General features: G+C 47.9%; 6 protein-coding genes across 8 annotated transcripts in view; 2 read left to right on the top strand and 4 right to left on the bottom strand.

The window, feature by feature from the left end:
• The window catches only part of LOC121271102 (trypsin-like), an 8,968-nt gene extending 4,277 nt beyond the window's left edge, over window positions 1-4,691 (top strand). Inside the window, exons 3-5 of the mRNA XM_041176854.1 lie at window positions 364-614; window positions 3,278-3,414; window positions 4,542-4,691. Coding sequence (XP_041032788.1) covers window positions 364-614; window positions 3,278-3,414; window positions 4,542-4,691 — 538 coding nt within the window. The remainder of the gene's footprint in view (window positions 1-363; window positions 615-3,277; window positions 3,415-4,541) is intronic.
• Window positions 4,692-12,580: 7,889 nt separating this feature from the next.
• LOC121271100 (trypsin-3-like) lies at window positions 12,581-96,061 on the bottom strand. Of its 3 annotated transcripts, none has more exons than XM_041176852.1 (5): window positions 95,878-96,061; window positions 90,338-90,363; window positions 16,530-16,770; window positions 14,256-14,392; window positions 12,581-12,730 (listed from the first exon to the last, which is right to left on the bottom strand). In XM_041176852.1, the coding sequence occupies exons 1-5, from the start codon at window positions 96,059-96,061 to the stop codon at window positions 12,581-12,583; spliced, it is 738 nt and encodes a 245-aa protein (XP_041032786.1). The 3 variants fall into 3 exon arrangements, with proteins under 3 accessions (XP_041032786.1, XP_041032784.1, XP_041032785.1); XM_041176850.1 differs by lacking the exons at window positions 90,338-90,363; window positions 95,878-96,061 and adding exons at window positions 18,067-18,220; window positions 48,522-48,561 and having other exon boundaries at window positions 16,530-16,792; XM_041176851.1 differs by lacking the exon at window positions 90,338-90,363 and having other exon boundaries at window positions 16,530-16,792; window positions 95,868-96,061.
• LOC121271103 (anionic trypsin-2-like) lies at window positions 82,705-89,754 on the top strand. Its single transcript, XM_041176856.1, has 5 exons — window positions 82,705-82,744; window positions 84,924-85,080; window positions 86,678-86,937; window positions 88,704-88,840; window positions 89,605-89,754. The coding sequence occupies exons 1-5, from the start codon at window positions 82,705-82,707 to the stop codon at window positions 89,752-89,754; spliced, it is 744 nt and encodes a 247-aa protein (XP_041032790.1).
• A 6,928-nt stretch (window positions 96,062-102,989) lies between the features above and the next one.
• LOC121271044 (anionic trypsin-2-like) lies at window positions 102,990-109,838 on the bottom strand. The gene is made up of 5 exons (XM_041176742.1): window positions 109,799-109,838; window positions 107,718-107,874; window positions 105,973-106,250; window positions 104,099-104,220; window positions 102,990-103,139 (listed from the first exon to the last, which is right to left on the bottom strand). Exons 1-5 carry the CDS (start codon window positions 109,836-109,838, stop codon window positions 102,990-102,992), a joined length of 747 nt encoding a protein of 248 aa, XP_041032676.1.
• Window positions 109,839-122,837: 12,999 nt separating this feature from the next.
• On the bottom strand, window positions 122,838-128,278 carry LOC121271048 (trypsin-like). The gene is made up of 4 exons (XM_041176751.1): window positions 128,085-128,278; window positions 126,251-126,510; window positions 124,280-124,416; window positions 122,838-122,987 (listed from the first exon to the last, which is right to left on the bottom strand). Exons 1-4 carry the CDS (start codon window positions 128,276-128,278, stop codon window positions 122,838-122,840), a joined length of 741 nt encoding a protein of 246 aa, XP_041032685.1.
• Window positions 128,279-137,815: 9,537 nt separating this feature from the next.
• Window positions 137,816-142,130, bottom strand: LOC121271045 (trypsin-like). The gene is made up of 4 exons (XM_041176744.1): window positions 141,937-142,130; window positions 140,385-140,644; window positions 138,578-138,714; window positions 137,816-138,045 (listed from the first exon to the last, which is right to left on the bottom strand). The coding sequence occupies exons 1-4, from the start codon at window positions 142,128-142,130 to the stop codon at window positions 137,896-137,898; spliced, it is 741 nt and encodes a 246-aa protein (XP_041032678.1). The 3' UTR covers window positions 137,816-137,895.
• Window positions 142,131-142,707: the final 577 nt, after the last annotated feature.

Consider the following 142,707-nt stretch of genomic DNA (forward strand, 5'->3'; position numbering starts at 1 on the left):
ACACACATACCCCTCCACCCCGAAGACCTTCAGATGATAAACTGTTGGACGTATTGACACTTAATTGGGAGTTAAGGGACTGAGGGATATTCAGAAAGGGCTGTGAACTGGGACTTAACATTTGGCATTGACAACAGAAATGGAGGATGGGCCCAAGAGGCCTCTCTTCCTGTCTTCCCAAGTTGTCACGAGCCCTTCTCATTGCCCTGTGGAAAACAGACTAGCGTTCCCTTTACTGTCATTCCAAGCCCAGGAAGCTGATAGGGAACAGCCAAGTTAGCGCTGCCCGCCAATGGGCTGAAGCAAGTTGGCCACCGGTCAACCACAGTCACGTACTAAGCTGGTTCTCTATTTTATTCCTAGTCATATCCAGGTGCGTCTGGGGGAGCACGACATCATGGCTGATGAGGGCACCGAGCAATTCATTGAATCTGCCAGAGTCATCAGACACCCTGGGTATAGCTACTACACCCTGGACAACGACATCATGCTGATCAAACTGTCCAAACCTGCCGCACTCAACAGCAACGTGGGGACCATCGCCCTGCCGAGCAGCTGTGCCTTTACCGGGGAATATTGCCTGATATCCGGCTGGGGAAACACCATGTCCAACGGTAAGGGGCAGAGAGGGAGATGACTCGACCCGAGTCTCTGCGAGTGCTCGCTGGGGGTGTGTGGGAGGGAGGTCAGGGTTTAGCAATGGGCCGGAAGATGAAGCTCTTACACTGAGCTGTACCGATAGCAATAATCCCACAGGGTCTTCAGTAAACAGGCCGACATTTATCAGCAAAGTATGTTCCTCGCCTCGGCTATACAAGTATTTGGACAGCCAAGGGCTGATTAAGGATAGTCAGCATGGCTTTGTGCGTGGTAGGTCGTGTTTAACGAACGTTGTAAATTTTTTCGAGGAGGTTACCAAGAAAGTAAATGAAGGTAAGGCTGTGGATGTTGTCTACATAGACTTTAGTGAGGCCGTTGACAAGGTCCCACATTGGAGTTAGTTCAGAAGGTTCAGACACTTGGTATCCATGGAGAGGTTGTAAACTGCGTTCGAAATTGGCTGTGTAGGAGAAGACAGAGAATGGTAGTGGATGATTGCTTCTCAGACTGCAGGTCTGTGACTCTGGTGTGCCTCAGGATTCTGTGCTGGGACCATTGTTGTTTGTTGTCTATATCAATGGTTTGGATGATAATATGGTAAATTGGATCAGCAAGTTTGCTGATGACACTAAGATTGGAGGCGTTGTGGACAGCAAGGAAGTCTTTCAAAGCTTGCAGAGAGATCTGGACCCACTGGAAAAATGGGCCAGAAAATGGCAGATGGAATTTAATGCAGAAAAGTGTGAGGTGTTGCATTTTGGAAGGACAAACCCAGGTAGGACATACATAGTAAATGGTAGGGCACTGAGGAGTGTGGAGGAACAAAGGGATCTGGGAGTTCAGATACCTAATTCCCTGAAAGTAGTGTCACAGGTAGACAGGTTTGTAAGGAAAGCTTTTGGCATACTGGCCTTCATAAATCAAAGTATTGAGTATAGGAGTTGAGATGTTATGGTGAGGTTGGATAAGACATTGATGAGGCCAATTTTGGAGTATTGTGTGCAGTTCTGGTCGCCTAACTACAGGAAGGATATCAGTAAGATTGAGAGAGTGCAGAGAAGATTTAATAAGATGTTGCCGGGTCTTAAGGAGTTGAACTACAGGGAAAGATTAAACAGGTTAGGACTTCATTCCTTGGAGCGTAGAAGGATGAGGGGAGATTAGATAGAAGTTTACAAAATTATGAGGGATATAGACAAAGTAAATGCGGGTAGGCTCTTTCCACTTAGATTAGGAGAGATAAACACGAGAGGACGTGGCTTTAGGGTGAAAGGGGAAAGGTTTAGGGGGAACATTAGGGGGAACTTCTTCACTCAGAGAGTGGTGAGAGTGTGGAACAAGCTACCATCTGACGTGGTAAATGCGGGCTCACTCTTAAGTTTTAAGAATAAATTGAATAGATACATGGATGGGAGAGGTCTGGAGGGTTATGGACTCGGTGCAGGTCAATGGGATTAGCGGAATAATATTTCGGCACAGATGAAGAAGGGCCAAATGGGCTGTTTTCTGTGCTGTAGTGTTCTATGGAATGCGGCCGTCGTCTCTTCCTGTTGGTGTAGCACAAAATCCTGTCTCTCTTGAGCGCCTCGTCCCTTCACCCGACCCATTACCCTGATGCGCAGAATGTGTCGACCTCCAGCTAAATGCCGCAGCTGCTTGGCTGTGCACAGAAAGATCCCATAAATATCTCTGAGATTCACGGCTGGTCGACCTGCTCTCAGTCGGGTTGGGGTGGTGGGGTGGGGTGGGTGTGGAGTGAGCTGGGGTGGGGGTGGTGGGTGCTAATGATGGTCCAGCGAGGGCACCCTGCTCTCCCTCAACCATCCCACAGGTCCTTCCACATCCAGCCGAGCTCATGGCTGAAGGTCTCGGTTTAGAGCCTTGTGGAAGGTGCTGACCAGTCATTGTACGGTGCCCCTCCACCCCTGCCTCCTGAACCCTCCTCCCACCCAGCCCCCTGCCTCCTGCACGCTCACCCCCACCCACACCCAGCCCCCCCGCATCACCCTGAAATGTGAGCAGAGATTACGATGCATTGAGGGTTGGAAGCTGTGACGCTCTGACCCTGAGATAAGACTATGAAGCTTTCCCCTATGGATCTCAGGCAGCCGCTAAGTGTTGTGTCATCCAGTATGAAGGCCCCTCTGCTTGGAACCAGGGGAACTTGGGTTCGAACCTCACTCCAGAAACCTGAGCCCTCCTGGCGACCGCACTGAGGGAGTGCTGCACACCCAGTGGTGCCATCTTTTTCAGGTAAGACGCTTCCTCACCCAGTCCCTCGCCAGGCCGGTGTGAAAGATCTCCCAGCCCCTACGTTTTGGAGAGGGGAGAGGTTGGGAGATCTGCCCCGGTGACCTGGACCAATGGGCATCCCCCCCACCCCCACCCCCACCCTCACCCCCTACCACCACTAACACCGAAACAGATCTTCGAGTAATTATCTCTTTGCGGTTCGCGGGATCTTGCTGTGCACAAACCAGCTTCTCTGTCTCCTGCCGTCCAAGACTTTGAAAAGTGTGTCACTGGCTGTGAGGTGTTGTGAGATGGGCTGAGGTTGTTATGGAAATGCGCGATCGTATATTGGAAGTGAGAATGTGCAGCATCGAATATTTTGACCCCCACGTAGGTGTGGATAAGCTCGCGTGCCCTCTAATCTCTGACCTTTGTTTTGATTTAGCGGTCAGCGGGGAACAGCTGCAGTGCCTGTATGCCCCGGTTCTCAGCAATGCCGATTGTGAAGGTTCCTACCCGGGGATGATCACCAAAAGCATGATGTGCGTCGGTTATCTGGATGGCGGGAAGGATGCTTGCCAGGTATCGGCCCTTGGACAATACGGGACAGCCCAGAGGGACCCCCGCTCCCTATCACGGGGGGAGGGGAGGGGGGTTAAAGGCGGTAAGAGCGGGGCTCAACTGGATTACTCCCTGTGAGAGCCAGCATGCACAGGATGGACCGAATGGCCCTCCTTCCTGAACCGTATACTGTAACCTCCTCCAGAACCTACAACCCTCCCTATCTCTGTAACTTCCTCCAGTCCCTACAACCCACCCTATTTCTGTAACCTCCTCTGGTCCCTACAATCCTCCCTATCTCTGTAACCTCCTACAGCCCTCCCTATCTCTGTAACCTCCTCCAGCCACTACAACCCTCCCTATCTCTGTAACCTCCTCCAGCCCCTACAACCCTCCCTATCTCCGTAACTTCCTCCAGCCCCTACAAGCCTCCCAGTCTCTGTAACCTCCTCCAGCCCCTACAACCCTCCCTATCTCCGTAACTTCCTCCAGCCCCTACAAGCCTCCCTTTCTCTCTAACCTCCTCCAGTCGCTACAAGCCTCCCTATCTCTGTAACCTCCTCCAGCCCCTACAATCCTCCCTATCTCTGTAACCTTCCCAAGCCCCTACAGCCCTCCCTATCTCTGTAACCCTTTCCAGCCCCTACGACTCTCCCTATCTCTGTAACCCCCTCCAGTCCCTACACCATTCGAGATCTCAGCGCTCCTCCAATTCCAGCCTCTGGACCATCCCCCAATTCCCATTGCTCCACCATTGGTGGCCATGCCTTCAGCTGCCTGGGGCCCTAAGCTGTTGAATTCCCTCCCTAAACCTCTCCACCTCTCTCTGTCTCTCTCTTGTTCACGTGCTCTCTCTCTCTCTCTCCTCCTTTAAGATGCTTCAGCCTTTTTGACTGAGATTTCCTTTCGGGTCTCCATGTCAAATGCCGTCTGATTATCGTTGCTGTGAAGCTTCTTGGGGACGTTTTAATATGATACAGGTGCTATATAAATGCAAGATGAACCAGGGGGAAGCTGTGCCATGTGAGGTTGGCCAATATTCGGTGTGGTTGAATGTTTGCGGTGAGCACGCGGGATTCGAACACTCTTTAAGCGCTGACCTCACCGTGCGGAGCTGCTGATGGATTTGATGTGCTGTTCTTTCACAGGGAGACTCTGGTGGTCCCGTCGTGTGTAATGGAGTGCTCCAGGGCATCGTGTCCTGGGGGTACGGCTGTGCGGAGAGAGGCTACCCCGGAGTCTACACCAAGGTCTGCAATTACGTGTCCTGGATCCAGGACACCATCGCCGCAAACTGAGGTCATCACTTGGCGGGGGAGAGCCCTCTGATCTAATATGGTGCTGAATAATTCTCTGCTCTGCGTCCTAGGCCTGACCTTTCTGTACCAGCTCATGTAAAGAATCAATAAAAAACATTGCAAAAATACACCACACTTTGTCTTTTCCAGTCTGAGGAACTCCCACCCTCAATGTTCTCCCCTCCCCTTGATCGCATCAACTTGGCTCCTGTTTGCTTGAGTTTACTAACCGAGCGGTTGAAGATGATCAAAGGATTCGATAGGGTCGATAGGGAGAAACTATTTCCTCTGGTGGGGGGGAAATAGTCCAGAACAAGGAGGCAGAATGTTAGAATTCGAGCCAGATGGTTCAGGAGGTGATGTCACTTCTTTACACAAAAATCTGGAACTCTCTCTCCCCGACCCTGTCCCCCAAAATCCCATTCCTCCCACGCTGCTCAAAGGGCCTGTGGGTGCTGGGTGCCAGCAATGGTAAAGCCATTGAACGGCAAGGGGCGATAGTTGGATTCTGTCTATTGGAGATGGTCATGTCTGGAACTCGTGTGGTGTGAATGTTACTTGTCACTTGTCAGCCCAAGCCTGGATATTGTCCAGGTCTTGCTGCATTTCGACATGGACTGCTTCAGTATCTGAGGAGTCATGAATGATGCTGAACATTGTGCAACCATCAGCGAATATCCCCACTTCTGACCTGATGACGGAAGGAAGGTCATTGATGAAGCAGCTGAAGATGGTTGGGCCGAGGACACTACCCTGGGGAAATCCCGCAGTGATGTCCTGGAATTGAGATGACTGACCTCCAACAACCACAACCATCTTCCTTTGTGCTCGGTATGACTCCAACCAGTGGAGAGTTTTCCCCTTTATTCCCAACTGACTCCAGTTTTGCTAGGGCTCCTTGATGCCACACTCAGTCAAATGCTGCCTTGATGTTAAGGGCAGTCACTCTCGCCTCACCTCAGGAGTTCAGCTCTTTTGTCCGTGTTTGGACCAAGGCTATAATGAGGTCGGAGTTTGAGTAACCCTGGCGGAACCCAAGCTGAGCATCAGTGAGAAGGTAATAGCTGGTTGGGATTTGTCCTGCTTCTAGAGTATAGGACATACCAGGGCAATATTTCACGTAGCCAGGTAGATACCAGTGTTGTATGGGCCTATATTGCCTTGGGTTTAGCAGAATGAGATCTGACCTCATTGATACACACAAAATTTTCAGGGGGTCAGGCAGGGTCGATGCTGAGAGGCTGTTTCTCTCCGCACACACCCCCACCCCAGTTCCCTCAAACCACCCCACCGGCCGGAGAATCTCAAATTCGGGAGCGGGCACAGTCTCAGGATAAGTGGACTGAGATGAGGAGAAATTTCTTCAATTGGAGGGTTTGTGAATCTTTGGAATTCTCTCCTCCCCTGAGAGCTGTGGATGCTCAGTCGTTGAGTCTATTCAACACTTGAGGTCGAGAGATTTTTGGACACTACTGGAGAGGGTGGGAAAGAGGAACAGAGGGAGAAGATCAGCCCTGATCTGACTGAATGGGGATGCAGGCTTGAGGCACCTTGGGAGACGCTGAGTTCAAGAAAGGTGACATAAAAGTCCTTCCATCTTTCCTGCAGCCCCAATGCGTTTTGGTTAAAATGCTGGTTATAACTGTTTACATACAGTTTATATTCATAACCTATAGTCCACTGCTGTCCAGACCATTATCTTGGGCACTCACAATCGGCTGATCCCTTCCTACTGAGGCTAAACCTGATGTCCAGACAGAAGGTTGAGATGGACAATCCGACAAACACATCTCCTACAACCTCAAAACTCAAGTTGCAGATTTGACTAACAGACACCAAGTTACCCTATAATCCTCCATCTCTCTGTAACCTCCTCCAGCCCATATAACCTACCCTATCTCTGTAACCTCCTCCAGCCCCTATAACCCTCGCTCTCTCTGTAACCTCCTCCAGCCCTATAACCCTCCCTCTCTCTGTAACCTCCTCCAGCCCCTACAACATTCCCTATCTCTCTAACATCCTCCAGCCCCTACAATCCTCCCTTTCACTAACCTCTCCAGCCCCTAAAACCCTCCCTATCTATGTAAACTCCACCAGCCCCTTCAACCCTCCCTATCTCTGTAACCTCCTACAACCCTCCCCATCTCTGTAACCTCCTCCAGCCCCTACAACTCTCTTCATCTCTGTAACCTCTTCCAGTTCCTACAACCCTCCCTATCTCTGTAACCTCTTCCAGTTCCTACAACCCTCCCTATCTCTGTAACCTCCTCCAGCCCCTACAACCCTCGCTAAATTTGTAACCACTTCCAGCCCCTACAACCCTCCCTCTCTCTGTAACCCCCTCCAGCCCCTACAACCCTCCCTAAATCTGTAACCCCCTCCAGTCCCTACAACCCTCCAAGGTCTCTGCACTCCTCCAATTCCAGCCAATTGAACATTCCCCGATTCCCATCGCTCCACCATTGACAGCCGTGCCTTCATCTGCCTTGGACATAAACTCTGGAACTCCCTCCCTAAAACTCTCCTCCTCTCACTCTATCTTTCTCTCCCCTCCTTTAAGACCCTCCTTAAAAACCGAACTCTTTGACAAAGCTTTTGATCACCTGTCCCTAAAGTCTCTTTATGTGGCTCAAGGGGGAAAAGACAGACATATTGAGTTAGGATACAGATTGGACACGATCTCTTTGAATGGCGGAACCAGCTTGAGGGGCTGAATGGCCTCCTGCTGTTCCTGTATTCCTGATGTTTCATTATGCTGGTAATCTCAGTCCAAGGTTATAATATTCCGCCAATCTCTAACTGGATAGATTAAGGGATTTGGAAAACCAGTTAAGCATTTGGAATAGGGAGGAAGGTTAATAATCAAATTCTATTATCTGTGACCTTTTATAAGCTCTATCTCAGCTTCCAAAAGCAGAGCCATAAAACAACATTGGGAGAGAAAGGGATAAAGGGATTCAGTAGATGGGCCAATGTTGTATCATTTGGACGTGAGTGGGGAAGCTGAATATGAATCCAGGAAAAGTTATGTTGAGGAAAATGAAGTAGGGTAACTCTGTCCTGGATAATGGGACTCAAACTCCCTGAATATGCATCCTCGGGGTCACACTCCAGTAACTGTGGGTGCTGACCTGTGTGCTTTGCTTTTCTACCTCTTTGACAACTACTTTAAAACTATCTCCAGTCACTTGAAGAGGAAGAGGATTGTCAGACCTCTTGTTCCTGCCACGTGCATCCTCAGACCTTTAGGTGGCTGCATCCCTTTAAATTTCCTCTAAAGGTTTTAAAAAAAACAGCCTTGATGCATTGGTCCCACATTCCTTAATCACCCCCCAAACCCGCAACCTCTACCATCTAGAAGGACAAGGGCAGCAGATGCATGGGAACGCCACCACCTGCAAGTCCCTTTCCAACCCACTCACCATCCTGACTTGGAACTTTATCGGCTGCCCCTTCACTGTCACTGGATCAAAATCCTGGAACTCTCTCCGTAACAACACTGTGGGTGTACCTACACCACAAGGACCGCAGCGGGTCAAGAATGCGGCTCATCACCACCCTCTTATCACTGCTTTTTATGCATAACCTTGAAAGTTCCTCAAATACCTGTCAGACTCCCTCTTGAAATTATTTACGAGGGTATATCTTATGGAGAACATATTACTTGCCACTTCCCCAAAAGTCATTTGGCACCTTGGCATCTTTAAATCAAGCTACCCTGTGCAGCAAGATGGTATAATTAGTTCTCCCAGCTAGGGGGCGTTATATGACATGACTCCCACCTCTCCAATTTGGCTTCGACCAAGGATGTATATTTCTTTGTCAAAGTTCCAACCATTAAGAATTTGAAAAGAAGGTTGCAGGTTTCTTTGTCCTAGCAGACTCTGGTGGCCAGGTCTGTCTTATGAAATGTAGATGGCCTTTATATAATTCCCTTTTAATTTGGTCTCTGCAGCCCACAGGGGTCATTAGTGTCTCTTCAGAGATAACGAGATGCAAGGTGCTGCCAGACAGCTTCTATTGGTCAAGGGTCACAGCCAGACATAACTTCAGTCATTTGAAAAGGTCATTGTCCAGTTTTAAAATTTTAGGAAGTATATAGACGTAATATATATATGTTTTATAAAATTATAGTGTGCGGTCTTAGCCCTATTACAATTCCGAAACCAGTTACAGGAAGACTTTCCTGCTTTTATATTCCACCTGTCGAGCCAGGAATTCCTGGATGTTCGATAACCCAGGGTCCACCTTCGACCACACTAGTAGCCACCTGATCCTATAATAATGAAGTTATTGACTAATCAGAGTGATCAGTCTCTATTGATTGGACCACAGCAAATCCACACGTGAGGTGGGGGAGAAACTCCTCCAGTGATGAAGAGCTTTGTGAAACATTAGAGCTAAACTTCCCTGTTTCTCCCGCTTTATGGAATTCCTGGTTCAATATTCCTTCCCTCATCTCCTGGCGTCGGCGCTGATGATGGGAACCCGTTGTTGCGCTGGACAGCGTTTAAATTCTTCCTTAACCAGGGGTGTAGTGCTGCATGAGCGCACCTCCTATACCACCTCATGTCACAGTAGGAGCAAGTCTGACTTCAGACTCGCATTAAAGAGGTCGGCAACCAAGCGCGTTACGAGAGCGAGGCCTGAGGCTTGATTTGACAGGATTGTGAGTTGAGATTGGTTGATACGGATGGATATTACCTTAATTCGAGCCGCGTGTCTGAGTTGAAGTACAGCGGGGGTTGATTCTTTGGCAGTGGATTGTGTTTGTTGACCTAAGGCTTTACCGTATGTCAGCCACATAGCCAAAAGGCAGCATTTTTCCAATACACTGGAACACAATTACACAATAAGGATGAACAGGAGTAACACATGGGCCTTGAAGTGAGACAGAAGGCATATTTTTTATTGTGGGAACTTAGTGAGATTTTTAACCAGAATACGTTTCCGGGAGAAGGAAGGATTAATTACAATCGAGGCACTTTGTGTGCTGCGCAGAGACATCTCCGATTTCCACTTTCCCTCTTGTAATAATGATGTACAGATCCAATAGACAGTCGGTGTAAATCAGGAGTAAATCGTGGCTGGGATTGACAGCTCAATCCTACACAATCCAACGGTTACTCATCAGCACACGCTGTGTCCGGGTTTTGCCAATGGTCATTGCTGTCTGACCAACTATTTCTTAACAGAAGTAGCTCAACCCCTAAATTTCTAAGCTGCTCCTGGATTTCTGCACATTCGCAGACCAGCGTGCATGGGCAGATAGGCATTGGCGGCCATCTGGCGTGGTCCTGTTGCGTGGGCAGGAGGAGGCACAGTGAAACTTAAAAAAAGAGGAAAATAAACTCATCAGACAAGAAGGAGACAGAAGTGCTGGGTATTTCCGGCATTTTCTGTTTTTATTTCAGGTTTCCAGCAACTGCAAGTGTTTTGCTTTTGTGTTGAAATAAAAAAGACGATTGTTTGTTGGGAGGAATCTATGTCACTAAGTGGCTCACCCCCATAGCTACATGCAAGGGGAGGTGGCAGAAAGCGTCAATGTGAGTCTCAGCTTTGTATTTTGCAAGATTTTCAGCGTCAAACAAATTTCCTCTTCCGTGCAACACCTGCAGCATCACTGACTGAAAATTTGTGGATTTTAGTGGAGGCTCCACAAAAAAAGACACTTTAGAAAGAAGCAGGTGCTCCAGCAGTAAAAAGACATTCACTCAATGCCACTGGTTTTAAACATAGACACTGTACGTCATTATCTTATATGGATACTGGACACTTGCAGATGCTGGAAACCTGAAATAAAATCAGAAAATGCCGGAAATACCCAGCACTTCTGCCTCCTTCTTGCCTGATGAGTTTATTTTCCTCTTTTTTTTAAGTTTCACTGTGCCTCCTCCTGCCCACGCAACAGGACAACGCCAGATGGCCGCCAATGCCTATCTGCCCATGCACGCTGGTCCGCGAATGTGCAGAAATCCAGTTTGTGCTGGTTGACTAGAGACACCTGGAGGTGTTTGGTCCGGAGAGACTGGAGGTGTTTGTACTGGAGAGTCCTTTCACGGATGTTGTTATCGCTGGCTAGGCCAGCATTTGTTACCCATTCCTAACTGCCCTTGAGAAAATGATGGTGAGTTGCCATAGGAACAGGAGAGTAGAAGGAGGCCATTCAGCCCTTTGAGTCTGCTTCACTCTTCAATAGGATCATGGCTGATCAGCGTTTGGACTCTATGCTACTTTCCTGTCTACCCCCCCCCCCCCCCCCCCACCAAACACCCCCCTCCCCCTTTTGCCTGTACCATAACCGTTGACTCCCTTGTCTATGGAAAACCTATCTAACTCTGCCTGGATTATGAATCTTCTAAACCGCTGCAGGCCACATGTGGTGTAGGTACACCATAAGCCGACGCCAGGTGGTCCACCTTTTTGGTGTAGCAGTGTGCAGCTTTGATCAGCCACTTCAGGAGGTAGTTAAGAGTCAACCCCATTGATGTGGGCCTGGAGTCACGTTTGGCCAGACTGGGTAAGGAGGGTGGATTTCCCTCCATAAGGGGCATTCGGGAAGCTGTTGGACTTTGATGACTATTGATTATCGTTTCATGGTCCCCATTGCTAAGACTGGCTTTATAACTACTGGCTCATTAATAGGACTTAAATTCTACCAATTGATTTAGTGTCATTAGAACTTGCTTCCCCAGGGAACTAGCTTGGGCCTCTTATTGGTCTAGTAACCCTACCTCTAGGCCACCACCTCTCCAGAGGAGAAAGAAGGCTAACATGTGACCCTAACTGTGTTTTGCCGAGATGTTCAGAGGCATTGATAGAGTGTTGTTCGCCCTCTGGAGACTGGTTCAACAGGGAGAGTGGAGCTGAAACAGTGGTGCAAGCTGATTTGATAAATACTTTGGAAAGGGAGTTGGACAGACACTTGAGGATACGGAAGTTACAGGACTGCGGACAATAAGCAGAATTTAGGACTCAATGGAACAGGTCCTTCAAAGAGAGAATCATGCACGATGGACTGAATGGCCTCTTTCTGTGCTGTAACTTTGTTTGGTTATTTTTCATTCATTTACAGGATGTGGGTGTCACTGGTTAGTCCAGCATTTATTGCCCATCCCTAATTGCCCCTGGAGAAGGTGGTGGTGAGCTGCCTTCTTGAACCGCTGCAGTCCCTGTGATGTGGGTACACACACAGTGCTGTTAAGGAGGGAGTTCCAGGATTTTGACGCAGCGACAGTGATGGAATGGCTGATATATTTCCAAGTCGGGATGGTGAGTGGCTTGGAGGGGAACTTCCAGATGGTGATGTTCCCATCTGTCTGCTACCCTTGTCCTTCAAGATGGTGGTGGTTGTGGATTTGGAAGGTGTTGTTGAAGGAGACTTGGTGAATTCCTGCAGTGCATCTTGTAGATGGTACACACTGCGGCTACTGTGCGGTGGTGGTGGAGAGAATGAATGTTTCTGGATGTGGTTCCAATCAAGTGGGTTGCTTTCTCCTGGATGGTGTTGAGCTTCTTGAGTATTGTGGGAGCTGCACTCATCCAGGCAAGTGGGGAATATTCCATTACACTCCTGACTTGTTCTTTGTAGATGGTGGACAAGTTTTGGGGAGTCAGGAGGTGAGTTACTTACCGCAGGATTCTCAGCCTCTTACCTGCTCTTGTAGCCACAGTATTAGAGAGATTGGAAGGGTTGTAGTGATTGAATTGAAGAGGAGTTTGTCGTGCTTTCAGATGCACCTGGGAGACGTAGTATAATGAGATGAGTGCAGATTATCAAAATATTGTGAACAGGAAAATAGGAATTGCTTCATCGGTGTTTATTTAGTAATTTTATTTAATTGACCATTGGGTTCAGACAGTTAGGAACCAATGCGGTGTGCAGGTATCTAGTTGTTCTCCATTGTGTCCCTGATCCAGGAGGTATAGTTGCAGACTTTTGTGTAGACTCCAGGGTAATTTCTCTCTGCACAGCCTATTCCCCACGAGACAATTCCTTCCAACTTCTCATTGCAAACCAGGGGCCCCCCTGAATCCCCCTTTATGTGAGGAGAACAGCATCAGGTCAGAACACAATAATAGCAACTTGCATTTATATAGCGCCATTAACATCATAGAACAGCCCAAGCTACTGCACAGCAGCAGTTATCAAAGAATTTGTGACCCCGAGTCACATAAAGGAGATATTAGGGACTGGTGACCAAAAGCTTGGTTATAGAGGGAGGTTTTAAGGAGTGTCTAAAGCAGGAGAGAGACAGAGGGAGAGAGAGATGCAGAGAGGTTTAGGGAGGGAATTCCAGAGTTTATGGCCCCAGGCAGCTGAAGGCACGGCCGTCTATGGTGGAGCGATGGGAATCGGGATGGTCAAGAGGCAAGAATCGGTGGAGCGCAGAGATCTCGGAGGGTTTTACGGGCTGGAGGAGGATACAGAGATAGGGTGGGTTGTAGGGGCTAGAGGAGGTTACTGAGATAGGGTGGGTTGTAGGGTCTGGAGGAGGTTACAGAGATAGGGAGGGTTGTAGGGGCTGGAGGAGGTTACAGAGATAGGGAGGGTTGTAGGGACAGGAGAAGGTTACAGAAATGGGGAGGGTTGTAGGGGCTGGAGGAGGTTACAGAGATAGGGAGGAGGGTTGGGGCTGGAGGAGATTACAGAGATAGGGAGAATTGTAGGGGCTGGAGGAAGTTGGACCTATACCCATTGATGTTTAGAGGAATGAGTGGTGCCCTTATTGAAACATAAATGAGTCTGAAGGTTGTGGACAGGACGGACACTGAGACGATGTTTCCTCTTGGACAAATCTAAAGGTCACAGCCTCAATCGAATGGATCTTCTGCTTACGGAGCAGATCCAGTGTTTCTCTCTGAGGGTCATTATTGTTTGGAATTCTCTACCCCAGAGAGCAGAGGAAGCTGGGTCTTTGAATATTTTCAATACTGAGATCGATTCTGATTGATGAGAGGGATTCAAGGATTAAGGATAATTGGCAAGAACCTGGAATCAAGGCCACAGTCAGGTCATTCAACCTCACTGAATGGTTGAGCAGGTTTGAGGGACTGAATGGTCACCTCTTGCTCCTATTTCTTTAGTTCTCCTCTAGGAGAGGGGGTACGTCTCCCCAATATGACACCGTGGAGCTCGGAGGATAAGGCCCCATTTATTAATGCATTTTTTATTCATTCATGGGATGTGGGCATCTCTGGCTGGGCCAGCATTTATTGCCCATCTCTAATTGCCCCTCAGATAGTGGTGGTGATCTGCCTCCTTGAACCGATGCAGCCCATGACTTGTAGGTACACCCACAGTGCTGTTAAGGAGGGAGTTCCATTACCATGGTAACAGTGTTGGGGGAAATACATACACAGGGGTCTCACCCTTGGGGTGTTCAATTTGGACCTCGAGTCAGGGGGAATCCAGTTACTGCTCTGGAAGAATTAGGATTATGTCTCCATCTGAATCTTTCTCCATTCAGTGAAACTGGGGAGGTGACAGATTTGGGGAGAATGAACAGAATGGAGAGCAAAATCTCTCACTGTCCTGTGTTTACCAACACGTTGCATCCTTACCTGACAGCTATCCTTCCCACCCTCCATGAATCCAGCACAGAACATGCTACTCGTGATGCTACCAGGATAAGCCTTCTGGCAGGTGCTCGGAGACAGCACAGGGACATCGAGGCACTGGAGATCAGCAGGGTACAGAACTGGGAAAGGAACACATTTCACAAAGTTTATTCAATCTGGGATTGGCTACAAAGCCAGGGATTTGCAGTCACACATGTGGTCGCTGTAAAAGTCACAACTGACTGTGGGAAGTTACAGAATGGGGGATTAGGGAGAATGTCTCCCATTAATAAACTGTAGAAATACGGAATCTGGAACAGTTGCCGTTTGTATTCCTGAAAACTGCCAAGAGGTATGATGCCACAATGGGTCCAAATAGAGAAATCAGAACACTACAATCCAACAAATCACACACACACACAGTGCAATCCGTCAAGATCACACACACACTGCAATCTGTCAGATCACACACGCACATTGCAATCTGTCAGATCACACACGCACATTGCAATATGTCAAATCACACACACACACTGCAATCTGTCAAATCACACACACAATGCAATCTGTCAAATCACACACACTGCAATCTGTCGAATCGCGCACACACACTGCACTCTGTCAAATCATGCACACACACTGCACTCTGTCAAATCACACACACACAGTGCACTCTGTCAAATCACACACACACACTGTACTCTGTCAAATTACACACACACACTGCACTCTGTCAAGTCACACACACACACTGCAATCCGTCAAATCACACACACACTGCAATCCGTCAAATCACACACACATTGCAATCCGTCAAATCACACACACACACTGCACTCTGTCAAATCACACACACACACACTGCACTCTGTCAAATCACACACACACACACTGTACTCTGTCAAATCACACACACACACTGCACTCTGTCGAGTCACACACACATACACACTGCAATCCATCAAATGACACACACATTGCTATCTGTCAAATCACACACACACACTGCAATCTGTCAAATTACACACACATTGTAATCCGTCAAATCACACACATACACTGCACTCTGTCAAATTACACACACACACACTGCAATCTGTCAAATCACACACACACACCGCACTCTGTCACGTCACACACATTGCAATCCACCAAATCACACACACACACACTGCACTCTGTCAATTCACAGGCATGATGCAGAGCTGGGGTTTACTCCCGGTGTCCTAAGCTAACATTGCTCTTCCAACTTGCACCAGCTAAAGGCGACATAAAATCTTTACTGAGTCATTTACCTCACTGTTGACTGCGGTATCTTGCCCTGCATTGAATGGTTTACAATGTTTGCAGCAGATATGTGAAGCAAAAGTTTGCATTTGTATAGCAACATCCACATCCTTCGGGCAACCCAAATGTGCTTCACAGACAGTGAATCATATTTTGGTGTGTGGTCACTGTCGGGATGTGGACAATCAAAGTTGTTAGTTTGGCAGAGAGTACGATGCCTCAAACAGCCAGTGAGTTTATTGAGCAGACAAGCTGTCCTTTCTGTGAGTTTAGGTGATTACTGACCAGGAGTCCTGTCCTCTCTATGAGTTTAGGTGGGATAGTGACCAGGAGTCCTGTCCTCTCTGTGAGTTTAGGTGGATTACTGACCAGGAGTCCTGTCCTCTCTGTGAGTTTAGGTGGATTACTGACCAGGAGTCCTGTCCTCTCTGTGAGTTTAGGTGGGATACTGACCAGGAGTCCTGTCCTCTCTGTGAGTTTAGGTGGGACACTGACCAGGAGTCCTGTCCTCTCTGTGAGTTTAGGTGCCGGTGGGATACTGACCAGGAGTCCTGTCCTCTCTGTGAGTTTAGGTGGGACACTGACCAGGAGTCCTGTCCTCTCTGTGAGTTTAGGTGGGACACTGACCAGGAGTCCTGTCCTCTCTGTGAGTTTAGGTGGGATACAGACCAGGAGTCCTGTCCTCTCTGTGAGTTTAGGTGCCGGTGGGACACTGACCAGGAGTCCTGACCTCTCTGTGAGTTTAGGTGGGACACTGACCAGGAGTCCTGTCCTCTCTGTGAGTTTAGGTGGGACACTGACCAGGAGTCCTGTCCTCTCTGTGAGTTTAGGTGCCGGTGGGATACTGACCAGGAGTCCTTCTCTGCAAGTGACCTGCGACCCCCTTGGGTTGCTTGCGTTAATACCAGTATGACCCCTCCCCCCACCCCTACTCATTGCAGGAACGAGCAGACTGTTAGCATGCGTGGCTTGTAAGTAAATTCTACTCACCTTCTCCGTCGTTGAGGAGGTTTCCCCATCCTGAGACCAGGCACTGTAAGCCGGCAGTGGGACAGGAGCTGGAGAGCTCAATGGGCCTCACGTAGCTGTTGAATTGGACGGGTGAGGAGAGCTTCACCAGCATTACATCGTTGTCCAGGGTCTGGGGGTTGTAGTGGGGGTGAATGATGACTTTGGAGGCGCCGATATACTGTTCGGTCCCTTCGTGAACATTGGTGTCGTGATCGCCGATGTAGGCCACCAATGTGTGAGCTCTGCAAGAGAAGTGCGGAGAGACTTTCATCGATATAGCACCTCCGGCGGCCGCAAGTCCCCCTCGCGGCCAGCGCCTTACTGTGTAACATCCTTTGTAATGTAGGAAACTCAGCAACCCGTTTGAGCACAGGACGATCCCGCAAACAGCAGAGAGATGCCCAGGTAGCGACCAGCAGGCAAATAGCTGGGGAAATAGTCAGAGAAACTAAACATGGGTGGATAAATAAACCGATAAAACAGCCCAGCCAAACGCAACGACCCATTGATAAAACAGAGAATTCGCCATCGACGCCTACTCGGAGCCCTGCTCCGGGAGGGAACCGGTCCAGGAGTGAATAAAGACTCTTCTGAATGCCAATCGGAGATGAATGAAATAGGAGGAATGGATGACTGAACTTATGGCCGTGCGCAGGGAGCATTTAACTGATCAGAGTGAGTGGCTGGAATTGCGACTGCCCCTGTGAATGACTGAGCTTAGAGCAGATCAGAAAGGTCCGACAGATCGTACGCTGCTGCTAGATTTCTGGCAGATCAAAGGGAGAGAATGTATTTAGTAGCAATATCGTAGGACGCTCTATAAGTACGACAAAAGGGTAGGGAGGGTCGATACTTGCCACAATAGCATGGGGGATGTCTATACTGAGGACAGATCGTAGGGACGGTCTATACTTAACGGGTTCAATTTTCCTCAATCTCACAACCCCTTAAATCGGAGATGAGAGTGAGATGAGAGTGAGTACTAAGCCCCCTGAGCCACCGCTGACATTGTCCATGGTATTTAATACCATGCGAGGGCCTATACTTACGACAGGTTGTAGGGAGGGTCAATACTTACGACAGATTATAGGGAGGATCAATACCTATGACAGATTATAGGGAGGGTCAATACTTATGACAGATTGTAGGGAGGGTCAATACTTAATGACAGATTGTAGGGAGGATCAATACTTATGACAGATTATAGGGAGGGTCAATACTTATGACAGATTGTAGGGAGGGTCAATACTTATGACAGATTGTAGGGAGGGTCAATACTTATGACAGATTGTAGGGAGGGTCAATACTTAATGACAGATTGTAAGGAAGGTCAATACTTATGACAGATTGTAGGGAGGGTCAATACTTAAGAAAGAGTGTAGGGAGGGTCAATACTTAATGACAGATTGTAGGGAGGGTCAATACTTGAGAAAGAGTGTAGGGAGGGTCAATACTTAAGAAAGAGTATAGGGATGGCCGGGACATACGACAGATCAAGTGGATTGTAGTTACGTACGGTTGTTCGCAGTGAGCTGCAGAGAGGATCCACCATTCATTGATGACAGAGCCTCCACACCAGCGATAAGTGTCAGTGGTGAAGATGACTTGCCAAGGCTGGGAGTGAGGCGGGCAGCTATAGCCATTGATAATCTTATCATCATCGCCAGCCACTGGAGAATCAGAGACAGAGAGGGTTAGGGACACATTGATGCCTGTTCTCCAACCAATCAATAACATCCCACACAAGTTAAACATAGTACGTGTTCCTTGGAAGACCATAAATTTCACAAACTGCCACCACCCCTGAGTGCCGTAAAAGCTTCTTTGATTCATGCCCACTGTGACCATTGGCACTGTGACATGATAGACAATGAGTACCATGGAGAGTGTCAGCTGTGGCTTAGAGGGTGAGGCACGCAGTCTCATCTCTGACTCAGAAGGTGCAGAAGGTGGTAAGTTCAAGTTACAATCAGGGAAATTTAATGCATAATACAGAGCTGTCATTCCCAGTGTGAGTGCCGAGGGAGTGCTGCACTGTTGGGGGGCAGGACTGAGGGAGTGGTGCACCATCAGAGGATCAGGAATGAGGGAATGCTGCACTGTCGGAGGGTCAGTACTGAGGGAGTGCTGTACTGTCGGAGGGTCAGTACTGAGGGAGTGCTGCACTGTTGGAGGGTCAGTACTGAGGGAGTGCCGCACTGTCAGAGGGTCAGTACTGAGGGAATGCTGCACTGTCAGAGGGTCAGTACTGAGGTACTGCTGCACTGTTGGAGGGTCAGTACTGAAGGAGTGCTGCACTGTCGGAGGGTACGTACGGAGGGAGTGCTGCACTGTCGGAGGGTCAGTACTGAGGGAGTGCTGCACTGTCAGAGGGTCAGTACTAAGGGAGCGCTACACTGTTGGAGGGTCAGTACTGGGGGAGTGTGGCACTGTCAGAGTGTCAGTACTGAGTGAGTGCTGCACTGTCGGAGGGTCAGTACTGAGAGAGTGGTGCACTGTCAGAGGGTCAATAATGAGAGACAGCAGCACTGTCAGAGAGTCAGTACTGAGAAAGTGCTGCACTGTCGGAGGGTCAGTACTGAGGGAGTGCTGCACTGTCGGAGGGTCAGTACTGAGGGAGTGCTGCACTGTCGGAGGGTCAGTACTGAGGGAGTGCTACACTGTCAGAGGGTGAGTACGGAGGGAATGCTGCACTGTCAGAGTGTCAGTACTGAGGGAGTGCTGCACTGTCAGAGGGTCAGTACTGAGGGAGTGCTGCACTGTCAGAGGGTCAGTACTGAGGGAGTGCTGCACTGTCAGAGGGTCAGTACTGAGGGTGTGCTACACTGTCAGATGGTCAGTACTGAGGGAGCGCTACACTGTTGGAGGGTCAGTACTGGGGAGTGCGGCACTGTCAGAGTGTCAGTACTGAATGAGTGCTGCACTGTCGGAGTGTCAGTACTGAGAGAGTGGTGCACTGTCAGAGGGTCAGTACTGAGGGAGTGGTGCACTGTCAGAGAGTCAATAATAAGAGAGAGCTGCACTGTCAGAGGGTAAGTACTGAGGGAGTGCTGCACTGTCAAAGGGTCAGCACTGAGAAAGTGCTGCACTGTCAGAGGGTCAGTACTGAGGGAGTGCTGCACTGCCAGAGAGTCAATGCTGTAGGAGTGCTGCAGTGTCAGAGGGTCAGTACTGATGGAGTGCTGCACTGTCGGAGGGTCCGTACCGAGGGAGTGTTGCACTGTCGGAGGGTCAGTACTGAGGGAGTGCTGCATTGTCAGAGGGTCAATGCTGTAGGAGTGCTGCAGCGTCAGAGGGTCAGTACTGAGGGAGTGCTGCACAGTCGGAGAGTCAGTACTGAGGGAGTGCTGCACTGTCGGAGTGTCAGTACTGAGAGAGTGGTGCACTGTCAGAGAGTCAATAATAAGACAGAGCTGCACTGTCAGAGAATCAGTAATGAGGGAGCGCTGCACTGTCAGAGGGTCAGTACTGAGGGAGTGGTGCACTGTCAGAGAGTCAATAATAAGAGAGAGCTGCACTGTCAGAGAATCAGTAATGAGGGAGTGCTGCACTGTCAGAGGGTCAGTACTGAGGGAGTGCTGCACTGTCAGAGGGTCAGTACTGAGAAAGTGCTGCACTGTCAGAGGGTCAGTACTGAGGGAGTGCTGCACTGCCAGAGAGTCAATGCTGTAGGAGTGCTGCAGTGTCAGAGGGTCAGTACTGATGGAGTGCTGCACTGTCGGAGGGTCCGTACCGAGGGAGTGTTGCACTGTCGGAGGGTCAGTACTGAGGGAGTGCTGCACAGTCGGAGGGTCAGTACTGAGGGAGTGCTGCACTTTCAGAGGGTCAGTACTGAGGGAGTGCTGCACTGTCAGAGGGTCAGTACTGAGGGAGTGGTGCACCGTCAGAGAGTCAATAATAAGAGAGAGCTGCACTGTCAGAGAATCAGTAATGAGGGAGTGCTGCACTGTCAGAGGGTCAGTACTGAGGGAGTGCTGCACTGTCAGAGGGTCAGTACTGAGGGAGTGCTGCACTGACAGAGAGTCAGTACTGAGGGAGTGCTGTACTGTCAGAGGGTCAATACTGAGAAAGTGCTGCACTGTCAGAGGTTCAGTACTGAGGGAGTGCTGCACTGCCAGAGAGTCAATGCTGTAGGAGTGCTGCAGTGTCAGAGGGTCAGTACTGATGGAGTGCTGCACTGTCGGAGGGTCCGTACTGAGGGAGTGCTGCACTGTCGGAGGGTCAGTACTGAGTGAGTGCTGCACTGTCAGAGGGTCAATGCTGTAGGAGTGCTGCAGTGTCAGAGGGTCAGTACTGAGGGAGTGCTGCACAGTCGGAGGGTCAGTACTGAGGGAGTGCTGCACTTTCAGAGGGTCAGTACTGAGAGAGTGCTGCACTGTCAGAGGGTCAGTACTGAGGGAGTGCTACACTGTCAGAGGGTGAGTACGGAGGGAATGCTGCACTGTCAGAGTGTCAGTACTGAGGGAGTGCAGCACTGTCAGAGGGTCAGTACTGAGGGTGTGCTACACTGTCAGATGGTCAGTACTGAGGGAGCGCTACACTGTTGGAGGGTCAGTACTGGGGAGTGCGGCACTGTCAGAGTGTCAGTACTGAGTGAGTGCTGCACTGTCGGAGTGTCAGTACTGAGAGAGTGGTGCACTGTCAGAGGGTCAGTACTGAGGGAGTGGTGCACTGTCAGAGAGTCAATAATAAGAGAGAGCTGCACTGTCAGAGAATCAGTAATGAGGGAGCGCTGCACTGTCAGAGGGTCAGTACTGAGGGAGTGCTGCACTGTCAGAGGGTCAGTACTGAGAAAGTGCTGCACTGTCAGAGGGTCAGTACTGAGGGAGTGCTGCACTGCCAGAGAGTCAATGCTGTAGGAGTGCTACAGTGTCAGAGGGTCAGTTCTGATGGAGTGCTGCACTGTCGGAGGGTCCGTACCGAGGGAGTGTTGCACTGTCGGAGGGTCAGTACTGAGGGAGTGCTGCATTGTCAGAGGGTCAATGCTGTAGGAGTGCTGCAGCGTCAGAGGGTCAGTACTGAGGGAGTGTTGCACAGTCGGAGAGTCAGTACTGAGGGAGTGCTGCAGTGTCAGAGGGTCACTAATGAGGGAGCGCTGCACTTTCAGAGGGTCAGTACTGAGGGAGTGCTGCACTGTCGGAGTGTCAGTACTGAGAGAGTGGTGCACTGTCAGAGAGTCAATAATAAGACAGAGCTGCACTGTCAGAGAATCAGTAATGAGGGAACGCTGCACTGTCAGAGGGTCAGTACTGAGGGAGTGCTGCACTGTCGGAGGGTCCGTACTGAGGGAGTGCTGCACTGTCGGAGGGTCAGTACTGAGTGAGTGCTGCACTGTCAGAGGGTCAATGCTGTAGGAGTGCTGCAGTGTCAGAGGGTCAGTACTGAGGGAGTGCTGCACAGTCGGAGGGTCAGTATTGAGGGAGTGCTGCACTGTCAGAGGGTCAGTAATGAGGGAGCGCTGCACTTTCAGAGGGTCAGTACTGAGAGAGTGCTGCACTGTCAGAGGGTCAGTACTGAGTGAGTGCTGTACTGTCAGAAGGTCAGTACTGAGGGAGTGCTGCACTGTCGGAGGGTCCGTACTGAGGGAGTGCTGCACTGTCAGAGGGTCAGTACTGAGGAAGTGCTGCACTGTTGGAGGATCAGTACTGAGGGAGTGCTGCACTGGCAGAAGGTCAATGCTGTAGGAGTGCTGCCGTGTCTGATGGTCAGTACTTAGGGAGTGCTGCCCTGTTGGAGGGTCAGTACTGAGGGAGTGCTGCACTGTCGGAGGGTCAGTACTGAGGGAGTGCTGCACTGTCGGAGGGTCAGTACTGAGAGAACGCTGCAATGTCGGAGGGTCAGTACTGAGAGAACGCTGCAATGTCGGAGGGTCAGTACTGAGGGAGCGCTGCACTGTCAGAGGGTCAGTACTGAGGGAGTGCTGCACTGTCGGAGGGTCAGTACTGAGAGAACGCTGCAATGTCGGAGGGTCAGTACTGAGGGAGTGCTGCACTGTCGGAGGGTCAGTACTGAGAGAACGCTGCAATGTCGGAGGGTCAGTACTGAGGGAGCGCTGCACTGTTCGAGAGTCAGTACTGAGGGAGTGCTGCACTGATGGAGGGTCAGTACTGAGGGAGTGCTGCATTGTCAGAGGGTCACTGCTGTAGGAGTGCTGCAGTGTCAGAGGGTCAGTACTGAGGGAGTGCTGCACTGTCGGAGGGTCAGTACTGAGGAGGTGCTGCACTGTCTGAAGGTCAGCACTGAGGGAGTGCTGCACTGTCAGAGAGTCAGTATTGAGAGAACGCTGCAATGTCGGAGGGTTAGTACTGAGGGAGTGCTGCACTGTCAGAGGGTCAGTACTGAGGGAGTGCTGCACTGTCGGAGGGTCAGTACTGACGGAGTGCTGCACTGTCGGGGGGTCATTACTTGGAGAATGCTTCACCTTTGCAGAGTCAGTACTGAGGGAGGAAAGGCTCCATGTAGTTCAAAGAGGAGAGTGAGGGAGTGGAGGATTCCGTCTATTTGGATGGCAGATTGATGGAGGGGAGGAGTGAAGGAGTTTGAAGAGGAGAGTGAGGGCCGAGAAGAGTCCCCCAGCTTGAAGGGGAGGTTGAGGGAGGGGAGGAGTCCCTCAGTTTGAAGAGGAAAGTCAGGAAGGGGAGTGGTCCCTCAGCTGGAATGGGAGTTTGAGAGAGGGGAGGCATCTCAGTTTAATGTGGAGAGTGTGGGGGGGGGGAGGATCCCCTCAGATTGATGAGGAGAGTGAGGGAGGGGAGGAGTCTCTTGGTTTGAAGAGGAGAGTGAGGGAGGGGAGGAGTCTCTTGGTTTGATGAGGAGAGTGAGGGAGGGGAGGAGTCTCTTGGTTTGAAGAGGAGAGTGAGGGAGGGGAGGAGTCCCTCAGTTTGATGAGGAGAGTGAGGGAGGGGAGGAGTCTCTTGGTTTGAAGAAGAGAGTGAGGGAGGGGAGGAGTCTCTTGGTTTGAAGAGGAGAGTGAGGGAGGGGAGGAATCTCACAATTCGATGAGGAGACTGAGGGACGGGAGGAGTCCCTCAGTTTGATGCGGAGAGTGAGGGAGGGGAAGACTCTCTTGGTTTGAAGAGGAGAGTGAGGGAGGGGAGGAATCTCACAATTTGATGAGGAGAGTGAGGGAGGGGAGGAGTCCCTCAGTTTGAGGAGGAGAGTGAGGGAGGTGAGATGTCCCTCAGTTTGATGAGGAGAGTGAGGGAGGGGAGGAGACCCTCAGGTCGAAGAGGAGATTGAGGGAGGGGAGGCATCTCCCAGTTTGATGAGGAGAGTGAGGGAGCAGAGGAGTCCCTCATTTGATGAGGAAAGTGAGGGAGGGGAGGAGACCCTCAGTTTGAAGAGGAGATTGAGGGAGGGGTGGTGTCCCTCCATTTGATTAGGAGAGTGAGGGAGGGGAGGAGTCCCTCAGTTTCATGAGGAGAATGAAGGAGGGGAGGAGTCACTCAGTTTGATGAGGAGAGTGAGGGAGGGGAGGAGTCTTTTGGTTTGAAGAGGAGAGTGAGGGAGGGGAGGAGTCTCTTGGTTTGATGAGGTGAGTGAGGGAGGGGAGGCGTCTCCCATTTTGATGAGGAGAGTGAGGGAGGGGAGAAATCTCACAATTTGATGAGGAGAGTGAGGGAGGGGAGGAGTACCTCAGTTTGAAGAGGAGATTGAGGGAGCAGAGGAGTCCCTCAGTTTGAAGTGTAGATTGAGGGAGGGGAGGAATACGTCAGTGTGATGAGGAGAGTGGAGGAGGGGAGGAGTCTCTTGGTTTGATGAGGAGTGTGATGGAGGGGAGGTGTCCATCAGTTTGATGAGGAGAATGAGGGAGGGGAGCAGACCCTCAGTTTGATGAGGAGAGTGAGGGAGGCGAGGAGTCCCTCAGTTTGAAGAGGAGAGTGAGGGAGGGGAGCAGAGCCTCAGTTTGATGAGGAGAGTGAGGGAGGCGAGGAGTCCCTCAGTTTGAAGAGGAGAGTGAGGGAAGGGAGCAGAGCGTCAGTTTGATGAGGAGAGTGAGGGAGGCGAGGAGTCCCTCAGTTTGAAGAGGAGAGTGAGGGAGGGGAGCAGAGCCTCAGTTTGATGAGGAGATTGAGGGAGGGGAGGAGTCCCTCAGTTTGATCAGGAGAGCGAGGGAAAGGAGTAAACGCTCAGTTTGAAGAGGAGATTGAGGGAGGGGAGGAGTCCCACAGTTTGAAGAGGTGAGTGAGGGAGGGGAGGAGTCTCTCTGTTTGATGAGGGGAGTGAGGGAGGGGAAGAGTCTCTCAGTTTGATGAGGAGAGTGAGGGAGGGGAGGAGTCTCTCAGTTTGAAGAGGAGAGTGAGGGAGGGGAGGAGTCTCTCTGTTTGATGAGGAGTGTAAGGGAGGGGAGGAGTCTCTCTGTTTGATGAGGAGAGTGAGAGAGGGGAGGAGTCTCTCAGTTTGAAGAGGAGAGTGAGGGAGGGGAGGAGTCTCTCAGTTTGATGAGGAGAGTGAGGGAGGGGAAGAGTCTCTCTGTTTGATGAGGAGAGTGAGGGAGGGGAGGAGTCTCTCTGTTTGATGAGGAGAGTGAGGGAGGGGAGGAGTCCCTCAGTTTGAAGAGGAGAGTGAGGGAGGGGAGGAGTCTCTCTGTTTGATGAGGAGAATGAGGGAGGGGAGGAGTCTCTCTGTTTGATGAGGAGAGTGAGGGAGGGGAGGAGTCTTTCAGTTTGATGAGGAGAGTGAGGGAGTGGAGGAGTCTCTCTGTTTGATGAGGAGATTATGGGATGGTAGGAGTCCATGAGTTTGATGAGAGAGTGAGGGAGGGGAGGAGTCTCTCTGTTTGATGGGGAGAGTGAGGGAGGGGAGGAGTCCCGCAGTTTGAAGAGGAGAGTGAGGGAGGGGAGGAGTCTCTCAGTTTGATGAGGAGAGTGAGGGAGGGGAAGAGTCTCTCTGTTTGATGAGGAGAGTGAGGGAGGGGAGGAGTCTCTCAGTTTGATGAGGAGAGTGAGGGTGGGGAAGAGTCTCTCTGTTTGATGAGGAGAGTGAGGGACGGGAGGAGTCTCTCTGTTTGATGAGGAGAGTGAGGGAGGGGAGGAGTCCCTCAGTTTGAAGAGGAGAGTGAGGGAGGGGAGGAGTCTCTCAGTTTGATGAGGAGAGTGAGGGTGGGGAAGAGTCTCTCTGTTTGATGAGGAGAGTGAGGGAGGGGAGGAGTCTCTCTGTTTGATGAGGAGAGTGAGGGAGGGGAGGAGTCCCTCAGTTTGAAGAGGAGAGTGAGGGAGGGGAGGAGTCTCTCTGTTTGATGAGGAGAATGAGGGAGGGGAGGAGTCTCTCTGTTTGATGAGGAGAGTGAGGGAGGGGAGGAGTCTTTCAGTTTGATGAGGAGAGTGAGGGAGTGGAGGAGTCTCTCTGTTTGATGAGGAGATTATGGGATGGTAGGAGTCCATGAGTTTGATGAGAGAGTGAGGGAGGGGAGGAGTCTCTCTGTTTGATGGGGAGAGTGAGGGAGGGGAGGAGTCCCGCAGTTTGAAGAGGAGAGTGAGGGAGGGGAGGAGTCTCTCAGTTTGATGAGGAGAGTGAGGGAGGGGAAGAGTCTCTCTGTTTGATGAGGAGAGTGAGGGAGGGGAGGAGTCTCTCAGTTTGATGAGGAGAGTGAGGGTGGGGAAGAGTCTCTCTGTTTGATGAGGAGAGTGAGGGAGGGGAGGAGTCTCTCTGTTTGATGAGGAGAGTGAGGGAGGGGAGGAGTCCCTCAGTTTGATGAGGAGAGTGAGGGAGGGGAGGAGTCTCTCTGTTTGATGAGGAGAGTGAGGGAGGGGAAGAGTCTCTCTGTTTGATGAGGAGAGTGAGGGAGGGGAGGAGTCTCTCTGTTTGATGAGGAGAATGAGGGAGGGGAGGAGTCCCTCAGTTTGAAGAGGAGAGTGAGGGAGGGGAGGAGTCTCTCTGTTTGATGAGGAGAAGGAGGGAGGGGAGGAGTCTCTCTGTTTGATGAGGAGAGTGAGGGAGGGGAGGAGTCTTTCAGTTTGATGAGAGAGTGAGGGAGGGGAGGAGTCTCTCTGTTTGATGGGGAGAGTGAGGGAGGGGAGGAGTCCCTCAGTTTGAAGAGGAGAGTGAGGGAGGGGAGGAGTCTCTCAGTTTGATGAGGAGAGTGAGGGAGGGGAAGAGTCTCTCTGTTTGATGAGGAGAGTGAGGGAGGGGAGGAGTCTCTCAGTTTGATGAGGAGAGTGAGGGTGGGGAAGAGTCTCTCTGTTTGATGAGGAGAGTGAGGGAGGGGAGGAGTCTCTCTGTTTGATGACGAGAGTGAGGGAGGGGAGGAGTCCCTCAGTTTGAAGAGGAGAGTGAGGGAGGGGAGGAGTCTCTCTGTTTGATGAGGAGAGTGAGGGAGGCGAGGAGTCCCTCAGTTTGAAGAGGAGAGTGAGGGAAGGGAGCAGAGCCTCAGTTTGATGAGGAAATTGAGGGAGAGGAGGAGTCCCTCAGTTTGATCAGGAGAGCGAGGGAAGGGAGTAAACCCTCAGTTTGAAGAGGAGATTGAGGGAGGGGAGGAGTCCCACAGTTTGAAGAGGTGAGTGAGGGAGGGGAGGAGTCTCTCTGTTTGGTGACGAGAGTGAGGGAGGGGAAGAGTCTCTCAGTTTGAAGAGCAGAGTGAGGGAGGGGAGGAGTCTCTCTGTTTGATGAGGAGTGTGAGGGAGGGGAGGAGTCTCTCTGTTTGATGGGGAGAGTGAGGGAGGGGAGGAGTCCCGCAGTTTGATGAGGAGAGTGAGGGAGGGGAGGAGTCTCTTGGTTTGAAGAAGAGAGTGAGGGAGGGGAGGAGTCTCTTGGTTTGAAGAGGAGAGTGAGGGAGGGGAGGAATCTCACAATTCGATGAGGAGACTGAGGGACGGGAGGAGTCCCTCAGTTTGATGCGGAGAGTGAGGGAGGGGAAGACTCTCTTGGTTTGAAGAGGAGAGTGAGGGAGGGGAGGAATCTCACAATTTGATGAGGAGAGTGAGGGAGGGGAGGAGTCTTTTGGTTTGAAGAGGAGAGTGAGGGAGGGGAGGAGTCTCTTGGTTTGATGAGGTGAGTGAGGGAGGGGAGGCGTCTCCCATTTTGATGAGGAGAGTGAGGGAGGGGAGAAATCTCACAATTTGATGAGGAGAGTGAGGGAGGGGAGGAGTACCTCAGTTTGAAGAGGAGATTGAGGGAGCGGAGGAGTCCCTCAGTTTGAAGAGTAGATTGAGGGAGGGGAGGAATACGTCAGTGTGATGAGGAGAGTGGAGGAGGGGAGGAGTCTCTTGGTTTGATGAGGAGTGTGATGGAGGGGAGGTGTCCATCAGTTTGATGAGGAGAATGAGGGAGGGGAGCAGACCCTCAGTTTGATGAGGAGAGTGAGGGAGGCGAGGAGTCCCTCAGTTTGAAGAGGAGAGTGAGGGAGGGGAGCAGAGCCTCAGTTTGATGAGGAGAGTGAGGGAGGCGAGGAGTCCCTCAGTTTGAAGAGGAGAGTGAGGGAAGGGAGCAGAGCGTCAGTTTGATGAGGAGAGTGAGGGAGGCGAGGAGTCCCTCAGTTTGAAGAGGAGAGTGAGGGAGGGGAGCAGAGCCTCAGTTTGATGAGGAGATTGAGGGAGGGGAGGAGTCCCACAGTTTGAAGAGGTGAGTGAGGGAGGGGAGGAGTCTCTCTGTTTGATGAGGGGAGTGAGGGAGGGGAAGAGTCTCTCAGTTTGATGAGGAGAGTGAGGGAGGGGAGGAGTCTCTCAGTTTGAAGAGGAGAGTGAGGGAGGGGAGGAGTCTCTCTGTTTGATGAGGAGTGTAAGGGAGGGGAGGAGTCTCTCTGTTTGATGAGGAGAGTGAGAGAGGGGAGGAGTCTCTCAGTTTGATGGGGAGAGTGAGGGAGGGGAGGAGTCCCGCAGTTTGAAGAGGAGAGTGAGGGAGGGGAGGAGTCTCTCGGTTTGAGGAGGAGAGTGAGGGAGGGGAGGAGTCTCTCAGTTTGATGAGGAGAGTGAGGGTGGGGAAGAGTCTCTCTGTTTGATGAGGAGAGTGAGGGAGGGGAGGAGTCTCTCTGTTTGATGAGGAGAGTGAGGGAGGGGAGGAGTCCCTCAGTTTGAAGAGGAGAGTGAGGGAGGGGAGGAGTCTCTCTGTTTGATGAGGAGAGTGAGGGAGGGGAAGAGTCTCTCTGTTTGATGAGGAGAGTGAGGGAGGGGAGGAGTCTCTCTGTTTGATGAGGAGAATGAGGGAGGGGAGGAGTCCCTCAGTTTGAAGAGGAGAGTGAGGGAGGGGAGGAGTCTCTCTGTTTGATGAGGAGAAGGAGGGAGGGGAGGAGTCTCTCTGTTTGATGAGGAGAGTGAGGGAGGGGAGGAGTCTTTCAGTTTGATGAGAGAGTGAGGGAGGGGAGGAGTCTCTCTGTTTGATGGGGAGAGTGAGGGAGGGGAGGAGTCCCTCAGTTTGAAGAGGAGAGTGAGGGAGGGGAGGAGTCTCTCAGTTTGATGAGGAGAGTGAGGGAGGGGAAGAGTCTCTCTGTTTGATGAGGAGAGTGAGGGAGGGGAGGAGTCTCTCAGTTTGATGAGGAGAGTGAGGGTGGGGAAGAGTCTCTCTGTTTGATGAGGAGAGTGAGGGAGGGGAGGAGTCTCTCTGTTTGATGACGAGAGTGAGGGAGGGGAGGAGTCCCTCAGTTTGAAGAGGAGAGTGAGGGAGGGGAGGAGTCTCTCTGTTTGATGAGGAGAGTGAGGGAGGCGAGGAGTCCCTCAGTTTGAAGAGGAGAGTGAGGGAAGGGAGCAGAGCCTCAGTTTGATGAGGAAATTGAGGGAGAGGAGGAGTCCCTCAGTTTGATCAGGAGAGCGAGGGAAGGGAGTAAACCCTCAGTTTGAAGAGGAGATTGAGGGAGGGGAGGAGTCCCACAGTTTGAAGAGGTGAGTGAGGGAGGGGAGGAGTCTCTCTGTTTGGTGACGAGAGTGAGGGAGGGGAAGAGTCTCTCAGTTTGAAGAGCAGAGTGAGGGAGGGGAGGAGTCTCTCTGTTTGATGAGGAGTGTGAGGGAGGGGAGGAGTCTCTCTGTTTGATGGGGAGAGTGAGGGAGGGGAGGAGTCCCGCAGTTTGATGAGGAGAGTGAGGGAGGGGAGGAGTCTCTTGGTTTGAAGAAGAGAGTGAGGGAGGGGAGGAGTCTCTTGGTTTGAAGAGGAGAGTGAGGGAGGGGAGGAATCTCACAATTCGATGAGGAGACTGAGGGACGGGAGGAGTCCCTCAGTTTGATGCGGAGAGTGAGGGAGGGGAAGACTCTCTTGGTTTGAAGAGGAGAGTGAGGGAGGGGAGGAATCTCACAATTTGATGAGGAGAGTGAGGGAGGGGAGGAGTCTTTTGGTTTGAAGAGGAGAGTGAGGGAGGGGAGGAGTCTCTTGGTTTGATGAGGTGAGTGAGGGAGGGGAGGCGTCTCCCATTTTGATGAGGAGAGTGAGGGAGGGGAGAAATCTCACAATTTGATGAGGAGAGTGAGGGAGGGGAGGAGTACCTCAGTTTGAAGAGGAGATTGAGGGAGCGGAGGAGTCCCTCAGTTTGAAGAGTAGATTGAGGGAGGGGAGGAATACGTCAGTGTGATGAGGAGAGTGGAGGAGGGGAGGAGTCTCTTGGTTTGATGAGGAGTGTGATGGAGGGGAGGTGTCCATCAGTTTGATGAGGAGAATGAGGGAGGGGAGCAGACCCTCAGTTTGATGAGGAGAGTGAGGGAGGCGAGGAGTCCCTCAGTTTGAAGAGGAGAGTGAGGGAGGGGAGCAGAGCCTCAGTTTGATGAGGAGAGTGAGGGAGGCGAGGAGTCCCTCAGTTTGAAGAGGAGAGTGAGGGAAGGGAGCAGAGCGTCAGTTTGATGAGGAGAGTGAGGGAGGCGAGGAGTCCCTCAGTTTGAAGAGGAGAGTGAGGGAGGGGAGCAGAGCCTCAGTTTGATGAGGAGATTGAGGGAGGGGAGGAGTCCCTCAGTTTGAAGAGGAGAGTGAGGGAGGGGAGGAGTCTCTCTGTTTGATGAGGGGAGTGAGGGAGGGGAAGAGTCTCTCAGTTTGATGAGGAGAGTGAGGGAGGGGAGGAGTCTCTCAGTTTGAAGAGGAGAGTGAGGGAGGGGAGGAGTCTCTCTGTTTGATGAGGAGTGTAAGGGAGGGGAGGAGTCTCTCTGTTTGATGAGGAGAGTGAGAGAGGGGAGGAGTCTCTCAGTTTGATGGGGAGAGTGAGGGAGGGGAGGAGTCCCGCAGTTTGAAGAGGAGAGTGAGGGAGGGGAGGAGTCTCTCGGTTTGAGGAGGAGAGTGAGGGAGGGGTGGTGTACCTCCATTTGATGAGGAGAGTGAGGGAGGGGAGGAGTCCCTCAGTTTCATGAGGAGAATGAGGGAGGGGAGGAGTCCCTCAGTTTGAAGAGGAGATTGAGGGAGGGGTGGTGTCCCTCCGTTTGATGAGGAGATTGAGGGAGGGGAGGAGTCCCTCAGTTTCTTGAGGAGAATGAGGGAGGGGAGGAGTCCTTCAGTTTGAACAGGAGATTGAGGGAGGGGTGGTGTCCCTCCGTTTGATGAGGAGAGTGAGGGTGGGGAGGAGTCCCTCAGTTTCATGAGGAGAGTGAGGGAGGGGAGGAGTCCCTTAGTTTGAAGAGGTGATTGAAGGAGTGGAGGAGTCCCTCAGTTTCATGAGGAGCTTGAGGGAGGGGAGGAGTACCTCAGTTTGATGAGGAGAGTGGGGGAGGAGAGGAGTCCCTCAGTTTGATGAGGAGAGTGAGGGAGTGAATGAGTCTCTCAGTTTGATGAGGTGAGTGAGGGTGGTGGAGGAGACCCTCAGTTTGAAGAGGAGATTGATGGAGGGGAGGTATCCCTCAGTTTGATGATGAGATTGAGGGAGGGGAGGAGTCCCTCAGTTTCTTGAGGAGAATGAGGGAGGGGAGGAGTCCCTCAGTTTGAACAGGAGATTGAGGGAGGGGTGGTGTCCCTCCGTTTGATGAGGAGAGTGAGGGAGGGGAGGAGTCCCTCAGTTTCATGAGGAGAGTGATGGAGGGGAGGAGTACCTCAGTTTGATGAGGAGAGTGGGGGAGGAGAGGAGTCCCTCAGTTTGATGAGGAGAGTGAGGGAGTGAATGAGTCTCTCAGTTTGATGAGGTGAGTGAGGGTGGTGGAGGAGGCCCTCAGTTTGAAGAGGAGATTGAGGGAGGGGAGGAATCCCTCAGTTTGATGAGGAGAGTGAGGGAGGTGGAGGAGTCCCTCAGTTTGATGAGGAGAGTGAGGGAGGGGAGGAGTCTCTCAGTTTGATGAGGAGAGTGAGGGTGGTGAAGAGTCTCTCTGTTTGATGAGGAGAGTGAGGGAGGGGAGGAGTCTCTCTGTTTGATGAGGAGAGTGAGGGAGGGGAGGAGTCCCTCAGTTTGAAGAGGAGAGTGAGGGAGGGGAGGAGTCTCTCTGTTTGATGAGGAGAGTGAGGGAGGGGAAGAGTCTCTCTGTTTGATGAGGAGAGTGAGGGAGGGGAGGAGTCTCTCTGTTTGATGAGGAGAGTGAGGGAGGGGAGGAGTCCCTCAGTTTGAAGAGGAGAGTGAGGGAGGGGAGGAGTCTCTCTGTTTGATGAGGAGAATGAGGGAGGGGAGGAGTCTGTTTGATGAGGAGAGTGAGGGAGGGGAGGAGTCTTTCAGTTTGAAGAGGAGAGTGAGGGAGTGGAGGAGTCTCTCTGTTTGATGAGGAGATTATGGGATGGTAGGAGTCCATGAGTTTGATGAGAGAGTGAGGGAGGGGAGGAGTCTCTCTGTTTGATGGGGAGAGTGAGGGAGGGGAGGAGTCCCGCAGTTTGAAGAGGAGAGTGAGGGAGGGAAGGAGTCTCTCAGTTTGATGAGGAGAGTGAGGGAGGGGAAGAGTCTCTCTGTTTGATGAGGAGAGTGAGGGAGGGGAGGAGTCTCTCAGTTTGATGAGGAGAGTGAGGGTGGGGAAGAGTCTCCCTGTTTGATGAGGAGAGTGAGGGAGGGGAGGAGTCTCTCTGTTTGATGAGGAGAGTGAGGGAGGGGAGGAGTCCCTCAGTTTGAAGAGGAGAGTGAGGGAGGGGAGGAGTCTCTCTGTTTGATGAGGAGAGTGAGGGAGGCGAGGAGTCCCTCAGTTTGAAGAGGAGAGTGAGGGAGGGGAGCAGAGCCTCAGTTTGATGAGGAAATTGAGGGAGGGGAGGAGTCCCTCAGTTTGATCAGGAGAGCGAGGGAAGGGAGTAAACCCTCAGTTTGAAGAGGAGATTGAGGGAGGGGAGGAGTCCCACAGTTTGAAGAGGTGAGTGAGGGAGGGGAGGAGTCTCTCTCTGTTTGATGAGGGGAGTGAGGGAGGGGAAGAGTCTCTCAGTTTGATGAGGAGAGTGAGGGAGGGGAGGAGTCTCTCTGTTTGATGACGAGAATGAGGGAGGGGAGGAGTCTCTCAGTTTGAAGAGCAGAGTGAGGGAGGGGAGGAGTCTCTCTGTTTGATGAGGAGTGTGAGGGAGGGGAGGAGTCTCTCTGTTTGATGGGGAGAGTGAGGGAGGGGAGGAGTCCCACAGTTTGAAGAGGAGAGTGAGGGAGGGGAGGAGTCTCTCAGTTTGATGAGGAGATTGAGGGAGGGGAAGAGTCTCTCTGTTTGATGAGGAGAGTGAGGGAGGGGAGGAGTCCCTCAGTTTGAAGAGGAGAGTGAGGGACGGGAGGAGTCTCTCTGTTTGATGAGGAGAGTGAGGGAGGGGAGGAGTCTCTCTGTTTGATGAGGAGAGTGAGGGAGGGGAGGAGTCTCTCTGTTTGATGAGGAGAGTGAGGGAGGGGAGGAGTCTCTCAGTTTGATGAGGAGAGTGAGGGAGGGGAAGAGTCTCTCTGTTTGATGAGGAGAGTGAGGGAGGGGAGGAGTCTCTCAGTTTGATGAGGAAAGTGAGGGTGGGGAAGAGTCTCTTTGTTTGATGAGGAGAGTGAGGGAGGGGAGGAGTCTCTCTGTTTGATGAGGAGATTGAGGGAGGGGAGGAGTCCCTCAGTTTGAAGAGGAGAGTGAGGGAGGGGAGGAGTCTCTCTGTTTGATGAGGAGAATGAGGGAGGGGAGGAGTCTCTCTGTTTGATGAGGAGAGTGAGGGAGGGGAGGAGTCTTTCAGTTTGAAGAGGAGAGTGAGGGAGTGGAGGAGTCTCTCTGTTTGATGAGGAGATTATGGGATGGTAGGAGTCCATGAGTTTGATGAGAGAGTGAGGGAGGGGAGGAGTCTCTCTGTTTGATGGGGAGAGTGAGGGAGGGGAGGAGTCCCGCAGTTTGAAGAGGTGAGTGAGGGAGGGGAGGAGTCTCTCAGTTTGATGAGGAGAGTGAGGGAGGGGAAGAGTCTCTCTGTTTGATGAGGAGAGTGAGGGAGGGGAGGAGTCTCTCAGTTTGATGAGGAGAGTGAGGGTGGGGAAGAGTCTCTCTGTTTGATGAGGAGAGTGAGGGAGGGGAGGAGTCTCTCTGTTTGATGAGGAGAGTGAGGGAGGGGAGGAGTCCCTCAGTTTGAAGAGGAGAGTGAGGGAGGGGAGGAGTCTCTCTGTTTGATGAGGAGAGTGAGGGAGGCGAGGAGTCCCTCAGTTTGAAGAGGAGAGTGAGGGAGGGGAGCAGAGCCTCAGTTTGATGAGGAAATTGAGGGAGGGGAGGAGTCCCTCAGTTTGATCAGGAGAGCGAGGGAAGGGAGTAAACCCTCAGTTTGAAGAGGAGATTGAGGGAGGGGAGGAGTCCCACAGTTTGAAGAGGTGAGTGAGGGAGGGGAGGAGTCTCTCTGTTTGCTGAGGGGAGTGAGGGAGGGGAAGAGTCTCTCAGTTTGATGAGGAGAGTGAGGGAGGGGAGGAGTCTCTCTGTTTGATGACGAGAATGAGGGAGGGGAGGAGTCTCTCAGTTTGAAGAGCAGAGTGAGGGAGGGGAGGAGTCTCTCAGTTTGATGAGGAGATTGAGGGAGGGGAGGAGTCTCTCTGTTTGATGGGGAGAGTGAGGGAGGGGAGGAGTCCCGCAGTTTGAAGAGGAGAGTGAGGGAGCGGAGGAGTCTCTCAGTTTGATGAGGAGATTGAGGGAGGGGAAGAGTCTCTCTGTTTGATGAGGAGAGTGAGGGAGGGGAGGAGTCCCTCAGTTTGAAGAGGAGAGTGAGGGAGGGGAGGAGTCTCTCTGTTTGATGAGGAGGGTGAGGGAGGGGAGGAGTCTCTCTGTTTGATGAGGAGAGTGAGGGAGGGGAGGAGTCTCTCTGTTTGATGGGGAGAGTGAGGGAGGGGAGGAGTCTCTCAGTTTGATGAGGAGAGTGAGGGAGGGGAAGAGTCTCTCTGTTTGATGAGGAGAGTGAGGGAGGGGAGGAGTCTCTCAGTTTGATGAGGAGAGTGAGGGTGGGGAAGAGTCTCTCTGTTTGATGAGGAGAGTGAGGGAGGGGAGGAGTCTCTCTGTTTGATGAGGAGAGTGAGGGAGGGGAGGAGTCTCTCAGTTTGAAGAGGAGAGTGAGGGAGTGGAGGAGTCTCTCTGTTTGATGAGGAGATTATGGGATGCTAGGAGTCCATGAGTTTGATGAGAGAGTGAGGGAGTGGAGGAGTACGTCACTGTGATGAGGAGAGTGGCGGAGGGGAGGAGTCCCTCAGTTTCATGAGGAGAATGAGGGAGGGGAGGAGTCCCTCAGTTTGAAGAGGAGATTGAGGGAGGGGTGGTGTCCCTCCGTTTGATGAGGAGATTGAGGGAGGGGAGGAGTCCCTCAGTTTCTTGAGGATAATGAGGGAGGGGAGGAGTCCCTCAGTTTGAACAGGAGATTGAGGGAGGGGTGGTGTCCCTCCATTTGATGAGGAGAGTGAGGGTGGGGAGGAGTCCCTCAGTTTCATGAGGAGAGTGAGGGAGGGGAGGAGTCCCTTCGTTTGAAGAGGTGATTGAAGGAGTGGAGGAGTCCCTCAGTTTCATGAGGAGCTTGAGGGAGGGGAGGAGTACCTCAGTTTGATGAGGAGAGTGGGGGAGGAGAGGAGTCCCTCAGTTTGATGAGGAGAGTGAGGGAGTGAATGAGTCTCTCAGTTTGATGAGGTGAGTGAGGGTGGTGGAGGAGACCCTCAGTTTGAAGAGGAGATTGAGGGAGGGGAGGAATCCCTCAGTTTGATGATGAGATTGAGGGAGGGGAGGAGTCCCTCAGTTTCTTGAGGAGAATGAGGGAGGGGAGGTGTCCCTCAGTTTGAACAGGAGATTGAGGGAGGGGTGGTGTCCCTCCGTTTGATGAGGAGAGTGAGGGTGGGGAGGAGTCCCTCAGTTTCATGAGGAGAGTGAGGGAGGGGAGGAGTCCCTTAGTTTGAAGAGGTGATTGAAGGAGTGGAGGAGTCCCTCAGTTTGATGAGGAGATTGATGGAGGGGAGGAGTCCCTCAGTTTGAAGAGGAGAGTGAGGGAGGGGAGCAGAGCCTCAGTTTGATGAGGAAATTGAGGGAGGGGAGGAGTCCCTCAGTTTGATCAGGAGAGCGAGGGAAGGGAGTAAACCCTCAGTTTGAAGAGCAGATTGAGGGAGGGGAGGAGTCCCACAGTTTGAAGAGGTGAGTGAGGGAGGGGAGGAGTCTCTCTGTTTGCTGAGGGGAGTGAGGGAGGGGAAGAGTCTCTCAGTTTGATGAGGAGAGTGAGGGAGGGGAGGAGTCTCTCTGTTTGATGACGAGAATGAGGGAGGGGAGGAGTCTCTCAGTTTGAAGAGCAGAGTGAGGGAGGGGAGGAGTCTCTCAGTTTGATGAGGAGATTGAGGGAGGGGAGGAGTCTCTCTGTTTGATGGGGAGAGTGAGGGAGGGGAGGAGTCCCGCAGTTTGAAGAGGAGAGTGAGGGAGCGGAGGAGTCTCTCAGTTTGATGAGGAGATTGAGGGAGGGGAAGAGTCTCTCTGTTTGATGAGGAGAGTGAGGGAGGGGAGGAGTCCCTCAGTTTGAAGAGGAGAGTGAGGGAGGGGAGGAGTCTCTCTGTTTGATGAGGAGGGTGAGGGAGGGGAGGAGTCTCTCTGTTTGATGAGGAGAGTGAGGGAGGGGAGGAGTCTCTCTGTTTGATGGGGAGAGTGAGGGAGGGGAGGAGTCTCTCAGTTTGATGAGGAGAGTGAGGGAGGGGAAGAGTCTCTCTGTTTGATGAGGAGAGTGAGGGAGGGGAGGAGTCTCTCAGTTTGATGAGGAGAGTGAGGGAGGGGAAGAGTCTCTCTGTTTGATGAGGAGAGTGAGGGAGGGGAGGAGTCTCTCTGTTTGATGAGGAGAGTGAGGGAGGGGAGGAGTCTCTCAGTTTGAAGAGGAGAGTGAGGGAGTGGAGGAGTCTCTCTGTTTGATGAGGAGATTATGGGATGCTAGGAGTCCATGAGTTTGATGAGAGAGTGAGGGAGTGGAGGAGTACGTCACTGTGATGAGGAGAGTGGCGGAGGGGAGGAGTCCCTCAGTTTCATGAGGAGAATGAGGGAGGGGAGGAGTCCCTCAGTTTGAAGAGGAGATTGAGGGAGGGGTGGTGTCCCTCCGTTTGATGAGGAGATTGAGGGAGGGGAGGAGTCCCTCAGTTTCTTGAGGAGAATGAGGGAGGGGAGGAGTCCCTCAATTTGAACAGGAGATTGAGGGAGGGGTGGTGTCCCTCCATTTGATGAGGAGAGTGAGGGTGGGGAGGAGTCCCTCAGTTTCATGAGGAGAGTGAGGGAGGGGAGGAGTCCCTTCGTTTGAAGAGGTGATTGAAGGAGTGGAGGAGTCCCTCAGTTTCATGAGGAGCTTGAGGGAGGGGAGGAGTACCTCAGTTTGATGAGGAGAGTGGGGGAGGAGAGGAGTCCCTCAGTTTGATGAGGAGAGTGAGGGAGTGAATGAGTCTCTCAGTTTGATGAGGTGAGTGAGGGTGGTGGAGGAGACCCTCAGTTTGAAGAGGAGATTGAGGGAGGGGAGGAGTCTCTCTGTTTGATGAGGAGAATGAGGGAGGGGAGGAGTCTCTCTGTTTGATGAGGAGAGTGAGGGAGGGGAGGAGTCTTTCAGTTTGAAGAGGAGAGTGAGGGAGTGGAGGAGTCTCTCTGTTTGATGAGGAGATTATGGGATGGTAGGAGTCCATGAGTTTGATGAGAGAGTGAGGGAGGGGAGGAGTCTCTCTGTTTGATGGGGAGAGTGAGGGAGGGGAGGAGTCCCGCAGTTTGAAGAGGAGAGTGAGGGAGGGAAGGAGTCTCTCAGTTTGATGAGGAGAGTGAGGGAGGGGAAGAGTCTCTCTGTTTGATGAGGAGAGTGAAGGAGTGGAGGAGTCTCTCAGTTTGATGAGGAGAGTGAGGGTGGGGAAGAGTCTCTCTGTTTGATGAGGAGAGTGAGGGAGGGGAGGAGTCTCTCTGTTTGATGAGGAGAGTGAGGGAGGGGAGGAGTCCCTCAGTTTGAAGAGGAGAGTGAGGGAGGGGAGGAGTCTCTCTGTTTGATGAGGAGAGTGAGGGAGGCGAGGAGTCCCTCAGTTTGAAGAGGAGAGTGAGGGAGGGGAGCAGAGCCTCAGTTTGATGAGGAAATTGAGGGAGGGGAGGAGTCCCTCAGTTTGATCAGGAGAGCGAGGGAAGGGAGTAAACCCTCAGTTTGAAGAGGAGATTGAGGGAGGGGAGGAGTCCCACAGTTTGAAGAGGTGAGTGAGGGAGTGGAGGAGTCTCTCTCTGTTTGATGAGGGGAGTGAGGGAGGGGAAGAGTCTCTCAGTTTGATGAGGAGAATGAGGGAGGGGAGGAGTCTCTCAGTTTGAAGAGCAGAGTGAGGGAGGGGAGGAGTCTCTCTGTTTGTTGAGGAGTGTGAGGGAGGGGAGGAGTCTCTCTGTTTGATGGGGAGAGTGAGGGAGGGGAGGAGTCCCACAGTTTGAAGAGGAGAGTGAGGGAGGGGAGGAGTCTCTCAGTTTGATGAGGAGATTGAGGGAGGGGAAGAGTCTCTCTGTTTGATGAGGAGAGTGAGGGAGGGGAGGAGTCCCTCAGTTTGAAGAGGAGAGTGAGGGACGGGAGGAGTCTCTCTGTTTGATGAGGAGAGTGAGGGAGTGGAGGAGTCTCTCTGTTTGATGAGGAGAGTGAGGGAGGGGAGGAGTCTCTCTGTTTGATGGGGAGAGTGAGGGAGGGGAGGAGTCTCTCAGTTTGATGAGGAGAGTGAGGGAGGGGAAGAGTCTCTCTGTTTGATGAGGAGAGTGAGGGAGGGGAGGAGTCTCTCAGTTTGATGAGGAAAGTGAGGGTGGGGAAGAGTCTCTTTGTTTGATGAGGAGAGTGAGGGAGGGGAGGAGTCTCTCTGTTTGATGAGGAGATTGAGGGAGGGGAGGAGTCCCTCAGTTTGAAGAGGAGAGTGAGGGAGGGGAGGAGTCTCTCTGTTTGATGAGGAGAATGAGGGAGTGGAGGAGTCTCTCTGTTTGATGAGGAGAGTGAGGGAGGGGAGGAGTCTTTCAGTTTGAAGAGGAGAGTGAGGGAGTGGAGGAGTCTCTCTGTTTGATGAGGAGATTATGGGATGGTAGGAGTCCATGAGTTTGATGAGAGAGTGAGGGAGGGGAGGAGTCTCTCTGTTTGATGGGGAGAGTGAGGGAGGGGAGGAGTCCCGCAGTTTGAAGAGGAGAGTGAGGGAGGGGAGGAGTCTCTCAGTTTGATGAGGAGAGTGAGGGAGGGGAAGAGTCTCTCTGTTTGATGAGGAGAGTGAGGGAGGGGAGGAGTCTCTCAGTTTGATGAGGAGAGTGAGGGTGGGGAAGAGTCTCTCTGTTTGATGAGGAGAGTGAGGGAGGGGAGGAGTCTCTCTGTTTGATGAGGAGAGTGAGGGAGGGGAGGAGTCCCTCAGTTTGAAGAGGAGAGTGAGGGAGGGGAGGAGTCTCTCTGTTTGATGAGGAGAGTGAGGGAGGCGAGGAGTCCCTCAGTTTGAAGAGGAGAGTGAGGGAGGGGAGCAGAGCCTCAGTTTGATGAGGAAATTGAGGGAGGGGAGGAGTCCCTCAGTTTGATCAGGAGAGCGAGGGAAGGGAGTAAACCCTCAGTTTGAAGAGCAGATTGAGGGAGGGGAGGAGTCCCACAGTTTGAAGAGGTGAGTGAGGGAGGGGAGGAGTCTCTCTGTTTGCTGAGGGGAGTGAGGGAGGGGAAGAGTCTCTCAGTTTGATGAGGAGAGTGAGGGAGGGGAGGAGTCTCTCTGTTTGATGACGAGAATGAGGGAGGGGAGGAGTCTCTCAGTTTGAAGAGCAGAGTGAGGGAGGGGAGGAGTCTCTCAGTTTGATGAGGAGATTGAGGGAGGGGAGGAGTCTCTCTGTTTGATGGGGAGAGTGAGGGAGGGGAGGAGTCCCGCAGTTTGAAGAGGAGAGTGAGGGAGCGGAGGAGTCTCTCAGTTTGATGAGGAGATTGAGGGAGGGGAAGAGTCTCTCTGTTTGATGAGGAGAGTGAGGGAGGGGAGGAGTCCCTCAGTTTGAAGAGGAGAGTGAGGGAGGGGAGGAGTCTCTCTGTTTGATGAGGAGGGTGAGGGAGGGGAGGAGTCTCTCTGTTTGATGAGGAGAGTGAGGGAGGGGAGGAGTCTCTCTGTTTGATGGGGAGAGTGAGGGAGGGGAGGAGTCTCTCAGTTTGATGAGGAGAGTGAGGGAGGGGAAGAGTCTCTCTGTTTGATGAGGAGAGTGAGGGAGGGGAGGAGTCTCTCAGTTTGATGAGGAGAGTGAGGGTGGGGAAGAGTCTCTCTGTTTGATGAGGAGAGTGAGGGAGGGGAGGAGTCTCTCTGTTTGATGAGGAGAGTGAGGGAGGGGAGGAGTCTCTCAGTTTGAAGAGGAGAGTGAGGGAGTGGAGGAGTCTCTCTGTTTGATGAGGAGATTATGGGATGCTAGGAGTCCATGAGTTTGATGAGAGAGTGAGGGAGTGGAGGAGTACGTCACTGTGATGAGGAGAGTGGCGGAGGGGAGGAGTCCCTCAGTTTCATGAGGAGAATGAGGGAGGGGAGGAGTCCCTCAGTTTGAAGAGGAGATTGAGGGAGGGGTGGTGTCCCTCCGTTTGATGAGGAGATTGAGGGAGGGGAGGAGTCCCTCAGTTTCTTGAGGAGAATGAGGGAGGGGAGGAGTCCCTCAGTTTGAACAGGAGATTGAGGGAGGGGTGGTGTCCCTCCATTTGATGAGGAGAGTGAGGGTGGGGAGGAGTCCCTCAGTTTCATGAGGAGAGTGAGGGAGGGGAGGAGTCCCTTCGTTTGAAGAGGTGATTGAAGGAGTGGAGGAGTCCCTCAGTTTCATGAGGAGCTTGAGGGAGGGGAGGAGTACCTCAGTTTGATGAGGAGAGTGGGGGAGGAGAGGAGTCCCTCAGTTTGATGAGGAGAGTGAGGGAGTGAATGAGTCTCTCAGTTTGATGAGGTGAGTGAGGGTGGTGGAGGAGACCCTCAGTTTGAAGAGGAGATTGAGGGAGGGGAGGAATCCCTCAGTTTGATGATGAGATTGAGGGAGGGGAGGAGTCCCTCAGTTTCTTGAGGAGAATGAGGGAGGGGAGGTGTCCCTCAGTTTGAACAGGAGATTGAGGGAGGGGTGGTGTCCCTCCGTTTGATGAGGAGAGTGAGGGTGGGGAGGAGTCCCTCAGTTTCATGAGGAGAGTGAGGGAGGGGAGGAGTCCCTTAGTTTGAAGAGGTGATTGAAGGAGTGGAGGAGTCCCTCAGTTTGATGAGGAGATTGATGGAGGGGAGGAGTCCCTCAGTTTGAAGAGGAGAGTGAGGGAGGGGAGCAGAGCCTCAGTTTGATGAGGAAATTGAGGGAGGGGAGGAGTCCCTCAGTTTGATCAGGAGAGCGAGGGAAGGGAGTAAACCCTCAGTTTGAAGAGGAGATTGAGGGAGGGGAGGAGTCCCACAGTTTGAAGAGGTGAGTGAGGGAGGGGAGGAGTCTCTCTCTGTTTGATGAGGGGAGTGAGGGAGGGGAAGAGTCTCTCAGTTTGATGAGGAGAGTGAGGGAGGGGAGGAGTCTCTCTGTTTGATGACGAGAATGAGGGAGGGGAGGAGTCTCTCAGTTTGAAGAGCAGAGTGAGGGAGGGGAGGAGTCTCTCTGTTTGATGAGGAGTGTGAGGGAGGGGAGGAGTCTCTCTGTTTGATGGGGAGAGTGAGGGAGGGGAGGAGTCCCACAGTTTGAAGAGGAGAGTGAGGGAGGGGAGGAGTCTCTCAGTTTGATGAGGAGATTGAGGGAGGGGAAGAGTCTCTCTGTTTGATGAGGAGAGTGAGGGAGGGGAGGAGTCCCTCAGTTTGAAGAGGAGAGTGAGGGACGGGAGGAGTCTCTCTGTTTGATGAGGAGAGTGAGGGAGGGGAGGAGTCTCTCTGTTTGATGAGGAGAGTGAGGGAGGGGAGGAGTCTCTCTGTTTGATGGGGAGAGTGAGGGAGGGGAGGAGTCTCTCAGTTTGATGAGGAGAGTGAGGGAGGGGAAGAGTCTCTCTGTTTGATGAGGAGAGTGAGGGAGGGGAGGAGTCTCTCAGTTTGATGAGGAAAGTGAGGGTGGGGAAGAGTCTCTTTGTTTGATGAGGAGAGTGAGGGAGGGGAGGAGTCTCTCTGTTTGATGAGGAGATTGAGGGAGGGGAGGAGTCCCTCAGTTTGAAGAGGAGAGTGAGGGAGGGGAGGAGTCTCTCTGTTTGATGAGGAGAATGAGGGAGGGGAGGAGTCTCTCTGTTTGATGAGGAGAGTGAGGGAGGGGAGGAGTCTTTCAGTTTGAAGAGGAGAGTGAGGGAGTGGAGGAGTCTCTCTGTTTGATGAGGAGATTATGGGTTGGTAGGAGTCCATGAGTTTGATGAGAGAGTGAGGGAGGGGAGGAGTCTCTCTGTTTGATGGGGAGAGTGAGGGAGGGGAGGAGTCCCGCAGTTTGAAGAGGAGAGTGAGGGAGGGGAGGAGTCTCTCAGTTTGATGAGGAGAGTGAGGGAGGGGAAGAGTCTCTCTGTTTGATGAGGAGAGTGAGGGAGGGGAGGAGTCTCTCAGTTTGATGAGGAGAGTGAGGGTGGGGAAGAGTCTCTCTGTTTGATGAGGAGAGTGAGGGAGGGGAGGAGTCTCTCTGTTTGATGAGGAGAGTGAGGGAGGGGAGGAGTCCCTCAGTTTGAAGAGGAGAGTGAGGGAGGGGAGGAGTCTCTCTGTTTGATGAGGAGAGTGAGGGAGGCGAGGAGTCCCTCAGTTTGAAGAGGAGAGTGAGGGAGGGGAGCAGAGCCTCAGTTTGATGAGGAAATTGAGGGAGGGGAGGAGTCCCTCAGTTTGATCAGGAGAGCGAGGGAAGGGAGTAAACCCTCAGTTTGAAGAGCAGATTGAGGGAGGGGAGGAGTCCCACAGTTTGAAGAGGTGAGTGAGGGAGGGGAGGAGTCTCTCTGTTTGCTGAGGGGAGTGAGGGAGGGGAAGAGTCTCTCAGTTTGATGAGGAGAGTGAGGGAGGGGAGGAGTCTCTCTGTTTGATGACGAGAATGAGGGAGGGGAGGAGTCTCTCAGTTTGAAGAGCAGAGTGAGGGAGGGGAGGAGTCTCTCAGTTTGATGAGGAGATTGAGGGAGGGGAGGAGTCTCTCTGTTTGATGAGGAGAGTGAGGGAGGGGAGGAGTCCCGCAGTTTGAAGAGGAGAGTGAGGGAGCGGAGGAGTCTCTCAGTTTGATGAGGAGATTGAGGGAGGGGAAGAGTCTCTCTGTTTGATGAGGAGAGTGAGGGAGGGGAGGAGTCCCTCAGTTTGAAGAGGAGAGTGAGGGAGGGGAGGAGTCTCTCTGTTTGATGAGGAGGGTGAGGGAGGGGAGGAGTCTCTCTGTTTGATGAGGAGAGTGAGGGAGGGGAGGAGTCTCTCTGTTTGATGGGGAGAGTGAGGGAGGGGAGGAGTCTCTCAGTTTGATGAGGAGAGTGAGGGAGGGGAAGAGTCTCTCTGTTTGATGAGGAGTGAGGGAGGGGAGGAGTCTCTCAGTTTGATGAGGAGAGTGAGGGTGGGGAAGAGTCTCTCTGTTTGATGAGGAGAGTGAGGGAGGGGAGGAGTCTCTCTGTTTGATGAGGAGAGTGAGGGAGGGGAGGAGTCTCTCAGTTTGAAGAGGAGAGTGAGGGAGTGGAGGAGTCTCTCTGTTTGATGAGGAGATTATGGGATGCTAGGAGTCCATGAGTTTGATGAGAGAGTGAGGGAGTGGAGGAGTACGTCACTGTGATGAGGAGAGTGGCGGAGGGGAGGAGTCCCTCAGTTTCATGAGGAGAATGAGGGAGGGGAGGAGTCCCTCAGTTTGAAGAGGAGATTGAGGGAGGGGTGGTGTCCCTCCGTTTGATGAGGAGATTGAGGGAGGGGAGGAGTCCCTCAGTTTCTTGAGGAGAATGAGGGAGGGGAGGAGTCCCTCAGTTTGAACAGGAGATTGAGGGAGGGGTGGTGTCCCTCCATTTGATGAGGAGAGTGAGGGTGGGGAGGAGTCCCTCAGTTTCATGAGGAGAGTGAGGGAGGGGAGGAGTCCCTTCGTTTGAAGAGGTGATTGAAGGAGTGGAGGAGTCCCTCAGTTTCATGAGGAGCTTGAGGGAGGGGAGGAGTACCTCAGTTTGATGAGGAGAGTGGGGGAGGAGAGGAGTCCCCTCAGTTTGATGAGGAGAGTGAGGGAGTGAATGAGTCTCTCAGTTTGATGAGGTGAGTGAGGGTGGTGGAGGAGACCCTCAGTTTGAAGAGGAGATTGAGGGAGGGGAGGAATCCCTCAGTTTGATGATGAGATTGAGGGAGGGGAGGAGTCCCTCAGTTTCTTGAGGAGAATGAGGGAGGGGAGGTGTCCCTCAGTTTGAACAGGAGATTGAGGGAGGGGTGGTGTCCCTCCGTTTGATGAGGAGAGTGAGGGTGGGGAGGAGTCCCTCAGTTTCATGAGGAGAGTGAGGGAGGGGAGGAGTCCCTTAGTTTGAAGAGGTGATTGAAGGAGTGGAGGAGTCCCTCAGTTTGATGAGGAGATTGATGGAGGGGAGGAGTCCCTCAGTTTGATTAGGGGAGTGAGGGAGGGGAGGAGACGCTCAGTTTGAAGAGGAGATTGAGGGAGGGGAGGCGTCTCCCAGTATGATGAGGAGAGTGAGGGAGGGGAGGAGTCCCTCAGTTTGATGAGGAGATTGAGGGAGTGGAGGATAGCCACAGTTTGAAGAAGAGATTGAGAGGGGAGGAGTTCCACAGTTTGATGAGGATAGTGAAGGAGGCGAGGAGTCCCTCAATTTTATGAGGAGAGTGAGGGAGGGAAGGAGTCCCTCAGTTTGTTGAGGAGAGTGAGGGAGGAGAGGAGACCCTCAGTTTGAAGAGGAGAGTGAAGGAGGGGAGGATTACCTCAGTTTGATGTGAAGAGTGGGGGAGGGGAGGTGGGCCTCAAATTGAAGAGGAGATTGAGGGAGGGGAGGAGTCTCTCTGTTTGATGAGAGAGTGAGGGAGGGGAGGAGTCCCTCAGTCTGATGAGGAGAGCGAAGGACAGGTGTCCCTCAGTTTGATGAGGAGTTTGAGAGAGGGGAGGAGTTTCTCGATTTGATGAGGAATGTGAGGGAGAGGAGGAGTCCCTCAGTTTGTTGAGGAGAGTGAGGGTGGGGAGGAGTCCCTTAGTTTGATGAGGAGAGTGAGGGAGGGGAGGCATCTCCCAGTTTGATGAGGAGAGTGAGGGAGGGGCAGTGTCCCTCAGTTTGAAGAGGAGAATGAGGGAGTGGAGCAGTCCCTCTGTTTGACGAGGAGAGTGAGAGAGGGGAGGAGTCTCTGGGTTTGAAGAGGAGAGGGAGGGAGAGGCGGAGTCCCTCAGTTTGTTGAGGAGAGTGCCGGAGGGGAGGAGTCTCTCTGTTTGTTGAGGTGTGTGTGAGCGTAGGAGTCCCTCAGTTTGATGAGGAGAGTGAGGGAGGGGAGGAGTCCCTCGGTTTGAAGAGGAGAGTGAGGGTGAGGAGGAGTCCCTCAGTTTGAAGAGGAGATTGAGGGAGCGCAGGAGTCCCTTGGTTTGATGAGGTGAGTGAGGGAAGGGAGGTGTCCCTCAGTTTGATGAGGAGAGTGAGGGAGGGGCAGTGTCCCTCAGTTTGAAGAGGAGAATGAGGGAGTGGAGCAGTCCCTCTGTTTGACGAGGAGAGTGAGAGAGGGGAGGAGTCTCTGGGTTTGAAGAGGAGAGGGAGGGAGAGGCGGAGTCCCTCAGTTTGTTGAGGAGAGTGCCGGAGGGGAGGAGTCTCTCTGTTTGTTGAGGTGTGTGTGAGCGTAGGAGTCCCTCAGTTTGATGAGGAGAGTGGGGGAGGAGTCCCTCAGTTTGATGAGGAGAGTGAGGGAGGGGAGGTTTCCCTCGGTTTGAAGAGGAGTGTGAGGGAGTATTCCCTCGTTTTGATGAGGAGAGTGAGGGAGGAGTCTCTCAGTTTTATGAAGAGAGGGAGGGAGAGGAGGAGACCCTCAGTTTGTTGAGGAGAATGAGGTAGGGGAGGAGTCTCTCTGTTTGTTGAGGTGAGTGTGGGAGCGTAGGAGTCCCTCAGTTTGATGAGGAGAGTGAGGGAGGGGAGGATTCTCTCTATTTGATGAGGAGAGTGAACAACAGGTGTCCCTCAGTTTGATGAGGAGAATGAGAGAGGTGTGGAGTCTCTTGGTTTGATGAGGAGTGTGAGGGACAGGAGGAGACCCTCAGTTTGATGAGGAGAGTGAAGGACAGGTGTCCCTCAGTTTGATGAGGAGAGTGAGAGAGGGGAGGAGTCTCGGTTTAATGAGGAGAGTGAGGGACGGAGGACTCCCTCGGTTTGAAGAGGAGAGTAAGGGAGGATTTGGAGTCCCTCAGTTTGAAGAGGAGAGTGAGGGAATGAGGTGTCTCTCAGTTTGAAGAGGAGAGTGAGGGAGGGAGGTGTCCCTTGGTTTGATGAGGAGAGTGAGGGAGTGGAGGAGTCCCTCAGTTTGATGAGAATAAGGGAGTGGAGGAGTCTCTCGGTTTCAAGATGGGAGTGAGGGAGGGGAGGAGTCCCTCAGTTTGAAGAGGAGAGTGAGGGAGTGGAGGAGTCCCTCTGTTTGAAGAGGAGAGTAAGGGAGGGGAGGAGTCCCTCTGTTTGAAGAGGAGAGTGTGGGAACGCAGGAGTCCCTCGGTTTGATGAGGAGAGTGAGGGAAGGGAGGTATCCCTCAGTTTGATCAGGAGTTTGAGGGAGGGGTGGAATCTCTCGGTGTGAAGAGGAGAGTGAGGGAGGGAGGTGTCCCTGGGTTTGATGAGCAGAGTGAGGGAGTGGAGGAGTCCCTCAGTGTGATGAGGAGAATAAGGGAGTGGAGGAGTCCCTCAGTTTGAAGAGGAGAGTGAGGGAGGGGAGTAGTACCTCGGTTTGATGAGGTGAGTGAGGGAGGGGAGTAATCCCTCGGTTTGAAGAGGAGAGTGAGGGAGGCGAGAAGTCCCTTGGCTTGAAGAGGAGAGTGAGGGAGGGGAAGAGTCTCTCAGTTTGATGAGGAGAGTGAGGGAGGGGAGGAGTCTCTCTGTTTGATGTGGAGAGTGTGGGAGGGTATGAGTCCCTCAGTTTGATGAGGATATTGAGGGAGAGTCGCGGTCCCTCAGTTTGATGGGGAGAATGAGGGAGGGGATGAGTCCCTCAGTTTGATGAGGAGGGTGAAGGACAGGTGTCCCTCAGTTTCATGAGGAGAGTGAGAGAGGGGAGGTGTCTCTTGGTTTGATGAGGAGAGTGAGGGAAGGGAGGTATCCCTCAGTTTGATCAGGAGTTTGAGGGAGGGGTGGAGTCTCTCGGTGTGAAGAGGAGAGTGAGGGATGGAGTAGTCCCTCAGTTTGAAGAGGAGAGTGAGGGAGGGGATGAGTCCCTCAGTCTGATGAGGAGAGTGAAGGGCAGGTGTCCCTCAGTTTGATGAGGAGAGTGAGAGAGGGGAGGAGTCTCTCGTTTTCATGAGGAGAGTGAGGGTTTGGTGGAGTCCCTCAGTTTGAGGAGGAGAGTGAGGGTGGGAGGAGTCCCTCGGTTTGAAGAGGAGAGTAAGGGAGGGGAGGAGTCCCTCAGTTTGAAGAGGAGAGTGAGGGAGGGAGGTGTCCCTCGGTTTGATGAGGAGAGTGAGGAAGTGGAGGAGTCCCTCAGTTTGATGATGAGAGTGAGGGAGTGGAGGCATCTCCCAGTTTGATAAGGAGGGTGAGGGAGGGGAGGAGTCTTTCAGTTCGAAGAGGAGAGTGAGGGAGGGGAGGAGTTCCTCAGTTTGAAGAAGAGAGTGAGAGAGGGGAGGAGTCCCTCAGTTTGAAGAGGAGAGTGAGGGAGGGGAGGAGTCTCTCGGTTTAAAGAGGAGAATGAGGGAGTAGAGGAGTCCCTCGGTTTGAAGAGGAGAGTGAGGGAGAGGTGGAGTCCCTCAGTTTGAAGAGGAGATTGAGGGAGCGCAGGAGTCCCTTGGTTTGATGAGGAGAGTGAGGGAAGAGAGTTGTCCCTCAGTTTGATCAGGAGGGTGAGGGAGCAGGGGAGTCTCTTGGTTTGAACAGGAGAGTGAGGGAGGGGAGTAGTCCCTCCATTTGAAGAGGAGAGTGAGGGAGTGGAGGAGTCCCTTGGTTTGAAGAGGTGAGTGAGGAAGGGGAGGAGTCCCTCAGTTTAATGAGGAGAGTGTAGGAGTGGAGGAGAGCCTCAGTTTGAAGAGGCGTGTGAGGGAGGGGAGGAGTCCCTCGGTTTGATGAGGAGAGTGAGGGAGGGGAGGTTTCCCTCGGTTTGAAGAGGAGCGTGAGGGAGTATTCCCTCGTTTTGATGAGGAGAGTGAGGGAGGAGTCTCTCAGTTTGATGAGGAGAGTGAGGGAGGGGAGTAGTCCCTCAGTTTGATGAGGAGAGTGAGGGTGGGGAGGAGTCCCTCAGTTTGATGAGGAGAGTGAGGGAGGGGCGGAGTCCCTCATTTTGATGAGGATAGTGAGGGAGGGGAGGAGCCCCTCAGTTTGTATGTTCTGGGGACAGTGTAAATGGAAGCCATGAGATGAGGTGATGAGTCTTCACTTTAACACACGGGGTGTGGATGGACAAGGGATGGGGGGACAGAACGGGGAGAATCTACAGATCGGTGGCATGACATAACAATGTTTTAGGGGCAGCGATGCAATTATGATATAGAACAGAGAGGGAGAGACGGAAAGAGTGAGGGCGAGAGAGAGAGAGCAGTTTGCAGTCTGTGGATAGTTGAGGGATGAGCTTTACTGATCTCCCAGGCTGTGCAAGACGATTCAGACTGACTTCCTCAACATTACGGCAGAGTTAATAAGAGCATAAAGAGTTAAAATAAAATTTGGTCATAATAGAATAACAATGAAAAACTTTACCTGCCAGCCCCAAGAGTGAAACCAGTAGGAATAGCCTCATTTTCTTTCTCCCCCTTCCTTCGGTATAACTGTTCAAGTAATGTCTCTGTCGTGTTCAGTCCTTATGTATTATTGCATGATCAGATAACAGTGATTAATTAATCTAATTGCAGTAACAATCCCCAATTCAAACAAAGGAACTGAACCGTTCATGAGAACTGTGGGAATACCAACAAAGTTTGCTTGAGTTTGTGGGAATAGCTTGTACTTCAGCCACATCTCGGCAGAGACACAGATGGAATGGGGCTTATCCCTTAATTTTTCAGCCACTTCCATTGATTTATATGAGACGCTCACAGCCTGTAACTTGGAAGTGAAATTGCTGCCTGCTGGATCATTCCCTGATTCCCGGTCTCCTGATGTTTGTTACTAATTCGCCCCTTAACACAGGGTGGCACTCACAAACCTGGTACAATAAAACCATTAACCTCTTTGGGGTAACAAGAAAGAATGAAGGGAACTTGCATTTATGTAGCGCCTTTCATGACCTCAGAATTTCTCAAAGCATTTTGCAGTCACTCACTGGGTGTTAGCAACATTGTAAACACAACGGGAAGAATCCCCCCTATCACTGCATGTTAATAATATTGTAAGCACAATGGAAAAATATCCCCCCCTCTCTGCATGCTAACAACGTCGTAAACACAATGAAAATATATCAACCCTCCCTGCGTGTTAACAATATCATAAAGGCAAAGGAAATATATCCCCCCATCGCTGCGTGCTAACAACATCATAAACACAATGGAAATATATCCCCCCTCTCTGCACGTTAACAACATTGAAATCACAATGGAAATATATCCCCACTCGCTGTGTGTTAACAACATCGTAAAGCCAATGGAAACATATCCCCCCTCACTGATGTTAACATCATAAATGCAATGGAAATATATTCCCCTTCACTGCATGTTAACAACATCATAAACACAAAGAAAATATATCCCCCTTACTGCAAGTTAACAACATCGTAAACACAATGGGAATATATACCCCCACCCTGCGTCTTAACAACATTGTAAATGCAATAGAAATATATCACCCCATCGCTGCGTATTAACAGCATAAATGCAATGGGACTATATCCAAACCCACCCCCCCACCCCCATCTCTGCAGGTTAAAAACATCGTAAACACAATGGAAATATATCCCCCCATTGCTGTTTGTTAACAACATCATAAATGCAATGGAAATATATCACCCTCGCTGCATGTTAACAACATCGTAAAGCCAATGGAAATATATCCCCCCATCGCTGCATATTAACAACATCATAAAGGCAATGGAAATATAACCCCCTCGCTGCGTGTTAACAACATCGTAAACACAATGGAAACATATCCCCCTCGCTGCGTGTTAACAACATCGTAAACACAATGGAAATATATCCCCGATCGCTGCGTGTTAACAACATCGTAAATGCAATGGAAATATATCCGCCCCTTTTTTCCATGTTAACAACATTGTAAACAGAATGGAAATATATCCCCCCATCGCTGTTTGTTAACAACATCGTAAATGCAATGCAAATATATCCCCCTTGCTGCATGTTAACAACATCGTAAGGCCAATGGAAATATATGCCCCCACGCTGCATGTTAACAACATCGTAAACACAATGGAAATATATCTCCACTCGCTGCATGTTAACAACATCGTAAAGCCAATGGAAACATATCCCCCCTCACTGATGTTAACATCATAAACACAATGGAAATATATTCCCCTTCACTGCATGTTAACAACATCATAAACACAATGGAAAAATATCCCCCTTACTGCATGTTAACAACATCGTAAACACAATGGGAATATAAAGCCCCTCCCTGCGTCTTAACAACATTGTAAATGCAATAGAAATATATCCCCCCATCGCTGCGTATTAACAACATCATAAATGCAATGGGACTATATCCAACCCCCCGCCCCATCACTGCAGGTTAAAAATATCATAAACACATTGGAAATATATCCCCCCATTGCTGTTTGTTAACAACATCATAAATGCAATGGAAATATATCACCATCACTGCATGTTAACAACATCGTAAAGCCAATGGAAATATATACCCTCTCCCTGATTCTTAACAACATCGTAAATGCAATGGAAATATACCCCCCCATCGCTGCATATTAACAACATCGTAAAGGCAATGGAAATATATCCCCCCATCGCTGCATATTAACAACGTCATAAAGGCAATGGAAATATAACCCCCTGGCTGCGTGCTAACAACATCGTAAACACAATGAAAACATATCCCCCTCGCTGTGTATTAACAACATGGTAAATACAAAGGAAATATATCCCCGCTCGCTACATGTTAACAACATCATTAATGCAATGGAAATATATCCCCCCCCCCCCTCTCTGCATGTTAACAACATTGTAAACAGAATGGAAATATATCCCCCCATCGCTGTTTGTTAACAACATTGTAAATGCAATGGAAATATATCCCCCTCACTGCGTGTAAACAACATCGTAAACACAATGGAAATATATTCCCCCACTGCATGTTAACAACATCGTAAAGACAATGGGAATATATCCCCCCTCACTGCGTGTTAACATTATCGTAAATGTAATGGAAATATATTCCCCCCCCCCCCACTGCATGTTAACAACATCGTAAATGCAATGGAAATATATCCCCCCTCGCTGTGTGTTAACAACATCGTAAAGGGCCTGGAAATATAACCCCCCCTTGCTGAGTGTTAATAACATCGTAAAGGCAATGGCAATATATCCCCCCTCGATGCATGTTAAAAACATCGTGAATACAATGGAAATATATCTCACTCACTACGTGTTAACATCATCATAAACACAATGGAAATATATCCCCCTCGCTGCATGTTAACAACATCGTAAATGCAATGGAAATATATCGCCCCTCGCTGCGAGCTAACAACATCATGAAGACAATGGATATATAACATCCCTCACTGCGTGTTAACAACATTGTAAACACAAATGGAAATATATCCCTCCCTCACTGCATGTTAACAACAGCATAAACACAATGGAAATATATTCTCCCTCGCTGCATGTTAGCAACATCGTAAATGCAATGGAAATATATTGCCCCTCGCTGCATGTTAGCAACATAGTAAATGCAATGGAAATATATCCCCCGTTGCTGCATGATAACAACATCGTAAATACAATGGAAATATAACCCCCCTCGCTGCGTGTTAACAATATTGTAAACACAATGGGAACATATCCCCCTCGCTGCATGTTAACAACATCGTAAAGGCAATGGCAATATATCCCACCTCGCTGCATGTTAACAACATCATAAACGCAATGGAAATATATTCCCCCTCGCTGCGTGTTAACAACATTGTAAATACAATGGAAAAATATCCCCGCTCGCCGCAAGTTAACATTATCGTAAATGTAATGGAAATATAGTCCCCCTCACTGCATGTTAACAACATCGTAAACAGAATGGAAATATATACCCCCTCGAAGCATGTTAACAACATCATAAAGGCAATGGAAATATATCCCCCCTCGCTGCGTGTTAACATTATCGTAAACGCAATGGAAATATATACCCCATCGCTGTGTGTTAACAGCATTGTAAATGCAATGCAAATATATCCCCACTCGCTGTGTGGTAACAGTATCGTAAATGCAATGGAAATATATCCCCCCTCACTGCGTGTTAACATTATCGTAAATGGATTGGAAATATATCCCCCATCACTGTGTGTTAACAACATCGTAAATACAATGGAAATATATCCCACTCACTACGTGTTAATATCATCATAAGCACAATCGAAATATATCCCCCCTCACTGCATGTTAACAACATCGTAAAGGCAATGGAAATATATCCCCACTTACTGTGTGTTAACAACATTGTAAATGCAATGGAAATATATCCCCCCTTGCTGTGAGCTGACAGCATCATAAAGGCAATGGAAATATAACCCCCTCACTGCGTGTTAACAACATCATAAACACAATGGAAATATATCCCGCCCTCACCGCATGTTAACAACATCGTAAACACAATTGAAACATCTCCCCCTCGCTGCGTGTTAACAACATTGTAAAGGCAATGGCAATATATCCCCCCTCGCTGCATGTTAACAACATCATAAACACAATGGAAATATATCATCCTCACTGCATGTTAACAACATCGTAAAGCCAATGGAAATATATAGCCCCTCCCTGCTGCTTAACAACATCGTAAACGCAATGGAAATATATCCCCCCATCGCTGCATATTAACAACATCATAAAGGCAATGGAAATATATCCCCCCATCGCTGCATATTAACAACATCATAAAGGCAATGGAAATATATCCCCCCATCGCTGCCATATTAACAACATCATAAAGACAATGGAAATATAGCCCCCTCAATGCGCGTTAACAACATCGTAAACACAATGGAAATATATCCCACCCTCAATGCATGTTAACAACAGCATAAACACAATGGAAATATATTCTCCCTCGCTGCATGTAAACAACATCCGAAACACAATGGAAATATATTCCCCGTCACTGTGTGTTAACAACATCGTAAATGCAATGGAAATATAACCCCCCTCGCTGCGTGTTAACAACATCGTAAACACAATTGAAACATATCCCCCTCGCTGCGTGTTAACAACATTGTAAAGGCAATGGCAATATATCCCCCCTCGCTGCATGTTAACAACATCATAAATGCAATGGAAATATATCATCCTCACTGCATGTTAACAACATCGTAAAGCCAATGGAAATATATAGCCCCTCCCTGCTGCTTAACAACATCGTAAACACAATGGAAATATATCCCCCCATCGCTGCATATTAACAACATCATAAAGGCAATGGAAATATATCCCCCCATCGCTGCCATATTAACAACATCATAAAGGCAATGGAAATATAACCCCCTCGCTGCGTGTTAACAACATCGTAAACACAATGAAAACATATCCCCCTCGCTGCGTGTTAACAACATCGTAAATGCAATGGAAATATATCCCCGCTCGCTACATGTTAACAACATCATTTATGCAATGGAAATATATCTACCCCCCTCTCTGCATGTTAATAACATTGTAAACAGAATGGAAATATATCCCCCCATCGCTGTTTGTTAACAACATCGTAAATACAATGGAAATATATCCCCCTTGCTGCATGTTAACAACATCGTAAGGCCAATGGAAATATATGCCCCCACGCTGCATGTTAACAACATCGTAAACACAATGGAAATATATCTCCACTTGCTGCATGTTAACAACATCGTAAAGCCAATGGAAACATATCCCCCGTCACTGATGTTAACATCATAAACGCAATGGAAATATATTCCCCTTCACTGCATGTTAACAACATCGTAAACACAATGGGAATATATAGCCCCTCCCTGCGTCTTAACAACATTGTAAATGCAATAGAAATATATCCCCCCATTGCTGCATATTAACAACATCATAAATGCAATGGGACTATATCCAAATCCCCGCCCCATCTCTGCAGGTTAAAAATATCATAAACACATTGGAAATATATCCCCCCATTGCTGTTTGTTAACAACATCATAAATGCAATGGAAATATATCACCCGCACTGCATGTTAACAACTTTGTAAAGCCAATGGAAATATATACCCTCTCCCTGCTTCTTAACAACATCGTAAATGCAATGGAAATATATCCCCCATCGCTGCATATTAACAACATCGTAATTGCAATGGAAATATATCCCCGCTCGCTACATTTTAAAAACATCATTAATGCAATGGAAATATATCCCCCCCCCCCCTCTGCATGTTAACAACATTGTAAACAGAATGGAAATATATCCCCCCATCGCTGTTTGTTAATAACACCGTAAATGTAATGGAAATATATCCCCCTTGCTGCGTGTTAACAACATCGTAAGGTCAATGGAAATATATGCCCCCACGCTGCGTGTTAAAAACATCATAAACACAATGGAAATATATTCCCCCTCGCTGCGTGTAAACAACATCGTAAACACAATGGAAATATATTCCCCCTCACTGCATGTTAACAACATCGTAAAGGCACTGGGAATATATCCCCCCTCACTGCGTGTTAACATTATCGTAAATGTAATGGATATATATTCCCCCCCCCCACCCCACTGCATGTTGACAACATCGTAAATGCAATGGAAATATATCCCCCCTCGCTGTGTGTTAACAACATCGTAAAGGGCCTGGAAATATAATCCCCTTGCTGCGTGTTAATAACATCGTAAAGGCAATGGCAATATATCCCCCCTCGATGCATGTTAAAAACATCGTAAATACAATGGAAATATATCTCACTCACTACGTGTTAACATCATCATAAACACAATGGAAATATATCCCCCTCGCTGCATGTTAACAACATCGTAAATGCAATGGAAATATATCGCCTCTCGCTGCGAGCTAACAACATCATAAAGACAATGGATATATAACATCCCTCACTGCGTGTTAACAACATCGTAAACACAAATGGAAATATATCCCACCCTCACTGCATGTTAACAACAGCATAAACACAATGGAAATATATTCTCCCTCATTGCATGTTAGCAACATCGTAAATGCAATGGAAATATATTCCCCCTCGCTGCATATTAGCAACATAGTAAATGCAATGGAAATATATCCCCGGTCGCTGCATGATAACAACATCGTAAATACAATGGAAATATAACCCCCCTCGCTGCGTGTTAACAATATCGTAAACACAATGGAAACATATCCCCCTCGCTGCGTGTTAGCAACATCGTAAATGCAATGGAAATATATCCCCCCTCACTGCATGTTAACAACATCGTAAACACAATGGAAATATATCCCCCGATCGCTGTGTGTTAACAACATCGTAAATGCAATGGAAATATATCCCCCCTTGCTGCATGTTAACAACATCATAAAGGCAATGGGAATATACACCCCCGCACTGCTTGTTAACAACATTTTAAATGTAATGGAAATATATCCCCCCTCACTGCATGTTAAGAACATCGTAAACACAATGGAAATATATCCCCTCTCACTGCGTGTTAACAACATCGTAAATGGATTGGAAATATATCCCCCATCACTGTGTGTTAACAACATCGTAAATACAATGGAAATATATCCCCGCTCGCTACGTGTTAATATCATCATAAACACAATCGAAATATATCCCCCCTCACTGCATGTTAACAACATCATAAAGGCAATGGAAATATATCCCCACTTACTGTGTGTTAACAACATTGTAAATGCAATGGAAATATATCCCCCCTTGCTGTGAGCTGACAGCATCATAAAGACAATGGAAATATAACCCCCTCACTGCGCGTTAACAACATCGTAAACACAATGGAAATATATCCCGCCCTCACTGCATGTTAACAACATCGTAAATGCAATGGAAATATAACCCCCCTCGCTGCGTGTTAACAACATCGTAAACACAATTGAAACATATCCCCTCGCTGCGTGTTAACAACATTGTAAAGGCAATGGCAATATATCCCCTCTCGCTGCATGTTAACAACATCATAAACACAATGGAAATATATCCCCACTTACTGTGTGTTAACAACAATGTAAATGCAATGGAAATATATCCCCCCTTGCTGTGAGCTAACAACATCATAAAGACAATGGAAATATAAACCCCTCACTGCGTGTTAACAACATCATAAACACAATGGAAATATATCCCACCCTCACTGCATGTTAACAACATCGGAAACGCAATGGAAATATATCCCCCTCACTGCGTGTTAACAACATCATAAATACAATGGAAATATATCCCCCTCGCTGCGTGTTAACACCATTGTAAACACAACGGAAATATATCACCCCATTGCTGTGTGTTAACAACATCATGAATGCAATGGAAATATAACCCCACTTGCTGTGTGTTAACAACATCGTAAACGCAATGGAAATATATCCCCGCTCGCTGCATGTTAACAACATCGTAAATGCAATGGAAATATAAACCCCCTCGCTGTGTGTTAACAACATCGTAAACACAATGGAAACATATCCCCCTCGCTGCATGTTAACAACATCGTAAACGCAATGGAAATATATCCCCCTCGCTGAGTGTTAACTACATCGTAAACACAATGGAAATATATCCCCCACTCACTGCATGTTAACAACATTGTAAACACAATGGAAATATATCCCCCCATTGCTGTGTGTTAACAACATCATGAATGCAATGGAAATATATCCCCCCTCGCTGCATGTTAACAACATCGTAAACACAATGGAAATATATCCCCCAATCACTGCATGTTAACAACATTGTAAATGCAATGGAAATATATCCCCGCTCGCTGTGTGTTAACAACATCATAAATGCAATGGAAATATATCCCCCTTCGCTGCGTGTTAACAACATCGTAAACACAATGGAAATATATTCCCCCTTGCTGCGTGTTAACAGCATCGTAAATGCAATGCAAATATATCCCCACTCGCTGCATGTTAACATTATCATAAACGCAATGGAAATGTATCCCCGCTCGCTGTGTGTTAACAACATAATAAATGCAAGGGAAATATTTCCCCCCTCGCTGCATGTTAACAACATCGTAAACACAATGGAAATATATCCCCCATCGCTGTGTGTTAACAACATCATAAAAGCAATGGGAATATATCCCCCCCTCACTGGATGTTAACAACTTTGTAAACACAGTAGAAATATATTCCCCCTCGCTGCGTGTTAACAACCTCTTAAACAGAATGGAAATATATCCCCGCTTGCTGCATTTTAACAACTTCGTAAACACAATGGAAATATATTCCCCCCCACTGTGTGTTAACAACATCTTAAACACAATGGAAATATATCCCCCCTCACTGCGTGCTTAAAACATTGTAAACACAATGGAAATATATCACCACTCGCTGCATGTCAACAACATTGTAAACACAATGGAATTATATCCCCCCTCAATGCGTGATAACAACAGTGTAAAGGCAATGGAAATATATCCCCCTTCACTGCGAGCTAACAACCTCATAAAGACAATGGTAAATATAAAGCCCTCGCTGCGTGTTAACAACATCGTAAACGTAATGGGAATATATACCCCCTCGCTGAGTGTTAACATTATCGTAAATGTAATGGAAATATATTCCCCCCAACGGCATGTTAACAACATCATAAACGCAATGGAAATATATCCCCCTTCACTGCGAGCTAACAACATCATAAAGACAATGGTAAATATAAAGCCCTCGCTGCGTGTTAACAACATCGTAAACGTAATGGGAATATATACCCCCTCGCTGAGTGTTAACATTATTGTAAATGTAATGGAAATATATTCCCCCCCACGGCATGTTAACAACATCATAAACGCAATGGAAATATAGCCCCCCATCGCTGTGTGTTAGCAACATCATAAACGCAATGGAAATATATTCCCCTTCACTGCATGTTAACAACATCGTAAACACAATGGAAATATATACCCCTCACTGCATGTTAACAACATCGTAAACGCAATAGAAATATATACCCCCATTGCTGTGTATTAACAACATCATAAATGCAATGGGACTATATTCCCCCCACCTGTCTGCAGGTTAAAAACATCATGAACACAATGGAAATATATCCCCCCATCGCTGTTTGTTAACAACATCGTAAATGCAATGGAAATATATCCCCCCCCTCGTTGCATTTTAACAACATCGTAAACGCAATGGAAATATATCCCCCATCACTGCGTGTTAACAACATCATAAATACAATGCAAATATATCCCCCCTCTCTGCATGTTAACAACATCGTAAACACAATGGTAATATATTCCCCCATCGCTGTTTGTTACCAACATCGCAAATGCATTGGTAATATATCGCCCCTCGCTGTGAGTTAACAACATCATTAATACATTGGAAATATATCCCACTCACTACATGTTAACAACATCATACACACAATGGCAATATATCCCCCCATCGCTATGAGTTAACAACATTGTAAATGCAATGGAAATATATACCCACTTGCTGTGTGTTAACAACATCGTAAATGCATTGGAAATATATACCCCCTCGCTGCGTGTTAACAACATCGTAAAGGCAATGGAAATATATCCCCACTTTCTGCACATTAAGAACATTGTAAACACAATGGAAATATTTCCCCACATCGCTGTGTGGTAACAGTATCGTAAATGCAATGCAAATATATCCCCACTCGCTGCGTGTTAACATTATCGTAAAAGTAATGGAAATATATTCCCCCCACTGCGTGTTAACAACATCATAAAAATAATGGAAATATATCCCCCCTCGCTCTGTCTTAACAACATCATAAATGCTATGGAAATATATCTCCCCTCTCTGCACGTTAACAACATCGTAAACACAATGGAAATATATCCCCACTTGCTGTGTGTTAACAACATCGTAAATGCATTGGAAATATATCCCCCCTCACTGTGAGTTAACAACATCGTAAATACAATGGAAATATATCCCACTCAGTACGTGTTAACAACGTCATAAACACAATGGCAATATATCCCCCCATTACTGTGAGTTAACAACATCGTAAATGCAATGGAAATATATACCCACTTGCTGTGTGTTAACAACATCGTAAATGCATTGGAAATATATACCCCCTCGCTGCGTGTTAACAACATCATAAATGCAATGGGAATATATCCCCCCTCTCTGCATGTTAAGAACATTGTAAACACAATGGAAATATTTCCCGACATCGCTGTGCGTTAACAGCATCGTAAATGCAATGCAAAAATATCCCCACTCGCTGCGTGTTAACATTTTCGTAAACGCAATGGAAATATATCCCCCTCTTACTGCATGTTAACAACATCGTAAACACAATGGAAATATATCCCCCATCGTTGTGTGTTAACAACGTCATAAATGCAATGGAAATATATCCCCACTTGCTGTGTGTTAACAACATCGTAAATGCAATGGAAATATATGCCCTCACGCAGCATGTTAACAACATCGTAAACACAATGGAAATATATCCCCACTCGCTACATGTTAACAACATCGTAAAGCCAATGGAAACATATCCCCCGTCACTGATGTTAACATCATAAACGCAATGGAAATATATTCCCCTTCACTGCATGTTAACAACATCATAAACACAATGGAAAAATATCCCCCTTACTGCATGTTAACAACATCGTAAACACAATGGGAATATATAGCCCCTCCCTGCGTCTTAACAACATTGTAAATGCAATAGAAATATATCCCCCCATCGCTGCGTATTAACAACATCATAAATGCAATGGGACTATATCCAAACCCCCCCCCCCCGCCCCACCATCTCTGCAGGTTAAAAACATTGTAAACACAATGGGAATATATAGCCCCTCCCTGCGTCTTAACAACATTGTAAATGCAATAGAAATATATCCCCCCATCGCTGCGTATTAACAACATCATAAGTGCAATGGGACTATATCCAACCCCCTGCCCCATCTCAGCAGGTTAAAAACATCATAAACACAATGGAAATATATCCCCCCATTGCTGTTTGTTAACAACATCATAAATGCAATGGAAATATAATACCCTCACTGCATGTTAACAACATCGTAAAGCCAATGAAAATATATACCCACTCCCTGCTGCTTAACAACATCGTAAATGCAATGGAAATATATCCCCCCATCGCTGCATATTAACAACATCATAAAGGCAATGGAAATATAACCCCCCTCGCTGCATGTTAACAACATCGTAACCACAATGAAAACATATCCCCTTCGCTGCATGTTAACAACATCGTAAAGGCAATGGCAATATATCCCCCCTCGCTGCGTGTTAAAAACATCATAAACACAATGGAAATATATTCCCCCTCGCTGCGTGTAAACAACATCGTAAACACAATGGAAATATATTCCCCCTCACTGCATGTTAACAACATCGTAAAGGCACTGGGAATATATCCCCCCACACTGCGTGTTAACATTATCGTAAATGTAATGGATATATATTCCCCCCCCCACCCCACTGCATGTTGACAACATCGTAAATGCAATGGAAATATATCCCCCCTCGCTGTGTGTTAACAACATCGTAAAGGGCCTGGAAATATAACCCCCCTTGCTGCGTGTTAATAACATCGTAAAGGCAATGGCAATATATCCCCCCTCGATGCATGTTAAAAACATCGTAAATACAATGGAAATATATCTCACTCACTACGTGTTAACATCATCATAAACACAATGGAAATATATCCCCCTCGCTGCATGTTAACAACATCGTAAATGCAATGGAAATATATCGCCTCTCGCTGCGAGCTAACAACATCATAAAGACAATGGATATATAACATCCCTCACTGCGTGTTAACAACATCGTAAACACAAATGGAAATATATCCCACCCTCACTGCATGTTAACAACAGCATAAACACAATGGAAATATATTCTCCCTCGCTGCATGTTAGCAACATCGTAAACACAATGGAAATATATCCCCCTCGCTGCGTGTTAGCAACATTGTAAATGCAATGGAAATATATCCCCCCTCACTGCATGTTAACAACATCGTAAACACAATGGAAATATATCCCCCGATCGCTGTGTGTTAACAACATCGTAAATGCAATGGAAATATATCCCCCCTTGCTGCATGTTAACAACATCATAAAGGCAATGGGAATATACACCCCCGCACTGCTTGTTAACAACATTTTAAATGTAATGGAAATATATCCCCCCTCACTGCATGTTAAGAACATCGTAAACACAATGGAAATATATCCCCTCTCACTGCATGTTAACAACATCGTAAATGGATTGGAAATATATCCCCCATCACTGTGTGTTAACAACATCGTAAATACAATGGAAATATATCCCCGCTCGCTACGTGTTAATATCATCATAAACACAATCGAAATATATCCCCCCTCACTGCATGTTAACAACATCATAAAGGCAATGGAAATATATCCCCACTTACTGTGTGTTAACAACATTGTAAATGCAATGGAAATATATCCCCCCTTGCTGTGAGCTGACAGCATCATAAAGACAATGGAAATATAACCCCCTCACTGCGCGTTAACAACATCGTAAACACAATGGAAATATATCCCGCCCTCACTGCATGTTAACAACATCGGAAACGCAATGGAAATATATCCCCCTCACTGCGTGTTAACAACATCGTAAACACAATTGAAACATATCCCCTCGCTGCGTGTTAACAACATTGTAAAGGCAATGGCAATATATCCCCTCTCGCTGCATGTTAACAACATCATAAACACAATGGAAATATATCCCCACTTACTGTGTGTTAACAACAACGTAAATGCAATGGAAATATATCCCCCCTTGCTGTGAGCTAACAACATCATAAAGACAATGGAAATATAACCCCCTCACTGCGTGTTAACAACATCGTAAACACAATGGAAATATATCCCACCCTCACTGCATGTTAACAACATCGGAAACGCAATGGAAATATATCCCCCTCACTGCGTGTTAACAACATCATTAGTACAATGGAAATATATGCCCCTCGCTGCGTGTTAACACCATTGTAAACACAACGGAAATATATCCCCCCATTGCTGTGTGTTAACAACATCATGAATGCAATGGAAATATAACCCCACTTGCTGTGCGTTAACAACATCATAAACGCAATGGAAATATATCCCCGCTCGCTGCATGTTAACAACATCGTAAATACAATGGAAATATAACCCCCCTCGCAGTGTGTTAACAACATCGTAAACACAATGGAAACATATCCCCCTCGCTGCGTGTTAACAACATCGTAAAGGCAATGGAAATATATCCCCCTCGCTGAGTGTTAACTACATCATAAACACAATGGAAATATATCCCCCACTCACTGCATGTTAACAACATTGTAAACACAATGGAAATATATCCCCCCATTGCTGTGTGTTAACAACATCATGAATGCAATGGAAATATATCCCCCCTCGCTGCATGTTAACAACATCGTAAACACAATGGAAATATATCCCCCAATCACTGCATGTTAACAACATTGTAAATGCAATGGAAATATATCCCCGCTCGCTGTGTGTTAACAACATCATAAATGCAATGGAAATATATCCCCCCTCGCTGCGTGTTAACAACATCGTAAACACAATGGAAATATATTCCCCCTCGCTGCGTGTTAACAGCATCGTAAATGCAATGCAAATATATCCCCACTCGCTGCATGTTAACATTATCATAAACGCAATGGAAATATATCCCCGCTCGCTGTGTGTTAACAACATAATAAATACATGGGAAATATTTCCCCCCTCGCTGCATGTTAACAACATCGTAAACACAATGGAAATATATCCCCCCATCGCTGTGTGTTAACAACATCATAAAAGCAATGGGAATATATCCCCCCCCTCACTGGATGTTAACAACTTTGTAAACACAGTAGAAATATATTCCCCCTCGCTGCGTGTTAACAACCTCTTAAACAGAATGGAAATATATCCCCGCTTGCTGCATTTTAACAACTTCGTAAACACAATGGAAATATATTCCCCCCCACTGTGTGTTAACAACATCTTAAACACAATGGAAATATATCCCCCCTCACTGCGTGTTTAAAACATTGTAAACACAATGGAAATATATCACCACTCGCTGCGTGTCAACAACATTGTAAACACAATGGAATTATATCCCCCCTCACTGCGTGATAACAACAGTGTAAAGGCAATGGAAATATATACCCCCTCGCTGCGTGTTAACAACATCGTAAATGCAATGGAAATATATCCCCCTTCACTGCGAGCTAACAACATCATAAAGACAATGGTAAATATAAAGCCCTCGCTGCGTGTTAACAACATCGTAAACGTAATGGGAATATATACCCCCTCGCTGAGTGTTAACATTATCGTAAATGTAATGGAAATATATTCCCCCCCACGGCATGTTAACAACATCATAAACGCAATGGATATATACCCCCCCATCGCTGTGTGTTAGCAACATCATAAACGCAATGGAAATGTATTCCCCTTCACTGCATGTTAACAACATCGTAAACACAATGGAAATATATACCCCTCACTGCATGTTAACAACATCGTAAACACAATGAGAATATATACCCCTCCCTGCATCTTAACAACATCGTAAATGCAATAGAAATATATACCCCCATTGCTTTGTATTAACAATATCATAAATGCAATGGGACTATATTCCCCCCACCTGTCTGCAGGTTAAAAACATCATGAACACAATGGAAATATATCCCCCCATCGCTGTTTGTTAACAACATCGTAAATGCAATGGAAATATATCCCCCCCTCGTTGCATTTTAACAACATCGTAAACGCAATGGAAATATATCCCCCATCACTGCGTGTTAACAACATCATAAATACAATGCAAATATATCCCCCCTCTCTGCATGTTAACAACATCGTAAACACAATGGTAATATATTCCCCCATCGCTGTTTGTTACCAACATCGTAAATGCATTGGAAATATATCGCCCCTTGCTGTGAGTTAACAACATCATTAATACATTGGAAATATATCCCACTCACTACGTGTTAACAACATCATACACACAATGGCAATATATCCCCCCATCGCTATGAGTTAACAACATTGTAAATGCAATGGAAATATATACCCACTTGCTGCGTGTTAACAACATCGTAAAGGCAATGGAACTATATCTTCCTCTCTGCGTGTTAACAACATCATAAATGCAATGGAAATATATCCCCCCTCTCTGCACATTAAGAACATTGTAAACACAATGGAAATATTTCCCCACATCGCTGTGTGTTAACAGTATCGTAAATGCAATGCAAATATATCCCCACTCGCTGCGTGTTAACATTATCGTAAAAGTAATGGAAATATATTCCCCCCACTGCGTGTTAACAACATCATAAAAATATTGGAAATATATCCCCCCCTCGCTCTGTCTTAACAACATCATAAATGCTATGGAAATATATCTCCCCTCTCTGCACGTTAACAACATCGTAAACACAATGGAAATATATCCCCACTTGCTGTGTGTTAACAACATCATAAATGCATTGGAAATATATCCCCCCTCACTGTGAGTTAACAACATTGTAAATACAATGGAAATATATCCCACTCACTACGTGTTAACAACATCATAAACACAATGGCAATATATCCCCGCATTACTGTGAGTTAACAACATCGTAAATGCAATGGAAATATATACCCACTTGCTGTGCGTTAACAACATCGTAAATGCATTGGAAATATATACCCCCTCGCTGCGTGTTAACAACATCATAAATGCAATGGGAATATATCCCCCCTCTCTGCATGTTAAGAACATCGTAAACACAATGGAAATATTTCCCGACATCGCTGTGCGTTAACAGCATCGTAAATGCAATGCAAAAATATCCCCACTCGCTGCATGTTAACATTTTCGTAAATGCAATGGAATTATATCCCCCTCTTACTGCATGTTAACAACATCGTAAACACAATGGAAATATATCCCCCATCGTTGTGTGTTAACAACATCATAAATGCAATGGAAATATATCCCCACTTGCTGTGTGTTAACAACATCGTAAATGCAATGGAAATATATGCCCTCACGCAGCATGTTAACAACATCGTAAACGCAATGGAAATATATCCCCACTCGCTGCATGTTAACAACATCGTAAAGCCAATGGAAACATATCCCCCGTCACTGATGTTAACATCATAAACACAATGGAAATATATTCCCCTTCACTGCATGTTAACAACATCGTAAACACAATGGAAATATACACCCTTCACTGCATGTTAACAACATCGTAAACACAATGAGAATATATACCCCCTCCCTGCGTCTTAACAACATGTAAACACAATAGAAATATATCCCCCCATTGCTGTGTATTAACAACATCATAAATGGAATGGGACTATATTCCCCCCACCTGTCTGCAGGTTAAAAACATCATGAACACAATGGAAATATATCCCCCCATCGCTGTTTGTTAACAACATCGTAAATGAAATGGAAATATATCCCCCCCCCTCGTTGCATTTTAACAACATCGTAAACGCAATGGAAATATATCCCCCATCGCTGCGTGTTAACAACATCATAAATACAATGCAAATATATCCCCCCTCTCTGCATGTTAACAACATCGTAAACACAATGGTAATATATCCCCCCATTGCTGTTTGTTACCAACATCGTAAATGCATTGGAAATATATCGCCCCTCGCTGTGAGTTAACACGATCGTAAATACAATTGAAATATATCCCACTCACTACGTGTTAACAACATCATAAACACAATGGCAATATATCCCCCCATTACTGTGAGTTAACAACATCGTAAATGCAATGGAAATATATACCCACTTGCTGTGTGTTAACAACATCGTAAATGCATTGGAAATATATACCCCTCGCTGCGTGTTAACAACATCATAAATGCAATGGGAATATATCCCCCCTCTCTGCATGTTAAGAACATCATAAACACAATGGAAATATTTCCCCACATCGCTGTGCGTTACCAACATCATAAATGCATTGGAAATATATCCCCCCTCGCTGTGAGTTAACAACATCATTAATACATTGGAAATATATCCCACTCACTACATGTTAACAACATCATACACACAATGGCAATATATCCCCCCATCGCTATGAGTTAACAACATTGTAAATGCAATGGAAATATATCCCCGCTCACTGCATGTTAACAACATCGTAAATACAATGGAAATATAACCCCCTTTGCTGTGTGTTAACAACATCGTAAACACAATGGCAATATATCCCCCCATTACTGTGAGTTAACAACATCGTAAATGCAATGGAAATATATACCCACTTGCTGTGTGTTAACAACATCGTAAATGCATTGGAAATATATACCCCCCTCGCTGCGTGTTAACAACATCATAAATGCAATGGGTATATATCCCCCCTCTCTGCATGTTAAGAACATCGTAAACACAATGGAAATATTTCCCGACATCGCTGTGCGTTAACAGCATCGTAAATGCAATGCAAAAATATCCCCACTCGCTGCATGTTAACATTTTCGTAAATGCAATGGAATTATATCCCCCTCTTACTGCATGTTAACAACATCGTAAACACAATGGAAATATATCCCCCATCGTTGTGTGTTAACAACGTCATAAATGCAATGGAAATATATCCCCACTTGCTGTGTGTTAACAACATCGTAAATGCAATGGAAATATATGCCCTCACGCAGCATGTTAACAACATCGTAAACGCAATGGAAATATATCCCCACTCGCTGCATGTTAACAACATCGTAAAGCCAATGGAAACGTATCCCCCGTCACTGATGTTAACATCATAAACACAATGGAAATATATTCCCCTTCACTGCATGTTAACAACATCGTAAACACAATGGAAATATACACCCCTCACTGCATGTTAACAACATCGTAAACACAATGAGAATATATACCCCCTGCCTGCGTCTTAACAACATGTAAACACAATAGAAATATATCCCCCCATTGCTGTGTATTAACAACATCATAAATGGAATGGGACTATATTCCCCCCACCTGTCTGCAGGTTAAAAACATCATGAACACAATGGAAATATATCCCCCCATCGCTGTTTGTTAACAACATCGTAAATGAAATGGAAATATATCCCCCCCCTCGTTGCATTTTAACAACATCGTAAACGCAATGGAAATATATCCCCCATCGCTGCGTGTTAACAACATCATAAATACAATGCAAATATATCCCCCCTCTCTGCATGTTAACAACATCGTAAACACAATGGTAATATATCCCCCCATTGCTGTTTGTTACCAACATCGTAAATGCATTGGAAATATATCGCCCCTCGCTGTGAGTTAACACGATCGTAAATACAATTGAAATATATCCCACTCACTACGTGTTAACAACATCATAAACACAATGGCAATATATCCCCCCATTACTGTGAGTTAACAACATCGTAAATGCAATGGAAATATATACCCACTTGCTGTGTGTTAACAACATCGTAAATGCATTGGAAATATATACCCCTCGCTGCGTGTTAACAACATCATAAATGCAATGGGAATATATCCCCCCTCTCTGCATGTTAAGAACATCGTAAACACAATGGAAATATTTCCCCACATCGCTGTGCGTTACCAACATCATAAATGCATTGGAAATATATCCCCCCTCGCTGTGAGTTAACAACATCATTAATACATTGGAAATATATCCCACTCACTACGTGTTAACAACATCATACACACAATGGCAATATATCCCCCCATCGCTATGAGTTAACAACATTGTAAATGCAATGGAAATATATCCCCGCTCACTGCATGTTAACAACATCGTAAATACAATGGAAATATAACCCCCTTTGCTGTGTGTTAACAACATCGTAAATGCAATGGAAATATATCCCCCCTCACTTCATGTTAACAACATTATAAATACAATGGAAATATATCCCCACTTGCTGTGTGTTAACAGCATCGTAAATGCAATGGAAATATATCCCCACTTACTGTGTGTTAACAACATCGTAAATGCAATGGAAATATATACCCACTTACTGTGTGTTAACAACATCGTAAATGCATTGGAAATATATAGCCCCTTGCTGCGTGTTAACAACATCATAAATGCAATGGAAATATATCCCCACTCAATGTGTGTTAACAACATCATAAACACAATGGAAATATATCACCCTCGCCGTGTGTTAATAACATTGTAAAAGCAATGGGAATATATCCCCCCTCGCTGTGTTTTAACATTATCGTAAACACAATGGAAATATATCCCCACTTGCTGCGTGTTAACAACATTGTAAAGGCAATCGAAATATATCCCCCCCTCACTGCATGTTAACAACATAGTAAACACAATGGAAATATATCCCTGCTCGCTGCGTGTTAACAGCATCATAAACACAATGGAAATATATCCCCTTCACTGCATGTTAACAACATCGTAAACACAATGGAAATATATCCCCCCTCACTGCATGTTAACAACATTGTAAACGCAATGGAAATATATCACCCTCGCTGCGTGTTAACAACATCGTAAACACAATGGAAATATATCCCCCCCACTGTGTGTTAATAACATCGTAAAAGCAATGGGAATAGATACCCCCTCACTGCATGTTAACATTATTGTGAATGCAATGGAAACATATCCCCCCTCACTGCATGTTAACAACATCGTAAACACAATGGAAATATATCCCCCCTCACTGTGTGTTAACAACTTCGTAAACACAATGGAAATATATCCCCACTCATTGTGTGTTAACAACATCGTAAAAACAATGGGAATAGATACCCCCTCGCTGCATGTTAACATTATTGTAAATGCAATGGAAATATATCCCCCCTCACTGCATGTTAACAACATCGTAAACACAATGGAAATATATCCCCACTCAATGTGTGTTAACAACATCATAAACACAATGGAAATATATCCCCCTCGCTGTGTGTTAATAACATTGTAAAAGCAATGGGAATATATCCCCCCTCACTGTGTTTTAACATTATTGTAAACACAATGGAAATATATCCCCACTTGCTGCATGTTAACAACATCGTAAAGGCAATCGAAATATATCCTCCCTCACTGCATGTTAACAACATCGTAAACACAATGGAAATATATCCCCGCTCGCTGCGTGTTAACAACATCGTAAACACAATGGAAATATACCCCCCTGCTTCTTAACAACATCGTAAACGCAATGGAAATATATCCCCCCTCGTTGCATTTTAACAACATCATAAATGCCATGGAAATATATCCTCTCTCATTGCATGTTAACAACTTAATAAATGCAATGGAAATATATATCCCCTTGCTGCGGGATAACCACATCGTAAATGCAAAGGGAATATTTCCACCTTGCTGCATGTTAACAACATTGTAAATGCATCAGGAAGATATGCTCACTTTCTGTGTGTTAATGGTATTGTAAATGCAGTGGGATGATGAACTTGCTCACTGCATGTTAATTATATCACAAATGTGGTGGGAATGTGCACTCACAGTGTCTTAACAATAGCGTAAACATGGTGGGAAGAGGTACTCACAGTGTCTTAACAATATCATAAACATGGTGGGAGGAGGCACTCACTGTGTCTTAACAACATCTTAAACATGGAGGGAAGATACACTCACTGTGTCTTAACACTATCGTAAACATGGTGGGAAGATACACTAACTGTGTCTTAACAATATCATAAACATGGTGGGAAGATGCACTCACTGTGTCTTAACAATAGCATAAACATGGTGGGAAGAGGCACTCACTGTGTCTTAACAATATCTTAAACATGGAGGGAAGATACACTCACTGTTTCTTAACAATATCATAAACATGGTGGGAAGAGGCACTCACTGTGTCTTAAAAATATCGTAAACATGGTGGGAAGAGGCACTCACTGTGTCCTAACAATATGTTAAACATGGAGGGAAGATCCACTCACTGTGTCTTAACAATATCATAAACATGGTGGGAAGAGGCAATCACTGTGTCTTAAAAATATCGTAAACATGGTGGGAAGAGGCACTCACTGTGTCTTAACAATATGTTAAAAATGGAGGGAAGATCCACTCACTGTGTCTTAACAATATCGTAAACATGGTGGGAAGATGCACTCACTGTGTCTTAACAATATTATAAACATGGTGGGAAGATGCACTCACTGCATCTTAACAATACTATAAACATGGTGGGAAGATGCACTCACTGTGTCATAACAATATCGTAAACAAGGCGGAGAGATTCACCCACCGCTGTGTGTTAACAATGGAGTTTACCCAGCGAGAAGACAGAGTTGCTCACTGCGTGATAATGATATCATAAACATGGTGGGAAGATTTGAAAAGAGTGACAGATGGAAATGGATCATACACTTACAACAATTGGCAAGATTCCATGAAGCAAATACTGTTATCGGCACAACATGCTGTTCGAAAAGAACTTCCCATTAATCATGGAAGGTCAAGGCGCTGCATTAATACTGCCCAGCCATAGTCATGGAAAGTTTCTCTCTGTATCTAAACATGCAACTGCAGCTGAAACAGGTTGGCCCTACATGGAGAGTTCACAGGATAATATACATGTGGAATACAGTCACAGTGTGGACCCTACATGGAGAGTTCACAGGATAGTGTACGTGTGGAACAGAATCACACTGTGGACTCTACATGGAGAGTTCACAGGACAATATACGTGTGAAATAGAATCACAGTGTGGAACCTACATGGAGAGTTCACAGGATAATATACGTGTGAAATAGAGTCACAGTGTGGACCCTATTTTAATACGCACAATGAATGTAGCGCCCAATCCAAGTATTTACGTGGCTCGTCCACATTGTGTCTTAACTCCAGGAAACCACAACCAAGGGTAGTGACTCAGGTGAAGGCGGAGCCCAGGGATAACTGATCTTGATCCTCAAAGTTTGACTAAGCGTGGATATTCATCATATAGGTACAGATGAAGCTAGGTAGCCGATCACATGGTTAGCGGTCCGAAGACCTACCCTGAATATCATCATCTAAAAGTGCATTATTTTTATTAATTATTTACATCAACAAAGGAAAAAGCCGTAATAGTTAATGTAATTATAATTAACGTTGTGCAACCACCTCCCAAACAACTAAACAAGGTAAAAGCCAAAACCGTTATGCCAGACTAAACATGGTCATTTAACCAATATGTACAAATTATTCACCTTACCCGCCCACCAGGGATCAGGCGTTAGACTTCTCACTCTGGAGATATACAATACCCAGCTTGTGGCACCTCTCCAACCTTCATCTTGGGTCTTGTGACATCTCACCAGGTGGGATCTGTGAAACGATTCTCTGACTACTGGTCTCCAAGGATTTGTAAAATTTCCAAGGTCAGAGAGATGGTCAGTCTCGGGATAAGCTGGGTGAAGGACTTGGATTTGTGAATCTTCAGGAATCGCTTGACGAATCTGAAGAACAGCACGGACCTGCCCCCTGTCAGTTCTGGTATCTCGTCCTTCAGATTTTGGTACTTGTGTTCTTTCTCTGCCCAAGCTTTCTCCAATGATTTGTTATTGTCCCCGAAATGCACTGTGACATCCACCACCGCTACTACTCCGTCCTAGACAAGAACCAGGTCTGGCTTCCAGAGGGACCTGTCCTTCCCGAAGAGTCTCGGTTCCAAGTGAGATGTCCAGCCGTACCTGGCGAGAAACTGCTGTATTTTGTTACGTGTTTTGATCCAAGCGTTTTTAATGAACGTTCAGTTGCCGGAGATGTGAGCCAGTGAGTCAAACGGGGCCTCACACCATCTGCGGGATTTGTTTGCGTGTTGTCTGCCTGGGTTTAAGGTGGATCTCGTTGGATAGAGATTACACCGCAGTAATAAGCTGTTAATGAGTCTGGACTGTTTAATGTTAAAACAGGTTTTGATCCAGGAGTTTGAGGGGTAGTCATTTCCATAATACCTGATGCCTGTTCCTTGGCATTGGAGTTCGGTCCACTTTAAATATTCACCCTCCCTCCAAGCCGCGTATCTATTGACGGGTTTGGGTCTGGACGTTTGGGTAGTATCCGTCCATCCCATGGCGATACCAACTTCGTCTGCGCCATTTCCTTCATGTGTCCCTCTTGGACCCCTTTTATCCTTGAGGGATTCCCCGAACTCCCTGAGCACTTTGAGGTTCCTCAGGGAGTTGATTGTTTGTTTGTTTTCGATGCCACTGAATTCAAACGAGGCCTGTATCACCGCATCCGGGGAGCTCTCCAACGCCTCCAGTTTCTGGATAATGGCGAATGGAATCTGGACTTCAAGTCTCGGCATGGCTGGACCTCCATTCCAGTTATTGCTGTATAGTAAACCATCCGTTGTATGCGGTGGAAGATGGAGGATTTCTTTGGTTGCATTATTGATATAGTGATTCAGTTTAATCAGTGTGTTCTGTGAAACCTCAGCAAGGATTAAGTGAAAGTAGATTCTAGGAATCAGATGTGTTTTAAGGATTTCGATCCTTTGGATAGGCCAAAGTGCTGCCTTCTTCAGATTCTCTATCCACATACCGATTTTGGATCCCCCATTGTTCCTCAGTTACCCCCGCCCAGGGGTCGATTCTGGCACCCAGATATTTCTCCGTCTCACCTGGTGGAATGGAAGAGATCGGATTTCCTCTCAGCTGCGCTCTACTGTTGTACAGGAATGTCTTCCTCTTGTGGATGAAGTGGAAGCCCTTGGTCTTTCCGGCATTCACCTCCAACCCCGTCTTTTGGCAGAAGTCCTGTCCAATGGCCAAGTTCTTGGTCATGCCGGCATGGAAGTCACTGAGCAGAGCAATGCCGTCAGCAAACGTCAGAGCTGAACAACTCATCTGTGTTCCCCGAAAGGGCAAGTGGACCCCCAACTGTGCCTCTTGTAGGGTGCAGATCAGAGGATCCATCGCGATGTTAAACAGTATTGGTGATAATGGCTCACCTTGTTTGACCCCTCTCGTGATGTTAATGGGTTTTGTTCTGCCGACTTTACATTCAATGTATGTGTCTGTTTCCGTGTCCAGATCTGTTACCATGGTTATGAATGATTCGGGCAGCCCCACTCTCTGAAGTGCCTTCATGAGCATTTTATGCCCTACGGAATCGAAAGCCTTAGCTAGGTCCACAAAGACAACGGCCAGCTCTCTCCTGTTGCATTTCGCCCCTTCCATGATATTACTGAGAATCGTGATGTTCTCATTACAACCAGGAGTGGCCACCAGAACCCTTTCTGCCTGGGGTTGATCTGGACTGCTTCACTTAAGCGTTTGGCAATGATCTTCGTAAAGAGCTGTAATAAAATCGGGCCGATCGTTATTGGCCGTTAGTTGTCAATACTTTTAAGTTTCTCGGCATCGTCTGTCTTGGGAATGAGAACCGTACGACTCTTTCTCAGCACCCGAGGGATGGAACTAGACATGAGCCAGAGAGTGAAGAGGCGTGGAATCCTGTCTTCAAACTCCGCCTGGATGTCACTGATGTTTTCCCACTTCATTCCATCAGGACCTGCTGCCGTGTTCTTATCCATGCCATGTATCGCCTGTTCAACCTCTACCTTACTTATGGGCTCTTCCAAAGAATCGTAGCTTCTCGTTCCCTTACATGGTGCAAACTTCTGAAGGTTTGGTTTGTTATTAGGTTTGGAGAGTTTTTTCTGTAAAACTCTCCTCTAGTCCAGCTTTGCTGGGTGGACATAACAGGGTGGATGGTGCACCCATGATTAGATGTGCTATTTTCCTTCTGTCAGTCTTGTATGCCAATTGTGTAGATTTGAAATGTGCTTTTTTCGCTGCTCACTATTTCTTTGCCTTTGTGATTCTGCTTCTGTCTTTTGGGCGACTACTGTATTCCTGGACCCTTTGCCAGTTTGATCTTCCTTCCTTTCATTCAGTATCGTATCTGTGATGCTTTCCACGAGGCCGATGTCTAAGGCTCTCGTTTCCGGATCATCGGTTACAATCATCAGTTCCTCAGCTGATTTCAGCTGATCGTCCGGATCCCTGTATCTAGGGATACTGGCTGGGGGTCGCACATTCCTTGCCGTTCGGGAACTGATCCCTGGGACCAACTCTGCGTCATCCCCCTCTCGCGGAGTTTCCATTTCCAAAGCACCTTCCCTCTGGCTGCTTTGCAGTGTTGGTATGCTCGTTGACTTTCAGGAGACATCTTCTCTTAGAAGCAATCTGTCTGTTTGTTTTTGATGTAAGATGGACTGCAATCCTTTTGTTAATATCTGTGCAGCCTTCGTACTGCTTTGGCAAATGCGTCCATTTGTAAACTCCGGCCAGGTTTACCCTGTGGTGGGTGAGCTGCTACTCTCTTTGCGTTCTGTACCTCTGCATGCCTGTGATGCTCCTGCTTGCTGAGCCCAATTTGAGATGTGAATTGCATTTCGCAATGTTCACATTCAAAGATCGTACCTGGTGAGGGGTGGCCTGACCCCTTTACACTTGCTATAGTGACAAGCAATGGAATGGTACTCGCCAGTTTTCCTGCATTTGGTACATATCATATGGAGGTGTTTGATTTGGTGTCTTACATCCATATGTTTGCAGAACTCGCCCACCCTGGGAAGCATCACATTGACTGACTGCAGAGCAGACCATCAATGGGATAGTGGATTTCCACCTCTCTCCTTACATTTCTGTCTTCAATGGGGTGACAGCACCACAGGCTTGACATAGGTGGGTGGGACCCCTGTATCATCTTGGGGCTCCACGATCCCCTTCTCGTTCAAAGTTACCGTTCCCTTGAATTTAGTATTATAAAAGGTGAGTGTTCTTATGGCTATCGAGTCCTCCCTTTCGCTTTGTGGGCTTGACTCCAATACCTTCTCCCGTTCAATGATATTCACTGCTGGTGGTTCGAGATCCTGCAGTCTGGCTTGCTTCCCCGGTTCCCAGTAGGTTATGTAATGATGCCTGTCCAGCCTCAGTTCTACCTTGGCAGTTTGTGTTGAGGTGGACTTTTTTACTAGTCCGTTGAACTCAGAACTAGTATATGAGTAGCAAGTGCAATTGACACAGCGGCCTGCTACAAACAGCGCAACTGCTGGGACGATTTTTAACCAGGTCGCTTCCCGACCGGATCACTCTGACTGAAGTCGGTCATCCATTTTTACACGAAACGGCTTGGCCTGCGCAGACCACACCCAACACAGTGCTCTTTGTAACGTCGTTCAGCCAACGAAACCTCTTCTCTCCGTGTGCCAACTCGGATAACGGCGACATAGTTACCAGCAGGAACGACGAGGACACAACCGACACTGTGAATGGTGAGAGCACCAAACCAACACAGGCCTTGGAACCACATTCCAGACAGACTCATGGGTGAGACCGTCACCAACAGAGTCATAGAGGGTTCACAGGATAGTGTACGTGTGAAATAGAGTCTCCATGTGGAACCCACATGGAGAGTTCACAGGACAATATACATGTGAAATAGAATCACAGTGTGGACCCACACGGAGAGTTCACAGGGTAGTGTACATGTGAATTAGAGTCACAGTGTGGACCCACATGGAGAGTTCACAGGACAATATACATGTGAAATAGAATCACAGTGTGGACCCTACATGGAGAGTTGACAGGATAGTGTACGTGTGAATTAGAGTCACAGTGTGGACCCAAATGGAGAGTTCACAGGACAATATACATGTGAAACAGAGTCACAGTGGGTACCCTTCATGGAGAGTTGACAGGATAGTGTACGTGTGAATTAGAGTCACAGTGTGTACTCTACATGGAGAATTGACAGGATAGTGTACGTGTGAATTAGAGTCACAGTGTGGACCCACATGGAGAGTTCACAGGACAATATACATGTGAAACAGAGTCACAGTGGGTACCCTTCATGGAGAGTTGACAGGATAGCGTACGTGTGAATTAGAGTCACAGTGTGTACTCTACATGGAGAGTTGACAGGATAGTGTACGTGTGAAATAGAGTCACAGTGTGGACCCACATGGAGAGTTGACAGGATAGTGTACGTGTGAATTAGAGTCACAGTGTGGACCCACATGGAGAGTTGACAGGATAGTGTACGTGTGAATTAGAGTCACAGTGTGGACCCACATGGAGTGTTGACAGGATAGTGTACGTGTGAATTAGAGTCACAGTGTGGACCCACATGGAGTGTTGACAGGATAGTGTCTGTGTGAATTAGAGTCACAGTGTGGACCCACATGGAGTGTTGAAAGGATAGTGTCCGTGTGAATTAGAGTCACAGTGTGGACCCACATGGAGAGTTGACAGGATAGTGTACGTGTGAATTAGAGTCACAGTGTGGACCCACATGGAGAGTTCACAGGACAATATACATGTGAAACAGAGTCACAGTGGGTACCCTTCATGGAGAGTTGACAGGATAGTGTACGTGTGAATTAGAGTCACAGTGTGTACTCTACATGGAGAGTTGACAGGATAGTGTACGTGTGAAATAGAGTCACAGTGTGTACCCTACATGGAGTGTTGACAGGATAGTGTACGTGTGAATTAGAGTCACAGTGTGGACCCACATGGAGAGTTCATAGGATAATATACGTGTGAAACAGAGTCACAGTGTGTACTCTACATGGAGAGTTGACAGGATAGTGTACGTGTGAAATAGAGTCACAGTGTGGACTCTACATGGAGAGTTGACAGGATAGTGTCCGTGTGAATTAGAGTCACAGTGTGGACCCACATGGAGAGTTCATAGGATAATATACATGTGAATTAGAGTCACAGTGTGGGCACTACATGGAGAGTTCACAGGGTAGTGTACGTGTGAAACAGAGTCACAGTGTGGACTCTACATGGAGAGTTCACAGGGTCGTGTACATGTGAATTAGAGTCACAGTGTGGACTCTACATGGAGAGTTCACAGGGTAGTGTGCCAAAACTTGTCAAAAAATGCATTGACAATATATATCACGCGTATGAAAAAGCAATTTCTGATGTTCTTGTGTCCCAACACACTAAGCTCGAAGTAAAGGGACAATTAAGCAATATTACACTTGTTGGAGACAGCTAACCGCTATATGTTACTGTGGTGATGTTGAACATGTCACACTGCAGTTCTAAAGGTCAGTAATTGAAGGATTGCTTTTCTGGACAGCGACACTAAAAGCACTCAAGGAGGATAGAAGGCCGGTGGAGCTGTCGGGTGCAGCAAGGTCACTATTGGTTTCAGAGTCCAGAGATACTGAAGTTTGAGTCTGCCAAAAGTAGCAGCTGCACTCCAAGTTCAACTGTGTCCTGTGTTCATCGCTTGTGTGCCAGGAATCCACCTTCAGCTCAATAACAGCAGTCGCACAAATGGTGCTGTGACTTATCCACAGAATGTTTCCACTCTGGCGGTGTTTACCCACACTGGGCAGTGTGTGCTGCTCCTGGCAAACTGTGTCAAATTTGCAGAAAACCCCAACTCTTGGCCTGTGTTTGTCCTTCAAAGTCAACTACCAATACCAACATACCACGTATGCATAGCACAGCAAGAGGCAAGAGAGAACGTAGTCAATGTAGAGGCAGATGCTTGATTGACACCACGTCCACAAACATTCACTCCCTCCACCACCAACGCATAGTCGCAGCAGTGTGTACCATCTACAAGATGCACTGCAGGAACTCAACCCAAGTTCAAATCCCACCAAGGCAGATGGTGAAATCTGAATTCAATAAAAATCTGGGATAATAAGCCTACTGATGATCACGTAACCATTTCCAATTGTTGTAAAAACCCACCTGGTTCACATTTAATGTCCTGACTCGGTCTGGCCTGCATGTGACTCCAGACCCACAGCAATGTGGTTGACTTTTAAATACCACCCCCCCACCCCCGAACGGAGGCATTAAGGATGGGCAATAAATGCTGGCCATGCCAGTGATGCCCACATCTCATAAGCGACTTTTTTTTTAAATATCTGACCCCTATCAGACACGGTCCGACAAAAGGGACCACCAAGTGCACCAGACCATCCAACTGTCAGCAAGTTGCATTAAAGCCCGCTTTGACCCTGAGCACACCACACAGCTCATCATGGATGCTGTTCTCGTGCAGGGAGCCCATCCATTGCTGCGATGGCAAGTCAATCGCTAACGCCTGTGGAGTAATGTTATTCACAAAGAAGAGAGGTAAGCGCTCCCAATCACATGAGGTATCTAACTCTTTCATCCCCATTTGAAGTCATAACCAATCTTAGAGCACTAGTGACCTTGTTCAAGCTACCTGGCAAACCACCTTCTCAAATAGAACGTTGGATACTCAAGCTCCATGTTGAGTATCAGCCGGGCATTCTCAACCCAACAGGCTATCTTCCATGACATTGCTTGCCAACTGTTAGTCCTTCTAGCCATGAGGAAAAGGTTGTCGAACAACATCTCAACCGCATAGGCCTAAATACGGTGCCAAAATCGCTAAAGCCAACTAACATTAAAGTGGCAACCAAACAAGAGGAGGCATTACAATGATATATGACAGCTATGGAGTCGCAAAACTGGGAAGAGAGCATTTACAAACTATATCGCATGCCTGCTACAAGGTCTCCCCAACTTTAGAAATGATCTCACCATTACAGCTGCAAGTGATCTTGTGTTGAGCAGCAATGGTACTGTCAATCCACAATCATTGAGGGAACATGTTACCGATATGGCACGTGAAGGTCACCAGGGATCTGTCAAAACTCCTGAGGGAGAGGTTACCAGGAATTGAGTGTATGGACGAACACAAAACCAGTCAGCGTTTGTCAAGCAACCACAATATCAAACCTTCCTGATCCTCCCAAGGCGTCTGGACGACCCCCAGAGCCATGACTTGGCATTGGCACTGCTTTTTGCAAACCTGTCCACTGGTGGGCACCTGCTTGTTGGCACTGGTGACTGCAGCAGGTTGCCTGCCGTGGAAAGAGTCACATCAGCTTCGACGAAAGCGGTCGTTCCCAAAGCTTGACCGGGCCTTCACCTCATTTGGAGCCTCACAAATGGTGGGAAGTGACAATGGGTCATCATTCCACAGCCATGAGCTCAGTCAATTTACCAACGATCTCAGTTTCACTCATCGACAGGTCACACTCCATTGGCCAGGAGTTAATGGAGATATTGAGAGATTTATACACACCTTGAAAAAAGAGATATGGACAGCCGCAGCTGAGCCACAAGTCATGAAAGCAAGATCTGTGTCGCTTTCGCCACAACTAAGGAGCAACCGCTCACTCAAAAGCTGGGAAGGCCCTGTCTACGGCTCATCTTTGCACATCCTATGCACACACGTGTCTTCCTGAACTACCCTGCGGAGCTCATAGAAACTTGGAAGCAGGAGTAGCCCTTTCAGCCCTTCGGGCCTGTTCCACCATTTAATAAGAGTCATGGCTGATCTGATTGTGGCCTCAACTCCACCTTCCTGCCTGTGCCCCATAGCCCTGACCCTTCGCACCCCCCCCCCAACACCCCTTGTTTATCAAATATCTATCCAACTCAGCCTTGAATAGATTCAATGACCCGGCCTCCACTGCTCTCTGGGGAAGAGAATTCTACAGACTAATGACTCTCTGAGAGAAAAAAAATTCTCTTCATCTCCATCCTAAAAAAGAGAGCTCTTAATTTAAACTGTGTCCCCTAGCTCTAGTCCCCCCCACAAGAGGAAACATCCTCTCAGCATCTACCCTGTCACATCCCATCAGGATCTTATATAGTTCAAAAAGATCACCTCTCATTCTTCCAAACTCAGATGAGTACAGGCCCAACCTGCTCAACCTTCCCTCATAAGACAACCCCTTCATCAGTCGAACGAACATTCTCTGAACTGCTTTAAATGCAACTGTATCCTTTTTTCCAAATAAGGAGGCCAAGGCTGTACAAGGTACTCCAGGCATGGCCTCACCAGAGCTCTGTGCAACTGCATTCGGATTAGAGTAACGATCAACATGGGGCGTGAACGTGCCTGAGAATGGAAGGATAGAAAAGCAGCACAATGCAGACTGAAGCATGGGTTCCACGATTAAAGCCAGGAGGGGCTTGTGAAACATGATAGTCATGTTGGAAAGCAAGAACTCTGACATCCAACAATTCACTGTGACCAACACAAAGGGAGCACCAATCGCTGAGAGGTGTGGTTCACGCAAAACACAATATTCTTCCTAAGTGTTCTGAGATGTCACCTTCTACCTTGGACTCTAGGCATGGGGCTTGGTGCTTAGGGAGACTGAAGACGTACTCTGGCCTCTGCTTAACACTTGCTTTTTTCTCATTTGTTTATAGGATGTGGGCATCACTGGCTAGGCCTGCATTCATAGCCCACCGCCAATTGGAAGCGTGAGGTCATGCACTTTGGTAGGAAGAACAGAGGCACAGACTATTTTCTAAATGGGAAGAGAATTCGGAAATCTGGACTGCAAAGGGACTTGGGAGTCCTGGTCCAGGATTCTCTTAAGGTTAACTTGCAGCTTGAGTCGGTAGTTAGGAAGGCAAATGCAATGTTGGCGTTTATTTCAAGAGGACTAGAATATAAAAGCAGGGATGTGCTGCTGAGACTTTATAAGGCTCTGGTCAGACCACATTTAGAATATTGTGAGCAATTTTGGGCTCTGTATCTCAGAAAGGATGTTCCAGGCTGGAGGAGGTTTCAGAGATAGGAAGAGTTGGAGGAGCTCGAGGTGGTTACAGAGTTAGGGAGGGTTGTAGGTGCTGGAGGAGGTTACAGAGATAGGGAGGGTTGTAGGGGCTGGAGGAGGTTACAGAGATAGGGAGGGTTGTAGAGGCTGGAGGAGGTTACAGAGATAGGGAGGGTTGTAGGGGCTGGAGGAGGTTACAGAGATAGGGAGGGTTGTAGGTGCTGGAGGAGGTTACAGAGATAGGGAGCGTTGTAGGGGCTGGAGGAAGTTACAGAGATAGGGAGGGTTGTAGGGGCTGGAGGAGGTTACAGAGATAGGGAGGGTTGTAGGGGCTGGAGGAGGTTACAGAGATAGGGAGGGTTGTAGGTGCTGGAGGAGGTTACAGAGATAGTGAGGGTTGTAGGTGCTGGAGGAGGTTACAGAGATAGGGAGGGTTGTAGGTGCTGGAGGAGGTTACAGAGATAGTGAGGGTTGTAGGGGCTGGAGGAGGTTACAGAGATAGTGAGGGTTGTAGGTGCTGGAGGAGGTTACAGAGATAGGGAGGAGGTGAGGAGGCCATGGAAGGATTTGAAAACCAGGATGGGGATTATAAAATCGATGTGTTGCCCGACCAGGAGCCCATGTAGATCAGCGAGGATCAGGGGCTGCTGGGTGCACGAGACTTTGTGTGAGGTTTTCAAATTCTTCCACGGCCTCCTCACGTCCTCCCTATCTCTGTACCCTCCTCCAGCCCCTACAACCCTCACTATCTCCGTAACCTCCTCCAGCCCCTACAACCCTCACTGTCTCTGAAACCTCCTCCAGCCCCGACAACCCTCACTATCTCTGAAATCTCCTCCAGCCCCTACAAAACTCCCTATTGCTGAAATCTCCTCCAGCCCCTACCTCCTCCAGCCTATACAACCCTCCCTATCAATATAGCCTCCTCCAGCACCTACAAGCCTCCCTATCTCTGTAAACTCCTCCAGCCCCTACAACCCTCCCTATCTCTGTAACCTCCTCCAGCCCCTACAACCCTCCCTATCTCTGTAACTGCTTCCAGCCCCTACAACCCTCCCTATCTCTGTAACCTCCTCCTGCCCCTACAACCCTCCCCATCTCTGTAACCTCCTCCAGCCCCTACAACACTCCCTATCTCTGTAACCTCCTCCACCCCTACAACCCTCCCCATTTCTGTAACCTCCTCCAGTCCCTACAACCCTCCCCGTTTCCCCAGTACTGGTGACAGGCCCCATGAATAGAAACCCAATTCTCACACACGAATCTTACAGCCACACAGTCATACAAACAGACTGACATAAGTACAATGAGAGGACTCCAGCCTCAGGGCTGTGACCGCCTTTGGGGACAACACAATCCAGGTGACCACACCTCTCCACCTCCTGCACTCTAGATGCATCGCAGAGTCCAAAACCCGGACTCCAGCTCATTAGTCTCTGAGCTGGAGTTCCTCGAGCTGCGGACACTCACGGTAGATGTGTTACACAGGGACCCTCCATCCCTTGTGGGCTGCACATTTTTGCCTCATCACATCCCCGCGAAGCTCCTTGGTTGGGGAAGGGGGGGTGGGGGGCGGCGGGGTGGAGGGACGTTTTACTTTGTCCAACGCGCTATCGGAATGCAAGTTTTTGTCGTAACTTTCCTACGCTTCGGCTGTGGGACATTTAACATCTGGCATGTGGGGTGGACGTGTCCAGTAATGGTGATTGATTGTCCAGTAATGGTGATTGATTCAGGGTTGTGCCTGGACAACATATCAATACAGACCTGAGGTCAACAGCTGCAAGTGTCTCTCCTTCCAGAATTCGCTTCTCAAATGAGCTCTTGAAGCTGATTAATGATTAGCCACGTCTGATTGCTGGGACTGTCACTTTAAGCCACAAATGTAAAGGACAGGGGCTTCACTGGGATCATTACCTGGGCTGGGATAAGCTGTAAGATGCAGGCTTTCCTCTTCACCCTGCTCCTGGGAGCGGCAGGTATGATCACAGATATACTGAGATGTGTGTGTGGGGGTGAACAAGTGTGGCTGCTTCTCTGGCAATTCTCCTCTCCCTGGTTACCAATCCCCATTCCTTTCCCTGGTAACAGTCTGAGACTGAACCTGTCAGCTTGCAACCTCGGGGTCACATTTGACACCCAGATTTGCTCACTATCAAATCATTCCTATTTCCATCTCCGCAACATTGCCCAGCTTCACCCCGACCCCGTCTCCTCTCATCTCATCTACTGCTGAAACCCTCATCCAATCCAGCACTGCCCCCAGATGCGGATATTCCCACAAAACCCTGACTGTTCTCCCACGTTCTACCCTCCGTAAACTTGAGGTCATCCGAACCTCTGCTGCCCGTGCCTTAACTCACACTGAGTCCCACTCACCTATCATCTCTGGTGCTCGCTGACCAGCATTGGATCCTGGTTAGCAACATATTGATTTTAAAATTCCTCCAGCCCCTACAACCCTCCCTATCTCTGTAACCTCCTCCAGCCCCTACAGCCCTCCCTATTTCTGTAACCTCCTCCAGCCCCTACAACCCTCCCCATCTCTAGTAAATTCCTCCAGCTTCTACAACCCTCCCTATCTCTGTAACCTCCTCCAGCCCCTACAACCCTCCCAATCTCTGTAACCTCCTCCAGCCCCTACAACACTCCTAACTCCGTAACCTCCTCCAGCCCCTACAAACCCCTTTATCTCCATAACCTCCTCCAGCCTCTACAACCCTCCCTATCTCTGTAACCTCCTCTAGTCCCTACATCCCTCCCTATTTCTGTGACCTCCTCCAGCACCTACAACCCTCCCTATCTCTGTAACCTCCTCCAGTCCCTACAATCCTCTGAGATCTCTGCGCTCCTCCATTTCTGGCCTCTTGTCCATCCCCCGATTCCCATCACTCCACCACTGGTGGTGGTGCCTTCAGCTGCCTGGGGCCCTGAGCTCTGGAATTCCCTCCCTAAACCTCTCCACCTCTCTCTGTCTCTCTTTCTCTCTCTCTCCCTCCTCCTTTAAAATGCTCTTAAAATCCAATCATTTTGACTAACCATTTGGCTGCCTGTCCCTGATGTCTCCTTATGTGACTCAGCGAGATACTTTGTTTGATAATCAGCCCTGTGAAGCTATTTCATTATGTTAAAGGCACTATAGAAACGTAAGATGTTGTTGTTGCTAAGTGTCTAAGTGTGTGCATATGCAAGCATTTGTATGTGTGTGAGTGTGTGTAATTGTGTGTGTGTGTGTGTGTGTGTGTGTGTATGTGTATGTGTACAAGTGTGGGTGTCTGCATTTGTGTGTGCATGTGATTGAGTTTATGTGTTTGTGAGAGAATGTATGTGTGTTTGTGTGTACATGTACCTTTGTGACTGTTTGTGTGTTTGTGTGCGTGTGTCTGAATGTAAGTGTTTATGTGTGTGTGTGAGTGAGTGTGCGTGTGTGTATTTGTATGAGTGTGTGTATTTGTTTGTGTGGGTATGTGTGTGTGTGTGTGTGTGCATTTGTATGTGTGCATGTAGGTGCCTGCACGTGAGACTCTGTGTGTGTCCGTGAGTGTGATTGTGTGTTTACCTGAGTGTGTTTATTTGTGTGTGAGTGTGACTGGATGTGTGACTGTGTGTAAGTGTGTGTATGTGTATATTTGTGTGTGAGTGTGACTCTGTGTGTGTATTTGCATGTGTGTTTGACTGTGGGTGCATGTGTGTGTGTATTTGTTTGCATGTGATTGTGTGTAAGTGTGCATATTTGTGTATGATTGTATGTAAGTGTGTGTATTTGTGTGTGTTTGTGTGTGTGATTGTGTGGCTGTGTGTAAGTGTGTATGTGTGTGTGTGTATTTGTGTGTGTGTGTGTGTGACTGTGGGTGTGTCTGTGTGACTGTGGGTGTGTGTGTGTGTGGGTGTGTGTGTGACTGTGGGTGCGTGTGTGCGATTGTGTGTAAGTGTGTGTGTGTGTGTGACTGTGGGTGCGTCTGTGTGACTGTGGGTGTGTGTGTGTATTTGTGTGTGTGTGTGTGACTGTGGGTACATCTGTGTGAATGTGGGTGCGTGTGTGTATTTGTGTGTGTGTGTGTGTGTGTGTGTGTGTGTGTGTGTGTGTGTGTGTGTGTGTGTGAGATTGTGGGAGCATGTGTGCAATCAGATGATGACCCTCACTCTCTTTTTACTCAGCTGCTGCTTCTGCGGATGAGAAGATCATTAATGGCCATGATTGTTATCCTCACTCTCAGCCCTGGCAGGTTTTTCTGACCTATAATGGGTATCGCTGGTGTGGGGGCTCCCTGATAAACGACCAGTGGATAGTGTCAGCTGCTCATTGTTACCAACCGTAAGTCCAGAGATGATCACAGCAACGCGCAAACATAAAAACATACACAAACATACAAATGTACACAAACATACATTCAAACATACACAAACATACGTAAACATACAAACACTCACAAACATACTTACAAACATCACAGACATACATAAACATACAAACACACACAAACATACAAACAAACATACACAGACATACATAAACATACAAACACTCACAAACATACACAAGCATGCACACATGTAAACATACACAAACATACAAACAAACATAAGCATACATACAAGCATGCACAAAGATGCAAACATGCATGAACATATAAACATGCACAAACATGCAAACATGCACAAACATAAACACTCACAGATATGCACAAACAGAAACATAGACACATACATACAAACAAACACAAATATACTCAAACATACATACAAACATACACAAATATACACAAACATACATACAAACATACACAAACATACAAACACTCACAAACACACACAAACATACATACAAACATATACAATCATACACAGATCAACACTGAATCATACAGAGACAAAAGCATGAACATACAGATGTACAAGCATACAATCTTACAGCACACACATACAAACAATGATGGAGTAATAAGGGTTCTCTTGCAGTCGTTTGTCATACTTTCTGTGTCACAATATGTGCACTCACCCTCCAAAAACGCTATATAGAAACTTCATCATCCCCCATAAACCTCCAAAAAAAGGCAAAACTCCAGATGACTAATGCCCGGGTAGTGAGGGGGTAGTTTGACACTGGCCTCCTCTACATTGTTTTCTTTTTCTTGTTGGCAAGAAGGAACCAAAATTAATGATTAAAACAGGGGTCAAAGTTAAAGGAAGGAGCAAGCCAAAGAGGAGCAGCAGATACAAAACACAGGGTTCAGCCTCAGCTGGAGTCTTGTGTCCAGCTCTGGGCACCACACTGTGGGAAGGATGTGAAGGCATTAGAGAGGGAGCAGTAAGGATTCATGAGAATGGATCCAGGGATGAGGAACTTCAGTTAATGTGGAGAGAGTGGAGGAGCTGGGACCATTCTCCTTGGAGAATATGTATGCTTGTATGTATGTTTGTGTATGTTTGTATGTTTGTGTATGTTTGTATGTATTTATCCCCTTGGAGAAGAGAAGGTCGAGAAGAGATTTAATAGAGGTGTGCAAAATCACGAGGGGTCTGGACTGGGTAGAGGGGGAGAAACTGTTCCCATTGGGGGGAAGGATCGAGAACCAGATGGGCACAGATTTAATGGGATTAGTGAAAGAATCAACAGACACATGAGGAGAAACATTTTCAGCCAGCGAGTGGCTAGGATCTGGAATGCACTTCCCGAGAGTATGAGGGAGGCAGGTTCAATCCAGGCTTTCGAAAGGGAATCGGGTCATTATCCGAAGGGGAAACATTTGCAAGTAATGGGGAAAGTAGAGGGGGGATGACTTTAGGTGAGTCGCTCTTTCAGAGAGCCGACACGGACACGGCCTCCAGCTGCGCAATAATCATTCGGCGGCTTCTGGGAAACAGGAAGTGGGGAAATGACAGTGTTGCCCACTTCTCCTCTGATTGCCCAGGTCCAGCATCCTCGTGGCTCATCTGGGTGAGCACAACCTCTCTCACTCCGAGGGGACAGAGCAGCGAATCCAAGTGGCCAAGGCCATCGTGCATCCCAAGTTCAACCGCGTGAACCTCAACAACGACATCTTGCTGCTCAAACTCGCGTGGCCCGCCAAATTCGACCAGTACGTCAGCCCCATCCCTCTGCCCAGCCAGTGTGCCACAGCCGGGACTCTATGCATCACCTCTGGCTGGGGGAATCTCGTAACTAACGGAGGTAAGGAGGGCCGGGGTGGTGAGGGGTTGATGGGGGGGGAGCGGGAAGGTGAGTTGGGGTTGGGGGCTGAATGAATGCTGCGCTGGTTTGAGGGGATGGTGGGTGGGAGGGCAGTGCAGGGTGTTGGAATGTGTGATCAAGCAATAATACTTCACTTTCCAGCCATAACTGAAATGTAGCCATCACTGCTCCCTGGAGACCTGTCCCAGCTTTGGAGACAGTTGCAGAGATTTACTAGCAATGTGCCGGCTCTTTGAAGGATCTATCTAATGAGACCCTACTCTCCCCCCTGCTCTTTCCCCCATAGCCCTATAATTTCCCTCCCTTCAAGTATTTATCCAATTCCACATTTGAAAGTTTCTATTGAATCTGTTTCCACCGCCCTTTCAGGCAGCGCCTTCCGGATCACAACAACTCGCTGTGTCAAAATAAAATTCTCCTCATCTCCCCCTCTGGTTCTTTTCCTGATTCTCTTCAATCTGAGTCCCTCTGGTTACTGACCCTCCTGTCACTGGAAACAGTTTCTCCTTATTGACTCTATCCATACCCCTCATGATTTTGAACATCTCGATTCAATCTGCCCCTTAACCTTCTCTGCTCTAAGGAGAACAATTGCAGCTTCTCCAGTCTCTGCACATTAGTCCCATCCACCTGGTCTCGCAGACCCACACCCAGTCCCAATTCAGCTTGATTTTAGCAATAACATCTTTGTTTTTAAATCCCTCCATGGCTTTTCCCTCCCAATCTTTGTAACCTCCCGCAGCCCGGACAACCACCCTGATCTTTGTAACCTCCTCCAGCTCCGACAACCCACCCTATCTCTGTAACCTCCTCCAGCCCCTACAACCCTGTCTCTGTAACCCCCTCCAGCACCTAAAATCCTCCCTATCTCTGTAACCGCCTCCAGCTCGTACAACTCTCCTTTTCTCTGTAACCTCCTCCAGCCCCGACAACCCTCCTGATGTCTGTAACCTCCTCCAGTCACTACAATCCTCCGAGATCTCTGTGCTACTCCACTCTTGAGCTTGCCCCGATTCCCATCGCTCCACTATTGGTGACCATGCCTTCAGCTGCCTGGGTCCCTAAGCTCTGGAATTCCCTTCCTAAACCTCTCCACCTCTCTCTCTTTCTCATCCTTTAAAATACTCCTTAAAATGAACCTCTTTAACTGAGCTTTGGGTGATCTGTCCCTAATATCTCCTTATGTAGCCTGATGCCAAATTTAGCTTGTTCAATCTCTTATGAAGCATCTTGTAATGTTTTATAAAGTTAACAGTTCTATATAAATTCAAGTATGCTGTTGTTATTAAGGTGGTGTTAATCGTAGTCTATGCATGGGCACAATGAGTTATTCTGCTGCTGATTAAGTTGGCCTGTCCCTTTAACAGAGCAACCTCTCTGATCTAAATGCTGAGGTCATTCAGAGTTCAATTGCCGATTGGCAAATGCCTGACAATTTAATCCCTTCTCCCTCAAGGGATGTTCCACTGCCAATTGCACATTGACAGTTCTCTAGACGGCCACCAGTGTTTCATATTTAGCTCTCCTTCTCCTGGCCACGAGGTTCTTCACCATCCTGTCTACAGTAACCGAACATCTCTTTGTGTCTTGGTGAGCAGACCTGGATTCAATGCCCAGTGTGTGCTTTAACCAGATCTCTGTACACAACACTCAGTAAGCAAGACTATTGATTAAGTCGCTTGCACGTGGGAGGAGGAGAGTCACGTTTGGATCGGACTGTGCTGACTCATTTCTTTCCCCTTCAGTACAATATTCCGAAGTCCTACAGTGCCTGAATCAGCCCATCCTGCCTGATGCTGATTGCCGCAAAGCTTATCCACCCTACTTCACGGACAACATGTTCTGCTCAGGATACTGGGAGGGAGGTCAGAGCACATGCCAGGTAAGAGTGGCCTGACAGGGTGAACCTGAATGCATCAAACCATTAGTCATAGGAAGCATCTCAAGCTGAGGGACAGAGGTTACCTCTACCTGAGGGGTAGGGAATGTCTGAATTTGAGGATGCGTAGGAGCAGGAGGAGGTTATTTGGCCCCTTTAATCCCTCTGACAGTGCAGCACTCCCTCAGTATGACACTCTGACAGTGCAGCACCCCCTCATTACTGACCCTCCGACAGTGCAGCACTCCCTCGGTATGACACTCTGACAGTGCAGCACCCCCTCAGTACTGACCCTCCGACAGTGCAGCCATGCCTCAGTATGACCCTCCGACAGTGCAGCACTCCCTCAGCACTGACCCTCTGACAGTGCAGCGCTCCCTCAGTACTGACCCTCTGACAGTGCAGCACTCACTCAGTACTGACCCTCTGACAGTGCAGCACTCCCTCTGCACTGACCCTCTGACAGTGCAGCACTCCCTCTGCACTGACCCTCTGACAGTGCAGCACTCCCTCAGCACTGACCCTCTGACAGTGCAACACTCCCTCAGCACTGATCCTCTGAAAATGCAGATCTCCCTCAGCACTGAGCCTTGTCCTTTGGGTCTCTAGAATGGTACTCAGATCTGCAACCTCCTGATTGAGCGGACAGAGTACCACCCAGCGAGCTCGGGTCCCACACCAGAATCCTGGGGGTGCTACAGATGACCATCCGATTATCACTTTGTCTACCTCACTCTGAATTACAGTCCATGTCTTTTTTGCTGCAGGGAGACTCAGGGGGACCTGTGGTCTGTAATGGGGAGCTACAAGGCATTACCTCCTGGGGTTATGACTGTGCTATGAAGGATCATCCCAGCGTCTTTGTGAAAGTTTGTAACTACAACAATTGGATCCAAATGGTCATGGCGGAAAACTGAGCAGAGAATCCTAACCCTGGAACGACCTGCAATGAGGGAAAGTGAAACGTTGCAAGTTTCCAATAAAGATTGATTGTCCAGTTGTGTTGCATTTGGACTTTTTTTTGCTATATCTGTTTTGGAAAGTGCAGAATCCCACATCCATCCCCTCGCTGCCTCCAGACTGTAACTATTCCAACATTCCTCTCGGAAATCTGCTTTCCACAGGGGGACATCAGAAATAGGAGCGGGATGAGGCCATTCAGCCCCTCGAGCCTCCTTCCCCCATTCTATACAATCATGGCTGATACTCTACCTCGACTCCGCTTTCCCTCCTAATTGCTTAGCACCCAAAAATCTATCCATCTCCGTCTTGAATGGATTCAGTGATGGAGCATCCACAGCTCTCTGAGGGAGAGAATTCCAAAGATTTCTCCTTCCGTGAACTTAAGCACATCCAAAAATCTGCAACACCCTGTCCTAATTCACACAAAGTCTCGTGCACCCAGCAGCCCCTGATTCTCGCTGATCTACATTGGCTCCTGGTCGGGCAACACATCGATTTTTTAATCCCCATCCTGGTTTTCAAATCCTTCCATGGCCTCCTCACCTCCTCCCTATCTCTGTAACCTCCTCCAGCCGCTACAACACTCACTATCTCTGTAACCTCCTCCAACCCCTACAAACCTCCCTATCTCTGTAACCTCCTCCAGTCCCTACAAACCTCACTATCTCTGTAACCTCCTCCAGCCCCTACAGCCCTCACTATCTCTGTAACCTCCTCCAGGCCCTATAACCCTCATTATCTCTGTAAATTCCTCCAAACCCTACAACCCTCACTATCTCTGTAACCTCCTCCAGTCCCTACAAACCTCACTATCTCTGTAACCTCCTCCAGCCCCTACAACAATCCCTATTTCTGTAACCTCCTCCAGCCCCTACAACCCTCCCTATCTCTGTAACCTCCTCCAGCCCCTACAACAATCCCTATCTCTGTAACCTCCTCCAGCCCCCACAACCCTCTCTATCACTGTATCCTCCTCGAGACCCTACACCCCTCACTATCTCTGCAACATCCTCCAGCCCCTACAACCCTCCCTATCTCTGTAACATCCTCCAGCTCCTACAACCCTCCCTATCTCTGTAACCTCCTCCAGCCCCTACAACCCTCCCTATCTCTGTAACCTCCTCCAGCCCCTACAACAATCCCTATCTCTGTAACCTCCTCCAGCCCCTAATACCCTCCCTATCACTGTAACCTCCTCCAGCCCCTACAACCCTCCCTATCTCTGTAACCTCCTCCAGCCCCTACAACCCTCCCTATCTCTGTAACCTCCTCCAGCCCCTACAACCCTCCCCGTTTCCCCAGTACTGGTGCCAGACCCCATGAATAGAAACCCAATTCTCCAACACAAATCCTACAGACACACAGTCATACAAACATACTGACATAAGTACATACGGTTTAGGAGCAGGATTAGGCTATTCAGCCCCTCGATGCTGCTCCATCATTTGAGAAGATCATGGCTGACATGTTTGTGGTTCAGCTCCACTTTCCTCTCTACCCCCTATACCCTTTGACCCCCTCCTCAATCAGAAATCTGTCTAACTCAGTCTTGAATATATTCAGTCCCCCTGTCCCCACTGCTCCCTGAGGAAGAGAATTCCACAGACTGTCCACCCTCTGAGAGAAAGAATTCTCCTCACCTCCATCTTGAATGAGAGACCCCTTTTTTTAAACTGTGCCCCCTAGTTCTAGTCTCTCCCACAAGGGGAAACATGCTCTCAGCATCCACCCTGTCAAGTCCCCTCAGAATCTTATCTGTCACAATAAGATCACCTCTCATCCTTCTAAACTCCAATGGATACAGGCCCAGCCTGTCCAACCTTTCCTCATAGGATAATCCCCTCATCCCAGGGATCAGTCAAGTCACCCATCTCTGAATTGCTTCTAACACACTTAGGTCCTTTCTTAAATAAAGAGAGCCAAGCTGTACACAGTACTCAAGATGTGCTCTCAGCAACATCCTGCACAATTGTAGAAAAACATCCCTATTTTTATATCCCATTCCCCTTGCAATAAAGGCCAACATTTCATTTGCCTTCCCAATCACCTGCTGTACCTGCAGACTAACATTCTGTCATTCATACACCAGGACACCCAGATCCCTCTGCACTGCAGAGTTCCGTAATCTCTCTCCATTTACACAATATGCTATTTTTCTATTCTTCCTCCCAAAGTGAACAAGTTCACATTTTCCCACATTATTCTCCATCTGCTAATTTTTTGCCCACTCAATTAAAGTGTCTATAACGCTTTTCAGACTCCTTATGTACTCTTCACAACTTACCTTCCTACCTATCTTTGTGCCATCGGCAAATTTATCAACCATACCTTTGGTCTCTTCATCCAAGCTATTCATATAGATTGTAAGTAGTTGATGTCCCAGCTCTGATGTCAATGGCACTCCGCTAGTTACATCCTGCCAACACAAAAATGAGAAAAATTGATCCCTTCCTTTTACTTCCTGTTAGCTATCCAATTCTCTATCCATGCCTCCCCATACACCATCAACTCTTACCTTGTGTAGCAACCTTTGAAGTGGCACCTTATCAAATGCCTTTTGGAAATCCAAGTACACCACATCTACATGTTCCTCCTTTGTCCACATTGCTTGTTACATCCTCAAAGAACACCAATAAATTTGTCAAACACAATTTCCCTTTCACAAAACCATGTTGACTCCGCCTCACATTTTTCAAGTGCCCTGCTATAAGCCCCTTAATAATAGATTCTAACATTTCCTTGTGACAGATGTTAAGTTAACTCGCCTACAGTTTCCGGCTCTCTGTCTCCTTCCTTTCTTGAACAGAGGAGTCACATTTAATATTTTCCAATCTCATGGGACCTTTCCTGAATCTAGGGAATTTGGGAAAATTACAACCAATCCATCACCTATCTCAGCAGCTACTTCTTTTGAGACCCGAGGATGAAGTCTGTCAGAACCTGAGAACTTGTCAGCTTTTAGTTTTAATAATTTTCTCAGTCTCCTTTCTCTGGTGACTAAAACTGTGTAAGTTCCTCCCTCCCTTTCACCACTCAATTTACAAGCATTCCTGGGATGTTATTTGTGTTTTCTACACTGAAGTGAGACACAAAATATCTATTTAATGCTTCTACCATTTCCATATTCCCCATTATTTTCTCACTGTTGCTATTAATATTATCATGAATAATAAACTCTCTGACCTTATTTGCTCCATGCCAATTTGCTCGCGGCTCAGATAGTAACCCAGAGATTAGTGCCATTTTGGTTCGGCTTTTTAGTTTAATCCACAGCTGCTCATACTCCCTCAGAAGTCCTGCCGATGCCGTTGGTACCCACACAGACAACGACCACTGGGTCCTTCCTCTCCCACTCCAGGTTCCTCTACAGACCCGAGGAGTTGTCCCTAAGCCGGGATCCGAGCAGGCAACACAACCGTTCGCAGAGAACTGTGTTTATTCTCCTCACCAAACAGTCCCCCCACTATCATTACATTCCTATTTACACCCCACCTCCCTCCACTTGAATGGCTTCCTGCAGCATGATGCCTTGGTCAGCTCGCTTGTCCACACTGCAGCCCCCACTTTCATCCAGACGAGCTGCAAGGGCCTCGAGCCTGTTGGACAAGTGCAAGGGGCTGAGGCCCCCCATTTCTATCTTCTTGGCCCTCAAGCTTGCCTCACCCACAGTCACGCCCTCCAGTCCCTGAGCACTGACCCAATCAGAGGACTCCAGCCTAAGGGCTGTGACCGCCTCTGGAGACAACACAATCCAGGTGACCACACCTCTCCATCTCCTGCACCCTAGATGCATCACAGAGTCCAAAGCCCGGACTCCAGCTCATTAGTCTCTGAGCTGAAGTTCCTCGAGCTGCGGACACTCACGGTAGATGTGTCACACAGGGACTCTCCATCTCTTGTGGGCTGCACCCTTTTGCCTCATCACATCCCTGCGAATCACCTCGGTGAGGGATGGATGTTTTACTTTGTCCAAGGCCTTATTGGAATGCAAGTTTTTGTCATAACTTTGCTACGCTTCAGCTGTGGGACATTTAACGTCTGGCATGTATGGTGGTCGTATCCAGTAATAGTCATTGATTGTCCAGTAATGGAGATTGATTCAGGGTTGGGCCTGGACAGCGTATCAATACAGACCTGAGGTCAACAGCTGCAAGAGTCTCTCCTTCCAGAATTCGCTTCTCAAATGGGCTTTTGAAGCTGATTAATGATTAGCCACGTCTGATTGCTGGGACTGTCACTTTAAGCCACATATATAAAGGACAGGGGCTTCACTGGGATCATTACCTGGGCTAGGATAAGCTGTAAGATGCAGGCTTCCCTCTTCACCCTGCTCCTGGGAGCGGCAGGTATGATCACAGATATACTGAAATGTGTGTGTGGGGGTGAACAAGCGTGGCTGCTTGTCTGGCAATGTCTCCTCTCCCTGGTTACCCATCCCCATTCCTTTCCCTGGAAACAGTCTGAGACTGAACCTGTCAGCTTGCAACCTCAGGGTCACATTTGACCACCAGATTTGCTCACTGTCAAACCATTCCTATTTCCACCTGCGCAACATTGCCCAGCTTCACCCCGACCCCGTCTCGTCTCATCTCATCTACTGCTGAAACCCTCATCCAATCCACCCCCTACAACCCTCCCTATCCCTGTAACCTCCTCCTGCCCCTACAACCCTCCCTATATCTGAAACCTCCTCCAGCCCCCTGCAACAGCCCTATCTATATAATCTCCTCCAGACTCCAACAACCTTCCCTCTCTGTGTAACCTCCTCGAGCCTCTACAACCACCGCTAGCTCTGTAATCTCCTCCAGCCCCTACAACCCTCCCTATCTCTTTAACCTCCTCCAGCTTCTACAACTCTCCCTATCTCTGTAACGACCTCCAGCCTCTACAATCCTCCCTATCTCTGTAACCTCCTCCAGCCCCTACAGCCCTCCCTATCTCTGTAACCTCCTCCAGCCCCTACAGCCCTCCCTATCTCTGTAACCTCCTCCAGCCCCTACAACCCTCCCTATCTCTGTAACCTCCTCCTGCCCCTACAACACTCCCTATCTCTGTAACCTCCTCCTGCCCCTACAACACTCCCTATCTCTATAACCTCCTCCAGTCCCTACAACCCTCTGAGAAATCTGCTGTCCTGCAATTCTGGCCTCTTAACCAGATGTTTGTGTTTTTCACTTTGTATGATTCAGTGTTGATCTGTGTATGTCTAAATATGTTTATATGTATGTTTTTGTGTATTTGTCTATGTTTATTTGTATGTTTGTGAGTGTTTGTATGTTTGTGTCATTCCAAACTGCCACCTCACTACCCGGGCATTAGTCATCTGGAGTTTTGCCTTTTTTTGGAGGTTTGTGGGGGATGATGAAGATTCTATATAGCGTTTTTGGAGGGTGAGGGCACATATTGTGACACAGAAAGAATGACAAACGACTGCTAGAGAACCCTTATTACTCTATCATTGTTTGTATGTGTGTGCTGTAAGATTGTATACTTGTACATCTGTATGTTCATGTTTTTGTCTCTGTATGATTCAGTGTTGATCTGTGTATGATTGTATATGTTTGTATGTATGTTTGTGTGTGTTTGTGAGTGTTCGTATGTTTGTGTATGTTTGTATGTATGTTTGTGTATATTTGTGTATGTTTGTATGTATGTTTGTCCATGTTTCTATGTTTGTGCGTTTTTGAGTGTGTTCGTATGTTTGTGTATGCTTTTATGTATATTTGTGTATGTTTGTATGTACGTTTGAGTATATTTGTGTATGTTTGTATGTTTGTTTGTCTATGTTTCTATGTTTGTGCGTGTTTGTGAGTGTTCGTATGTTTGTGCATGTTTGCATGTTTGTGCAGGCTTATATGTATGCTTGTATATGTTTGTATGTTTGTGTACGTTTGTATGTATGTTTGAGTACTTTTGTATGTTTGTGAATGCTTGCATGTATGCATGCTTGTGTATGTTTGTGAGTGTTTGTACGTTTGTGTATATATGTTTGTGTACATTTGTATGTTTGTGAATGTTTGTGTATGTTTTTATGTTTTCACGTTGCTGCGATCATCTTTGGACTTACGGGTGGTAACAATGAGCAGCTGACACTATCCACTGGTCATTTATCAGGGAGCCCCCACACCAGCGATACCCATTAAAGGTCAGCAAAACCTGCCAGGGCTGAGAGTGAGGAGAACAATTCTGGCCATTAATGATCTTCAGATTCGCAGAAGCAGCAGCTGAGTAAAGAAGAATACAGAGAGTCATAGTCATCATCTGATTGTACACACAATCCCACAATCACACACAAACTTACACACAATCACCCACAAACGCACACACACTTATGCAGTCACACACACACACACTTAAACACAATCACACACACAAAAATACACCATCACACACACATCCTTACACACACTCACACACACACACACACGCACACACACACAGATACACACGCACACAAATACACCCAGACACACAGTCACACATACAAATGCGCCCACAGTCACACACACAAACACCAATACACACTTACGCACAATCACACACACACAAATACACACACACACGCACAATCACACACACCCAAAGTCACACACACACATGCAGAAATACCCACTTGCACACAACCACACAATCACACACATACAAAAATACAGACACTTACACACAGTCACACACACACACACACACACACATAGTCACACACACTGACACAAATACACACACTTACACGCAATCACAGACACACAAATACACACACACACAGAGTCACACTCACACACAAATAAACACAAACAAGCACACACACAGTCACACTCACAAACACACTCTCAGACACTCCCACACACAAATACACACACTCAAAAACAGTCACACATACATAAATACACAGACTTACAAACAGTCATACACACAGAGTCACAATCACATACAAATAAACATACTCAGGTACACACAATCACACTCACACGCACACACAGACACAGCCTCACATGTGCAGGCACATACACACACACAAACAGATACACATACACACACAAATACACATACCCACATGGACACTCACTCACAGGCACATGTACACACTTACATTCAGACACACGCACACAAACACACACACAGTCACAAAGATACATGTACACACAAACAAACAAACGTTCTCTCTCAAACAAATACACTCAATCACATACGCACACAAATACACACAGCCACATTTGCACACATGCACATACACACACACACACAAAAATACACAAACTCACACACATACAAACGCTCGCATATGCACATACTCAGACACTTAGCAACAACAACATCTTACGTTTCTATAGTGCCGTTAACATAATGAAACAGCTTCACAGCGTTGATTATCAAACAAAGTATCTCGCTGAGTCACGTAAGGAGACATCAGGGACAGGCAGCCAAATGGTTAGTCAAAATGATTGGATTTTAAGAGCGATTTAAAGGAGGAGGGAGAGAGAGAGAAAGAGAGAGAGAGAGAGGTGCAGAGGTTTAGAGAGGAAATTCCAGAGCTGAGGGAACCAGACAGCTGAAGGTAGCAATGGGGGGGCCTCAGCCCTCGGGTCTGTAGAGGAACCTGGAGTGGGAGAGGAAGGACCCAGTGGTCATGGTCTGTGTGAGTACCAACGGCATCGGCAGGACTTCTGAGGGAGTATGAGCAGCTGTGGGTTAAACTAAAAAGCAGAATCAAAAAGGCACTAAACTCTGGGTTACTATCTGAGCCGCGAGCAAATTCGCATGGGGCAAATAAGGTCAGAGAGTTTATTATTCATGATAATAATATTAAGATCAACAATTAGAAAATAATGGGGAATACGGAAATGGTAGAAGCCTTAAATAGATATTTTGTTTCTCTCTTCAAGTGTAGAAAACACAAATAACATCCCTGGAATGCTTGTAAATTGAGTGGTGAACAGGATGGAGGAACTTACATGGTTTTAGTCACCAGAGAAAGGGGACTGAGAAAAATATTAAAACTAAAAGCTGACAAGTTCCCAGGTTCTGATAGACTTCATCCTCGCATCTCGAAAGAAGTAGCTGCTGAGATAGGTGATGGATTGGTTGTAATTTTCCCAAATTCCCTAGATTCAGAAAAGGTCCCATGAGATTGGAAAATAGTAAATGTGACTCCTTTGTTCAAGAGAGGAAGGAGACAGAGAGCCAGAAATTGCAGGCGAGTTAGCTTAACATCTGTCACAAGGAAATGTTAGAATCTATTATTAAGGGGGTTATAGCAGGGCACTTGGAAAAATGTGAGGCAGAGTCAACATGGTTTTGTGAAAGGGAAATTCTGTTTGACAAATTAATTGGAGTTCTTTGAGGTTATAACAAGCAATGTGGACAAAGGGGGAACCTGTAGATGTGGTGTACTTGGATTTGCAAAATGCATTTGATACGGTGCCACTTCAAAGGTTGCTACACGAGGTAAGAGTTGATGGAGTAGGGGGAGGCATGGATAGAGAATTGGATAGCTAACAGGAAGTCAAAGGAAGGGATCAATTTTTTTCATTTTTGTGTTGGCAGGATGTAACTAGCGGAGTGCCATTGACATCAGAGCTGGGACGTCAACTACTTACCCTCTATATCAATAGCTTGGATGAAGAGACCAAAGGTATGGTTGATAAATTTGCCGATGGCACAAAGATAGGTAGGAAGGTAAGTTGTGAAGAGGACATAAGGAGTCTGAAAAGCGTTATAGACAGGTTAATTGAGTGGGCAAAAAATTAGCAGATGGAGAATAATTTGGGAAAATGTAAACTTGTTCACTTTGGCAGGAAGAATAGAAAAGTAGCATATTGTGTAAATGGAGAGAGATTACGGAACTCTGCAGTGCAGAGGGATCTGGGTGTCCTGGTGTATGAATGACAGAATGTTAGTCTGCAGGTACAGCAGGTGATTGGGAAGGCAAATGAAATGTTGGCCTTTATTGCAAGGGGAATGGGATATAAAAATAGGGATGTTTTTCTGCAATTGTGCAGGGTGTTGGTGAGAGCACATCTGGAGTACTGTGTACAGCTTGGGTCTCCTTATTTAAGAAAGGACATAACTGTATTAGAAAGTAATTCAGAAAGGGTGATGACTGACTCCTGGGATGAGGGGGTTATCCTATGAGGAAAGGTTGGACAGGCTGGGCCTGTATCCATTGGAGTTTAGAAGAATGAGAGGTGATCTTATTGTGACAGATAAGATTCTGAGGGGACTTGACAGGGTGGATGCTGAGAGCATGTTTCCCCTTGTGGGAGAGACTAGAACTAGGGGGCACAGTTTAAAAAAGGCGTCTCTCATTCAAGATGGAGGTGAGGGGAATTCTTTCTCTCAGAGGGTGGACAGTCTGTGGAATTCTCTTCCTCAGGGAGCAGTGGGGACAGGGGGACTGAATATATTCAAGACTGAGTTAGACAGATTTCTGATTGACGAGGGCGTCAAAGGGTATAGGGGGTAGAGAGGAAAGTGGGGCTGAACCACAAACATGTCAGCCATGATCTTCTCAAATGATGGAGCAGGCTCGAGGGGCTGAATAGCCTACTCCTGCTCCTAAACTGTATGTACTTATGTCAGTTTGTTTGTATGACTGTGTGGCTGTAGGATTTGTGTGGGAGAATTGGGTTTCCATTCATGGGGTCTGGCACCAGTACTGGGGAAACGGGGAGGGTTGTAGGGGCAGGAGGATGTGACAGAGATAGGGAGGATTGTAAGGACTGCAGGAGGTTACAGAGATAGGGAGGTTTATAGGGGCTGGAGGAGGTTACAAGGATAGGGAGTGTTGTAGGTGCTGGGGGAGTTTACAGAGATAGGGAGGGTTGTAGTGGCTGGAGGAGGTCAAAAAGATGGGGAGGTTTGTAGGGGCTGGAGAAGGTTACAGTGATAGGGAGGGTTGTAGGGGCTGAAGGAGGTTACAGAGATAGGGAGGGTTGTAGGGGCTGGAGGAGGTTACAAAGATGGAGAGAGTTGTAGGGGCTGGAGTAGGTTGGAGTGAGAGAGAGGCCTGTAGGTTCTTGAGGAGGTTACAGAGATAGGGAGAGTTGTAGAGGCTGGAGGATGTTACAGAGATGGGGAGGGTTGTAGGGGCTGGAGGTTATTACAGAGATAAGAAGAATTGTCGGGGCTGGAGGAGTTTACAGATATAGTGCGGGTTGTAGGTGTTGGAGGAGGTAACAGAGAAAGTGGGGGCTGCAGGGACTGGTAGGGGTTACAGAGATGGGGAGTGTTGTAGGAGACTGGAGGAGTTTACAGCGATAGGGAGGGTTTTAGGGGCTGCAGGAGGTTACAGCAATAGGGATGGTTGTAGGGGCTGGTGGAGGTTACAGAGATAGGGAGGGTTGAAGGGGACTGGAGGAGATAACAGAGATTGGGAGGGCGTTGGAACAGGAGGAGTTTACAGAGATACGAAGGGTTGTAGGGGCTGGAGGATGTTACAGAGGTAGGGAGGGTTTTAGGGGTGGGAGGAGTTTGCAGAGATATGGAGGGTTGTAGGGACTGGAGGAGGTTACAGAGATAGGGAGGGTTCTGGGGCTGGAAGAAGTTACTGAGTTAGGGACGGTTGGAGGGGCTGGACGAGGTTACAGAGGGTTGTAGGGGCTGGCTGAGGTAATAGAGATAGGGTGTGTTATAAGGGCTGGAGGAGGTTACAGAGATAGGGAGGATTGTAGGGGCTGGAGGAGGTTACAGAGATAAGGAGGGTTGTAGGGGCTGGAGGAGGTTACAGAGATATGGAGGGGGGTTGGGGCTGGAGGAGGTTACAGAAATCGTGAGGGTTGTAGGGTCTGGAGAAGGTTGCAGAGATAAGAAGAGTTCCAGCTGCTGGAGGAGTTTAAAGAGATAGCGACGATTGTTGGGTTTGGAGGGGATTACAGAGATAGGGAGTTTTGTAGGGGACTGGAGGATGTTACAGAGATAGGGAGGGCGATGGTACTGGAGAAGGGTACAGAGATAGGGAAGGTTGTAAGGGCTGGAGGAGTTTACAGAGATAAGGAGGCTTGTAGGGGCTGGAGGTTGTTGGAGAGATAAGGAGTTTTGTATGTGCTGGAGGAAGTTACAGAGATAGGGATGGTTGTAGGGGTTGGAGGAGGTTACGGAGATAGGGAGGGTTGTAGGGGCTGGAGGAAATTTAAAATCAATATGTTGCTAACCAGGAGCCAATGCTGATCAGCGAGCACCAGAGATGATAGGTGAGTGAGTGCGAGTTAAGGCACGGGCAGCAGAGGTTCGGATGACCTCAAGTTAACGGAGGGTAGAACATGGGAGAACAGTCAGGGATTTGTGGGAATAGCTGCATCTGGGGGCAATGCTGGATTGGATGAGGGTTTCAGCAGTAGATGAGATGAGACGAGACGGAGTCGAGGTGAAGCTGGGCAATGTTGGGGAGGTGGAAATAGGAATGGTTTGACAGTGAGCAAATCTGGGGTCAAATGTGACCCCGAGGTTGCAAGCTGACAGGTTCAGTCTCAGACTGTTGCCAGGGAAAGGAATGGGGATTGGTAACCAGGGAGAGGAGACATTGCCAGACAAGCAGCCTCGCTTGTTCACCCCCACTCACGCATTTCAGTATATCTGTGAACATACCTGCCGCTCCCAGGAGCAGGGTGAAGAGGAAAGCCTGCATCTTACAGCTTATCCCAGTGCAGGTAATGATCCCAGTGAAGCCCCTGTCCTTTATATATGTGGCTTAAAGTGACAGTCCCGGCAATCAGACATGGCCAATCATGAATCAGCTTCAAGAGCTCATTTGAGAAGCGAATTCTGGAAGGAGAGACACGTGCAGCTGTTGATCTCAGATCTGTATTGATACGTTGTCCAGGCCCAACCCTGAAGCAATCACCATCATTGGACAATCAATCGCCATTACTGGACAATCAATCGCCATTACTGGCCAATCAATCACCATTATTGGACACGTTCCATACACACCAGTTATGACAAAAACCTGCAATCCGATAGCGCCTTGTACAAAATTGTATGTACTTATGTCAGTATGTTTGTATGACTGTGCGGCTGTAGGATTTGTGTGGGAGATTTGGGTTTCTATTCATTTGGTCTAGCACCAGTACTGGGGAAACGGGGAGGGTTGTTAGGGCAGGAAGAGGTTACAGAGTTGGGGAGGGTTGTAGGTGCTGGAGGAGGTTACAGAGATTGGCAGGATTGTTGGGGCTGGAGGAATTACAGATATCGCGAGTGTTGTATGGGTTGGAGGTGGTTACAGAGTTAGGGAGGGTTGTAGGTCTTGGAGGAGTTTACAGATATAGGGAGGGTTGTAGAGGCCGGAGAAGGTTACAGAATTATGGAAGGTTGTAGGTCTTGGAGGAGGTTACAGACATAGGGAGAGTTGTAGAGGCCTGAGGAGGTTACAGAGTTAGGGAGGGTTGCAGGACTTGGAGGAGGTTATAGAGATAGGGAGTTTTTTAGGGTCTGGAGGAGGTTAAAGAGATAGTGAGGGTTGTAGGGGCTGGAGGAGGTTACAGAGATAGGGAGGGTTGTAAGGGTTGGAGGAGGTTACAGAGATAGTGAGGGTTGTAGGGGCTGGAGGAGGTTACAGAGATAGTGAGGGTTGTAGGGGCTGGAGGAGGTTACAGAGATAGGGAGGAGGTGAGTAGACCATGGAAGGATTTGAAAACCAGGATGGGGATTATAAAGTCAATGTGTTGCCCGACCAGGAGCCAATGTAGATCAGCGAGAATCAGGGGCTGCTGGGTGCACGAGACTTTGTGTGAGTTAGGACAGGGGGTTGCAGATTTTTGGACGTGCTTAAGTTCACGGAAGGAGAAATCTTTGGAATTCTCTCCCTCAGAGAGCTGTGGATGCTCCATCACTGAATCCATTCAAGACGGAGATGGATAGATTTTTGGATGCTAAGCAATAAGGAGGGAAAGTGGGGTCGAGGTAGAGTGTCAGCCATGATTGTATAGAATGGGGGAAGGAGGCTCGAGGGGCTGAATGGCCTCATCCTGCTCCTATTTCTGATGTCCCCCTGTGGAAAGCAGATTTCCGAGAGGAATGTTGGAATAGTTACAGTCTGGAGGCAGCGAGGGGATGGATGTGGGATTCTGCACTTTCCAAATCAGATATAGCAAAAAAAAGTCCAAATGCAACACAACTGGACAATCAATCTTTATTGGAAACTTGCAACATTTTATTTTCCCTCATTGCAGGTAGTTTCAGGGTTAGGATTCTCCACTCAGTTTTCATCCATGACCGTTTGGATCCAATTGTTGTAGTTACAAACTTTCACAAAGACGCCGGGATGATCCTTCATAGCACAGTGGTAACCCCAGGAAGTAATGCCTTGTAGCTCCCCATTACAGACCACAGGTCCCCCTGAGTCTCCCTGCAGCAAAAAAGACATGCACTGTAATTCAGAGTGAGATAGACAAAGTGATAATCGGATGGTCATCTGTAGCACCCCCAGGATTCTGGTCTAGAGAACCAAAGGACAAGGCTCAGCGCTGAGTGAGCGCTGCACTGTCGGATGGTCAGTGCTGAGGGAGCGCTGCACTGTCGGATGGTCAGTACTGAGGGAGTGCTGCACTGTCAGGGGGTCAGTACTGTGGAATCGCTGCACTGTCAGAGGATCTGTACTGAGTGAGCGCTGCACTGTCAGATGGTCTTTGCTGAGGGAGCACTGCACTGTCGGACGGTAAGTACTGAGGGAGTGCTGCACTGTCAGGGGGTCAGTACTGAGGGGGCGCTGCACTTTCGGAGGGTCAGTATTGAGGGAGCGCTGCACTGACGGAGTGTCAGTGCTGAGGGAGGGCTCCACTGTTGGAGGGTCAGTACTGAGGGAGCATTTCACTGTTGGAGTGTCAGTGCTGAGGGAGTGCTGCACTGTCAGAGGGTCAGTACTGAGGGAGTGCTGCAATGTCAAAGGGTCAATGGTAAGGTAGCTGCACTGTTGGAGGGTCAGCACTGAAGGAGTGCTACAAGGATGCAGAGCCAATACTGTGTGAGTGCTGCACTGTCGGAGTGTCAATGCTGAGGGAGCACTGCACTGTCGGAGGATTCATACTGAGGGAGCGCTACCCTGTCGGAGGATTATTACTGAGGGAGTGCTGCACTGCTGGAGGGTCAGTACTGAGGGAGTGCTGCACTGCTATAGGGTCATACTGAGGGAGTGCTGCACTGTCAGAGGGAAAAAGGGGCCAAATATCCTCCTCCTGCTCCTACGTACCCTCAAATTCAGACATTCCCTATCCCTCAGGTAGAGGTAACCTCTGTCTCTCAGCTTGAGATGCTTCCTATCACTCAAGGTTTGATGCATTCGGGTTCACCCTGTCGGGCCACACTTACCTGGCATGTGCCCTGACCTCCCTCCCAGTATCCTGAGCAGAACATGTTGTCCGTGAAGTAGACAGGATAAGCTTTGGCGCAATCAGCATCAGGCAGGATGGGCTGATTCAGGCACTGTAGGACTTCGGGCAATTCACCTGAAGGGGAAAGAAATGAGTCAGCACAGTCCGATCCAAACGTGACTCTCCTTCTCCCATGTGCAAGCGACTTAATCAATGGTCTTGCTTACTGAGTGTTGTGTACAGAGATCTGGTTAAAGCACACACTGGGCATTGAATCCAAGTCTGCTCACCAAGACACAAAGAGATGTTCGGTTACTGTAGACAGGATGGTGAAGAACCTTGTGGAAAGGAGAAGGAGAGCTCAATATGAAACACTGGTGGCCGTCGAGAGAACTGTCAATGTGCAAATGGCAGTGGAACATCCCTTGAGGGAGAAGGGATTAAATTGACAGGCGTTTGCCAATGGGCAATTGAACTCTGAATGACCTCAGCATTTAGATCAATGAGAGGTTGCCCTGTTAAAGGGACAGGTCAACTTAATCAGCAGCTGAATAACTCATTGTGCCCATGCATAGACTGCTATTAACACCACCCACCACCTTAATAACAACAGCATACTTGAATTTATATAGAACTGTTAACTTTATAAAACATTACAAGATGCTTCATAAGAGATTGAACAAGCTAAATTTGGCATCAGGCTACATAAGGAGATATTAGGGACAGATCACCCAAAGCTCAGTTAAAGAGGTACATTTTAAGGAGTATTTTAAAGGAGGAGAAAGAGAGAGAGAGAGTTGGAGAGGTTTAGGGAGGGAATTCCAGAGCTTAGGGCCCAAGGCAGCTGAAGGCACGGTCTCCAAAAGTGGAGCGATGGGAACCGGGGCAAGCTCAAGAGGCCGGAATTGGAGGAGCATGGAGATCTCGGAGGATTTAAGGGGCTGGAGGAGGTTACAGAGATAGGGAGGGTTGTAGGGGCTGGAGGAGGTTACAGAGATCACAGAGGATTGTAGGGGCTGGAGGGGGTTACAGAGATAGGGAGGGTTGTAGGGGCTGGAGGGTGTAACAGAGATAGGGAGAGTTGTCGGAGCTGGAGGAGGTTACAAAGATCAGGGTGGTTGTCGGAGATGGAGGAGGTTACAAAGATTGGGAGGGAAAAACCATGGAGGGATTTAAAAACAAAGATGTTATGGCTAAAATCAAGCTGAATTGGGACTGGGTGTGGGTCTGCGAGACCAGGTGGATGGGACTAATGTGGAGAGAATGGAGAAGCTGCGATTGTTCTCCTTAGAGCAGAGAAGGTTAAGGGGGAGATTGAATCGAGATGTTCAAAATCATGAGGGGTTTGGATAGAGTCAATAAGGAGAAAGTGCTTCCAGTGACAGGAGGGTCGGTAACCAGAGGGACTCAGATTGAAGAGAATCGGGAAAAGACACAGAGAGTGAGATGAGGGGAATTTTATTTTGACACAGCGAGTTGTTGTGATCTGGAAGGCGCTGCCTGAAAGGGCGGTGGAAGCAGATTCAATAGGAACTTTCAAAAGAGGGATTGGATAAATACTTGAAGGGAGGGAAATTATAGGGCTATGGGGAAAAGAGCAGGGGGGAGAGTGGGGTCTCATTAGGTAGATCCTTCAAAGAGCCGGCACATTGCTAGTAAATCTCTGCAACTGTCTCCAAAGCTGGGACAGGTCTCCAGGGAGCAGTGATGGCTACATTTCAGTTATGGCTGGAAAGTGAAGTATTATTGCTTGATCACACATTCCAACATCCTACACTGCCCTCCCACCCACCATCCCCTCAAACCAGCGCAGCATTCATTCAGCCCCCATCCCCAACTCAACATCCCGCTACCCCCCCACCAACACCTCACCACCCCGGCCCTCCTTACCTCCGTTAATCATGAGTCTCCCCCAGCCAGAGGTGCTGCATTGAGTCCCGGCTGTGGCACACTGGCTGGGCAGAGGGATGGGCCTGACGTACTGGTCGAATGTGGCCGGCCACGCCAGTTTGAGCAGCAAGATGTCGTTGTTGAAGTTCCTGTAGTTGTAATTGGGGTGCACGATGGCCTTGACCACTTGGATTCGCTGCTCCGTCCCCTCGGAGTGAGAGAGGTTGTGCTCGCCCAGATGAGCCACGAGGATGCTGGACCTGGGCAATCTGAGGAGAAGTGGGCAACACTGTCATTTCCCCACTTCCTGTTTCCCAGAAGCCGCCGAATGGTTACTGCGCAGCTGGAGGCCGTGTCCGTGTTGGCTCTCTGAAAGAGCGACTCACCTAAACTCATCCCCCCTCTACTTTCCCCATAACCTGCAAATGTTTCCCCTGCGGATAACGACCCAATTCCCTTTCGAAAGCCTGGATTAAACCTGCCTCCCTCAAACTCTCGGGCAGTGCATTCCAGATCCTAGCCACTCGCTGGCTGAAAAAGTTTCTCCTCATGTCTCTGTTGCTTCTTTTACTAATGCCCTTAAATCTGTGCCCCTCTGGTTCTCGATCCTTCCCTCCAATGGGAACATTTTCTCGCCCTCTCCCCAGTCCAGACACCTCGTGATTTTGAACACCTCTATCAAATCTCCTCTCGACCTTCTCTTCACCAAGGGGATACATACATACAAACATACACAAACATACAAACATACGCAAACATACATACAAGCATACATATTCTCCAAGGAGAACAGTCCCAGCTCCTCCACTCTCTCCACATTAACTGAAGTTCCTCATCCCTGGATCCATTCTCATGAATCCTTACTGCTCCCTCTCTAATGCCTTCACATCCTTCCTACAGTGTGGTGCCCAGAGCTGGACACAAGACTCCAGCTGAGGCTGAACCCTGTGTTTTGTATCTGCTGCTCCTCTTTGGCTTGCTCCTTCCTTTAACTTTGACCCCTGATTTAATCATTAATTTTGGGTCCTTCTTGCCAACAAGAAAAAAAAAACAATGTAGAGGAGGCCAGTGTCAAAATGCCCCCTCACTACCCGGGCATTAGTCATCTGGAGTTTTGCCTTTTTTTGGAGGTTAATGGGGATGATGAAGTTTCTATTTAGCCTTTTTGGAGGGTGAGGGCACATATTGTGACACAGAAAGTATGACAAACAACTGTAAAAGAACCCTTATTACTCCATCATTGTTTGTATGTGTGTGCTGTAAGATTGTATGCTTGTACATCTGTATGTTCATGTTTTTGTCTCTGTATGATTCAGTGTTGATCTGTGTATGATTGTATATGTTTGTATGTATGTTTGTGTGTGTTTGTTTTTTTGTGTACGCTTGTATGTGTGTTTGAGTAGGTTTGTGTGTTTGTGAATGTTTGTATGTTTATGTATGTTTCTATGTATGTTTGTGTGTGTTTGTATGTTTGTGTATGTTTGTATATGTATGTATGTTTTTGTACATTTGTATGTTTGTGTATGTTTGTATGTTTGTGTATGTTTGTGAATGTTTGTATGTTCATGTATGTTTCTATGGATGTTTGTGTGTGTTTGTGAGTGTTTGTATGTTTATGTATGTTTGTTTATGTATGTATGTTTGTGTACATTTGTATGTTTGTGTATGTTTGTATGTTTGTGTATGTTTTTATGTTTGCACGTTGCTGTGATCATCTCTGGACTTACGGGTGGTAACAATGAGCAGCTGACACTATCCACTGGTCGTTTATCAGGGAGCCCCCACACCAGCGATACCCATTAAAGGTCAGCAAAACCTGCCAGGGCTGAGAGTGAGGAGAACAATTCTGGCCATTAATGATCTTCAGATTCGCAGGAGCAGCAGCTGAGTAAAGAAGAATACAGAGAGTGATAGTCATCATCTGATTGTACACACAATCCCACAATCACACACAAACTTACACACAATCACCCACAAACACACACACACTTATGCAGTCACACACACACACGCTTAAACACAATCACACACACAAAAATACACACACTTATACAACCACACACATACTTACACAGAGCCACACATACACCCTTACACACAGTCACACACATTCACACCCACAAATACACACGCACACAAATACACACACACAGTCACACATACACAGGCACCCACAGTCACACACACACACACACAAAAACTGACTTACACACAATCACACACAGACAAATACACACAAATACACACAATCACACACCGAAAGTCACACACACACATACACACAAACATGCACAAATGCACACTTACACACAACCACACAATCACACACAAACGCAAATACAGACACACACACAGTCACATACACACACTCACACACAAATAGACACGCAAACAGAGTCACACTCACACAAATAAACACACACACAAGCACACACACAGTCACACTCACAAAAACACTCTCAGACACTCCCACATACAAATACACACATACACACTTTCACACATAAATAAATACATACAGTCTCACACACACAGAGTCACACTCACACACGAATAAACATACCAAGGTACACACAATCACACTAACATGCACACACACACACACACACACACACACAGTCTCATATGTGCAGGCACATACACACACACAAACACATACACAGACACACACAAATACACATACACACATGGACACTCACTCTCAGGCACACGTACACATTTACATTCAGACACACGCACACAAACACACACACAGTCAGAAAGGTACCTGTACACACAAACACACATACGTTCTCTCACAAACACATACAGACAATCACATACGCACACACAAGTACACACACTCACACACATACAAACACTTGCATATGCACACACTCAGACATTAGCAACAACAACTTCTTACGTTTCTATAGTGCCTTTAACATAATGAAACAGCTTCAGAAAGTTGATTATCAAAAAAAAGTATCTCGCTGAGTCACATAAGGAGACATCAGAGACAGGCAGCCAAATGGTTAGTCAAAATGATTGGATTTTAAGAGCGATTTAAAGGAGGAGGGAATGAGTGTGGCAGGAGAGCAGACATCTCAGAGGGTTGTAGGGAATGGAGGAGATTACTGATATAGGGAGGGTTGTAGGGGCTGGAGGAGGTTACAGAGAAATGGAGATTTGTGGAGGCTGGAGGAGGTTCTACAGATAGGGACGGTTGTAGGGGTCGGAGGAGGTTATACAGATAGGGAGAGCTGTCGGGACTGGAGGAGGTTACAGAGATAGCGAGGGTTGCAGGGGCGGAAGGAGTTTACAGAGATAGGGAGGGCTGTCTGGACTGGAGGAGGTTACAGAGATAGGGAGGGTTGAAGGGGCGGGAGGATGTTACAGAGATAGTGAGGGCTGTCTGGACTGGATGAGGTTACAGAGATAGGGAGGGTTGTAGGGGTCGGAGGAGGTTACACAGATAGGGAGAGCTGTCGGGACTGGAGGAGTTTACAGAGATAGGGAGGGTTGTAGGGGCGGAAGGAGTTTACAGAGATAGGGAGGGCTGTCTGGACTGGAGGAGGTTACAGAGATAGGGAGGGTTGAAGGGGCGGGAGGAGGTTACAGAGATAGGGAGGGCTGTCTGGACTGGAAGAGGTTACAGAGATAAGGAGGGTTGTAGGGGCTGGAGGAGGTTACAGAGTTACAAGTTCAGTCTCAGACTGTTTCCAGGGAATGGAATGGGGAGGGGTGACCAGGGAGAGGAGAAATTGCCAGACAAGCAGCCACACTTGTGCACACCCACACACGCATTTCAGTATATCTGTGATCATACCTGCCGCTCCCAGGAGCAGGGTGAAGAGGAAAGCCTGCATCTTATAGCTTATCCTAGCCCAGGTAATGATCCCAGTGAAGCCCCTGTCCTTTATATATGTGGATTAAAGTGACAGTCCCAGCAATCAGACGTGGCTAATCATCAATCAGCTTAAAGAGCTCATTTGCCAAGCGAATTCTGGAAGGAGAGACACTTGCAGCTGTTGACCTCAGGTCTGTATTGATACGTTGTCCAGGCCCAACCCTGAATCAATCACCATAACTGGACAATCAATCACCATTATTGGACATGTCAACCCCACATGCCAATTAAGACACAAACTTGCATTCCGATATCGCTTTGGAGAAAGTAAAACCTCACGTCCCCACCGAGGTGCTTCAGGGGCATGTGAAGAGGTAAAAAGGTGCAGCCCACAAGGGATGGAAGGTCCCTGTGTGACACATCTACTGTGAGTGTCCTTAGCTGAAGGAACTCCAGCTCAGAGACTAATGAGCTGGAGTCCGGGTTTTGGACTCTGCGATGCATCTAGGTTGCAGGAGGTGGAGAGGTGTGGTCACCTGGATTGTGTCGTCCCCAGAGGCAGTCACAGCCCTTAGGCTGGAGTCCTATGATTGGGTCAGTGCTCAGGGACTGGAGGGCGTGACTGTGGGTGAGGCAGGCTTGTGGGCCGAGGACGTAGAACTGGGGGGCAGTGAGAGTTTTGCACTTGTCCAACAGGCTCAAGGCCCTTGCAGCTCGTCTGGATGAAAGTGGGGGCTGCAGTGTGGACAAGCGAGCTGACCAAGGCATTGTGCTGCAGGAAGCCATTCAAGTGGAGGGAGGTGGGGTGTAAATAGGAATGTAATGATAGTGGGGGCACTGATTGGTGAGGGGAATAAACACAGTTCTCTGCGAACGGTTGTGTTGCCTGCTTGGTTCCAGGCTTAGGGACAGCTCCTCGGGTCTGGAGATGAACCTGGAGTGGGAGAGGAAGGACCCAGTGGTCGTGGTCCGTGTGGGTACCAACAGCATCGGCAGGACTTCTGAGGGAGGATCGACAGCTGTGTCTTAAACTCAAAAACAGAACCAAAAAGGCACTAATCTCTGGGTTACTATCTGAACTGCGAGCAAATTGGCATGGGGCAAAAACACTCAGACTTTATTATTCATGATAATAATATTAATGGCAACAATGAGAAAATATCGGGGAATACGAAAATGGTAGAAGCATTAAACAGATATTTTGTGTCTCTCTTCAGTGTAGAAAACACAAATAACATCCCAGGAATGCTTGTAAATTGAGTGGTGAAAGGGAGGCAGGAAATTACACAGTTTTAGTCACCAGAGAAAAGGGACTGGGGAAATGATTAAGACTAAAAGCTGACAAGTTCCAGATTCTGATAGACGTCATCCTCGCATCACGAAAGAAGTAGCTGCTGAGATAGGTGATGGATTGGTTGTAATTTTCCCAAAATTCCCTAGATTCAGAAAAGGTCCCATGAGATTGGAAAATAGTAAATGTGACTCCTCTGTTCAAGAAAGGAAGGAGACAGAGAGCCGGAAACTGCAGGCAAGTTAGCTTAACATCTGTCACAAGGAAATGTTAGAATCTATTATTAAGGGGGTTATAGCAGGGCACTTGGAAAATGTGAGGCAGAGTCAACATGGTTTTGAGAAAGGGAAATTGTGTTTGACAAATTAATTGGAGTTCTTTGAGTATGTCACAAGCAATGTGGACAATGGGAGAACCTGTAGATGTGGTGTACTTGGAGTTGCAAAAGGCATTTGATAAGGTGCCACTTCAAAGGTTGCTGCACAAGGTAAGAGTTGATGGTGAAGGGGGAGGCATGGATAGAGGATTGTATAGCTAACAGGAAGTCAATGGAAGGGATCATTTTTGTTTTCATTTTTGTGTTGGCAGGATGTAACTAGCGGAGTGCCATTGACATCAGTGCTGGGACGTCAACTACTTACAATCTATATCAATAGCTTGGATGAAGAGACCAAAGGTATGGTTGATAAATTTGCTGATGGCACAAAGATAGGTAGGAAGGTAAGTTGTGAAGAGGACATAAGGAGTCTGAAAAGCGTTATAGACAGGTTAATTGAGTGGGCAAAAAATTAGCAGATGGAGAATAATGTGGGAAAATGTGAACTTGTTCACTTTGGCAGGAAGAATAGAAAAGTAGCATATTGTGTAAATGGAGAGAGATTACTGAACTCTGCAGTGCAGAGGGATCTGGGTGTCCTGGTGTATGAATGACAGAATGTTAGCCTGCAGGTACAGCAGGTGATTGGGAAGGCAAATGAAATGTTGGCCTTTATTGCAAGGGGAATGAGATATAAAAATAGGGATGTTTTTCTACAGTTGTGCAGGGTGTTGGTGAGAGCACATCTGGAGTATGTGTACATCTTGGGTCTCCTTATTTAAGAAAGGACATAACTGTATTAGAAAGTAATTCAGAAAGGGTGATGACTGATTCCTGGGATGAGGGGATTATCCTATGAGGAAAGGTTGGACAGGCTGGGCCTGTATCCATTGGAGTTTAGAAGAATGAGAGGTGATCTTATTGTGACAGATAAGATTCTGAGGGGACTTGACAGGGTGGATGCTGAGAGCATGTTTCCCCTTGGGGGAGAGACTAGAACTAGGGGGAACAGTTTAAAAAAGGCGTCTCTCATTCAAGATGGAGGTGAGGGGAATTCTTTCTCTCAGAGGGTGGTCAGTCTGTGGAATTCTCTTCCTCAGGGAGCAGTGGAGACAGGGGGACTGAATATATTCAAGATTGAGTTAGACAGATTTCTGATTGAGGAGGGGGTCAAAGGGTATAGGGGGTAGAGAGGAAAGTGGAGCTGAACCACAAACAGGTCAGCCATGAGCTTATCAAATGATGGAGCAGGATCGAGGGGCTGAATAGCCTACTCCTGCAACTAAACTGTATGTACTTATGTCAGTATGTTTATATGACTGTGTGGCTGTAGGATTTGTGTGGGAGAATTGGGTTTCCATTCATGGGGTCTGGCACCAGTACTGGGGAAACGGGGAGGGTTGTAGGGGCTGGAGGAGGATAAAGAGATGGGGAGGGTTTTTGGGGCTGGAGGAGGTTACAGAGATAGGGAGGGTTGTTGGGGCTGGAGGAGGTTACAGTGATAGGGAGGGTTGTTGGGGCTGGAGGAGGTTACAGAGATAGGGAGGGTTGTTGGGGCTGGAAGAGGATGAAAAGATGGGGAGGGTTGTAGGGGCTGGAGGAGGTTACAGAGATAGTGAGGGTTGTAGGTGCTGGAGCAGGTTACAGAGATAGGGAGGGTAGTAGGGCTGGAGGAAAGTTAAAATCAATATGTTGCTAACCAGTAGCCAATGCTGGTCAGCGAGCACCAGAGCTGATAGGTGACTGGGACTCAGTGCGAGTTAAGGCATGGGCAGCAGAGGTTTGGATGACCTCAAGTTTACGGAGGGTAGAATGTGGGAGAACAGTCAGGGATTTGTGGGAATAGCCGCATCTGGGAGCAATGCTGGATTGGATGAGGGTTTCAGCAGTAGATGAGATGAGATGAGACAGGGTCAGGTTGACGTGGGCAATGTTGCAGAGGTGGAAATATGAATGGTTTGACAGTGAGCAAATCTGGGTGACTCTGCGATGCATCTAGGGTGCAGGAGGTGGAGAGGTGTGGTCACCTGGATTGTGTTGTCCCCAGAGGGGGTCACAGCCCTGAGGCTGGAGTTCTCTGGCTGTACTTATGTCAGTGTGTTTGTATGACTGTGTGGCTGTAAGATTCGTGTGTGAGAATTGGGTTTCTATTCATGGGGCCTGACACCAGTACTGGGGAAACGGGGAGGGTGTAGGGGCTGGAGGAGGCTACAGAGATAGGGAGGGTTGTAGGGGCTGGAGTAGGTTACAGAGATAGGGAGCGTTGTAGGGTCTGAAGGAGGTTACAGAGATAGGGAGTGTTGTAGGGGCAGGAGGAGGTTACAGAGATAGGGAGGGTTGTAGGGGCTGGAAGAGGTTGCAGTGATAGGGAGGATTGTAGGTGCTGGAGGAGGTTACAGAGATAGAGAGTGTAGTTGGGGCTTGAGGAGTTATCAGAGAAAGGGAGGGTTGTAGAGACTGGTGGACGTTACAGAGAAAGGGAGGGTTGAAGGGGCTGGAGGAGTTTTCAGAGATAGGGAGAGTTGTAGGGACTGAAGGAGGTTACAGACAAAGGAAGTATTGTAAGGGCTGGAGGCGGTGACAGAGATATGGAGGGTTGTAGGGGCTGGAAGTGGTTACAGAGATAGTGAGTGTTGTAGGGGCTGGAGCAGGTTACAGAGATAGTGAGTGTTGTAGGGGCTGGAGGAGGTTACAGAGATGGAGAGGGTTGTAGGGGCTGGAGGAGGTTGGGGAGATAAGGAGGATTGTGGTTGCTGGCGGACGTTACAAAGATGGGGAGTGTTGTAGGTGCTGGAGGAGTTTACAGAGATAAGGAGGGTTGTTGGGTTTGGAGGAGGTTTCACAGAACTGGAGGGCTGTAGGGGACTGGAGGAGGTTACAGAGATAGGGAGGTTTGTCGGGGCTGGAGGAAGTTACAGATATAGGGAGAGCTGTAGCGGCTGCAGGAGGTTACAGAGATAGGGAGGGTTGTAGGGGCTGGAGGAATTTTAAAATCAATATGTTGCTAACCAGGAGCCAATGCTGGTCAGCGAGCACCAGAGATGATAGGTGAGTGGGACTCAGTGTGAGTTAAGGCACGGGCAGCAGAGGTTCAGATGACCTCAAGTTTACGGAGGGTAGAATGTGGGAGAACAGTCAGGGATTTGTGGGAATAGCTGCATCTGGGGGCAATGCTGGATTGGATGAGGGTTTCAGCAGTAGATGAGATGAGATGAGACGGGGTCGGGGTGAAGCTGGGAAATGTTGCGGAGATGGAAATAGGAAAGGTTTGATAGTGAGCAAATCTGGGGGTCAAATGTGACCCTGAGGTTGCAAGCTGACAGGTTCAGTCTCAGACTGTTTCCAGGGAAAGGAATGGGGAGGGGTAACCAGGGAGAGGAGACATTGCCAGACAAGCAGCCACGCTTGTTCACCACCACACACACATTTCAGTATATCTGTGATCATACCTGCTGCTCCCAGGAGCAGGGTGAAGAGGAAAGCCTGCATCTTACAGCTTATCCCAGCCCAGGTAATGATCCCAGTGAAGCCCCTGTCCTTTACATATGTGGCTTAAAGTGACAGTCCTAGCAATCGGACGTGGCTAATCATCAATCAGCTTCAAGACCTCACTAGAGAAGGGAATTCTGGAAGGAGAGTCTCTTGCAGCTGTTGATCTCAGGTCTGTATTGATACGTTGTTTGGTGCACAACCCTGAATCAATCACCATTACTGGACAATTAATCACCATTACTGGACAATCAATCACCATTACTGTACAATCAATCACCATTACTGGGCACGTCAACCCCACACACCAGTTAAGACACAAACTTGTATTCCGATAGAGCCTTGGACAAAGTAAAACATCACGTCCCCACCGAGGTGCTTCACGGGGATGTGATGAGGTAAAAAGGTGCAGCCCACAAGGGATGGAGGGTCCCTGTGTGACACATCTACCCTGAGTGTCCGCAGCTCGAGGAACTCCAGCTCAGAGACTAATGAGCTGCAGTCCAGGCTTTGGACTCTGCGATGCATCTAGGGTGCAGGAGGTGGAGAGGTGTGGTCACCCGGATTGTGTTGTCCCCAGTAGCGGTCACAGCCCTTAGGCTGGAGTCCTCTGACTGGGTCAGAGCTCAGGGACTGGAGGGTGTGACTGTGGGTGAGGTCGTCTTCGGGGCAGAGGAGGTAGAAGTCAGGGGGCCTCAGCCCTTTGTGCTTGTCCAACAGGCTCGAGGCCCTTGCAGCTCGTCTGGATGAAAGTGGGGGCTGCAGTGTGGACAAGTGAGCTGACCAAGGCATCGTGCTGCAGGAAGCCATTCAAGTGGAGGGAGGTGGGGTGTAAATAGGAATGTAATGATAGTGGGGGGCTGTTTGGTGAGGGGAATAAAAACTGTTCTCTGCGAACGGTTGTGTTGCCTGCTTGGTTCCAGGCTTAGGGACAGCTCCTCGGGTCTGGAGATGAACCTGGAGTGGGAGAGGAAGGACCCAGTGGTCGTGGTCCGTGTGGGTACCAACAGCATCGGCAGGTCTTCTGAGGGAGTATCAGCAGCTGTGGTTTAAACTAAAAAGCAGAACCAAAAAGGCACTAATCTCTGAGTTACAACCTGTGCCGAGAGCAAATTGGCATTGGGCAAATAATGTCAGAGAGTTTATTATTCATGATAATAATATTAATGGCAACAGTGAGAAAATAATGGGGAATACGGAAGTGGTAGAAGCCTTAAATAGATATTTTGTGTCTCTCTTTAGTGTAGAAAACACAAATAACATCCCAGGAATGCTTGTAAATCGAGGGTTGAAAGGGAGGGAGGAACTTTCACAGCTTTAGTCACCAGAGAAAGGGGACTGAGAAAATGATTAAAACTAAAAGCTGACAATTTCCCAGGTTCTGATAGACTTCATCCTCAGGTCTCAAAAGAAGCAGCTGCTGACATAAGTGATAGATTGGTTGTAATTTTCCCAAATTCCCTCAATTCAGGAAAGGTGCCTTGATATTGGAAAATAGTAAATGTGACTCCTCTGTTCAAGAAAGGAAGGAGTCAGAGAGCCGGAAACTGCAGGCGAGTTAGCTTAACATCTGTCACAAGGAAATGTTAGAATCTATTATTAAGGGGGTTATAGCAGGGCACTTGGAAAATGTGAAGCAGAGTCAACATGGTTTTGTGAAAGGGGAATTGTGTTTGACAAACTTCTTGGAGTTCTTTGAGGATGTAACAAGCAATGTGGACAAAGGGGAATCCTTTAGATGTGGTGTACTTGGAGTTGCAAAATGCATTTGATGAGGTGCCACTTCAAAGGTTCCTACACAAGGTAAGAGTTGATGGTGAAGGGGGAGGCATGGATAGAGGATTTGATAGCTAACAAGAAGTAAAAGGTAGGGATCAATTTTTTTCATTTAATGGTGGCAGGATGTAACTAGCGGAGTGCCATTGACATCAGAGCTGGGACCTCAACTACTTACAATCTATATCAATAGCTTGGATGACGAGAACAAAGGTATGGTTACTAAACAAGCCAATGGCACAAAGATAGGTTGGAAGGTAAGTTGTGAAGAGGACATAAGGAGTCTGAAAAGCGTGAAAGACAAGTTAAGTGAGTGGGCAAAAAATTGTCAGATGAAGAATAATGTGGGAAAATGTGAACTTGTTCACTTTGGCAGGAAGAATAGGAAAGTAGCATATTGTGTAAATGGAGAGAGATTACGGAACTCTGCAGTGCAGCGGGATCTGGGTGTCCTGGTGTATGAATGACAGAATGTTAGTCTGCAGGTTGTCAGCAGAGAAGCGTCACTTGACTGATTCCTGGGATGAGGGGGTTATCCTATGAGGAAAGGTTGGACAGGCTGGGCCTGTATCCATTGGAGTTTAGAAGGATGAGAGGTGATCTTATTGTGACAGATAAGATTCTGAGGGGACTTGACAGGGTGGATGCTGAGAGCATGTTTCCCCTTGTGGGAGAGACTAGAACTAGGGGGCACAGTTTAAAAAAAGGCGTCTCTCATTCAAGATGGAGGTGAGGAGAATTCTTTCTCTCAGAGGGTGGACAGTCTGTGGAATTCTCTTCCTCAGGGAGCAGTGGGGACAGGGGGACTGAATATATTCAAGACTGAGTTAGACAGATTTCTGATTGACGAGGGGGTCAATGGGTATAGGGGGTAGAGAAGAAAGTGGAGCTGAACCACAAACAGGTCAGCCATGAGCTTATCAAATGGTCGTGCGGCACAAAGGGCCGAATGGCCTACTCCTGCTCCTAAACTGTATGTACTTATGTCAGTGTGTTTGTATGACTGTGTGGCTGTAGGATTTGTGTGGGAGAATTGGGTTTCCATTCATGGGGTCTGGCACCAGTACTGGGGAAACGGGGAGGGTGTAGGGGCTGGAGGAGGTTACAGAGATAGGGAGGGTTGTAGGGGCTGGAGGAGGTTACAGAGATAGGGAGGGTTGTAGTGGCAGGAAGAGGATACAGAGATAGGGAGGGTTGTAGGGGCTGGAGGAGGTTAAAGACATAGGGAGGGTTGTAGTGCCTGGAGGAGGTTACAGAGATAGGGAGGGTTGTAGGGGTTGGAGGTGGGTACAGAGATAGGGAGCGTTGTAGAGGCTGGAGGAGGTTACAGAGATAGGGTAGGATTTAGGGACTGGGGGAGGTTACAGAGACAGGGAGAGTTGTAGTGGCTGGAGGAGGTTACAGAGTTAGGGAGGGATGTGGTGGCTAGAGGAGGTTACAGAGAGAGGAAAGGTTGTAGGGGCTGGGTGAGGTTACAGAGATAGGGAGTGTTGTAGAGGCTGGAGGAGGTTACAGAGATAGGGAGGGTTGTAGGGGCTGGAGGAATTTTTAAATCAACATCTTGCTAACCAGGAGCCACTGCTGGTCAGCAAGCACCAGAGATGATAGGTGAGTGGGACTCAGTGTGAGTTAAGGCACGGGCAGCAGAGGTTCAGATGACCTCAAGTTTACGGATGGTAGAACGTGGGAGAACAGTCAGGGATTTTTGTGAATAGCCGCAGCTGGGGGCAATGCTGGATTGGATGAGGGTTTGAGCGGTTGATGAGATGAGATGAGACGGGGTCGGGGTGAAGCTGAGCAATGTGGCGCAGGTGGAAATAGGAATGATTTGATAGTGAGCAAATCTGGGAGTCAAATGTGACCCCGAGGTTGCAAGCTGACAGGTTCAGTCTCAGACTGTTTCCAGGGAAAGGAATGGGGAGGGGTAACCAGGGAGAGGAGACATTGCCAGACAAGCAGCCACGCTTGTTCACCCCCACACACACATTTCAGTATATCTGTGATCATACCTGCTGCTCCCAGGAGCAGGGTGAAGAGGAAAGCCTGCATCTTACAGCTTATCCCAGCCCAGGTAATGATCCCAGTGAAGCCGCTGCCCTTTACATATTTGGCTTAAAGTGACAGTCCCAGCATTTGGACGTGGCTAATCATTAATCAGCTTCAAGACCTCATTTGAGAAGCGAATTCTGGAAGGAGAGACGCTTGCAGTTGTTGACCTCAGGTCTGTATTGATATGTTGTCCAGGCACAACCCTGAATCAATCACCATTACTGGACAATCATTCACCATTACTGGACACGTCCACCCCACATGCCAGTTACGACATTAGCTTGCATTCCGATAGCGCATTGGACAAAGTGAAACCTACACGTACCCCCAACCGAGGTGATTGGCAATGATGTGATGAGGCAAAATGGTGCGGCCCACAAGGGATGGAGGGTCCCTGTGTGACACATCTACCGTGAGTGTCCACAGCTCGAGGAACTCCAGCTCAGAGACTAAAGAGCTGGAGTCCGGGCTTTGGACTCTGCGATGCATCTAGGGTGCAGGAGGTGGAGAGGTGTGGTCACCTGGTTTGTGTTGTCCCCAGAGGCGGTCACAGTCCTGAGGCTGGAGTCCTCTCATTGGGTCAGTGCTCAGGGACTGGAGGGTGTGACTGTGGGTGAGGTCGTCTTGGCGGCCGAAGAGGTACCAGTTGGGGGGCCTCAGCCCTTTGCACTTGTCCAACAGGCTCGAGGCCCTTGCAGCTCATCTGATTGAAAGGGGGGCTGCAGTGTGGACAAGTCAGCTGACCAAGGCATCATGCTGCAGGAAGCCATTCAAGTGGAGGGAGGTGGGGTGTAAATAGGAATGTAATGATAGTGGGGGGACTGATTGGTGAGGGGAATAAACACAGTTCTCTGCGAACGGTTGTGTTGCTTGCTCGGTTCCCGGCTTAGGGACAGCTCCTCGGGTCTGGAGAGGAACCTGGAGTGGGAGAGGAAGGACCCAGTGGTCGTTGTCCGTGTGGGTACCAACGGCATCGGCAGGACTTCTGAGGGAGTATCAGCAGCTTTGGGATAAACTAAAAAGCTGAACCAAAAAGGCACTAATCTCTGGGTTACTAACCGAGCCGAGAGCAAATTGGCATGGAGCAAATAAGGTCAGAGAGTTTATTATTCATGATAATAATATTAATAGCAACAGTGAGAAAATAATGGGGAATACGCAAATGGTAGAAGCATTAAACAGATATTTAGTGTCTCTCTTCAGTGTAGAAAACACAAATAACATCCCAGGAATGCTTGTAAATCGAATGGTGAAAGGGAGGGAGGAACTATCGCAGTTTTAGTCACCAGAGAAAGGAAACTGAGAATATTATTAAAACTAAAAGCTGACAAGTTCCCAGGTTCTGATAGACTTCATCCTCGGGTCTCAAAAGAAGTAGCTGCTGAGATAGTTGATGGATTGGTTGTAATTTTCCCAAATTCCCTAGATTCAGGAAAGGTCCCATGAGATTGGAAAATAGTAAATGTGACTCCTCTGTTCAAGAAAGGAAGGAGACAGAGAGCCGGAAACTGCAGGCGAGTTAGCTTAACATCTGTCACAAGGAAATGTTAGAATCTATTATTAAGGGGTTTATAGCAGGGCACTTGGAATAATGTGAGGCAGAGTCAACAAGGTTTTGTGAAAGGGAAATTGTGTTTGACAAACTTATTGGAGTTCTTTGAGGATATAACAAGCAATGTGGACAAAGGGGGAACCTGTAGATGTGGTGTACTGGGATTTGCAAAAGGCATTTGATAAGGTGCCACTTCAAAGGTTGTTGCACAATGTATGAGTTGATGTTGTAGGGGGAGGCATGGATAGAGGATTGGAAGGCTAACAGGAAGTAAAAGGTAGGGATCATTTTTTTTATTTAAGAATGGACATAAGTTTTTCAGAAGCAGTTCAGAGATGGGTGACTTGACTGATTCCTGGGATGAGGGGATTATCCTATGAGGAAAGGTTGGACAGACTGGGCCTGTATCCATTGGAGTTTAGAAGAATGAGAGGTGATCTTATTGTGACAGATAAAATTCTGAGGGGACTTGACAGGGTGGATGCTGAGATCATGTTTCCCCTTGTGGGAGAGACTAGAACTAGGGGGCACAGTTTAAAAAAAGGGGTCTCTCATTCAAGATGTGGGTGAGGAGAATTCTTTCTCTCAGAGGGTGGACAGTCTGTGGAATTCTCTTCCTCAGAGAGCAGTGGGGACAGGGGGACTGAATATATTCAAGACTGAGTTATACAGATTTCTGATGGACGAGGGGGTCAAAGGATATGGGGTTAGAGACGAAAGTGGAGCTGAACCACAAACAGGTCAGCCATGAGCTTATCAAATGGTCGTGCGGCACAAAGGGCCGAATGGCCTACTCCTGCTCCTAAACTGTATGTACTTATGTCAGTGTGTTTGTATGACTGTGTGGCTGTAGGATTTGTGTGGGAGAATTGTGTTTCCATTCATGGGGTCTAGCACCAGTACTGGGGAAACGGGGAGGGTGTAGGGGCTGGAGGAGGTTACAGAGATAGGGAGGGTTGTAGTGGCAGGAATAGGATACAGTGATAGGGAGGGTTGTAGGGGCAGGAGGAGGTTACAGAGATAGGGAGGGTTGTAGGGGCTGGGGGAGGTTAAAGACATAGGGAGGGTTGTAGTGCCTGGAGGAGGTTACAGAGATAGGGAGGGTTGTAGGGGCTGGAGGTGGGTACAGAGATAGGGAGCGTTGAAGAGGCTGGAGGAGGTTACAGAGATAGGGTAGGATTTAGGGACTGGGGGAGCTTACAGAGACAGGGAGAGTTGTAGTGGCTGGAGGAGGTTACAGAGATAGGGAGGGTTGTAGGGGCTGGAGGAGGTTACAAAGATAGGGAGGGTTGTAAGGGCTGGAGGAGGTTACAGAGTTAGGGAGTGTTGTAGGCTCTGGAGGAGGTAACAGAATTAGGGAGGTTTGGAAGGGCTGGAGGAGTTTACAGAGATAGGGAATGTTGGAAGGGCTGGAGGAGGTTACAGAGATAGGGAGGGTTGGAAGGACTGGAGGAGTTTACAGAGATAGGGAGGCTATTAGGGGCTGGAGGAGGTTACAGAGATATGGAGGGTTGTAGGGGCTGGAGCAAGTTACAGATATCACGAGTGTTGTACGGTTTGGGGTGGTTACAGATTTATGGAGGGTTGTAGGTGCTGGAGGCGGTTACAGAGATATGGAGGTTTGTAGGGGCTGGAGGAGGTTACAAAGATAGGGAGGGTTGTAAGGGCTGGAGGAGGTTACAGAGTTAGGGAGGGTTGTAGGCTCTGGAGGAGGTTACAGAGATAGGGAGGGTTGGAAGGACTGGAGGAGTTTACAGAGATAGGGAGGGTATTATGGTCTGGAGGAGGTTACAGAGATTGGGAGGGTTGTATGGGTTGGATTTGGTTTCTGAGTAATGGAGTTTTGTAGGAGTTGGAGGAGGTTACAGAGATAGGGAGGGTTGTAGGGGCTGGAGGAGGTTACAGAGATAGGGAGTGTTGTAGGGTCTGGAGGAGGTTACAGAGATAGGGAGGAGGTGAGGAGGCTATGGAAGGATTTGAAAACCAGGATGGGGATTATAAAGTCAATGTGTTGCCCGACCAGGAGCCAATTTAGATCAGCGAGAATCAGGGGCTTCTGGGTGCACGAGACTTTGTGTGAGTTAAGACAGGGGGTTGCAGATTTTTGGATGTGCTTAAGTTCACGGAAGGAGAAATCTTTGGAATTCTCTCCCTCAGAGAGCTGTGGATGCTCCATCACTGAATCCATTCAATACGGAGATGGATAGATTTTTGGATGCTAAGCAATAAGGAGGGAAACCGGAGTCGAGGTAGAGTATCAGCAATGGTTGTATAGAATGGGGGAAGGAGGCTGGAGGGGCTGAATGGCCTCATCCCGCTCCTATTCCTGATGTCCTTTTGAGGAAAGCAGATTTCCGAGAGGAATGTTGGAATAGCTACAGTCTGGAGGCAGCGAGGGGATGGATGTGGGATTCTGCACGTTCCAAATGAGATTTAGCAAAAAAAAAGTCCAAATGCAACACAACTTGACAATCAATCTTTATTGGAAACTTGCAACGTTTCACTTTCCCTCATTGCAGGTAGTTTCAGGGTCAGGATTCTCCACTCAGTTTTCATCCATGACCGCTTGGAACCAATTGTTGTAGTTACAAACTTTCACAAAGACGCCGGGATGATCCTTCATAGCACAGTGGTAACCCCAGGAAGTAATGCCTTGTAGCTCCCCATTACAGACCACAGGTCCCCCTGAGTCTCCCTGCAGCAAAAAAGACATGGATTGTAATTCAGAGTGAGATAGACAAAGTGATAATCGGATAGTCATCTGTAGCACCCCCAGGATTCTGGTGTGGGACCCGAGCTCGCTGGGTGGTACTCTTTCTCTCAGTTAGGAGGTTGCGGGTCTGAGTACCATTCTAGAGACCCAAAGGACAAGGCTCAGTGCTGAGGGAGTGCTGCACTGTTGGCTGGTCAGTGCTGAGGGAGTGCTGCACTATCGGAGTGTTGGTACTTAGGGAGTGCTGCACTGTCGTAGGGGCAGTTCTGAGGGAGCACTCCACTGTCGGAGGGTCAGTGCTGAGGGAATGCTGCACTGCTGCTGGGTCAGTAATGAGGGAGTGCTGCACTTTCGGAGGGTCAGTGCCGAGGGACTGCTGCACTGTCAGAGGATCAGTGCTGTGGAAGTGCTGCACTGTTGGAGGATCAGTACTGATGGAGTGCTGCACTGTCAGAGGGTCAGTGCTAAGGTATTGCTGCACTGTTGGAGGGTCAGTAATGAGGGAGTGCTGCACTGTCAGAGGGTCAGTGAGAAGTGAGTGCTGCACTGTTGCAGGGTCAGCACTGAGGGAGTGCTGCACTGTCAGAGGGTCAGTACTGAGGGAGTGCTGCACTGTCAGAGGGTCAGTGAGAAGTGAGTGCTGCACTGTCAGAGGGTCAGTGAGAAGTGAGTGCTGCACTGTCGGAGGGTCAGCACTGAGGGAGTGCTGCACTGTCAGAGGGTCAGTGAGAAGTGAGTGCTGCACTGTCGGAGGGTCAGCACTGAGGGAGTGCTGCACTGTCAGAGGGTCAGTACTAAGGGAGTGCTGCACTGTCAGAGGGTCAGTGAGAAGTGAGTGCTGCAATTTTGGAGTGTCAATACTGAGGGATCGCTACCCTGTCGGAAGTTTAGCGCTGAGGGAGCGCTCCACTGTCGCTGGGTCAGCACTGAGGGATACCATCACTGCGAGAGGGTCAGTATTGAAGGTGTGCTGCACTGTCAAAAGGTCAGTACTGAGGGAGTGCTGCACTGTTGGAGGGTCAGTACTGAGGGATGGCTGCACTGCTGGAGGGTCAGTACTGAGGGAGTGCTGCACTGCTAGAGGGTCATACTGAGGGAGTGCTGCACTGTCAGAGGGATAAACGGGCCAATTAGACTCCTCCTGCTCCTACGCACCCTCAAATTCAGACATTCCCCATCCCTCAGGTAGAGGTAACCTCTGTCTCTCACCTTGAGACGCTTCCTATCGCTCAAGGTTTGATGCATTCGGGTTCACCCTGTCGGGCCACTCTTACCTGGCATGTGCCCTGACCTCCCTCCCAGTATCCTGAGCAGAACATGTTGTCCGTGAAGTTGAGAGGATAAGCTTTGGCGCAATCAGCATCAGGCAGGATGGGCTGATTCAGGCACTGTAGGACTTCGGGTAATTCACCTGAAGGGGAAAGAAATGAGTCAGCACAGTCCGATCCAAACGTGACTCTCCTCCTCCCACATGCAAGCAACTTAATCAAAAGTCTTGCTTACTGAGTGTTGTGTACAGAGCTCTGGTTAAAGCACACACTGGGCATTGAATCCAGGTCTGCTCACCAAGACACAAAGAGATGTTCGGTTACTGTAGACAGGATGGCGAAGAACTGCGTGGCCAGGAGAAGGAGAGCTAAATATGAAACACTGGTGGCCGTCTAGAGAACTGTCAATGTGCAATTGGCAGTGGAACATCCCTTGAGGGAGAAGGGATTAAATTGTCAGGCATTTGCCAATCGGCAATTGAACTCTGAATGACCTCAGCATTTAGATCAATCAGAGGTTGCTCTGTTAAAGGGACAGGCCAACTTAAAGAGCAGCAGAATAACTCATTGTGCCAATGCATAGACTGCTACTAACACCACCTTAATAACAACAGCATACTCGATTTAGAACTGATAACTTAATAAATCATCACAAGGTGCTTCATAAGAGCATGAACAAGCTAAATTTGGCATCAGGCTACATAAGGAGATATTAGGGACAGATGACTCAAAGCTCAGTTAAAGAGGTTCATTTTAAGGAGTATTTTAAAGGATGAGAAAGAGAGAGAGGTAGAATGGTTTAGGGAAGGAATTCCAGAGCTTAGGGACCCAGACTGCTGAAGGCACGGACGCCAATAGTGGAGCAACGGGAATCGGGGCAAGCTCAAGAGGCCGGAATTGGAGGAGCACAGAGATCTCGGAGGAATGTAGGGGCTGGAGGAGGTTACAGAGATAGGGAGGGTTGTAGGAGCTGGAGGAGGTTACAGAGGTAGGGAGGGTTGAAGGGGCTGGAGGAGGTTACAGAGATCAGGATGGTTGTCGGGGCTGGAGGAGGTTACAGAGATAGGGAGGTTTGTAGGGGCTGCAGGAGGTTACAGAGATCATGATGGTTGTCGGGGCTGGAGGGGGTTATAGAGATAGGGAGGGTTGTAGGGGCTGGAGGGTGTAACAGAGATAGGGAGAGTTGTCGGAGCTGGAGGAGGTTACAAAGATCAGGGTGGTTGTCGGAGCAGGAGGAGGTTACAAAGCTTGGGAGGGAAAAACCATGGAGGGATTTAAAAACAAAGCTGTTATTGCTAAAATCAAGCTGAATTGGATCTGGGTGTGCTACCAGGTGGATGGGAATAACGTGGAGAGACTGGAGAAGCTGCGATTGTTCTCCTTAGAGCAGAGAAGGATAAGGCACAGATTGAATCGAGATGTCTAAAATCAATTGGATAGAGTCAATAAGGAGAAACTGTTTCCAGTGACAGGAGGGTCGGTAACCAGAGGGAATCCGATTGAAGAGAATCGGGAAAAGACACAGAGGGTGAGATGAGGAGAATTTTATTTTGACACAGCGAGTTGTTGTGATCTGGAAGGCGCTGCCTGAAAGGGCGATGGAAGCAGATTCAATAGGAACTTTCAAAAGAGGAATTGGATAAATACTTGAAGGGTGGGAAATTATAGGGCTATGGGGGAAAGAGCAGGGGGGAGAGTGGGGTCTCATTAGATAGATCCTTCAAAGAGCCGGCACATTGCTAGTAAATCTCTGCAACTGTCTCCAAAGCTGGGACAGGTCTCCAGGGAGCAGTGATGGCTACATTTCAGTTATGGCTGGAAAGTGAAGTATTATTGCTTGATCACACATTCCAGCATCCTACACTGCCCTCCCATCCACCATCCCCTCAAACCAGCGCAGCATTCATTCAGCCCCCAACCCCAACTAACATTCCCGCTCCCCCCCCACCAACCCCTCACCACCCCGGCCCTCCTTACCTCCGTTAATCATGAGTCTCCCCCAGCCAGAGGTGCTGCATTGAGTCCCGGCTGTGGCACACTGGCTGGGCAGAGGGATGGGCCTGACGTACTGGTCGAATGTGGCCGGCCACGCCAGTTTGAGCAGCAAGATGTCGTTGTTGAAGTTCCTGTAGTTGTAATTGGGGTGCACGATGGCCTTGACCACTTGGATTCGCTGCTCCGTCCCCTCGGAGTGAGAGAGGTTGTGCTCGCCCAGATGAGCCACGAGGATGCTGGACCTGGGCAATCTGAGGAGAAGTGGGCAACACTGTCATTTCCCCACTTCCTGTTTCCCAGAAGCCACCGAATGGTTATTGCGCAGCTGGAGGCCGTGTCGGTGTCGGCTCTCTGAAAGAGCGACTCACCTAAACTCATCCCCCCTCTACTTTCCCCATAACCTGCAAATGTTTCCCCTTCGGATAACGACCCGATTCCCTTTCGAAAGCCTGGATTTGACCTGCCTCCCTCAAACACTTGGGCAGTGCATTCCAGATCCTACCCATTCGCTGGCTGAAAATGTTTCTCCTCATGTCTCTGTTGCTTCTTTTACTAAGCCCCTTAAATCTGTGCCCCTCTGGTTCTTGATCCTTCCCCGCAATGGGAACATTTTCTCCCCCTCTACCCAGTCCAGACCCCTCGTGATTTTGAACACCTCTATTAAATCTCCTCTCGACCTAGTCTTCACCAAGGGGATACATACATACAAACATACACAAACATACAAACATACACAAACATACATACAAGCATACATATTCTCCAAGGAGAACGGTCCCAGCTCCTCCAGTCTTTCCACATTAACTGAAGTTCCTCATCCCTGAATCCATTCTCATGAATCCTTACTGCTCCCTCTCTAATGCCTTCACATCCTTCCTACAGTGTTGTGCCCAGAGCTGGACACAAGACTCCAGCTGAGGCTGAACCCTGTGTTTTGTATCTGCTGCTCCTCTTTGGCTTGCTCCTTCCTTTAACTTTGACCCCTGATTTAATCATTAATTTTGGGTCCTTCGAGCCAACAAAAAAAAACAATGTAGAGGAGGCCAGTGTCAAAATGCCCCCTCAGTACCCGGGCATCAGTCATCTGGAGTTTTGCCTTTTTTTGGAGGTTTAAGGGGGATGATGAAGTTTCTATATAGCGTTTTTGGAGGGTGAGTGCACATATTGTGACACAGAAAGTATGACAAATGACTGCAAGAGAACCCTTATTACTCCATCATTGTTTGTATATGTGTGCTGTAAGATTGTATGCTTGTACATCTGTATGTTCATGTTTTTGTCTCTGTATGATTCAATGTTGATCTGTGTATGATTGTATATGTTTGTATGTATGTTTGTGTGTGTTTGTTTTTTTGTTTACGCTTGTATGTGTGTTTGAGTAGGTTTATATGTTTGTGAATGTTTGCTTGTATGCATGCCTGTGTGTGTTTGTGAATGTTTGTATGTTTATGTATGTTTCTATGTATGTTTGTGAATGTTTGTATGTTTATGTATGTTTCTATGTATGTTTGTGAATGTTTGTATGATTATGTATGTTTCTATGTATGTTTGTGAATGTTTGTATGTTTATGTATGTTTCTATGTATGTTTGTGAATGTTTGTATGTTTATGTATGTTTCTATGTATGTTTGTGAATGTTTGTATGTTTATGTATGTTTCTATGTATGTTTGTGAATGTTTGTATGTTTATGTATGTTTCTATGTATGTTTGTGAGTGTTTGTATGTTTGTGTATGTTTCTATGTATGTTTGTGAGTGTTTGTATGTTTGTGTATGTTTGTATATGTGCACATTGCTGTGATCATCTCTGGACTTACGGGTGGTAACAATGAGCAGCTGACACTATCCACTGGTCGTTTATCAGGGAGCCCCCACACCAGCGATACCCATTAAAGGTCAGCAAAACCTGCCAGGGCTGAGAGTGAGGAGAACAATTCTGGCCATTAATGATCTTCAGATTCTCAGAAGCAGCAGCTGAGTAAAGAAGAATACAGAGAGTCATAGTCATCATCTGATTGCACACACAATCCCACAATCACACACAAACTTACACACAATCACCCACAAACACACACACGCTTATGCAGTCACACACACACACGCTTAAACACAATCACACACACAAAAATACACACACTTACACAACCACACACATACTTACACAGAGCCACACATACACCCTTACACACAGTCACACACATACACACCCACAAATACACACGCACGCAAATACACACACACAGTCACACATACAAAGGCACCCAAGGTCAGACACACACACATACAAACACAAAAACCGACTTACACACAATCACACACAGACAAATACACACAAATACACACAATCACACACCGAAAGTCACACACACACACACATACACACAAACATGCACAAATGCACACTTACAAAGCCACACAATCACACACAAACGCAAATACAGACACATACACACCGTCACATACACACACTCACACACAAATAGACATGCACACAGAGTCACACTCACACAAATAAACACACTCACAAGCACACACACAGTCACACTCACACAAATAAACACACACACAAGCACACACACAGTCACACTCACAAAAACACTCTCAGACACTCCCACATACAAATACAAACACAGTCACACATAAATAAATACACACACTTACACACAGTCTCACACACACAGAGTCACACTCACACACAAATAAACATACCCAGGTACACACAATCACACTAACATGCACACACACACACACACAGTCTCACATGTGCAGGTACATACACACACACACACACATACACATACACAAACAAATACACATACACATATGTACACTCACTCACAGGCACACGTACACATTTACGTTCAGACACACGCACACAAAAACACACACAGTCAGAAAGGTACCTGTACACACAAACACACGTATGTTCTCTCACAAACACATACACACAATCACATATGCACACACAAATACACACACTCACACACATACAAACACTCGCATATGCACACACTCAGACATTAGCAACAACAACTTCTTACGTTTCTATAGAGCCTTTAACATGATGAAACAGCTTCAGAAGGTTGATTATCAAAAAAAGTATCTCGCTGAGTCGCATAAGGAGACATCAGAGACAGGCAGCCAAATTGTTAGTCAAATGATTGGATTTTAAGAGCGATTTAAAGGAGGGAATGAGTGTGGAAGGAGAGCAGACATCTCAGAGGGTTGAGGGAATGAAGGAGGTTACTGAGATAGGGAGGGTTGTAGGGGCTGGAGGAGTTTACTGGAAAATGGAGATTCGTGGAGGCTGGAGGAGGTTACACAGATAGGGACGGTTGTAGGGGTCGGAGGAGGTTACAGAGATAGGGAGGGCTGTCGGGACTGGAGGAGGCTACAGAGTTAGGGAGGGTTGTAGGGGCTGGAGGAGTTTACAGAGATAGGGAGGGCTCTTTGGACTGGAGGAGGTTACAGAGATAGGGAGGGTTGTAGGGGCTGGAGGAGGTTACAGAGTTACAGGTTCAGTCTCAGACTGATGAGTGAAAGGAATGGAGATGGGTAACCAGGGAGAGGAGACATTGCCAGACAAGCAGCCACGCTTGTGCACCCCCACACACATATTTCAGTATATCTGTGATCATACCTGCCGTTCCCAGGAGCAGGGTGAAGAGGAAAGCCTGCATCTTACAGCTTATGCCAGCCAGGTAACAATCCCAGTGAAGCCGCTGTCCTTTATATATGTGGTTTAAATTGACAGTCCCGGCAATCAGACGTGGCTAATCATCAATCAGCTTCAAGACCTCATTTGAGAAGTGAATTCTGGAAGGAGAGTCTCTTGCAGCTGTTGACCTCAGATCTGTATTGATACGTAGTCCAGGCACAACCCTGAATCAATCACCATTACTGGACAATCAATCACCATTACTGGACAATCAATCACCATTACTGGACAATCAATCACCATTACTAGTCACGTCCTCCCCCCACGCCAGTAACGACAAAATCTTGCATTCCGATAGCGCTTTGGACAAAGTAAAACGTCCCTCCCATACCGAGGTGCTTGGCGGGGATGTGATGAGGCAAAAAAGTGCAGCCCACAAGGGATGGAGGGTCCCTGTGTGACACATCTACCCTGAGTGTCCGCAGCTCGAGGAACTGCAGCTCAGAGACTAATGAGCTGGAGTCCGGGTTTTGGACTCTGCGATGCATCTAGGGTGCAGGAGGTGGAGAGCTGTGGGCACCTGGACTGTGTTGTCCCCAGAGGCGGTCACAGCCCTTAGGCTGGATCCTCTGATTGGGTCAGTGCTCAGGGACTGGAGGACGTGACTGTGGGTGAGGCAGGCTTGTGGGCCGAGGACGTAGAATTGGGGGGCAGTGAGACTTTTGCACTTGTCCAGCAGTATCGAGGCCCTTGCAGCTCATCTGGCTGAAAGTGGGGGCTGCAGTGTGGACAAGCGAGCTGACCAAGGCATCGTGCTGCAGGAAGCCATTCAAGTGGAGGGAGGTGGGGTGTAAATAGGAATGTAATGATAGTGGGGGGACTGTTTGGTGAGGTGAATAAACACAGTTCTCTGCGAACGGTTGTGTTGCCTGCTCGGTTCCAGGCTTAGGGACAGCTCCTCGGGTCTGGAGAGGAACCTGGAGTGGGAGAGGAAGGACCCAGTTGTCGTGGTCCATGTGGATACCAACGGCATCGGCAGGACTTCTGAGGGAGGATCGACAGCTGTGTCTTAAACTCAAAAGCAGAACCAAAAAGGCACTAATCTCTGGATTACTATCTGAGCCACGAGCATATTGGCATGGGGCAAAAATACTCAGAGTTAATTATTCAAGATAATAATATTAATGGCAACAATGAGAAAATAATGGGGAATATAGAAGTGGTACAAGTATTAAATAGATATTTTGTGTCTCTCTTCAGTGTAGAAAACACAAATACCATCCCAGGAATGCCTATAAATCAAGTGGTGAAAGGGAGGGAGGAAATTGCACAGTTTTAGTCACCAGAGAAAGGGGACTGGGAAAATGATTAAAACTAAAAGCCGACAAGTTCCCAGGTTCTGATAGACTTCATCCTCCCATCTTGAAAGAAGTAGCTGCTGAGATAGGTGATGGATTGGTTGTAATTTTCCCAAATTCCCTAGATTCAGAAAAGGTCCCATGAGATTGGAAAATAAAAAATATGTGACTCCTCTGTTCAAGAAAGGAAGGAGACAGAGAGCCGGAAACTGCAGGCGAGTTAGCTTAACATCTGTCACAAGGAAATGTTAGAATCTATTATTAAGGGGGTTATAGCAGGGCACTTGGAAAATGTGAGGCAGAGTCAACATGGTTTTGTGCAAGAGAAATTGTGTTTCACAAGTTAATTGGAGATCTTTGAGTATGTCTCAAGCAATGTGGACAATGGGAGAACATGTAGATGTGGTGTACTTGGAGTTGCAAAGGGCATTTGATAAGGTGCCACTTCAAAGGTTGCTGCACAAGGTAAGAGTTGATGGTGAAGGGGGAGGCATGGATAGAGAATTGGATAGCTAACAAGAAGTCAAAGGTAGGGATCAATTTTTTTCATTTTTGTGTTGGCAGGATGTAACTAGCGGAGTGCCATTGACATCAGTGCTGGGACGTCAACTACTTACAATCTATATCAATAGCTTGGATGAAGAGACCAAAGGTATGGTTGACAAATTTGCTGATGGCAGAAAGATAGGTAGGAAGGTAAGTTGTGAAGAGGACATAAGGAGTCTGAAAAGCGTTATAGACAGGTTAATTGAGTGGGCAAAGAATTAGCAGATGGAGAATAATGTGGGAAAATGTGAACTTGTTCACTTTGGCAGGAAGAATAGAAAAGTAGCATATTGTGTAAATGGAGAGAGATTACGGAACTCTGCAGTGCAGAGGGATCTGGGTGTCCTGGTGTATGAATGACAGAATGTTAGTCTGCAGGTAGTCTGCAGAGAAGCGTCACTTGACTGATTCCTGGGATAAGGGGATTATCCTATGAGGAAAGGTTGGACAGGCTGGGCCTGTATCCATTGGAGTTTAGAAGGATGAGAGGTGATCTTATTGTGACAGATAAGATTCTGAGGGGACTTGACAGGGTGGATGCTGAGAGCATGTTTCCCCTTGTGGGAGAGACTAGAACTAGGGGGAACAGTTTGAAAAAAGGGGTCTCTCATTCAAGATGGAGGTGAGGGGAATTCTTTCTCTCAGAGGGTGGTCAGTCTGTGGAATTCTCTTCCTCAGGGAGCAGTGGGGACAGGGGGACTGAATATATTCAAGACTGAGTTAGACAGATTTCTGATCGAGGAGGGGGTCAAAGGGTATAGGGGGTAGAGAGGAAAGTGGAGCTGAACCACAAACAGGTCAGCCATGATCTTCTCAAATGATGGAGCAGGATCGAGGGGCTGAATAGCCTACTCCTGCTCCTAAACTGTATGTACTTATGTCAGTTTGTTTGTATGACTGTGTGGCTGTAGGATTTGTGTGGGAGAATTGGGTTTCCATTCATGGGGCCTGACACCAGTACTGGGCAAACGGGGAGGGTTGTCGGGTCTAGAGGAGGATACAGAGATAGGGACAGTTGATGGGCCTGGAGGAGGTTACAGAGATAGGGAGGGGTGAAGGGGCTGGAGGAGGTTAGAGAGATAGGGAGAGCTGTAGGGGCTGGAGGAGTTTACAGAGATAGGGTAGGATGTAGGGACTGGGCGAGGTTACAGGGACAGGGTGGGTTGTAGGGGTTGAGGAGGTTACAGAGATAGGGAGGGATGTTGTGGCTGGAGGAGGTTACAGATAGAGGAAAGGTTGTAGGGGCTGTGGGAGGTGACAGAGATAGGAAGGGTTGTAGGGCCTGGGGGGGGGTTACAGAGATAGGGAGGGTTGCAGGGGCTGGAGGTGGGTACAGAGATAGGGGGGGTTTTAGGGACTGGAGGAGGTTATGGAGATAAGGAGAGTTGTAGGGGCTGGAGGAGGTTACAGAGATAGGGAGGGTTGTAGGTGCTGGAGGAGGCTACAGAGAAAGAGAGGGTTGTAGGGGCTGGAGGAGGTTACGGTGATACGGAGTGTTTTAGGGGCCGGAGGAGGTTACAGCGATAGGGAGGGTTGTAGGTGCTGGAGGAGGTTATGGAGATAGGGAGGGTTATAGGTGCTGGAGGAGGTTACAGGGATAGGGAGGGTTGTAGGTGCTGGAGGAGGTTACGGAGATAGGGAGGGTTGTTAGGGCTAGAGGAATTTTAAAATCAATATGTTGCTAACCAGGAGCCAATGCTGGTCAGCGAGCACCAGAGATGATAGGTGAGTGGGACTCAGTGTGAGTTAAGGCACGGGCAGCAGATGTTCGGATGACCTCAAGTTTACGGAGGGTAGAATGTGGGAGAACAATCAGGGATTTATGGGAATAGCCGCATCTGGGGGCAATGCTGGATTGGATGAGGGTTTCAGCAGTAGATGAGATGAGACGAAACAGGGCCGGCGTGAAGCTGGGAAATGTTGCGGAGGTGGAAATAGGAATGGTTTGACAGTGAACAAATCTGGGGGTCAAATGTGACCCCGAGGTTGCAAGCTGAAAGGTTCAAACTCAGACTGTTGCCAGGGAAAGGAATGGGGAGGGGTAACCAGGGAGAGGAGACATTGCCAGACAAGCAGCCACACTTGTGCACCTCCACACACACATTTCAGTATATCTGTGATCATACCTGCCACTCCCAGGAGCAGGGTGAAGAGGAAAGCTTGCATCTTACAGCTTATCCTAGCCCAGGTAATGATCCCAGTCAAGCCCCTGTCCTTTATATATGTGGCTTAAAGTGACAGTCCTAGCAATCGGACGTGGCTAATCATTAATCAGATTCAAGAGGTTGTTTGAGAAGCGAATTCTGGAAGGAGAGACACTTGCAGCTATTGACCTCAGTTCTGTATTGATACGTTGTCCAGGCACAACCCTGAATCAATCACCATTACTGGAAAATCATTCATCATTACTGGACAATCAGTCTCCATTACTGGACGCGTCCACCCTACACGCCTGGTGTTAATTATCCCACAGTTGAAGCGTAGGAAAGTTACGATAAAATCTTGCATTCTGATAGCGCCTTGGACAAAGTAAAACATCCCGCCCAATTGAGGTGATTTGAGGGGATGTGATGAGGCAAAAAGTGCAGCCCACAAGGGATGGAGGGTTCCTGTGTGACACATCTACCGTGAGTGTCCGCAACTCGAGGAACTCCAGTTCAGAGACTAATGAGCTGGAGTCCGGGTTTTGGACTCTGCGATGCATCTAGGGTGCAGCTGGTGGAGAGGTGTGGGCACCTGGATTGTGTTGTCCCCAGAGGCGGTCACAGCCCTTAGGCTGGAGTCCTCTGATTGGGTCAGTGCTCAGGGACTGGAGGGTGTGACTGCAGGTAAGGTCGTCTTGGGGGCCGAGGAGGTAGAGTTCAGGGGGCCTCAGCCCTTTCCACATGTCCAAAAGGCTCGAGGCCCTTGCAGCTCATCTGGATGAAAGTGGGGGCTGCAGTGTGGACAAGCTTACTGACCAAGGCATCGTGCTGCAGGAAGCCATTCAAGTGGAGGGAGGTGGGGTGTAAATAGGAATGTAATGATAGTGGGGGCACTGATTGGTGAGGGGAATAAACACAGTTCTCTGCGAACGGTTGTGTTGCCTGCTCGGTTCCTGGCTTAGGGACAGCTCCTCGGGTCTGGAGAGGAACCTGGAGTGGGAGAGGAAGGACCCAGTGGTCGTTGTCCGTGTGGGTACCAATGGCATTGGCAGGACTTCTGAGGGAGTATGAGCAGCTGTGGGATAAACTAAAAAGCAGAACCAAAAAGGCACTAATTTCTGGGTTACTCTCTGAGCCGAGAGCAAATTGGCATGGGGCAAATAAGGTCAGAGATTTTATTATTCATGATAATAATAATAATAATAGCAACAGTGAAAAAATAATGGGGAATACGGAAATGGTAGAAGCCTTAAATAGATATTTAGTGTCTCTCTTCAGTGTAGAAAACACAAATAACATCCCAGGAATGCTTGTAAATCAAGTGGTGAAAGGGAGGAACTTACAAAGTTTTAGTCACCAGAGAAATGGGACTGAGAATATTATTAAAACTAAAAGCTGACAAGTTCCCAGATTATGATAGACTTCATCCTCGGGTCTCAAAAGAAGTAGTGGCTGAGATAGGTGATGGATTGGTTGTAAATTTCCCAAATTCCCTTGATTCAGGAAAGGTCCCATGAGATTGGAAAATAGTAAATGTGACTCCTCTGTTCAAGAGAGGAAGGAGACAGAGAGCCAGAAATTGCAGGCGAGTTAGCTTAACATCTGTCACAAGGAAATGTTAGAATCTATTATTAAGGGGCTTATAGCAGGGCACTTGGAAAAATGTGAGGCAGAGTCAACATGGGTTTGTGAAAAGGAAGTTGTGTTTGACAAACTTATTGTATTCTTTGAGGATGTAACAAGCAATGTGGACAAAGGGGGAACCGGTAGATGTGGTGTACTTGGATTTGCACAAGATATTTGATAAGATGCCACTTCAAAGCTTGCTACACAAGGTAAGAGTTGATGGTGTAGGGGGAGGCATGGATAGAGAATTGGATAGCTAACAGGAAGTCAAAGGTAGGGATCAATTTTTTTCATTTTAGGGTGGCAGGATGTAACTAGCGGAGTGCCATTGAAATCGGTGCTGGGATGTCAACTACTTACCCTCTATATCAACAGCTTGGATGACGAGACCAAAGGTATGGTTACTAAACTTGCCAAAGGCTCAAAGATAGTTTGGAAGGAAAGTTGTGAAGAGGACATAAGGAGTCTAAAAAGCATAATAGACAGGTTAAGTGAGCTGGCAAAATATTGTCAGATGGAGAATAATGTGGGAAAATGTGAACTTGTTCACTTTAGCAGGAAGAATAGGAAAGTAGCATATTGTGTAAATGGAGAGAGATTACAGAACTCTGCAGTGCAGAGGGATCTGGGTGTCCTGGTGTATGAATGACAGAACGTTAGTCTGCAGGTAGTCTGCAGAGAAAGTTCACTCGGCTGGAATGAGGGGATGAGGGGATTATCCTATGAGGAAAGGTTGGACAGACTGGGCCTGTATCCATTGGAGTTTAGAAGAATGAGAGGTGATCTTATTGTGACAGATAAGTTTCTGAGGGGACTTGACAGGGTAGATGCTGAGAGCATGTTTCCCCTTGTGGGAGAGACTAGGGGGCACAATTTAAATAACGGGGTCTCTCATTCAAGATGTAGGTGAGGAGAATTCTTTCTCTCAGAGGGTGGACAGTCTGTGGAATTCTCTTCCTCAGGGAGCAGTAGGGACAGGGGGACTGAATATATTCAAGACTGAGTTAGACAGATTTCTGAGTGAGGAGGGGGTCAAAGGGTATAGGGGGCAGAGAGGAAAGTGGAGCTGAACCACAAACAGGTCAGCCATGATCTTATCAAATGATGGAGCAGGATCGAGGGGCCGAATAGCCTACTCCTGCTCCTAAACTGTATGTACTTATTTCAGTATGTTTGTATGACTGTGTGGCTGTAAGATTTGAGTGCGAGAATTGGGTTTCCATTCATAGGCTCTGGCAGCATTACTGGAGAAACGGGGAGGTTTGTAAGGCCTGGAAGAGGTTACAGAGATTGGGAGGGTTGTAGGGTCTGGAGGAGGTTACAGAGATAGGGAGGGTTGTAGGTGCTGGAGGAGGTTACAGAGATAGTGAGGTTGTAGGTGCTGGAGGAGGTCACAGAGATAGGGAGGGTTGTTGGTGCTGGAGGAGGTTACGGAGATAGTGAGGGTTGTAGGGGCTGGAGGAGGTTACGGAGATAATGAGGGTTGTAGGTGCTGGAGAAGGTTACAGAGATAGTGAGGGTTGTAGGGGCTGGATGAGGTTACAGAGATAGTGAGGGTAGTAGCATCTGGAGGAAGTTACAGTGATAGGGTGGGTTGCAGGGGCTGGAGGAGGTTACAGAGATAGTGAGGTTTGTAGGGACTGGAGGAAGTTACAGAGATAGTGAGGGTTGTAGGGGCTGGAGGAGGTTACAGAGATAGGGAGGAGGTGAGGAGGCCATGGAAGGATTTGAAAACCAGGATGGGGATTATAAAATCGATGTGTTGCCCGACCAGGAGTCAATGTAGATCAGCGAGCATCAGGGGCTGCTGCGTGCACAAGACTTTGTGTGAGTTAGGACAGGGAGTTGCAGATTTTTGGATGTGCTTAAGTCCACGGAAAGAGAAATCTTTGGAATTCTCTCCCCCAGAGAGCTGTGGATGCTCCATCACTGAATCCATTCAAGACGGAGATGGATAGATTTTTGGATGCTAAGCAATAAGGAGGGAAAGCGGAGTCGAGGTAGAGTATCAGCCATGATTGTATAGAATGGGGGAAGGGGGATCGAGGGGCTGAATGGCCTCATCCTGCTCCTATTTCTGATGTCCCCCTGAGGAAAGCAGATTTCTGAGAGGAATGTTGGAATAGCTACAGTCTGGAGGCAGCGAGGGGATGGATGTGGGATTCTGCACGTTCCAAATCAGCTGTAGCAAAAAAAAAGTCCAAATGCAACACAACTTGACAATCAATCTTTATTGGAAACTTGCAACATTTTACTTTCCCTCATTGCAGGTAGTTTCAGGGTTAGGATTCTCCACTCAGTTTTCATCCATGACCGCTTGGATCCAATTGTTGTAGTTACAAACTTTCACAAAGACACCGGGATGATCCTTCATAGCACAGTGGTAACCCCAGGAAGTAATGCCTTGTAGCTCCCCATTACAGACCACAGGTCCCCCTGAGTCTCCCTGCAGCAAAAAAGATATGGACTGTAATTCAGAGCGAGAGAGACAAAGTGATAATCGGATGGTCATCTGTAGCACCCCCAGGATTCTGGTCTAGAGAATCAAAGGACAAGGCTCAGCGCTGAGTGAGCGCTGCACTGTCGGATGGTCACTGTTGAGGGAGCTCTGCACTGTCGGACGGTCAGTACTGAGGGAGTGCTGCACTGTCAGGGGGTCAGTACTGAGGGAGCGCTCCACTGTCAGGGGGTCAGTACTGAGGGAGCGCTGCACTGACGGAGTGTCAGTGCTGAGGGACTGCTGCACTATCAGAGGGTCAGTGCTAAGGGAGTGCTGCACTGTTGGAGGGTCATACTGAGGGAGTGTTGCACTGTGAGAGGGATAAAGGGGCCAAATATCCTCCTCCTGCTCCTACACACCCTCAAATTCAGATATTCCCCTTCCCTCAGGTAGATGTAACCTCTGTCTCTCAGCTTGAGACGATTCCTATCGCTCAAGGTTTGATGCATTCGGGTTCACCCTGTCAGGCCACACTTACCTGGCATGTGCCCTGACCTCCCTCCCAGTATCCTGAGCAGAACATGTTGTCCGTGAAGTAGAGTGGATAAGCTTTGGCGCAATCAGCATCAGGCAGGATGGGCTGATTCAGGCACTGTAGGACTTCGGGTAATTCACCTGAAGGGGAAAGAAATGAGTCAGCACAGTCCGATCCAAACGTGACTCTCCTCCTCCCACGTGCAAGCAACTTAATCAATAGTTTTGCTTACTGAGTGTTGTGTACAGAGCTCAGGTTAAAGCACACACTGGGCATTGAATCCAGGTCTGCTCACCAAGACACAAAGAGATGTTCGGTTACTGTAGACAGGATGGTGAAGAACCTCGTGGCCAGGAGAAGGAGAGCTCAATATGAAACACTGGTGGCTGTCTAGAGAACTGTCAACGTGCAATTGGCATTGGAACATCCCTTGAGGTATAAGGGATTGAATTGTCAGGCATTTGCCAATCGGCAATTGAACTCTGAATGACCTCAGCATTTAGATCAATGAGAGGTTGCCCTGTTAAAGGGACAGGCCAACTTAATCAGAAGCAGAAGAACTCATTGTGCCCATGCATAGACTGCTATTAACACCACCTTAATAACAACAGCATATTTGAATTTATATAGAACTGTTAACATTATAAAACATTACAAGATGCTTCATAAGAGATTGAACAAGCTAAATTTGGCATCAGGCTACATAAGGATATATTAGGGACAGATCACCCAAAGCTCAGTTAAAGAGGTACATTTTAAGGAGTATTTTAAAGGAGGAGAAAGAGAGAGAGAGTTGGAGAGGTTTAGGGAGGGAATTCCAGAGCTTAGGGCCCCAGGCAGCTGAAGGCACGATCGCCAATAGTGGAGCGATGGGAATCGGGGCAAGCTAAAGAGGCCGGAATTGGAGGAGCACAGAGATCTCGGAGGATTTAAGGGGCTGAAGGAGGTTACAGAGATAGGGAGGGTTGTAGAGGCTGGAGGGTGTAACAGAGATAGGGAGAGTTGTCGGAGCTGGAGGAGGTTACAAAGATCATTGAGGTTGTCGGAGCTGGAGGAGGTTACAAAGATTGGGAGGGAAAAGCCATGGAGGGATTTAAAAACAAAGATGTTATTGCTAAAATCAAACTGAATTGGGACTGGGTGTGGGTCTGCGAGACCAGGTGGATGGGACTAATGTGCAGAGACTGGAGAAGCTGCGATTGTTCTCCTTAGAGCAGAGAAGGTTAAGGGGGAGATTGAATCGAGAATTCAAAATCATGAGGGGTTTGGATAGAGTCAATAAGGAGAAACTGTTTCCAATGACAGGAGGGTCGGTAACCAGAGGGACTCAGATTGAAGAGAATCGGGAAAAGACCCAGAGGGGGATATTAGGGGAAATTTATTTTAACACAGCGAGTTGTTGTGATCTGGAAGGCGCTGCCTGAAAGGGCGGTGGAAGCAGATTCAATAGGAACTTTCAAAAGAGGAATTGGATAAATACTTGAAGGGTGGGAAATTATAGGGCCATGGGGGAAAGAGCAGGGGGGAGAGTGGGGTCTCATTAGTTGGATCCTTCAAAGAGCCGGCACATTGCTAGTAAATCTCTGCAACTGTCTCCAAAGCTGGGACAGGTCTCCAGGGAGCAGTGATGGCTACATTTCAGTTATGGCTGGAAAGTGAAGTATTGTTGCTTGATCACACATTCCAACATCCTACACTGCCCTCCCACCCACCATCCCCTCAAACCAGCGCAGCAATCATTCAGCCCCCAACCCCAACTCAACTTCCCGCTCCCCCCCCACCAACCCCTCACCACCCCGGCCCTCCTTACCTCCGTTAATCATGAGTCTCCCCCAGCCAGAGGTGCTGCATTGAGTCCCTGCTGTGGCACACTGGCTGGGCAGAGGGATGGGCCTGACGTACTGGTCGAATGTGGCCGGCCACGCCAGTTTGAGCAGCAAGATGTCGTTGTTGAAGTTCCTGTAGTTGTAATTGGGGTGCACGATGGCCTTGACCACTTGGATTCGCTGCTCCGTCCCCTCGGAGTGAGAGAGGTTGTGCTCGCCCAGATGAGCCACGAGGATGCTGGACCTGGGCAATCTGAGGAGAAGTGGGCAACACTGTCATTTCCCCACTTCCTGTTTCCCAGAAGCCACCGAATGGTTATTGCACAGCTGGAGGCCGTGTCGGTGTCGGCTCTCTGAAAGAGCGACTCACCTAAATTCATCCCCGCTCTCCTTTCCCCATAACCTGCAAATGTTTCCCCTTCGGATAACAACCCGATTCCCTGTCGAAAGCCTGGATTAAACCTGGCTCCCTCACAGGCAGTGCATTCCAGATCCGAGCCACTCGATGGTTGATAAAGTTTCTCCTCATGTCTCTGTTGCATCTTTTACTAATCCCCTTAAATCTGTGCCCCTCTGGTTCTCGATCCTTTCCCCAAATGGGAACAGTTTCTCCCCCTCTACCCAATGCACTCCCCTTGTGATTTTGAACACCTCTATTAAATCTCCTCTCGACCTTCTCTTCACCAACGGGATACATACATACAAACATACACAAACATACAAGCATACATATTCTCCAAGGAGAACGGTCCCAGCTCCTCCACTTTCTCCACATTAACTGAAGTTCCTCATCCCTGAATCCATTCTCATGAAACCTTACTGCTCCCTCTCTAATGCCTTCACATCCTTCCTACAGTGTGGTGCCCAGAGCTGGACACAAGACTCCAACTGAGGCTAAACCCTGTGTTTTGTATCTGCTGCTCCTCTTTGGCTTGCTCCTTCCTTTAACTTTGACCCCTGATTTAATCATTAATTTTGGGTCCTTCTTGCCAACAAGAAAAAGAAAACAAAGTAGAGGAGGCCAGTGTCAAACTACCCCCTCACTACCTGGGCATTAGTCATCTGGATTTTTGCCTTTTTTTGGAGGTTTAAGGGGGATGATGAAGTTTCTATATAGCGTTTTTGGAGGGTGAGTACACATATTGTGACGCAGAAAGTATGACAAACGACTGCAAGAGACCCATTATTACTCCATCATTGTTTGTAAGTGTGTGCTGTAAGATTGTATGCTTGTACATCTGTATGTTCATGTTTTTGTCTCTATATGATTCAATGTTGATCTGTGTATGATTGTATATGTTTGTATGTATGTTTGTGTGTGTTTGTTTTTTTGTGTACGCTTGAATGTGTGTTTGAGTCGGTTTGTATGTTTGTGAATGTTTGTATGTTTGTGTATGTTTCTATGTATGTTTGTGTGTTTGTATGTTTGTGTATGTTTGTGTATGTTTGTGTATGTATTGTTGGGTACATTTGTATGTTTGTGTATGTTTGTATGTTTTTATGTTTCCACGTTGCTGAGATCATCTCTGGACTTACGGGTGGTAACAATGAGCAGCTGACACTATCCACTGGTCGTTTATCAGGGAGCCCCCACACCAGCGATACCCATTAAAGGTCAGCAAAACCTGCCAGGGCTGAGAGTGAGGAGAACAATTCTGGCCATTAATGATCTTCAGATTCGCAGAAGCAGCAGCTGAGTAAAGAAGAATACAGAGAGTAATAGTCATCATCTGATTGCACACACGCTCCCACAATCACACACAAATTTACACACAATCACCCACAAACACACACACACTTATGCAGTCACACACACACATGCTTAAACACAATCACACACACAAAAATACACACATTTACACAACCACACACAAACTTACACAGAGCCACACATACACCCTTACACCCAGTCACACACATACACACCCACAAATACACACGCACACAAATACACACACACACACAGTCACACATACACATGCACCCACAGTCACACACATACACAAAAACCCACTTACACACAATCACCCACAGACAAATACACACAATTACACACAATCACGCACCGAAAGTCACACACACACACACACACACACACACACACATGCACAAATGTACACTTACACACAATCACACACAAGCACAAATACAGACACTTACACACAGTCACATACACACACACACACACAAATACACACACACACAGAGTCACACTCACACAAATAAACACACACACAAGCACACACACAGTCACAATCACAAAAAGACTCTCAGAAAGTCCCACACACACTTACACACAGTCACACA

This window comes from Carcharodon carcharias, chromosome 29 (assembly GCF_017639515.1).
Source record: "Carcharodon carcharias isolate sCarCar2 chromosome 29, sCarCar2.pri, whole genome shotgun sequence".
Lineage (NCBI taxonomy): Eukaryota > Metazoa > Chordata > Chondrichthyes > Lamniformes > Lamnidae > Carcharodon > Carcharodon carcharias.

What these genes read in the sequence shown, in the direction of transcription:
- LOC121271103 (XM_041176856.1), top strand. Translation starts at nt 82,705, where the DNA reads ATGCAGGCTTTCCTCTTCACCCTGCTCCTGGGAGCGGCAG. An exon ending in GAATCTCGTAACTAACGGAG is followed by an intron (nt 86,938 to 88,703) that starts GTAAGGAGGGCC and finishes TTTCCCCTTCAG; the next exon opens with TACAATATTCCGAAGTCCTA. An exon ending in GAGGTCAGAGCACATGCCAG is followed by an intron (nt 88,841 to 89,604) that starts GTAAGAGTGGCC and finishes TTTTTGCTGCAG; the next exon opens with GGAGACTCAGGGGGACCTGT.
- LOC121271045 (XM_041176744.1), bottom strand. Translation starts at nt 142,130, where the DNA reads ATGATGACTATTACTCTCTGTATTCTTCTTTACTCAGCTGCTGCTTCT. An exon ending in GCTGCTCATTGTTACCACCC is followed by an intron (nt 140,645 to 141,936) that starts GTAAGTCCAGAG and finishes CAGATTGCCCAG; the next exon opens with GTCCAGCATCCTCGTGGCTC. An exon ending in GAGACTCATGATTAACGGAG is followed by an intron (nt 138,715 to 140,384) that starts GTAAGGAGGGCC and finishes TTTCCCCTTCAG; the next exon opens with GTGAATTACCCGAAGTCCTA.
- LOC121271048 (XM_041176751.1), bottom strand. Translation starts at nt 128,278, where the DNA reads ATGATGACTATGACTCTCTGTATTCTTCTTTACTCAGCTGCTGCTTCT. An exon ending in GAGACTCATGATTAACGGAG is followed by an intron (nt 124,417 to 126,250) that starts GTAAGGAGGGCC and finishes TTTCCCCTTCAG; the next exon opens with GTGAATTACCCGAAGTCCTA. An exon ending in GAGGTCAGGGCACATGCCAG is followed by an intron (nt 122,988 to 124,279) that starts GTAAGAGTGGCC and finishes TTTTTGCTGCAG; the next exon opens with GGAGACTCAGGGGGACCTGT.
- LOC121271100 (XM_041176851.1), bottom strand. Translation starts at nt 96,061, where the DNA reads ATGATGACTATGACTCTCTGTATTCTTCTTTACTCAGCTGCTGCTTCT. An exon ending in GCTGCTCATTGTTACCACCC is followed by an intron (nt 16,793 to 95,867) that starts GTAAGTCCAAAG and finishes CTTCTCTTGCAG; the next exon opens with AGCTCACACATTGGTGGCCT. An exon ending in GTGGGAAGGATAGCTGTCAG is followed by an intron (nt 12,731 to 14,255) that starts GTAAGGATGCAA and finishes CCTCACATAAAG; the next exon opens with GGGGATTCAGGGGGGCCCCT.
- LOC121271044 (XM_041176742.1), bottom strand. Translation starts at nt 109,838, where the DNA reads ATGCAGGCTTTCCTCTTCACCCTGCTCCTGGGAGCGGCAG. An exon ending in CCTGCTCCTGGGAGCGGCAG is followed by an intron (nt 107,875 to 109,798) that starts GTATGATCACAG and finishes TTCTTTACTCAG; the next exon opens with CTGCTGCTCCTGCGAATCTG. An exon ending in AGGTAAGGAGGGCCGGGGTG is followed by an intron (nt 104,221 to 105,972) that starts GTGAGGTGTTGG and finishes AATTGCCCGAAG; the next exon opens with TCCTACAGTGCCTGAATCAG.